This window comes from Schistocerca gregaria, chromosome 10 (assembly GCF_023897955.1).
Source record: "Schistocerca gregaria isolate iqSchGreg1 chromosome 10, iqSchGreg1.2, whole genome shotgun sequence".
Classification (NCBI taxonomy): domain Eukaryota; kingdom Metazoa; phylum Arthropoda; class Insecta; order Orthoptera; family Acrididae; genus Schistocerca; species Schistocerca gregaria.
In genome coordinates this window covers 216,088,689-216,191,250 of record NC_064929.1, presented here as the reverse complement: position 1 = coordinate 216,191,250, position 102,562 = coordinate 216,088,689, and the positions used below count along the sequence as shown (strand labels likewise).

At 42.8% G+C, this 102,562-nt stretch overlaps 1 long non-coding RNA gene and 1 other non-coding gene across 2 annotated transcripts; one reads left to right on the top strand and one right to left on the bottom strand.

Moving 5' to 3' along the window:
• The first annotated feature begins 1,016 nt into the window (after window positions 1-1,016).
• LOC126293337 (uncharacterized) lies at window positions 1,017-79,498 on the top strand. Its single transcript, XR_007552272.1, has 2 exons — window positions 1,017-2,171; window positions 74,464-79,498. It is a non-coding gene; the product is annotated as an uncharacterized LOC126293337 (long non-coding RNA).
• Trnas-cga (transfer RNA serine (anticodon CGA)) lies at window positions 11,638-11,712 on the bottom strand. The gene has a single exon. It is a non-coding gene; the product is annotated as a tRNA-Ser (tRNA).
• Window positions 79,499-102,562: the final 23,064 nt, after the last annotated feature.

Sequence of the window (102,562 nt, the reverse complement as noted above, 5' to 3'; positions counted from 1 at the left end):
ACCACAACATGATCTTGCTTTGTAAAACCTTTGAACAGTGATTCTACATCCTCTATCACTTGGCTAAGACATGCACTGGGCTTAAAAATACTTGTGGCCTTTTACCTGTCACCTAATTTTTCCTGCAAAATCTGGTCCACACCTCTTCTATGGCTACTACCTAACAACAGAACTTTCCTCCTACTTTCTACTTTTCTTGCAACAGTAGGTTTACTAGTGAAAGTTTGTTGAGTGCTGGCTGCACTTACATCTTCTTGAGCCTCTTCCTTAGCTGATTGAGGTAGCAAGGCAAATCTATTGTTTATTCCAATGGTGAAACTGTACGATACTGTTCTCTTTCTGTCGCCCCTGTTCCTTGCTACCACTTCCCACCTGTCTTCATCCTCCTCTCCACTTAACCTCATCAGTTCCTCCCTAGCACTATCCAGTTCAACCTGATGGGCTCTAATCTTCCCTTCCTGTTCCGATATTTTCCTATCCCTTGTACATAAGCTGTAATACCATGGAAGAGACCCATTTACTTCCCCGATGCCAATATATTCACCCCCCTGTAACCATCTGAACAGCACCCCAGAACTGACTTTCCTACGGCAGCTCAAACACTTCTCGCTCGTGGTTGTTTACAATATTTTTTACAAAATTTATCTAGGCAACCTTGTACTATGTGGATGTCTTGTACATCAGAAATGATCAATAAAGCAGTATTATCGTGTCAACATCTCATCCCTGCTATTGGTATCATTCCTGTCGCCAAATAGGCAAAGCTACAACAAATTCATAGGTTCACACCAAGTCTGATCAGTGCAAGCATTGATCATCCAGGACCCTTGGCTTTTAATGTCCTGATTTTAGTAGAACTAGTTACAAAGTTTGCGGTCTGATGTGTGACATGATCATTTCTTTGAACTGTGTTGGTTAACTTTGCTGCAATGTACTTCACATAGAAAGATATTAAGTTACCGAGTTACAATGTCCATAGGCCATTTGTACGATTCTTTTATTGAAATGATGTGGGACGAGTCAGTTTACAGGATATGTGTACATGATTACTGTTAACATTAATGAACACATTATTATTCCTACTAATGCAACTACACTTGAAGACAAGGTTTTTTTTATTTATTTTAGTGGCTCCCAGTTTTCAAGTAAAAAGTCATCGATGGAATAGAAGGAGTTGTCCAGAAGAACTGATTTGAAATTAGATGCATAGAGAGTAGAACTACTCGCTGTGTTAGATGTAACATTTGCTTCGCTACATGTCAGTCATTTCTGTGTGATTGGGCAAATGATAAAAAAGTTTTATTGCAGCAAATTGAACAACGGGCAATATATGTCACTTTCCCTTCTAGTGTTGTGGGTACGTACATCACTTTTCTTCTTCTTGTTCTGCAGCACTCCATAACTCAAACTTTACAATAAACAAATTTCAGACTGAGTAAACTTTTAAAATAGCACACAACTCTCACTCAGTTAGCAGCTACAATGGCTGAAGTTACGTATTGGGCCCTTCCCCCTGCCGAATATAACACTTCGTTAAGTAATTAACGTGAAATTGGTTGTTGTATATACCTTGACGTTTTCTTGAGTCATATGTACGGCGTTTATTAAAAAAATATATACTTATTTATTATGATTCAATAGTAGTTATTGACGATATTCTCTAATACTGCAATCTGTAATAAAACGTGAGCACACATTTGATAATAAACGTTTAAAACTGTTGGTCAAAAATTTTACTCCGAGTAATACTGTCAAATCTAAGATACATCTCGGTCAAAACGTGCAAACTTGCGTCAAATACTTTTCCTTCAAAAATGTTTTATCCCATTACAAGCAGGTCGTACTTCTGAAATTTGCCGGTGTCTTGAAATAACGCTAACAACTTTGTAATGATGTCACATCAAATAGTGCGTGACGAAAGTCAATCGCTAACAAAAGTTGAAACGCGTGACGTAATAGCCCCCCTCTACTGAGGCGGCAGTGAACGAAAAACACAGACCTACGACTGACAGTTGGCACTGTAAACAAACCAAACCAAAACACAGTGATAAGTGGAAGTCGAGTGTTAGCCGAAATGTATGCTTCAAACTCCGGAAATATGAATCCTGTGCATGCGGATCATCTAAGTACAACTCCAGCACGGCATATATGCACTAATAAAATTACAAATCGTAAGTAGAAACAAATTTTAATTTAACATTACGACTTTTATGCTACAAAAAGTTGTTACTCGCATAACAACAAAAGAGTAAGGAAAAAAACTGTAATGTAATAACAAACCTGTAATTATTATACAACTCAAATGTTGTATACAAACTGTATTACTGGCAATGAAAATGCTCCACAGACAAGAAGGAGGGAAACTCGTATGTCACAATGAAATCAGCTCTTCAGGTAGCTAGGTCTCAGGAATATTTCCGTGTAATTGCACTAATGCGTATTTATTAGCCATTAGAATATTCTGTCATGGACAATTAACAATGTTGACATTAGGCCCGAATACGAAATTACCAATTTTAGGCAATTGCATAATATATATTTTGTTAACAAAACACGATGAAACAAAGAAAAAAATGCCTTACTGTCTGCAGTGGTATAAGAAAAAGTAGACGGTTCGTTACATCCAAAGTAAATAACTTTTTATTCGCAGGAGCGAGCAGGGAGAGTGTTGGGTAAATTGGATTAAGAAAAATAATGTTGTTGTTGTTGTTGTTGTTGTTGTGGTCTTCAGTCCTGAGACTGGTTTGATGCAGCTCTACATGCTACTCTATACTGTGCAAGTTCCGAGTACATACTGCAGCCTACATCCTTCTGAATCTGCTTAGTGTATTCATCTCTTGGTCTCCCTCTACGATTTTTACCCTCCACGAGGCCTCCAATACTAAATTGGTGATCCCTCAATGTCTCAGAACATGTCCTACCAAACCGATCCCTTCTTTTAGTCAAGTTGTGCCACAAGCTCCTCTTCTCCCCAATTCTATTCAATACCTCCTCATTAGTTATGTGATCTACCCATCTAATCTTCAGCATTCTTCTGTAGCACCACATTTCGAAAGCTTCTATTCTCTTCTTGTCCAAACTATTTATCGTCTATGTTTCACTTCCGTACATGGCTACACTCCATACAAATACATTCAGAAAAGACTTCCTGACACTTAAATTTATACTCCATGTTAACAAATACCTCTTCTTCAGAAACACATTTCTTGCAATTGCCAGTGTACATTTTATATCCTCTCTACTTCGACCATCATCAGTGATTTTTCCCCCCAAATAGCAAAACTCCTTTACTACTTTAAGTGTCTCATTTCCTATTCTAATTCCCTCAGCAATACCCGACTTAATTTGACTACATTCCATTATCCTCGTTTATCTTTTGTTGATGTTCATCTTATATCCTCCTTTCAAGACACTGTCCATTCCGTTCAACTGCTCTTCCAAGTCCTTTGCTGTCTCTGACAGAATTACGATGTCACCGGTGAACCTTAAAGTTTTTGTTTCTTCTCCATGGATTTTAATACCTACTCCAAATTTTTCTTTTGTTTCCTTCACTGCTTGCTCAATATACAGATTGAATAACATCTGAGAGAGGCTACAACCCTGTCTCACTCCCTTCCCAACCACTGCTTCCCTTTCATACCCCTTGATTCTTATAACTGCCATCTGGTTTCTGTAGAAATTGTAAATAGCCTTTCGCTCCCTGTATTTTACCTCTGCCACCTTCATAATTTGAAAGAGACTATTCCAATCACCATTGTCAGAAGCTTTCTCTAAGTCTACAAATGCTAGAAACATACATTTTCAGTTCCTTAATCTTTCTTCTAAGATAAGTCGTAGGGTCGATATTGCCTCATGTGTTCCAACATTTCTATGGAATCCAAATTGATCTTCCCTAAGGTTGGCTTGTATCAGTTTTTCCATTCATCTGTAAAGAACTTGCGTTAGTATTTTACAGCTGTGACTTGTTAAACTGATATTTTGGTAATTTTCACATCTGTCAACACCTGCTGTCTTTGGGATTTAAATTATTATATTCTTTTTGAAGTCTGAGGGTATTTTGCCTGTCTCATACATCTTGCTCACCAGATGGTAGAGTTTTGTCAGGACTGGCTCTCCCAAGGCTGCCAGTAGTTCTAATGGAATGTTGTCTACTCCGGGGGCCTTGTTTCGACTCAGGCCTTTCAGTGCTCTGTCAAACTCTTCACGCAGTATCATATCTCCCATTTCATTCTCATCTACATCTTCTTCCATTTCCATAATATTGTCTTCAAGTACCTTGCCCTTGTATAGACCCTCTATATACTCCTTCCACCTTTCTGCTTTCCCTTCTTTACTTAGAACTGGGTTTCCATCAAAGCTCTTTATATTCATGCAAGTGGTTCTCCTTTCTCCAAAGGTCTCTTTAATTTTCCCGTAGGCAATATCTATATTACACCTAGTGATATAAGCCTCTACATCCTTCCATTTGTCTACCAGTCATCCCTGCTTAGCCATTTAGCACTTCTTATTGATATCGTTTTTGAGATGTTTGTATTCCTTTTTGCCTGCTTAACTTACTGCATTTTTATATTTTCTACCTTCATCGGTTAAATTCAATATGTCTTCTGTTACCCAAGGATTTCTACTGGCCCTCGTCTTTTTGCCTACTTGATCCTCTGCTACCTTCACTACTTCATCCCTCAAAGCTACCCATTCTTCTTGTACTGTATTTCTTTCCCGCATTCCTGTCAATTGTTCCCTTATGCTCTCCCTGTACAACTTCTGGTTCTTTCAGTTTATCCATGTCCCATCTCCTTAAATTCCCACCTTTTTGCAGTTTCTTCACTTTTAATCTACAGCTCGTTGCCAATAAATTGTGGTCAGAGTCCACATCTGCCCCTGGAAATGTCTTACAACTTAAAACCTGGTTCCTAAATCTATATTTTACCATTATATAATCTATCTGATACCTTTTAGTATTTCCAGGGCTCTTCCATGTATACAACCTTCTTTTATGATTCTTAAGCCAAGTGTTAACTATGTTTAAGTTATGCTCTGCGCAAAATTCTACCAGGCGGCTTCCTCTTTAATTTCTTATCCCCAATCCATATTCATCAACTATGTTTCCTTCTCTCCTTTTCCTACTCTTGAATTCCAGTCACCCATGACTATTAAATTTTCGTCTCCCTTCAGTACCTGAATAATTTCATTTATCTCATCATACATTTCTTCGATTTCTTCATCATCTGCAGAGCTCCAGAATGAAATTTTCACTCTGCAGCGGAGTGTGCGCTGATATGAAACTTCCTGAAGATTAAAACTGTGTGCCCGACCGAGACTCGAACTCGGGACCTTTGCCTTTCGCGGGCAAGTGCTCTACCACCTGAGCAAATGCTAGTTCTGCAAGGAGAGCATCTGTAAAGTTTGGAAGGTAGGAGACGGATACTGGCAGAAGTAAAGCTGTGAGTACCGGGCGTGAGTCGTGCTTCGGTAGCTCAGGAGGTAGAGCACTTGCCCGCGAAAGGCAAAGGTCCTGAGTTCGAGTCTCGGTCGGGCACACAGTTTTAATCTGCCAGGAAGTTTCATATCTGCAGAGCTAGTTGGCATATAAACTTATGCTACTGTAGTAGGTGTGGGCTTCGTGTCTATCTTGGCCACAATAATGCGTTCACTATGCTGTTTGTAGTAGCTTACCCGCACTCCTATTTTTTTTATTCATTATTTAACCTACTCCTGCATTGCCACTATTTGATTTTGTATTTATAACCCTGTATTCACCTGACCAAAAGTCTTGTTCCTCCTGCCACCCAACTTCACTAATTCCCACTATATCTAACTTTCACCTATCCATTTCCCTTTTTAAATTTTCTAACCTACATGCCCAATTAAGGGATCTGACTTATTGAATTCAAATGAAAACTGGAAAATATACCCTATCAGTGAGGCCTCTTAGAAAATTCCTTTTAGGCTTCTGTTGTTACAGATGTAAGTATTTACTTTATGGAACATCAGTTTATTTGTAGAATTATCAAGCTACCTATATGATATAAATAGGAGGTGTACATTATAACTGAGGATCTTCATTGCCCTTTGCGTACAGGGAAATTATCACTGAGAAGGAACAGTTGAGGATAACTAGCGAGTGGTGCATGGTGCTACAAGCTGGTAATGTTCTGCATGCTGGAAACATACCTGAACAGATGAGCACAGCCATTAGAAGTGTGGAATTTTCATGTCACTCTCATTAAATAAATTATCCCAAACAGTTTGTAGCCCATTTGAAATCACAACAGTCAAGAAAACAAAAATTGTGTGGGAAGTAATCATAAATGGTGATGAACATAAATTTAAAACACATTGAAATTCCTAAAAATGAGGGTACGATACTTGAAGAAAGTAAGTGCTAATTTTAGGGGATTTCAGTGAAAATCTCAGTTTTGTTGTTAAAGATGAAGTACAGGGGTACCATTGGAGCAATGGTAGCTGCCCTGTTTTTATATATTACAAAATAGTCAAACATATTCCAAGACTTAGCAAGCGGGAAAGCGCCGGTAGACAGGCACAATAAAATAACACAGACACAAAATTACGCGCTTTCGCAACCGGCGGTTGCTTCGTCAGGAAAGAAGAAAGGGAAAGGAAAGATGAAAGGATGTGGGTTTTAAGGGAGAGGGTAAGGAGTCATTCCAATCCCGGGAGCGGAGAGACTTACCTTAGGGGTAAAAAAGGATAGGTATATACTCGTGCGCGCGCACATACACACACACACACACACACACACACACACACACACACACACACACACACACATAAAGACACAAGCAGACATATATTTTTCCCATGTGGAAGTTTCTTTCTATTTTATTTACAAAGTAGTCAAACAGTTACATGCAAACAGTTGTTGTATTATTCCTCTGCACTGAGTTTCCGAAAGTGTGAATTTCCTGCTAATTCCCCTTGCTTGTGCTGAATATTTCACTGATGGGTGTGCTGCTTCGTACAAAAACTGTAAGAATTTCATAAATCTCTGCTAGGATAGACACAATTTCAATGTATAGGGGTTATTCAAGGCCAAATCAACACCGAACACGGGGTCTAAACCTCACCATTTCAGATTTTTTTGAAATGTGGCAAATGTGCAGGCCTACTTTATAAATAGTACATTGTTCTTATCATGTACATACCACAACAGGAACAAATAAGCTAACATATAAACTTATGTATGAGTTATTATAATTGACTTCTGGATGAATGATGGTTAAGCCATAAAGGCCACAAAAGTAGATTTAAGCATACTGTGGAGGTATTACGCATTTTGGCATAGAAATTTCTCTGTACTATAATGAGGCGCATCTAGAAGGAACTGCCTTAGCTTTTCTTTAAACTTGGGTATGTTTCCAGCCAGTTCTTTAATTACTGGTGGAAGGACATTAAAAATCTGGGTGTTACTGTAATAAAACCCCTTTCTGCATCATGCTCATTATTATTTTCTTCTGGTGTTGTAATCATGGTAAAAACTATTGGTTTTAAATAACTTGCTGTTCCTTGAAAAAAAAAAAAAAAAGACACATCAGGGAAAAATTTGTTGAGCAGTTGTTGTAAAGATTTGAAGATCTCTGAATAGATTTCTGCATGGGTGGCTTGGATGTACTCCACACATAACTCCTATGGTTCACTTCTGTGCATGGAACACTTTTCTTGCTGTCTGTTTTTTTCTCCAGCATATTACACTGTAGCCCATGAAATGAAATGAAATGATCGTATGGCATTGCTGGCCAGGAGGCCCCATCCGGAGAAGTTCGGCTGCCAAGTGAGAGTTGTTTCAGTTTACATCACATTGGGTGACTCGTGTGCCAATGATGAGGATGAAATGTTGGTGAGGACAACACAACACCCCGTCCACGAGTGGAGAAAATCTCCAACCTGGCTGGGAATCGAACCTGGGACTGTAGTATGGGAGGCAAGCACATTACCATTCAGCCAAGTAGGCAGACTACCATAGGCCACAAGTTAATGGAAATAGCCAAAGGATGCTGTTTTTATTGTGGTCATTTCTGTTATAACCTTTAATCACCAATAATTGCGTGGGTATTCAAACACACTCGCTTAGAAACAATAGCTGGTTACATGATAACAACTCAGTATCTCTTATTCGACTGCCGTGCCGTGACATGCGGCCGGCGCCGTTCGTAGCTAGCTGGCACTCCCGCGCTCAGTCGAGTTGCGGAGCGCCTCTATTGCCACTTGCGCGTACTGTCGTGGCGGCATTGTTAAATGTCGTGGCGCTGTCACGACACTTTTCCCCCCTTGAAAAAATAACACTCACTTCCTTGGAGACATGGACAGTGCGGAGACATCCACGGTCTCTTGTGAGGCCCTGAGAAGATCCCGCGGAGAGACACGAGAGTACGGTCGAAAATGTCCAGGATGGAAGCTCGTGCTTGAAACGTGCCTCCTGGACGAGATGACGGGTGAAAACTCCGGAGCAGCATCCACAGGTGTCGTGGACCCGGGGGTGTGCTCCAGCGAGATGGGTCCCGGAGAAGACGGCGTCGCAACTGGGGCCGGTTCCGGCATACTCGGAAGCATTAGCGACGTCGGCTGCATCGACACGTACGGTAGATCGGCAGCAGCGATGGGTCTGGCTACTCCGGCTGGTGGAGGCGAAGGAAGGGGCTGTGGCACCGGCGTGGCCACCACTCGTGGGCGCATCTGGTCGTAATGGCGAACAACTGTGCCGTCGTCCGTATGTATTTCACAAAGCCGGCGGTTGCGAAAAACCTTGACCACCCCTGGAATCCATTTAGGGCGAGATACATACCCTCGTGCCCACACGTCGGTGCCCACCGAGTATTTTCCCGCACTAGGGGACACAGCACAAGGCCTGACAGGGTGAAGCAGGTGCAGTAGAGTGCGCGGTTGGCGGCCGTGCAAGAGTTCAGCAGAGCTGCCATCACCCAGAGGCGTGAAGCGATAAGAACTCAGAAATTGTAGCAGAGCATCATCAGTGGAAAAATCAGTACGGAATTTTTTCATCTGGCTTTTGAATGTGCAGACAAGGTGCTCGACCTCCCCATTCGATTGCGGATGGAAGGGCGGTGCTGTAACATGATGAATCCCTTGTCCAGTATAAAAATCATGGAAGGTCTGCGAAGAGAACTGAGGGCCATTGTCCGTGACGATCGTGGACGGAAGACCTTCTAGCACAAAGATTTTGGACAAAGCCAGCGTCGTCACCGCAGTGGTGGGCGATGGACATCGAACAACAAATGAAAACTTCGAGAAGGCGGCAATCAACAGTAGCCAATAAGTACCGAGGAAGGGGTCGGCAAAGTCAACGTGCACCCGTTCCCGTGGCTGCACCGGATCAGGCCACGAAGAGGGCATTGTACGAGGTGCAGCCAGTTGTTGAGCACACTGACCACACGCAGCAACTGTGTGGGCGATGTCTGAATCAATACCGGGCCAATAAACGTGCCTGCGGGCCAGGGACTTAGTCCGAGAAATACCCCAATGCCCTTCGTGCAACAGTTTGAGATCATCTTTGCGAAGAGAGGCTGGCACCACGACCTGTGGAGATGAGTCATTCGTGGCCAGAAGAACAACACCATCACGAACAGACAGACGAAGGCGCAAGGCACGGTAGTTGCGAAGGGGATCCGATGCCACGTCCTCGTCGACAGGAACTTTAGGGGCTGACACACAGAAGCAATGTGGCCTTTTTTTCCTACATGAATTACACGTGGCCCAATGTTTTGGACACGTGGCCCTGCCATGCTGTACGAAACAACGTGGGCAAGAAGGAAGTGCGGAACGAACCTGCTTCTGTGGTTGCTGATTTCGCTGCGTGCGTTGCGGCCCAACGTGGCATTGTTTACGCGAGTGAACCGCCGCCACATCTTTGTTCTCCTGCGAAACAGGCAAATTGTCCATGTCAAAAGTTGACTGTACAGCGCCTACATCACACCACGCGTCTATTTGCGCGCCAGCAGCGTGAGACACTTCAAAGGATTCAGTGATGCTTAGAACTTCCGACAACAACGGGTTTGGCAGTTGTAGGGCATGTTGCCAAACTTCTTTATCAGGAGCAAGCCATAGAATAGCATCCCTAACCATTGAATCAGCATAAGACTCATGATGAGTGACAAACTGACATTTCCTACTCAGACCGTGTAGTTCCGCCGCCCAAGCCCTGTAAGATTGATGGGGCTGTTTACGACACCGGTAGAACGCCACACGGGCGGCAACAACTTAATAGTTAGACAATAAGTCACACATTTCTTGGAAGGACAGAGATGCAGGTTCCCACAGAGGGGCTAACTGAGATAGCAGCTGATAGATCCGTGGGGAAATCCAAGATAGAAATAACGACTTACACATAGGAGTGTCGACAACGCCGAAAGCCAAGAAGTGTTGCCGCAAATGCTTCTCATAATCCTCCCAGTCTTCAGCGGCCTCGTCGTAAGGAGGGAATGGAGGCGGAGAAGAGGAAGACATAAGATGAGTAAGCGACGTCGACAACGCCTGAATAGCAGCCGTCAGCTGTGTTTGTTGTTCAATGAGAATTACTTTTTCTATTTCTTTCACTGCCATTTTCCGAACACACACCTAATCTATTTTCTTAGTTAAGGTGTTATGGATGAATTCTGTAGACTTCTTTACAGAACCCAGGCACCCCATTTGATTTGTGACTGTTAAGAAATGATTGTTGAAAATATTAGCCACTATTTACAGTTGGTATAGACTTAGAAAAAATATGAAATTTTACTAAAATATGTCAAATCATTTCTGAATTAAAGAGCTGTAAAATCATCATAAATGGCCCCAAAAATATGGAATGGTGCTTCTGTGCATAGAGGCGAAGTGGAAACGAACCGTGGACAGATGAGAACTGCTCATGCGCGGCAGCAGAGATCGGGCAAACAAAGTCCACGTTGCCGAACTGCATTGCTACAGACAACAGTCAGGCTCATCCTGTGGTACATTGTGTTATACGTTCAAATCTATGAGGGGAACAAAAATTATTAAAATTGATTTCAATCAGCCATGATTAATTCATGTCATGATGACGTTGAGCCCATACTCCACAGACTTACTCTGCTTGACATCGGGAGGTGAGAACAGCTGACCCAGCTTTGTAAAGACGTGAAGTACAATTTTTCTCGAAATAATAATTGTCTAATGACAAGGTAATTGGAAGTGCTTGCAATAATTACCCTTTATTATGATTTGAACTGCATTATAAGTAAAAATTTAATACACAACAGAATTAACTTCAGGCATAAACTGAAATCATTTAGTGGTAGAAAAGATTAATTCAAATGACTATTGTAAAAATAGTCAGCAAATAGTCATATTTTTTGTTGTTAACGAGCATTATGAGTGTAAACTAACACATTCAATAATACAATGAGAGACCACTTTTAAAATCCACTGAACAAGCAAACAATTAACCATTATCTACTTTGTTTCAAAGTCTACATTGTAATAACATTGTCAGTTCTATTTGAGTCTGTTTCCAAACAATCTGATTGTAAATTACGATGATAGGTTCAAGACTTATATCCATCATCACTTCCTTGTAAAATTCCAGAATGAGATTTTCACTCTGCAGTGGAGTGTGCGCTGATATGAAACTTCCTGGCAGATTAAAACTGTTTGCCTGACCGAGACTCGAACTCGGGACCTTTGCCTTTCGCGGGCAAGTGCTCTACCAACTGAGCTACCGAAGCACGACTCACGCCCGGTACTCACAGCTTTGCTTCTGCCAGTATCTGTCTCCTACCTTCCAAACTTTACAGAAGCTCTTCTGCGAAACATGCAGAACTAGAACTCCTGAAAGAAAGGATACTGTGGAGACATGGCTTAGCCACAGCCTGGGGGATGTTTCCAGAATGGCAGATTAAAACTGTTTTAATCTGCCAGGAAGTTTCATATCAGCGCACACTCCGCTGCAGAGTGAAAATCTCATTCTGGAAACATCTTTACATCTTCTGTAAAGTTTGGAAGGAGGAGACGGATACTGGCAGAAGTAAAGCTGTGAGTACCGGGCGTGAGTCGTGCTTCGGTAGCTCAGTTGGTAGAGCACTTGCCCGCGAAAGGCAAAGGTCCCGAGTTTGAGTCTTGGTCGGGCACACAGTTTTAATCTGCCAGAAAGTTTCCTTGTAAAATTATTCATTCTGAAGCTTTTCAGCATGCCACACTGACTGTGCCCACTCTACTGGTGGGATATTGTCTGTTACCTCACTGTGTATTGCTCGTGCACAAGCGATTCACTGTATGTTGCCTTGAATGTGTTGTTTTTTTCTCCCACATAGCCTTAAAACACTTTGACCAAATTAATTAATTGGGGTTGCAATGACAGTGACCTGTTGATAAACACAAAACTGTGTGATCCTGATCACATGCAAGGAAGTCAAGTTTGTTCGTTCTGTCATGTGACCTGTATAAATTAACAGGCTGCAGGAGATCGGCACGAGTCTGGTTTATACGGTACATAATATATTTATTTTTAAGCTGGGGAAAAATATCTGCTTTTCTGGTATTTGTACTTGATGTTTTCTCTATAACAGTTGAATTATAACTGGCAATGACCGACTTCGAAGCAAGGTATGGCAAGAATTGTGAATCACATCATGAACCTGACAACGTTAATTGCCGAATGGTAATCACTGGTGTTTTTTTTACACGTAAATACAAGTTTATTCTCAGAAATAAAACCAGAAGACGAGTCAGCATGCAGAATAATTATCCAAGAACCTAACCCTATGAGAACTTTAAAACTGCCAGTACCATCATCCATTTTCCAGCAGGTCTTCTTGTGATAATTCCAATTGATCCATGGTTCATCAAGGTAATACACTGTTTAGCTACCTCCTTCTCTTGTATCATGAATCTTTATGTGGGATATAGTTTGTGCTGCACCTATGTCACTTCTGTGAACTAAAAGTTCTTTTCTTAACATACCTGGAACCAACATCTTTTAAAATTCTTTACCGTGACGAAGCGCTTACTATTGAAGCCTGCATAACTATAACATGTTTCTGCTATGTCAGGTATTCATCATTCACATGGAGAACTTTAAAACATTGTTGTTAAAACTATACATTTGTGTTTCAGGTTCCTTGTTATTTCAATGCTTTCCAGATGACATGAAACTGACTGTTTCAATGGTTTCTACAGCTCTGACACTTCTGTTTCTCTTTACAGTTCTCTTGCTGACACGACATGGTTCTGGAGTCCATTCTGGAGTTTTCCAGTGTCAACAGTATGAGGCTTGCTTTAAAATTCATGTTTGAACAAGTTATAAATGCGGTAAACAATCCACCTCATCTGCTTGTGAAGCACTTCACTTTTATTGCTGTCATCTGGCTATTCTTCTAATCACCCTTAAACATTTACAAGATACACATTCACAGCTATACTGCTGCAAGGGAAAAAAGGGAAAAAAATGATGTTTGAATGAATAATTCAGTTGTCGTGAAGTGCGGCAAGAGTGCAACATGTAGGAGTGAAATTCATGCTGTCTAGTTGTAACACTCTGCTAGCTGCTAGGAAAGAGATTGAACATTATTGGCCGCTAGTGGCTAGTGGAGGGGGATGCGCAGAATGGCTGAAAATTGGGCCGCCTTCTTACGTGACGCGATCTTTAGTATCATTGTAAGTCTCAGGCCAAAATATAAATTTGGGGTAATAATTTCTTCATTAGTGAAAAAAAATTAAGATTGACGCTCTGTTTCCAATAATTCAACTGTGTTCACATGTTAACTGTTACAATAATACCCACTGTCGTAGATTAGAGCCCATCCTGGGTGAATGTTTTTTTGCATTGTTTGTGTGTAATTAGTTAGTTACTTGTGATCTGATATCAAAGACTATGTATTGTTTAGGCCAGATATTTAGTGCTTCAGTAAAACAAGTTGTTATTGGAAGCTATAAAATGACATAAAATCAATCATGAAAATGTAAATGTTACTGGCTAATTTTAACAACTGTGTTTGTACTTTAACACTAAATGTGTTAGAGTGCTTTTTTCCCCTAAAGATGGAAACTGACACATTGTCCCACAATATGCAAACGGGCATTTTTCCAAATTGTTACAGAAAACAAATCACTTTCTGAGAGACAGCAGCATGCCTGAACTGTATCCGCAAATTTTCTGTGGTTCATGAATCTGCAATAAATGTAAGAAGGATATTGTTATCTTAAAAATGCACAATTCCTGAATGACAAAAATGTTGAACTTGATCATTCAGAATTTGTAACTACTTCAGATGTTGTTCAGTCACTTAACATATCTCTTGAACAGTTGGCTGAATCTCCCATTGCTAAGTTGTTGTTGTTGTGGTCTTCAGTCCTGAGATTGGTTTGATGCAGCTCTCCATGCTATCCTATCCTGTGCAAGCTTCTTCATCTCCCAGTACTTACCGCAACCTACATCCATCTGAATCTGCTTAGTGTATTCATCTCTTGGTCTCCCTCTACGATTTTTACCCTCCACACTGCCCTCCAATACTAAACTGGTAATCCCTTGATGCCTTAGAACATGTCCTACCAACTGATACCTTCTTCTGGTTAAGTTGTGCCACAAACTTCTCTTCTCCCCAATCCTATTCAATACTTCCTCATTAGTTATGCGATCTACCCATCTAATCTTCAGCATTCTTCTGTAGCACCACATTTCGGAAGCTTCTATTCTCTTCTTGTCCAAACTATTTATCGTCTATGTTTCACTACCATATATGACTACACTCCACACAAATACTTTCAGAAACGACTTCCTGACACTTAAATCAATACCACTTAAATCAATACTCGGTGTTAACAAATTTCTCTTCTTCAGAAATGCTTTCCTAGCCATTGCCAGTCTACATTTTATATCTTCTCTACTTCAACCATCATCAGTTATTTTGCTCCCCAAATACCAAAATTCTTTTACTACTTTATGTGCCTCATTTCCTAATATAATTCCCTCAGCATCACCCGACTTAATTCGACTACATTCCATTATCCTCATTTTGCTTTTGCTGATGTTCATCTTATATCCTCCTTTCAAGACACTGTCCATTCCGTTCAACTGCTGTTCCAAGTCCTTTGCTGTCAGTGATAGAATTAAAATGTCATCGGCGAACCTCAAAGTTTTTATTTCTCCTCCATGGATTTTAATACCTACTCCGAATTTTTCTTTTGTTTCCTTTACAGCTTGCTCAACATACAGATTGAATAACATCAGGGAGAGGCTGCAACCCTGTCTCACTCCCTTCCCAACCACTGCTTCCCTTTCATGTCCCTCGATTCTTATAACTGCCATCTGGTTTCTGTAGAAATTGTAAATAGCCTTTTGCTCCCTGTATTTTACCCCTGCCACCTTTAGAATTTGAAAGAGAGTATTCCAGTCAACATTGTCAAAAGCTTTCTCTAAGTCTACAAATGCTAGAAATGTAGGTTTGCCTTTCCTTAATCTTTCTTGTAAGATAAGTCCTAAGGTCAGTATTGCCTCACGTGTTCCAACATTTATACGGAATCCAAACTGATCCTCCCCGAGGTCCGCATCTACCAGTTTTTCCATTCGTCTGTAAAGAATTCGCGTTAGTATTTTGCAGCTGTGACTTATTAAACTGATAGTTCGGTAATTTTCACATCTGTCAGCACCTGCTTTCTTTGGAATTGGAATTATTATATTCTTCTTGAAGTCTGAGGGTATTTCACCTGTCTCATACATCTTGCTCACCAGCTGGTAGAGTTTTGTCATGACTGGCTCTCCCAAGGCCATCAGTAGTTCAAATGGAATGTTGTCTACTCTGGAGGCCTTGTTTCGACTCGGGTCTTTCAGTGCTCTGTCAAACTCTTCATGCAGGATCTTATCTCCCATTTCATCTTCATCTACATCCTCTTCCATTTCCATAATATTTTCCATTGCTAAGAGAAAAATGAAATATAAGAAGTATTGCACATCAAAAGTAAGAAAAATTTCCACAACTACAAAATGTAAAATTTTTTTTGAGTTTGCTGAAAGTTTGTCATTAGAAAGTGACAGTGACGTGAAGTTGCAAACAAATCTGATTAATAAGTTGTTTGAGGCTGTGGGAATCAGTAAGGGATGTTCTGGTGAAAGTAAATCCCGTGAATCCTACTGGAAGAACGTATATTTTACTTGAAAGTGATGTGTACCAAAGGAATGAAGCCCTTTCAGACTTAAAATGATAAACAGATCCTGTTACTTAATAGTTAGTTTTACTGTGAATTGTATGCTTGAATCTTTATCACAAAAGTGTTCATGTATATTTTCAGCAAAATGTCAGTATTAGTAATGTTGTAATAATTTAACATGAGAGCACAGTCAAATTATAGGAAACATAGCTTCAGTCTGCATCATTTTTACTAATGAAGAAATTATCATCCCAAATTTATATTTAACAATGACACTAGCTACTCATGCCATAAATTTGGAAATTTTAAAATTTGAGATTTTGTTTTGAAAAAGTTTTCTTATATTAATGTATATATTACTGTGTACCATAGGAACAGACATGAAAAATGCTGTTAAATGGTATCCACGCTATGTCTGCAGCTCAATTAGGAAAGCTTCTACAGCAACTCTAAAACTGACATTACCTGTAAATGGGACCATTTATGGCAATTTTACAGCTCTGTAATTCAGAAACAAGTTGACATATCTCAGTAAAATTCATATTTTTCTAAGTCTACACCAACAGCACAGCTGTGCCAAATTTCAAGAAAATATGAGACAGTGAGATAGAAAATGCTTTTTTTTGTGTTGATTTGACATGGAATAGCCCAAAGTATGGCTGGTATTTTTTGCTAGCACTCAAAGTGTATCTCCCTGTGGTGGTACTGTTGGCACTGTTAAGGCTTGCCACAGAAACAGGTGTGCTAAGACTATTAAGAGTCAAGGATCAACGGAAGCATCCGTTTCCACCCTTATGCTTTGACCCTTGATGTAATGGTGTTGTGGTGTGTGACATCACTACAACATAGCTTTTTAGTTGGTTGTGTTTGTAGATGTTGTGTCACTGTATTTGATGCTGCCCATTGGTAGTGGCTGAGTTTAATGTGTGGTATTTAGTTCATTTGAGTTTTGGTTGTCATCATGATAACGTGGTTTTGATTTGGTGTTTGTTGTGTGGAAAAGTCTAAACTTTATTTTTTTACCTTCATAGTCTCAGATGTTATTGAATTTAGTATATGTCAAAATGAAGGACTAAGTAAGGAGCATGTATTTTTTTGTTTTCTCAAAAACAAAATTTCTGCTCCAAGATACAGCCCTGACACTGTGCATACCATTTTGAAGATGCGAATTTTGGAAAAAAATTTTAAAATGCATTATCTCTGGAACAGTCCTAGATTTTTTTTATTTGAAAGATAATTGCTTTATGATTACAAAGAAATCCCCCATTTGGCATTTAGACTTACCTGTCGAAGTTCTTTTACTATTTCATTCTGAACTTTTTTATAATTCATGGATTTTCTTTTTATTGGTGCCATACACTTGTAGTGCGTCGGCTGCTCACAGGCAGCATTCCCTTTCTTCTGGAACCAGCTCTTCAAAGTTGTTGAAGCCTCTCCATGTCCTGATATCCTGTGACCATGATTGGTTCCTTCTACCTGGTGGGCACTTTCCTTCTACTCTGCCTTCTAGAATTAATTGCAGAAGTTCGTATTTTTTTCCTCTCATAATGTGCCCTAGGTACAATGTCTTTCTTCTTTTATTTGTCCTCAGTAATTCTCTATCCATCCATCCATTGCTCACTTTCTCAGTCCATGATATTTTTAGTAATCAGTGCAAGAACCACATTTCTGTTGCTTCTAATCTCTTTATGGAAGCTGCTTTAATTAACCAAGTTTCCACTCCATAGAGTAGGACGGGGATAACATAGCATTGTACCACCCTTATTCTCAAAAATGCCAGCCCATAAAATTTTGATTTTTTTTTTCCATTAATTAGCACCGTATATTTCTACATTTCCTGAAAAGGAGGGCTTCCACTTTTAGGTTGAACAGGTTTTGTAAACAATTGAAATTTTTGCCATAAATAAAACCTGTTTTATTACCACATTATCACAAAACAGGCTCATAAAAGTCAAAACCTAGCCTTATTTAACACAATTTTAGTTCTGAGAGATAAGTAAGACACTCAGTTTTCAAGCATTTTAAATGGTTCCAAAATGTATGTGAAAGGTCCAAAGACTTAAAGGTTTCAATTTATTCTACTTCTGTGCACTCTGTTTTGTACTGAAATTAGCCAGTCAGTGAACTAAAAATGTGCTCCACTGCTTCAGTATCTTTCTTTGGCAGAGAGTGATGCCTTCCTGTTGAACCATAGGAACTGGAGCACATACAATCTTGAAAACATTTTGTACAGGAAGTGAGCACTGATGGTGGTGTTGTTGTCCTTCATCTGGAAACCTACATCCAGTAGCTGGTCCATGTGGTAGCGTAAAGTTGAGTACAATTTCATTTAACTCGTAACTGGTGTCTATAATCTCTGCAATCGACCAGTCACAGTCGTTCACACACGCCAGTGAATATTATCCTGCTGTTTCTGAGGGATTGGCCAAACAAAGGAAATTTCTTCTTTTGGACTATACAGTGCATGCAGTATGAGATCAGCCATCACTTTAAGTCCAAAAATGTGTCTTCTGAATTCCTTTCACAATAGTGGTTTGTTTGGACCATTCTTCTTTTTTCTGCTCACATAATTTCCTCTTTGGACACCCCCCAGGGGGCCCTCAGCCCTTTTATGGGTACGTGTGTGGCTCGCACAGGGCCCCAAGCTATTGCAGTCTCCTTTCCTTTTCTTTCCTTTGAAGGCTGCGTTACCATCCCTGTTCCTCTCCTTCACTATCCTTGCTCCTTTGTCCCTGCCTCCTCTTTTCCCTCTTAGTGGACTTCTTTATGTCGACCTGGCTGTCCTCCTGGCTGTTTCCATTTCCTTTTCAGCATTTTTGGCCCCTCGCGGTTTGACCTCCATTTCCAAAATTTTCCGTTCAGTGTGAGGCATTTGGGGATGAACTCCCTACCTAGCTTCCATGGCGCAGGTTCCCCTCCCCTCCCGTCGCACCTCCCCTCCCCTCCCCTTCCCTTCCCTTCCCTTCCCTTCCCTCTTCCCCCTTCCCCCTCTCCCTTTCCCCTTCCCCTTCCCCTTCCCTGGCCCCCTCCTGCTAGGTCATCAGCACGGTAGCCAGTCTGTGTGGTGGGGCTGTTAAGTACCCACTTGGCTGAGCCACCTGAAACCACAGGGATCACACTACTAGTCCTTGAGCTGTTAGCGCCTTGTGTATGCCCAGGAGTTGATGCTCATCATTTTGGGACACCAGATCTCCCGGCCCTTGCCGTGGTTGGGTGGCGCCCACAGGGCGAGCCCCTGATCGGAGTTGGTGGTACTAGGGCGGACGCCTTGTGCGTGAAGCGACAAAAGCTTCACCATCCTGGCCTTTCTGTGGCCGTCTCTAAGAGTGGCAACAGGCGTGCCACTACTTCTTCTGATCCTTTGGCTTTCCCCTCCCTGGTCATCCCCTGGGAGGAGGGGCAAGCCCACCGGCTTGGGTTGAAACCTTTCCCTCGGTGGTAGTTTTCCCACGACCAAGCCTTTGTTTTTCGTGGAGACGATTGAAGATAAGTATTGCGAAGTTGAATCGATGAGTAAAATGCGATCCCCTGCTTTGCTCATTGAGACATCTTCTGTTGCCCAATCTGATGCCCTGCGTGCTTGTGAGCATCTCGGTGACGTCCCACCGAGATCTCCTTCTGCAAACTGACGAGGAGCTCTGTGCTAACCTCAAACAGCGAGGGGTTCGTTTTATCCGCCGTGTGCAGCGAGGCCCTCCAAACAGTTGCATCGCTACAGGTGCCTTTATGCTGGCCTTCCAGGGGTATGTCCTCCCAGAGAAGGTCAAGGTAATGGTGTATCGGTGTGATGTAAAACCTTATATCCCACCACCAATGAGATGTTTTAAATGCTTAAGGTTTGGACACACGTCGTCACTGCACCAGTGATCCCCTCTGTGGTGACTGTGGGTGCCCCCTCCAATGTGTGTAAATTGTAATGGACAGCATTCTCCACGCTCACCTACATGCCTGGTGTTTGTGAAAGAAAGGAGGATTCTAGAGTACAAAACCTTAGATTGGCTCACCTAATCTGAGGCTCGTCAAAAATATGACCGGCTCCATCCCTCCTGAAAGGCGATGTGCTGCTCCACGTCGGCAGCACGATCCGTGGTCAGTGGGCGCCGAGAATGCCCGGTGTAATTCCGTGCCTGCCCTCACTGAAGTCTGCCCTTCTCTTCCTTCCTGAGACAAGGAGCAGAAACGCAGGAACGAGGGCGAGGCCCCTCCGGTACCCCTGAGGTGCGACCTTCCCCTCCTACAGTTAATGAACCGACAGAGTGTGACCCCACCTATACGGATATTGCCCCACCCTTATCGGTGATGGGTAGCGTCTCGGTGGCATGACCGACTCCGGCCCATTCACTTCCACTTTGGACTCCAGCTCGAGAATCCTCCGGTGGAATTGTAATGGATATCTGCATCACCTTCCAGAGTTACAGCCCCCTTCTTTCCTTCTACTCTCCCACTTGTATTGCGTTCCTGGAGACCCATTTTGTCAATTCTTACTCACATACCCTTCGCGGGTTCCACGCTTTCTGTCGGAACCGAATTGGCCCCTCGTGGGCTTCTGGTGGTATTTGCACATCGGTCAGCAAGGACATTGTTAGTAAATGGGTTCCCCTCCGTACCATTCTGGAAGCGATTGCTGTGAGGGTCCATCTGGCCATTCCGATCACAATCTGTAATCTCTACCTCCCACCTGGCAGGCCGCCCACATCCCGTGCCCTCACCACTCTTCTTCAACAAATCCCTTCTCCCCTCCTGTAATTAGGGGACTTTAATGCGAACAACCGTCTTTCGGGTAGTCATACGACTACAGCCCTGGGCTGGACAGTTCTGGCAGTGCTTGACCTCTGTTTCCTAAACACAGGTGCTCCCACACACTTTAGTGTGGCACACGGCACTTTCTCAACCGTTGACCTCTCCTTCTGTTCAGTGGAGTGTCCACGATGACTTATGTGACGGCGACCGTTACCCGATTGTTTTGACCTTCCTTCAGTGTCTCTCGAACCCGTCACCCTCCCAGGTGGGAGTGATGGGTTGCCTCCTCCTCTGCTCCCATCCCCCCTGTATTGCCACGTGACAGTGTTGATGAATCTACTCTGACCTCGACTGCCTCCATCTTTTCAGGAGCTGTTTCAGCAATCCAGTCTTCTTCAGCTTCCCCCGTCCAGAATGTGGTCCCTTGGTGGACTCCGGAAATTGCTGCAGCCGTAAAAGACCGCCGCCGTACTCTTCGACACTTCGAGTGGTACCCTTCTACTGCACTTCTTCTGGTTTTTAAATGACTCCACTCTCTGGCACGTTACCTAATCAAATTTCAGAAACAGATTTGCTGCGAACAATATGTAGCTGCTGTAGGACCCCACACCCCCTCTTCACAAGTCTGGGTGAAACTCTTACGAATTTTTGGCCACCGTCCTCCCACCGGGGTTCCGGGAATCTCTGTGCTTGGCGTTGCTCTTATCGATATGGACTTTGTGGCAGAAAATTTCGCTCGACACTTTGCTCGAGCTTCGGCATCGGCTCAGTATCCGCCCATGTTCCTTCTCCTGAAAGAGCGTTCAGAATGACTGCCTTTGTCTTTTGTTTCTTGCTGCTCAGAACCATATAATGCCCCATTTAGGGAGTTTGAATTTGCCAGCACTCTCGCCCTTTGTTCTGACACAGCTCCTGGACCGAATCGGATACATAACCAAATGCTGCGACACTTATCGGTGGCTGGCCACCGTCGTATATTGACCCTCTTCAACCGGCCTGTGGGGTGAGGGAGTATTTCCTACCAGTGGCAGGAAAGCATTGTTGTTCCAGTGTTGAAGCCGTCTAATTAGCCTTACTAACACCCTCCCAGTCGATGGCTGTTTTGGGTCCTTGAATCCAGCGACCTTTTGTCATCGACTCAAAGTGGTTTTTTTCCTTGCAGTCTTCTTTGATCTGCATAAAGCCCATGACACCACCTAACGCCACCACATCCTCACCACTCTTCACGAATTGGGGCCCTCGTGGCGCTCTGCCCGCTTTTATCCATAGCTTTCTTTCTTGTCACTCTTTTCAGGTCCGAGTTGGCTCCTCCTACAGCTCTCCCCATTGGCAAGAAAATGGGGTTCCACAGGGTTCCATGCTGAGTGTCCCTCTCTTTCTCGTAGCCATTAATGGTCTGGTGACAGCTGTTGGGCTGACAGTGTCCCCCTCTTCGTATGCCGACAATTTTTGTATCTACCTCACCTCCTCTGTAATGGGCGCTGCAGAATGTCGTCTACAGGAGCCAATCTGTCGAGCCCACTCGTGGGCTCTCTTCCACAGCTTTCAGTTTTCGGCGGCCGAGACCCGTGTCATACATTTCTGCCGTCACCATACAGTCCGTTCCTCGATGGCCGGCCCCTCTAGGTGGTGGACACCCATCGCTTCTTGGGTCTGGTCTTTGATGCCTGGTTGACATGGCTTCCTCACCTTCACCAGCTGAAGAGGACGTGCTGGTCCCATCTCAATGTCCTTAGGTGTCTGTGCTCTGTTCTCCTGCGATTGTATCAAGCATTGGTCCAGTCTCGTTTAGACTATGGAAGTCCTGTCTGTGGTTCTGCGCCGCCTTCGATACTGCAGATACTAGACCCCATTCGCCACGGTGGGGTCCGACTTGCGACTGGTGCCTTCCGGACTAGCCCTATACTTACTCTTCTCACAGAGGTGGGGATTCCACCACTGTGGGTTTTGTGCCAGCAACAGCTGACATCTTATGCGCTCTGCATTCGCTGCACCCCAAAACACCCTAATTATGGTCTCCTTTATCCGGTCATGGAGATAACAGATAACCCTGCCGCAGCGGTGGCTACGGTGTGGGCTTACCGTTCCTGTCCGCATTCAGTTGCTCTTTTCTGAGCTCCAGAAATTGCCTTTACCACCTCTCGTTTCTGCTCACACTCGTACCCCTCCACGGTGTGTCTCTCGGCCAAACCTGTCTTTATCTCTCAATCGAGTCAAAGGATTCTGTCCATCCGATGGCTCTTCACCACCAGTTCTCCTGTCTCCTCAGTTCCTTTAAGGGTTCAGAAGTGATCTATACTGATGGCTCCACGATTGCTGGCCACACTGATTTTGCTTACACCAATGCGCGACGCACGGAACTTCATTCCTTGCCAGATGTCTGTAGTGTTTTTACTGCAGAATTGGTAGCCGTCTTAGGCACACTGGACCATATCCGCTCCTGCTCAGGACTATTCTTCACTATCTGTAGTGACTCATTTAGCGTTTTGCACACTATCGGCCAGTGCTTCCCTCACCACCCGTTCGTCGGTCATCATTATCTGGGACTCCCTTTCTCTCCTCACTCGACGTGGATGTTCAGTGGTTTTCATTTGGACCCCAGGCCATGTCGGGATTCCTGGCAACGAACTTGCCGATCGACTGGCCAAATTAGCTACTACCAGGCCATCTCTCAATATTGGTATTCCGGAAATAGACCTTCGCTCGGCATCACATCGTCATGTTTTGGGCCTCTGGAATTCGTAATGGAGCACTCCTTCTTCGCCTAACTAGCTCAGGGCAATTAAGGATTCTACAGCTTCCCTGGCGGTCCTCCTTACAGGCCTCTCGTAAGGCCTGTGTTGTCCTCTGCTGGCTCAGCATCGGCCATACTTTTTTGGCTTGCGGCTATCTCCTGTGTCGTGAGGACCCCCCTCTCTGTCGTCGTGGATCAAAGTTGACTGTGGCTCACCTCTTATTGGAGTGCCCCAACTTAGCCCGCCTACGACAGACTTTTAGCTTTCCAGAATCCCTACCCCTGGTGTTGGCTGATGGTGCATCAGTGGCGGATCTCATTTTACGTTTTATTCGTGATAGTGGTTTTTATCGCTTTGTTTAAGGGAGGGGCCTTCCACCTTATCGGTGTGGAGGGGATGGCAGGCTTTCATGCTCCACCTTCGCCCCGACTGGATTGGCTTCAACTGGCCCTCTACCTTCCCACTCCTTTCTTCATGGGGTCTGTTATGTCCTTAGCATCTTTCTTGTCTCCTGCTCTTCTTCCTTCATGCCCCTGTCAATAGTCACTTTCTTTCCCTTACCTCATCTTCTGTCCTTTTCTTTCCTTCCCCGTCAATAGTTTATCATGTTATGGATGTTGTAGTTCCCCCTTTTAATGTGGGATTTAATCGGTTTTAGTTAATCTCAGGTCAGAGGGACTGATGACTGCGTAGTTTGGTCCCTTCTCGACCAACCAACCTCTTTGGACAAAAGAATGAGGGCTGTGGATGTGTAAGATTTCACAACTCTCGTAAAATCCTCAGCATTCTGAATTGCAGCTGTATTTGGTCCGGAAAGATTATGCTTTGTAGCATGGTGCTTCAGCAGGCCGTCTACACTATCACAAGGCCCCTTCCTGTGACTGTATACCCATCAGTTGGCACAAGTGACTTACTCAATTCAAACAGCTGGTAACGATTTTTAAAATGACTAGTAGCACCGTCAGAAATAATGATGGTCTTCTCTGCCCCTGTTTGCGATTGAAGAATTTTGCACATTGCTAGCAAAGCATGTGCTGAGTCATGTCCTGTGTCATCACTTATAACTGCAACACTTGTGGTCTTGTTTCAAAAATATGTTATTCCTGTAAAAATTGAAACCTGTCATTACTCCCATGATACCCTTGTACTTCTTGTGGGAGAATTACAGACCAGTTCTCAGAAAAATCACAGTGAAGCACTAAACATAGCTCTTCAGCCTGTACATGTCCTTTCACTTCTGCAATGTGTTGTTGTTGCAATTTCTTCAGATGCTGGCGTGTTACTGCTTTCACTGACCATTCGCCAAGTTCATCAATGAAACTGTCAAAGGCAACAGTTTTTTTAATTTGTTTATTTTCCTCCCATGTCACATATGTAATTTCTGCAGAGTTATCTGCTATGTCTTCCAGGCCAAATGTCTGTAAAGACAGTCCTCTCTTTCCAGGGCAGTGACCACATTCTTGAAACAAAGAAGTGTCTCACTTTATGAAACAGGCTAATAATGACTTTACACACCCAACCAAGGTGTCATATGTCATGTGCTCCAGAAAGTTCTTCAAAGTTACCACACAAAGTTCAAAATTAACACAGTATACACATAACCAGACATCTCTAGGTGTGTGTGGAACTACCCTCTTAAGACGTACAGCAGAAAATTTTGAACTTCCAATATGTGAAATTGTATAGCTGCTCTTATAAATTGCAAAAGTTTCTATAAGACTGCGACTCGCGTACCTCTTCACTTTCACAACTTTTTGACTTTCAGCTGTTAAAGATATAGTGTCTTTTTTGTTGGCATTCTGGTGAGAACAATCCCATTTATCATGGAGACAAAATGACTGCACTATTTGAACTTGAGCTGCTTCTGCAGGATGACCATAATAGTGATCTGGTCTTCCAAAGACTCCTTTTACAATTCTCACATTTTTTGGTTTGTCTAGCCTGTACTTTGATACTGATGGAACATTGTTCAAAATTGTTTTCTGTGAAAATGTCTCTGGAGTAATAGTTAAACCTTGCACCTTTCACTGTAGGATGCACAATATTCAACAGCTGAATTGATATTGGTGAAAAAGTGTCTGGCAAAAGGTGTAGGAGTGCTTTGGTTCATTTTCTTCTGAAGATGGAATTTCTACTTTGAAGAGTGTGGTCAGTTTTGCTGTAGTGAATTCATCCATAGCCTTAGTAATTCCCTTGCACTTTCTTGGTGCATAGAGTGTATGACTCAACTTCACTGACCACGGTTTCTTTACAGGACTGACACCTACCCCTGTAGTTGGCTGATTCAGGGTATTTAATTCTTCCCCTATTGATGCAAAATCTGCATCATGTGCACCATGGGAGGCTTCACCTCATTCAGATACTATCATTGTTGTTATTCTGTCAAAACATTTAGAACACAAAAAGTCATAAATGGGAACATCTTCACTTTGAAATGGAGTCTTCAAATGAAAACACTTATTCCCAACCTGAACAAAGTCTGTTTTTTTTTTGTTTGTTTCTTTTTTTTGTTTCTTATGTACCACTCTTTTCTGTATATGCAAATAGTCATCACACTTCACTCTCCTGTGGCCCCAGTCAGAAGACATTTCGAACAGTCCTTTTCACAAAGCACACTGCAACTGTGTCAGCTGGCAAATTTCTCACGAAAACACAGAACTCACTGGATGGTATCAAATTTATTAGAAGCTCTTCAGTAAACAAATTAGCACTGAACAACGACAATACAGAAACCTGCAGTGAACAACCACGACAAAGAAACTGGCAGGGAACTACAGCAAAGTGTAATAAATATGTGCAACAATCAAAGTGAAGAGAAATAACTGGAACAAAGAAAGTGTTAAGAAATAACTGCAACAAAGACAATAGAAATAAACATTGTAACAAAAAACTTCAGTAAAGACATACATGACCCTTGAAAGATAAAAAAAAATGATTTTTGGAAAAATAAAACCTGTCCAACTTAAAAGTGGAAGCTCTCCTTTACAGTGATTATAGTACTACATGGTACTAATCAACAGAAAAAAAGTTCAACTTTTCTAGATTGGCATTTCCGGAAAAAAAAGAAAAAATTCTAGAAATTATAAAAAAATAATTCAAAAGGCAACAATAAAAGAACTTGGACACATATGTCCAAACAGAGGATACTATTGTAATCATAAAGCAGTTATCTTTCAAACAAACCAAAAAAGACCCTTAACAATATATCTAGAACGGTTACATTTTTTAAAAAAATCCGAAATTACCATCCTCAAAATTGTGTTTGCAGTGTCATATCTGGAGGCCTCTATCTCGGGGCAGGAATTATTTGGAGAAAACAAAAAATTTGTTTTTCTTACTTATGCCTAAATTTTAACATATACTAAATTCAATAACATTCAAGATTATGAAGGTACCCCCTGTGCCTGAAGTGATACGGATTATGCCTTATTTTTCTAGGCATGCTTACGACATTGAAGATCATGAGTGTATCATTACATTCTGAGATGGGTGATGATATGATATCTGTCATACAATTTCTGCAGATATGTTCTGTCTTATTGCTGAATAGGTCACACGTTTGTGGCAACATGAGGTTGACAGAGAGTTCTGGTGGCTCGAACCAGAGACGTGTGTGTGTGTGTGTGTGTGTGTGTTTTGAGCTCGAGGATGTTGGTTTTTTAGTACTGATAGCTGCGTTGAGCTATGTAGGCTAACGGAAATGTCTGATTCCTCTTTTTTAGATTTTGGTGATGGTCTTTTGGTATTGGTAGCTGTGGTTGCACTATATACGTCAAGGGAAACGTCTGATTCCCATGGTTTTGTCGGTGTAGTGGAATGCTGTAATTTAAATTGTTTTTTTATCATAACTGTTTTATACATTTATTTATCTCCGTCCTTAACACTCAGTTTTCCACAATTGTCCTGTTAGTTTCATTTTATTTGTGGAGTGAGACATTATTGTATCATTTTTATTTTTGTTCATGTGTTGGCCTGTATATGTAGCAACATCATTATTGTTTTGTATATGCTGGAAGTAGCCATTTCTGCTATATTGATGATGTCGTGACTCAAAGCATATGGGTGGAATTGGACGCTTCTGTAATGCCATATCAAAAATTATAATATCACAGCTATTTCAATTCTGCTGTGAGAACCTACAAGGCATTTCAGTTTTTTGTTTCAAGAGATGAAATGGCCCAAGTTTCGTCACTGTAAAAGTGCAAAAATCATTTCTGGAACATTGTCTGTGGATCACATTGTACCACTATTCCAACCAAGATTGGAGCAGAAAGCCGAAGCTGTGGTACTGGCTTTACTATCATGTAAGATTTCTCTGCACTTCCGCCACTAATACCAGAATGCTCTGTGGAGCCAAAATGCTGTTTTACGTGTGCATATGACTCTTCTAAGTATTTGGGGATTGTTGACAAAGTGAATGATAAATAATGGGATCTTACAGTAGGTTTCATGTATCCTCATGGACAGTCACAGCACTTCTATTAGCATGATTTGCCCATTCTCCTATATTCCGTATGAATTTGATATAACCACAAGAAGAAGTCTTACTAACCCCCCCTGCAGGTCTGGAGGTAAGAATAGGCCCGAGGTATTCCTGCCTGTCGTAAGAGGTGAGTAAAAGGAGTTTCACATGTTTTGGCCCTTATGTGATGGCCCCCTGTAGGGTTTGACCTCCATTCTTCAAAATTTCCCCGAAGACCAAACCAACTGTGGAAGGGCATCTTACATGTGCATCGTGTCTATTGTGCACTGCAATCTTTAGCCCACTTTCTCGTTGTCGCATTTCGGTCCCACTCATTCTCCATCTCTCGGGCGAGGACACCTTCCTGGGTGCATTTTCCACCATGCACTGTGCAGTTTCACTTTCTGTGTGGACAATGACCGTGGACTTCTTTGCACCTCATATCCGGCACGGTAGCCAGTCCGTCGTGGTGGGGCTGCCATGTACCCTGTTGGTTGTAGCCCCCTGACCAGACGGGGATCGCTCTGCTGATGCTTGCACCATAACTCCCCACATATGCCAAGGGGTAAATGCCCATCCCCTGGGACATCGGGACTCCCGGCATTGGCCATCCTGCCAGGTGGCCTTTCCTGCAGCTGGGTGGCGCCCATGGTGAGGGCCCCTGGTTGGAGTGGATGGCATCAGTGCGGATGACAAGTGATGAAGCGTAGTCCATCACCTCTTGCTGGTGGTGAAACACCAGCAGTCTCTAAGCGTTCACGAGCTCAATTCAACGCACAGAAGTAAGACTCGAAATCATTCCCCTCCCTGGCCACACCATGGGAGGAATGTCAGGCTAAGTGTGGCAGCAGATCTCATTCAGCCCAGTACCTTGTATGTTTGAGAGCTGATGGGAAATTTTTTCATGATGATGAAGCCTCAGTTTTTCGTTGAGCACTAGGACAAGTTTGGAGAGGTAGAAAGATTGTCCAAAATGAGATTTGCCATCAGTCTTGATCAAAACAGCATCTTCTGCCCAGTCGCAGACATTACTCACTTGTGACAAGCTGGGGGATGTTTATGTAATCATCACACCCCATAAGAGCTTAAATATGGTCCAGTGTATCATATTTCACAGGGATTTTAGTTTGCAGTCTGACGATGAGCTGCACGCCAATTTAGAGCAGCGAGGTGTCCCTTTTGTCCGGCGTCTCCACGGGGGTCCGAGGGATAATCAGGTTGCCACTGGTGCCTTCATCATGGCCTTCAAGGGTAACACATTACCCGAGAAGGTCAAGGTGATGGTCTAATCCGATGTGGTGCTTTAACTGCTGGAAGTTCGGCCTTATGTCCTCCCTCTGTACTCCCAGTCTCACCTTTCGGGATTGTGGACGTCCTTCTCAGCTCCTCTTGCCAGGAAGGGATTCCTTGGGCCACTCCCTTCCCAGGTTCCTACCAATGGCAAAGCTGACACCTGCCAGTAGTTGAAGCAACCACAGGTGGCTGGTCTTACGGCTCATGGTCCTCCTCAGTCCCTGAGACTCAATTAGTGAAGCCCTTCCAGCTGGATAAACTTAAAGAGAGTGAGAAAAACAAACAAAGAAAAGACCCCCAAGAACCAAGGCCGTGCAGTGGCACCCACACCACCACTATCTACCAGCTCTGTGTCTGAGGATGAGGTGGAGATTCTGGCATGCGCTGAGGACCTAGATCTCGCCAGACCCTCAGACACAATGGATATATACTGTTCGGGCAGTAAGTCGGTGACAGCAGGTGACTCTGAGGTGTAAACTGCCTCATTGAATGTTCTGTGCCTCCCCAGTCTCACAATCACGCCATCCTCCAGCGGAATCACGGTTGTTTTTTCCACCACCTGGCTGAGCTCTGGCAACTGTTAAACTTTACACCTGCTATGTGCATTGGCCTCCAAAAAACCTGGTTCCCGGCAATGTGGATCCCTGCCCTGCATGGCTATAAGGGATATTACAGGAACTGTAGTGACTATAATTGAGTGTCAGGCGGAGTTTGTGTTTGTGTCCTAAACTCAGTCTGTAGTGGCACTGTGCCCCTCTTGAAGCTGTGGCTGTCAGAATAAGAACGATGCAGGAAATAACTGTCTGCAATGTATATCTCCCTCCAGATGGTGCGGTACCCATGAACGCATTGGCTGCACTGATTGATCATCTCCTTAAACCTTACCTACTTTTGGGAGGTTTTAATGCTCATAACCCCTTGTGGGATGGCACTGTGCTTACTGGGCAAGGCAGAGATGTCGAAAATTTACTGTCACACCTTGACCTCTGCCTCTTAAATACAAGTGCCCCCACGCATTACAATGTGGCACGTGGCACATATTCGGCCATTGATCTCTCGGTTTGCAGTCGTGGCCTTCTCCTATCTATCCACTGGAGAGCATATGATCACATGTATGGTAGTGACCATTTCCCCATCTTCCCGCCACTGTCCTGGGGCTAGGCCCACAAATGCCTGCCCAGATGGGCTTTAAACAAGGCAGACTGGGAAACTTTCACCTCTACTGTCTCTATTGGATCTCCCCCAAACAGTAACAACGATGTGATGGTAGTGCAGGTTACTACAACAATTCTTTCTGGTGCAGAAAAAGCGATCCCTTGCTCTTTATGGTGGCACCGGCATAGGGCAGTTCCTTGGTGGTCGCTGGAAGTTACCGAAGCAATTACAGAGCGTCGGCGAGCTCTGCAGTGGCACCTTTGCCTGGAGCACCTCATAGCCTTTTAACAGCTCTGTGCCTGCGTTCGCCATCTTATCAAACAACGGAAGCATTGGGTGCCGTACGTCACCTTCCCAAGTCTGGGCAATGATCAAACGTCTTTTCGGGTACCAAACCCCAACAGGTGTTCCCTGTGTTACTATAAATTGTGTATTATCTACCAATGCAAATGTGATTGTTGAGCACTTTGCTGCAGCCTCTGTGTCGGAGAATTACCCCGCTGCCTTTCGTACTCTCAAATGGCGGCTGGAGGGGAAAGTCCTCTCATTCACTACATGCCACAGTGAATCCTATAACGCCTTATTTACAGAGTGGGAACTCCTCAGTGCCCTTTCACATTGCTCTGACACAGCTACTGGGCCTGATCGGATCCACAGCCAGATGATTAAACATCTCTCACGTTACAAGCGATATGTCCTCATTTTCTTCAACCGGATCTGGTACGATTGCATTTATCTCAGGAAAAACCTGCTTGATGTGCATGGCTATTGGCCCATCTGCCTCACCAAGCTTCTTTGTAAGCTGTTGGAATGTATGCTGTGTGGGTGGTTGTAATGGGTACTGGAGTCACGTGGCCTACTGGCTCCATGTCAGGGCGGCTTCTGCCAGGGTTCTCTACCACTGATAATCTTGTGTCCCTCAAATCTGCCATTTGAACAGCCGTTTCCAGACACCAACACCTGGTCGCTATCTTTTTTGACTATGTAAAGCATATAATACGACCTGGCGACATCATATCCTTGTCACATTGTACGAGTGGGGTCTCCAGGGCCCACTGCCGATTTTTATGCAAAACTTCCTGTCGCTCCATACTTTCTGTGTCCAAGTTGGTGCCTCCTATAGTTCCATCCATATCCAGGAGAATGGAGTCCCACAGGGCTCTGTATTTTTAGTGGCCATTAACGGTCTAGGAGCAGCTGTCGGGCCCTCCGTCACACCTTCTCTGTATGCAGACGACTTCTGCATTTCGTACGGCTGCTCCAGCACTGGTGTTGCCGAGCGTCGCCTACGCGAAGCCATCTACAAGGCTCAGTCATCGGCTCTAGCCCGTGGCTTCCAGTTTCCGTCACAAAGAGGTATGTCATGCATCTCTGTCAGCGACGTATAGTTCGTCGGGAACCAGCACTTTACCTTACTGACGATCCAGTCACTGTAGTGGAGACATATCGATTCTTAGGTCTGGTTTTCGACGCTCGATTGACTCGGCTTCCTCATCTTTGTCACTTTAAACAGAAGTGTTGGCAGCGCCCCAATGCCCTCCACTGCCTGAACAAAACCAACTGGCTTGCAGATGGCTCTACGCTGCTGCAGCTCTACAGAACCCTTGTTCAATCCCACTTCAAGTATGGGAGTGTGATTTATGGTTCGGCAGTGCCCTCAGCACTGCGTTTGCTTCAAACCATTGCCCCCATTGCGGAGTTCGACTAGTGACAGGAGCTTGTAGGACGAGACTGGTGCCGAGCATACTGGTGGAGGCTGGAGTCCCTTAATTGAAGATCAGACATGGACAACTCCTCGCCAGTTATGTTGCACCCATTCGTAGCTGTCCTGAACATCCTAATTATTGTCTTCTTTTCCAAACCACGGTGATTCACATATCGCATAGGCGGCCCAGGTCAGGGCTAATGATTACGGTTTGCGTGCAATCACTTCTGTCTGAACTGGAGTCCTTCCCTTTACCACCTCTCCTCGAGGTCCATTCACGTACACTTCCGTGGTGTAGCTGTAGCCCGAAGCTTCACCTGGACTGTTCGTGTGGCCCTGAGGACTCCGTTACCCTACGGCTCTCCGCTGTTCACTTCCTCTTGATTCTCGAATTGTTCCAGGACTCTGAAGTGATTAACAGCAAAGGCTCGATGGCTGATGGTAATGTTGGCTTCACCTTTGTCCAAATAGCCCGTTGGCTGCAGTGTATTCACTGCAGAGCTGGTGGCCATATCTTGTGCAATTCAGTACATCCGTTCATGCCCTGAGGAATCGTTTCTTCTGTGTACTGACTCCTTGAGAAGCCTACAAGCTATCGACCAGTGCTACCCTCGCCATCCTTTGGTGGTTTCCATCCATCTGGCTATGCAGAAACTGCTTCTGGAGATGGGCATCTCTGAACCTAACTTGCGCTCTGACTTCTGCCTCAGGGTTTTTTGGCTTTTGGAGACTGAATGGTATAACAGTATGCACAACAAACTGCATGTCATTAAGGAGACTACGAATGTGTGGAAGTCTCCCGTACGGGCCTCTTGCAGAAATCAGTTGTCCTCTGCCGGCTCCGCATTGGCCACTCCTGGGCGACCCACGGCTACCTCTTGGGCCATGAAGACCCGCCTCAATGTCACTGTGGCACCCAGTTTGTAGTGGCCCATAATCTGGTGCTCTGTCACACATTCACTGCCCAGTGTTGAAGTCATGGTTTACCAGACTCGTTGCCGCTCATTTTATCTGACAATACCTCATTGGTTGATTTAGTTTCATGTTTTATTCGTGAGTGTGGGTTTTATCATTTGATCTAAGCTTTAGCGCATGTCCTTTGTCCCTCTGTGTCCTCTACCATAGTGCTTTCAGGGTGGAGGTTTTAATGTGTTGCAGAATGACTGACTTTTCTTTTTTACTCTCATGGTCAGCCAGCCACTGTAGTCAGCTTTCTTGCTTTGCTCTCTCTTTTTTTCTAGCATCTCTGTTGTTTTCTTGTCCTCCTTTGTTCATTTTAGTGCTCGTTGCCTTTCATTCGTTCTTGTGGTTTTTCCTTGTTTCCCGTTTTGTGTTATATGTCTCGCCTGTTTTATTCTCACACTTGTGGCATTGTTTTATTAGGAACAAGGGGCCGATGACCTTGTAGTTTGGGTCCTTCCCCCCTTTTTTAAACCAACCAACTATTACCTAAGCAAAGATTGAGCAGTTTTGGTGATAGGTAAGTGGTCCCCATACAAAATAATGTTAATTGTGTATCATTAAAGCATGTAGTCAACATGTGTGGTTTCAAATGAACTTAAATGCAGATTGGAGCATCATCATTTTGTGTAGTAATGACAAACTGTTGACGTACAAAAAATGGTAAATACTATACACAAAATTCTAGGTACCATTGCATTGAATTAATTCAGCTGTGACACTAAAGTTACCATCATAACAAAGATAGTGTTCATATGTTTTGTAATGTTTGAGTATGTTTTGTAGCTTGTAGTTTTGTTTTATACTACAATTTTTTTGGATTTGTAGATTTTATCCTCACTTACGCTGTTAATATTTATTGGGTAGTTAACAATATTTCTCTCAATGATATTGTGGGTATGCCAGTGGCTAACATAAATGCTCTGAAATTTACTGCTCCTCACCCCTCCCCCCTTTTTTGTGCCATTTATTCTCAAAGCTGACTTCTTTCGTGGCGAAACATTACAGTTTATAGATCACTTTATAACAGTGGTTCATATATGTGAAAGATGTATAATCATATATATACAACATAACAAAAGTAATAACGTATCTTATACTTTGGTATCTGTGCCATCTACTCTAAGGTGAGAAAGTCTGGAGTTGTTACATTACAGCATCTAGCAATAACACACATTTTTTGGTTCATGTGTAATGATTTGTGATGATCGTATTAATGGAAAGGATGCTGCCCACCATACAGAGAAGATGTTTAACGGAGATGCATGTGTGCAGGCATGTGCGCGTGCACACACACACACACACACACACACACACACACACACACACACACGCACACACACACACACACACACACACACAACGCTGCCATTCATATTGAGATTTCAGCCAAAGTGCCTTATTCTGTAGTTGACATCATACACACATTCACGCAAGCGCAACTCGCATGTGGGCACTGTGTCTGGCCAGTGGGCTGGACCATGATATTGTCATAATATTCCCTGGAATTTTCATTGTTTGATTTATGATGATAAGAAACATGAGCTATGACTTTGCCAATTTTGTAGATGAACCTCATAATTTCTCTAAAATAAGAGCACAGAGGCTCAGTCTAACTGTGGAAAGTTCGTGTTGAGATAGCAACAATATGAAAAGGATAAATTGCTACTCATTACATAGATGAGGTGCTGACTCACAAACGGACAAAAAGAAAAGATTGTGAAACTTTTAGCTTTTAGTCCTCATTCAGAAGAAACACACACACACACACACACACACACACACACACACACACACACTGTCTCAGGGCAGTAAGGCCTGAGCAGCCCTAAGCAGGAAATTTCTGGCTGGGGTAGTAAGTAAAATAAGGTAAAGAACTCACCTGTAGTGGATTGATACGTGGAGCACAAACGACATAACAGAAAAGAGCATTCACATTAACTTTTGAGCACTAGATTTGTTTATAGCAAAAGTACACACATACACAACCACACAGACATTCAAACATACAATCCTGTGGCCACATGAGAGAGAGAGAGAGTGAGTGAGTGAGTGAGTGAGTGAGTGAGTGAGTGAGTGAGTGAGTGAGTGAGTGTGTGTGTGTGTGTGTGTGTGTGTGTGTGTGTGTGTGTGTGTGTGAGGAAGCAGTAGCAGACATCAAAGAATTCACAAAGGAGGAAGTAGAGGTACAACTGAAGCAGCTAAACCAGAGGAAAGCCAGTGGGTGCGACCAGCTGGAAAACGCTATACTACTTCAGCTTCCTGAAACAGTCATTCGCCCATCACCGCAATCTTCAATCGAATTATTCAGACCGACAACTTCCCCTCTGCATGGAAACATGCAGAGGTGCTTGCTATCCCAAAACAAGGCAAAGACATCAGGCTCCCACAGAATTACAGGCTGATCTGCCTTCTACCGGCAAACTGTAAGATATTCGAGTGCCTGTACTCTAAAAGGCTAATGCTGCTGATCCTGCCGGAACAATTCGGCTTCCGACGCAGACACAGCACCGAGCAACAGCTGCTACGTCTGGCCCTGGAAAATCGACAGTAGGCAGGGGCCGTGCTGGTCGATGTCTCTAGGGCTTTCGTTGTGTATGGCACACGGGCCTCCATAACAAATTGTTCACACTGGGAGTACCGACTCCACACGTCCGTCTTATCGAGTCCTACCTCAGTGGATGAACGTTCAATGTCCGTGCGGGAGCGGGCATATCTACAGCAAGGCCCACACAGGTGGGAGTACCGCAGGGTTCTGTTCTCGGACCCCTGCTGTACTCCCTGTACACCTCTGACACGCCAATGGCCAACAGAGTCTCGCTCGCATTATACGCAGACGACACCGCGCTGTATACCATAACCTCGTGCGCCGCCTGCTGACGGTCCAAGTACGTGGGCCACAAAGTGGCGCCTTAAATACAATGCCGGCAAAAGCCAGGCAGTCATCTTCATGATGAAAAAGATCCCCATTGACCTATAGCCAGTGCGGATCATGGGAGGCTCAACCCCGTGGACCCGGAAGACAACCCTACCTACACGTTGTGGTATTACGCAGTTTCTCGCCCTTATATGGCCGATAATGGAGTATGCGCCAGTCGTGTGGGGCAATGTGGCAGACTGCCACATCCGAAGATTGCAGGGCTTCCAGAGTAGAATCCTTAGGATCAAGAAACTCCCGTGTGACTTCCCAACTAGGGAGCTACATATCATCACAGGAGTACAGACAATTAAGGATAGAATTAGACAGATGGCCCGATTTTTCTACGGAAAGTCACAGCAGTCCGAAAATAGGCTTCTCTCGAATCTCAGGAACAAATCACAGAGAAAGGGCACAATGAGATGGCCGGACCTGCTAAGGTAGTGAAAAACTGCCACAGTGATGTATATTAACCACCATAAAATACTTAACAAACAGTAGGACCAAAACAATCAATAGGACCACCTAAAATACACATTGGGAAGTGCAGGGATAGTGCGATGCACTTAACTTGCGTAACCTAGAGATAGTCAGGCACTATTCAATTACAATGAAATGAACACCCTTAGCTGTTACAGGCGTCAACGGGGACAGATGAAAATGTGTGCCCCGACCGGGACTCGAACCCGGGATCTCCTGCTTACACAGGCAGACGCTCTATCCATCTGAGCCACCAAGGACACAGAGGATAGCGCAACTGCAGGGATTTATCTCTGGCACGCCTCCCGCGAAACACACATTCTCAACGTATTGTCCCGCACTACATTTGTAGTGCCCCACCCGTTATACTCATTACCCGCGGCGCGTTGCCGATTTGTTTGCACCAAAGTAGGGCCGTGGTTCCCTAGAATACTTTTTAAATCAACTGCGGATTGTCAATTAACAATTCTATGCCCATTCGTGAAAGTTACAGCAGATCCGCACTCGACGACTACTTGATCGCGTACCCGAGCAAGACGGAAGTTTTTGTTCTTACAAAGGGGAAGCATATCATTCATAATGCAACAAAGTTATTTGCTATGTCAAAACATACACTCCTGGAAATGGAAAAAAGAACACATTGACACCGGTGTGTCAGACCCACCATACTTGCTCCGGACACTGCGAGAGGGCTGTACAAGCAATGATCACACGCACGGCACAGCAGACACACCAGGAACCGCGGTGTTGGCCGTCGAATGGCGCTAGCTGCGCAGCATTTGTGCACCGCCGCCGTCAGTGTCAGCCAGTTTGCCGTGGCATACGGAGCTCCATCGCAGTCTTTAACACTGGTAGCATGCCGCGACAGCGTGGACGTGAACCGTATGTGCAGTTGACGGACTTTGAGCGAGGGCGTATAGTGGGCATGCGGGAGGCCGGGTGGACGTACCACCGAATTGCTCAACACGTGGGGCGTGAGGACTCCACAGTACATCGATGTTGTCTCCAGTGGTCGGCAGAAGGTGCACGTGCCCGTCGACCTGGGACCGGACCGCAGCGACGCACGGATGCACGCCAAGACCGTAGGATCCTACGCACTGCCGTAGGGGACCGCACCGCCATTTCCCAGCAAATTAGGGACACTGTTGCTCCTGGGGTATCGGCGAGGACCATTCGCAACCGTCTCCACGGAGCTGGGCTACGGTCCCGCACACCGTTAGGCCGTCTTCCGCTCACGCCCCAACATCGTGCAGCCCGCCTCCAGTGGTGTCGCGACAGGCGTGAATGGAGGGACGAATGGAGACGTGTCGTCTTCAGCGATGAGAATCGCTTCTGCCTTGGTGCCAATGATGGTCGTATGCGTGTTTGGCGCCGTGCAGGTGAGCGCCACAATCAGGACTCCATACGACCGAGGCACACAGGGCCAACACCCGGCATCATGGTGTGGGGAGCGATCTCATACACTGGCCGTACACCTCTAGTGATCGTCGAGGGGACACTAAATAGTGCACGGTACATCCAAACCGTCATCGAACCCATCGTTCTACCATTCCTAGAACGGCAAGGGAACTTGCTGTTCCAACTGGACAATGCACGTCCTCATGTATCCCGTGCCACCCAACGTGCTCTAGAAGGTGTAAGTCAACTACCCTGGCCAGCAAGATCTCTGGATCTGTCCCCCATTGAGCATGTTTGGGACTGGATGAAGCGTCGTCTCAGAGGTCTGCACATCCAGCACGAACGGTGGTCCAACTGAGGCGCCAGGTGGAAATGGCATGGCAAGCCGTTCCACAGGACTACATCCAGCATCTCTACGATCGTCTCCATGGGAGAATAGCAGCCTGCATTGCTGCGAAAGGTGGATATACACTGTACTAGTGCCGACATTGTGCATGCTCTGTTGCATGTGTCTATGTGCCTGTGGTTCTGTCAGTGTGATCATGTGATGTATCTGACCCCAGGAATGTGTCAATAAAGTTTCCCCTTCCTGGGACAATGAATTCATGGTGTTCTTATTTCAATTTCCAGGAGTGTATTTATATCTATCTCATTGAAACTCATTACCTATTAAATGTTGTACATAATAAAATTCTTTACTCTGTAAATAATCAATAAAATTTAGAAATGAATGATTTATATATATATATAAAATTCTCAAGTTGATATGACGCCATGGGTCACTATTGGTTTCGACTGCCCTACACTCACGTGACGCAAAGTAGATCAGACTATATAGGACATACTCATGCAATGTTACATTGCCCCCACACCTTAATAACTTTGAAAGGTCACGGATATTGGAGGTTTCTCTAAACGATGGCAATATAGTGTTGTGTACTGTTGTTTTTGAACCAGTCATTCACTCGCTCATGCGGCAAGCTATGAACATGGTACATTGATCTTTACAACATTGATTAAATGTGGGGCCTAACAGGATTTGCCCATTAAATAAACCACAAACTTTTTAAGCACCTTTTCACACAAATTTCACACTTTCGCTTCACTGCACTAACTTCACAACACAACACTATTAGTTGAGAAGCCCTTCTTTAACTGACTGCACAAATCAGGGACTGCAACCAGTTCCGACGGAAAAATGACCAGGCAGCGGCTGCCACCGAGCTGTTCAGGTTGCTAAAGACAACTCGGTTGTGTTCTTCGGCTCTTCGTCTTTCGATGATCCCGGTACTGCTGCTCTTTGATCGGCGACCCCAGATTTTAAACAGGCCGCTCATATTGCCGGTTTATTTAACAGTTCAGTTGATAGGGTCATCTCTGTTTCTCAACAGTGTGTCTTTCGATTTTCTTTGGTGTCAGCATTGCATCCTTGACATTTCATGTTTATCAACACGTTGCATGTATTAGCATAACCTGTTCCAGCTTTCATCTACAATTATACGGTGAATGATTTCCAACTTTAATTTAATAAGAGATATTATCATTATTAAAACATCTTACACTGGTGAGTGTTTACTATACTCCATTTCTTCATTGTTGAATACAGACTTCACTATCGTGTGATACACTTCTGGCCATTAAAACTGCTACACCACTAAGATGTGCTACAGACGCGAAATTTAACCGACAGGAAGAAGATGCTGTGATATGCAAATGATCAACTTTTCATAGCATTCGCACAACGTGCTGACATGAGGAAAGTTTCCAACCGATTTCTCATACACAAACAGCAGTTGACCGGCGTTGCCTGGTGAAACATTGTTGCGATGCCTCGTGTGAGGAAGAGAAATGCGTACCATCACGTTTCCGACTTTAATAAAGGTCGGATTGTTGCCTATCGCGATTACGGTTTATCGTATCGCGGCATTGCTGCTCGCGTTGGTCGAGATCCAATGACTGTTAGCAGAATATGGAATCGGTGGGTTCAGGAGGATAATACGGAACGCCGTGCTGGATCCCAATGGCCTCGAATCACTAGAGGCGAGATGACAGGCATCTTATCCTCATTGTTGTAACGGATCGTGCAGCCACGTCTCGATCCCTGAATCAACAGATGGGGATGTTTGCAAGACAACAACTATCTGCTCTAACAGTTCGACGACATTTGCAGCAGCATGTACTATTAGCTCGGAGACCATGGTTGCGGTTACCCTTGACGCTGCATCACAGAGAGGAGCACCTGTATGTTGAGAATCAAAGTCAACAGTAGTGGACGAAACCTCCATTTCTAAAGTTTTTATGCTTGTCATAAAATTGGTAGTGCACGGAATTGAAAGTGGTTCGATACTCCTAAGAGTGTGCTAAAAGGTATTTTCATGTAATGAACGCTGCTTACACGTCAGTACCGCTTTCAAAATTAATCTGTTAATATAAGCTAGCACCAAATAACGAATTTCGCTTTTTAGGGTGGTATAAAGTGCCCTCCTACCCACGCCGTTGGTAATGCACGTCATGGACTAACTCTAGCAATACCAAGGCATTCTCCATGTCCATCTTATAACCTTTACCTACATTGTTTCAAGACTAATCGAGTCCCTTCAGCAAATCTTCCATGTCCGTTGCTATGTCTGCCAGCATAACAATGCCAAGACTTTTCAAAGTTCCTGGCAGATTTAAATTGTGTACAGCACCTTTCTTTCTGGCTGGCAAACACTCTACCACTTGCCTGCCATTGACACAATTTTTATCAGTCAAGGTCGCTCTGCTGGAGTGTGAGAAGTTGCTTCGGAAACAGTTTTTATTCCTTCTCACTAATCTCTATTTCGTCTTGCGAAGTTCTCGTCGATTGCTTTTTCTATGGTGAATAGCCTTGCGGATAGGCTACGCAACTGCTGTCGCCTTTCTCTTCATACTCTAGATGACCTTTGTCATCTATTTCATCTGTGATAACATATTGAAATCAAACTATCCTGATCACATTTGTCAAAGGCGTTTTCTTCGTCCATAAACGTGGATTTGTCTTTCTTTAATTTCACTTGTTATTCGTACGGTGTTGCGCATCCGTTCCAAACTGACTTACCTCAGATCGCCGTCTGCTAGTCGTGTAGAAGATACGTCGCGTCCTATTTTACAACGACGACAAGTTAAACTGATAACACTCACACCAGTCGGCAGCACCTGTCCTCTGTATCGCGATTATTACGCTTCTCGTGTAGCCTGGTGCTTTTCGGTCACGCTGACTGGCTCACAATCAGACGTTGAGGACTACAGCAGCAGACTCTACAGGCAGGATGGTGGGAGGGGGGGTGGGGGGGTGGGGGGGGGGGGGCAGTCCCCAACTGCAGCCAGAACCCTCTTGCAGCGAAAGCCTGCACTACGGGCGGCTGACTGGTTGAGACATCTACTAGCGGAGTGGGGAAAAGTGAGCGACTTTACGAATGTAACAAAATACAGTGTGTCACCACTGCTTTGTTCGTCAGTTACCATATTTTTGCGTACTTTACATGCTACAATGTACACAGTGTTTTGCATAACTTACCTTACTTGTAAATTAATATTAATAAACCAGTTTTATCCACGCATTTGAGACGGATACGTGGGACTGAATTTAGTGGTAGCAGTTATTTATGTTTTCATACCGAGAGTAGGAAGCGTTTATTAATTTTCGTTTGTGCTATTTTTACATTGTACAGTATCAAAACAGTCGTAGTGTATTGTGGGTTCTAGAATTTTGAACAGTAAAGACAACTATATATATTTGCAATGTAACTTCAGTGGTATAACAATAATAGACTTCCATCATACCTGTTTCTTAGACTGTTAGATTGAGCCTAACTTAGGTAATATGTAGAGGTGGTAATATAATTTTCTCAGATCCACAAGATTCCCTGGTGTAAAGAGGAGCCAAAGTGCTTGTCATATTAGCCCTCTTGATATTCATCAATTAAATCGTCTATTTGTGCTTTACGTCTTTTTAAGTAATTTGCCAGAAATTTTGTAAATAATTGGCAGCACTGAAATCCCCCTAATAGTTACAGAGTTATCCCCCTTTTCGTGTAGTTGGTGGATTATGGTACATGAGCATTCGTTACGCATTACATCCTCCAGGCATATATCTATAAGAAGTAGTAGTAATCTATATGTATAGACGTGTTAGTAAAATCGCTGATAAAATCATTTTTTAAAGCTGAGTGTTAACTGTAAACAAAAGGTGCATGAAACCATATTTTTATAAAATTATCATTCAGAATACTAAAAACCTGAAGAATATCACTTAGGCACAAAAAAGAAAAAAAGCATTTCACACTGTCTTTGTGGATATCGTCCATTTCTTTTAACAGTGAGATCATTTAAGAAAAAAAAGTTGTATTCGTTATGGAAGTGTTCATACCACGGCATCACAGCATATGAAATTTGTATTTGTCAGATCGTAGAAAAAGTAAAATTTGTTAAAATAAAGTATTGAGAATGAATCGGTTTTTTGTGGTAATGCCATTCCGCACACTAAAAACCACAAGAACACCCAATTTAATTTTCTAACTGTGAATTACTTTTAGGAAAAAAATATCGTGAAAATATGCGAAGTGTTCGAGAAAAGAAAAATAAATATAATCTTTTTTTCTGTAAAGTATGTCACTGCACTATGTTACAAATGAAGGAGTGCAACAATGAAATATATATGCCTACGCAGAAAGGAATAAGAAAAATCTGGAGATGATGATAACGGTTAGTGTCAGCGACTGCATAATCGGGTGTTGTTCTTAGCCTGTGAGTGGGCTCCACGTGGGATCCGAAGCACGGACCCCACGGGGGTTCCCGGCATGCTCCACACGCCCGGGCGGAGGTGGAGGCCAGGGTAGAGAAATCTGAAAATTCCAGCGCCGGCCGGGGATAGAACCCCAGCCGAGGCGCCGGAACGTTCAGACCCTCTGACCACTAGACCACCGAGGACCCCGGCCGTGTGTGGCTTGGAGCCGGAGGTCGTAGAACTTCCCCCTGCATATGTCTCCGTGTTTACAGCGGCAGTCTGAGGGGGAATGTTGTGTTGTGCTCACCTCCGTCTCTCTGTGTTTACGTCGGACAGCGGAGTCCACGTGTACGCTATTAAGTTTTGTTTTAGTGGATTCCTCATTTACAGCGTTTATCGCTAAAACAACCGGTTTGCGGGTATCCCGCTTGAAATATCCAGTTTCTGAAATAAGTGTGCTTTTTGTGGCTGTTAATGTATAGACAGAACAAACATTGAAAGGTTTTGTCTCTGACGTTTGCATTATACATTTCAAGATACGTAAAACAGTAATATCATATGACACAGGCAAATAAATGAAAATGTAGTCTATATACTGTTCACTACTTTTCTCGAAAAGTAATGAGGCGTTGAATACTACATCAAATTACCAGTGTTGTCCAACTGATTCTAATTTATTTTTTTTTAAATCTGCAGAAAAATCCTGTTGTAATTAAGGCATTACGGATAGACAGTATGAACATTGAGATCGGAGCTATAGTTCATGTTGTCCATTTCTTGGGGCTACAAATAGATTGAGGCAAGATATCAGCTGCTTTCTACTTTTATAATAAACACGGAATGAATTGTTGAGTTTTTAACCCGTTATTGTTGTCTTTCTGTTTCCTGGAAATGGCAGACAAGTGATTAGCTTTCGTGTAAAATTAGTAGCATTCGTTTCCTTCAACTATTGTGAATAAAAAAAACCCGTCGTGTAGGCAAATATATTGATTTACTATATTCATTTACTTTATAATATGAATTGGTATACAACTGATGTTTTTTTGTAACAGAAATAGAAATACTCTTTCAAGACATTGGCAATAGCTAACATTTCACGAATGAATTAATCCGTCTTCATCCAGTACTTGTGTTGTTCTCGAGGTCCGACTAGTCCGTATCGCGGCCGTGCGCCATATATTATTCTACTGACTGTCTTTCCAGGCAGGTTGTTGATGCTGTAACAGCGAGCGTCCCATTTTTGCAGCTACTGAATGACGACCGCGTCTTCAACTGTTCACGTCAGTTGTGAATACAAATTGAATTATCAGTACTTCATAACTTTAAATACATCATTCACTATGTCTGACCACACTCAACTCAACTTAGTAAAATGTTAGGAAAAGACCTGTGCCCGCATCTCGTGGTCGTGCGGCAGCGTTCTCGCTTCCCACGCCCGGGTTCCCGGGTTCGATTCCCGGCGGGGTGAGGGATTTTCTCTGCCTCGTGATGGCTGGATGTTGTGTGATGTCCTTAGGTTTAAGTAGTTCTAAGTTCTAGGGGACTGATGACCATAGATGTTAAGTCCCATAGTGCTCAGAGCCATTTGAACCATTTTTTGAAAAGACCTGTTACAAACGAGACAGCACAAACACCGAAAAATAACTGTTGTACAGAACAGTTTTTCCGATCACTACTCCACGGACACCCGCCTCCTCCAGTATGGCTGTGTTCGTCTTCAGAGGGCTGCTCGGACGCCACCCAGCCAGCCTACCGTGCATCGACACGCCGCTAAATCACCAAATCCGAGTATCACGGGGAAATTTCCTTCCCGCCCCTACCAGAACATCTGAGCAGTTTCACCAACCATTGCCTTCCCTGCCTCTGACCAGAACAACGGCCACGCCCTCCAGTCCAGTGTAGGCCAGCTCACGTCGTCCTGCGTCCAGTTTGCGGGTCTCCGGCCGGCAGGGCAGACTCGCAACTAGAGCGCCGTTGTCGGTGAACTGCCTCGACACAGGACCAGAGCTGAAAAAAATTGTTTTAACTACCGTTGCAAAAGTTAGATAAATACGGGATAGATTCGAAATAGCACGGCACACGCAGTTCGACGGAAAAAACCGCCAAAATTCCGGATTTCCAGGGAAATTCGGGAACCGTCGCCGGGGAGTGCTTTCGGTGAGCAGCGTTTAACTTTTATGGGTACATATGCGACGGTCGCAATAGACCCTTCCCTCGATTTCTAGGAAAATACATGTCTGCGGACTCTTTTATGTTATGGTGGAAACTGGTCAGCTTTCAGTTACCTACCGATCTTCTCAGTTTTGCATCGACTGCGTGTCACGAGCTTTGGATGCGGTATTCTTAAAAAGGCTGGAGAATTGATCCAAAATATCTTAGAGACTTGTCGTTTCATGGTGTACTCTTTTGGGGAGAGAAGAGTCAAAGATCTTGTTATGATAGATAATCATACGAACCAGTGCAACTACTGCCATACGAAATACATAAGCCTTTTAGTAAAATCGCTAAGAAATGGATTTCTTTTTATATTTAGTGTTAACTGGGACAACAAATGATGTGTTAAACGATATATTTCACCGTATTAGAAGTGAACACACAAAAAATGACAAGAATGGGCCATTTACGTATCAAGACTTTTTCTATTGTTGTTCTGCGTGACATCAGGCATTTGGTTTTAACACAGAAATAATGTGTCTTTAAATCTAGAAGGAACGGTATACGAAATACGTATTAACGATGTTCGACATGTCATTCAGCACACTAAAATACACAGTAATAAAATGTTTTCATAGTTATAATTCTAGAGATACCATAACGTCTATTTCGTTCTTACATTGAGACATTTTAAGAAAAAAAATTATGTGCCATTGCCTTTCGTGGAAGATGTATCATAATATTTTCAGGGTACTTGTATCAGAAAGGTAGGATTACAAATTTACGTATAGTGAGGTACTTCTGGAAAGAAAGCAAAACTACCTATATGATTAGCGCAATACAGAGCATTTCTTTCTACAATGAGTTACTTTAAGGGAAAAGTGTCCTGAAAATATACGAAGATGTGCTCTAGAAAAGAAAGTTTATATAGTCTTTTTTTTCGTAAAATATCTCGCAATACTATATTATAAATCTAGGAGTACAAAAATGAAATATACATTTATACCTGGAAAGGAAAAAGAAAAACCCGAATACATAATAGTGATCAGTATAATAGAGTGGTGGTTTGCAACTGGAGTGTGAGCTCCCTGTGGGAACCGTAGCACGGACACCGCGGGGGCTCCAGGCATACTCTACGTGCGCGGACGGAGGTGGGGGCCAGCGCAGAGAAACCTGCAAATTCCAGCAGAGGTGGCTGTGGAGGGGGTGGTGGAGGCACTTCCCACTGTATTCCTGTCGGACAGCGGCAGAGCGGCGGGGTCTGGGGGGAAATGTCTGGCGAATACTGCGGTTGAGGCAACACACCCACTCAATAGAATGCAACGTTTTCTCACACGTCACCATAGAGGAATGAGGTCTGACCCTGTCGTAGTGAAAGACGACATCGTGTCCCAGATCCGGTCGATTATCATCAAAGGCTGCCTCGAGAGGATCTAACTGCGAACACTGTGACTCGGGGGTGATAGCCTCGGTTGCAAGAAGTTCGTAATACGGGACGCCTTTCCTATCCCATCAGGTGCATAGCATAATCTTTCTCGGATGCTGGCCTCTTCTAGGAACTGATAGTTGCGGCTGCCCTGTTGCGCCATTATTTACTCTTCCAAGTATTGTTGTACGCGATCCATTTCTCGTCGCCAGTTACCAGCTGTTCCAGAAAAGAATCATTCTGATTGTGTCTCAACAAGAAATCGCAGATGGACACGCGCTGAATCAAATTCGCTTCTCTCGGTTCGTGATGGACGCACACATTGCAAATGTTTCCGTAACCCAGCTTCTTCAGTTTCCTCACTACGGTAGCTCGACCGCCGATGCCAACACCCACGTTGTCCCTTGCAGATTGTTGACTGTCGTATCATTCAGCCGTTCCACGCCGCGGTTTGTCTGTTGGAGTGAAATTCCCAGCCCGAAATAGACTAAACCACTTTTGACCTTCTCGAGCGTTTACCGCATCGTCCCCGTATTCAACACAGATCTTCTGCCGGCATTGCGAGGTGGTTCTCCCCTTACGATAGTGAAACAGCATAAGTCGTCGTAAATGTTGTTTCTCGTTTGCTGTAGCTTGTAAACACACGTTCGCGCCGTTACCTCCAACGCCAGGCTCAAAGCACACGCTGACAAGTCCAGTGGCGCGTCCGGTGTTCGCCCTGCACGGGGTATGGGCGGTTAGGCAGACGTGTTAGCCTGCAGGGCTCGGCGGGTAGACGGCTTACAGGCGCTGTAGGCGGAACACGCGAGCAAAACGAACCAACTTACTGAGGCAGTACAGTACTTCGTCGTCGACTGATAATCGTATACGAGTTTTTGTTTTTCTGCTGTATTTCCTTTAATCTATCGCAATTCAGGTGTGGAGGTGCCTTTGGCGGCAAAGCAAATCAATCCTGGCGTGAAACCTGCGGCCCCACAGCAGACGGTGTCGGATCCTGGCCAAATTTGCACCTTTGACGTTTCTCCTTTTCCACCGTTCCCACTCACAACGTAAAACAGCATCGGTGCTCCGGTTACCAATTACTCGGCCAACGTTTAGCCTCTTCAGATTGCCCTCGAGCTGGTACTCACGGCGAGCCAGGGCCCCTCTGCCTGTGCACTCCTCACTCTAAAAATTCTCCGAAGAACTCTGTTGATCCGCCACATCCGCTGGACGTGCCCGAACCATCTGATAACCAGTACCGGAGCCTTCTATACTGCATATGTTCGCCTTCTCAGAAACGGCTGTAGTTGATGCCAAGTTCTCTCATTTCGAGTTCGAAATGTATCTGAACTTCTGATCACTGAGGAGTTTGTTTTTTCAAGATCGCGGCGACACGGCGTTCTGGTTGCAAACAGCAGCTGCACAGGGTCACATGAAGACCCGACGTGTGATGCGCGGATACCACGAATCCTGGTCTATGCTGCTTTAGTTTTCATGTGTTTTTAAATGCACTGAAGTGCGCGTAGAAGTTTAAATTTCATTTTTAGTTGAATGTTACGTTTTTGCGTGACATAAGAGTGTCACCAGCCGTGGACACTGCCGAGGTGAAGCCTTCCGAAAATCCAGCAATACGGAATCGATCTGAAATCCCTTGTCAATAGCACTCAACACTTCATGTGAATAAAGTGCTTGTTGTGTTTCACAAGAACGATGCTTTCTAAACCCGGGTTGACTGTGTGCCAATAGACCATTTTCTTCGAGGTAATTCGTAATGTTCGAACATAGTATATTTTCCAGAATCCAGCTGCATATCGACGTTAATGTTTAGGGCTTGTAATTAAGTGGATTACTCCTTCTGCCATTCTTGAATATTGGTGCGACTTGTGCAACTTTCCAATCTTTGGGTACGGATCTTTCGTCGAGCGAACTGCAAATATTCAGATTTAGGTTATGACGTGTTCTGTGTGCCTGCCATCATTGGCGATGATGTGGCGCCGACGAATAGCGAAATTCTGCATTACCTGCTGGAGTGTCGGAACATCGATGGTCTCCTAAATGGCTGTTTTCAGCTCAGCTACAGTTTTGGCGTTATTTCTGTACACCTCGTCTTTAGTATAGCGCCACAAAGAGAAACCACACGTGTTTAGATCCGGAAAGTATGGCGGCCAATCGATGCCCAATCCAGTGGCTTCTGGGTATCCCAGAGCCAGAATGCGGTCCCCAAAGTGCTCCTCCAGGACATCAGACACTCTCCTGCTTCGATGGGTTCGAGCTCAATCTTTTAAGAACCACATCTTGTCGAAATTAGGGTCACTTTGGATAATGGGGATGAAATCATCTTCCAAAACCTTCACAAATATGGTCGAAAATGTTTGACTGCCCAACATACGGCTAACATTACCCTTTTGATTGTTCTATAATTTTTCTGAGCTTTATTCAAAGTTCTCTATGCATATGCAATAGGTAAATCATTTCCTAACTTTCCTTGTGATAAGTCTGCTCCAAGCGAGGTCTGACTCACGCCTTATTGAAATCAGGGTATTGTAAAATAGGGGGATCCAACAGTCTTTCTTTTAGCTGTTGAAACGCCTCTTCTTCCCCATTTCCCCCACTTATAGTTAGTTCCCTTTTTCAACAAATCGTACAACAGCTTTGCTATCTTACTATAATAAATAAATGAAGTCCCATATTCCTTTACTGAGCGTAGGGGAATGATGCGAGAGACCCGCACCGCCGCACTAGGCAAGATCTTATTGGAGGTGGTGTGCCATTGCCTTTCTCCGACCGTAATGGGGATGAGCGATGATGACTCAACACCCTGTCATTTCGAGGCAAGTGAAAATCCCTGACCCCGCCTGGAATCTAACCTGGGACCCCGTGCTCGGAAGCGAGAACACCAATTACTGTAATTGTCCAAAAATCGCTGATAATAGCCACCTAACCCAAGGGACGCTTTCAACCGAGTTGTGTTCGTTGGCTGTGGATACTGTTGCACAGGTTCCAAGAAATCTAACTCCTTTTCGCAGGAATTCGCATTTGTCTATCTGCAATTTTAAATTATACCACCTGAGTGCTAAAAGCCGTCTTTTCTTGATCTCTTTCATCTAATAACATTTGATAATAGCCCTTGGCTGGATCCAGAGTTTATCCGTCTATCCTTCGTAAAGGATATACATTATTAACTGTCACTTCATTTCATTATCTGTAGTCCGACACTACACGCTATTTTTGCTTTCCACTGGCGTCCATTTGTTTGGGCACTAATATTAGAGGTGAACACCAGGCACTATTACTGGGTATTGCAATGTCGTCTTGTAACATCTTATCAATGTCGGCCTGTAGTATTCGATAAGGCCTCATGTTAACTACCTTTCTCTTGGCTTCAGAAATTAGCGGAATTTCATGTTTAATAGCCTCTTAATAGGTTAACTTATCTCCCACAATTGGAACACGTCATTGTAAGCTAGACATATTTCTGTTGTAGCTTTCTTCTCTTCACTATTTAAGTGATTTACACGCAACTAATGCATTGGGTGCAATTATACCTGACTGTAATTCTTGTCTTGGAATGATCACTTCCGATACATCCAATAAAGTTACTCGTACTTTTACAATCTTTTCTTCTCTAGGGCCTACAATTAACGTACACTTTTGTTTCACTGTACTTCCTTCACGTCTCACGATAGGTTTACTATCATAACAGTTTTCTAATTTTGCAGCTCCAACTGCAGCCAAATCGACTCTCGAATCCGTGTTCTGCAACACTTTTGCTGAACTGCGTTTAGATGTTTTGTCAGGTTCTACCTTCACTAACTCGGCTTTTACCGAAACTGAATCATTACAATTTTCATTTCTTGCCTTTGCAATATCATCTACGCAGCAACGATTAAACCATTCCTTTCAGGGACTCATCAGCCTCCTACTAACATTTTTCTTACGTGCGGCTCTTACCGCCATAGACCACTTTCTAACGTTTTTCTCATACGCGGCTCCTACCGCCGTCGAAGTACTTGCTCCTTCCTTTGACACATTTTGTCCTCGTTCCACGGTTCCGACCATAAACGGTTAAACATTTCGTGGTGTCTCCATCTCGCTAGCACCCTCAGTACTGTTCACGTTCCTAGTAGCGCTTCCTCATGCACTCTGAACGACAAGTACTCGATACGACTCTACTGCCGTTCACAACTTAAATCGTTTTCCACGAATCATAATGTCTCTTGTACCATAATCTATAACTACCGCGTGCTCTGCAAGGAAATCTGCCTAAAAGTCCGTCTAATGGCCGATCCATTTCTGCCTCTTTTACATGGAATACAATACCGTCTTTTTCAACCTGTAACTCAATTTCTAAGGCACTTTCTCTTTTAACAGTAACATTACTAGTACCTTTAATTCTAATACTCTGAGTAGGATCACACTGTTCTTTTTCAATAAACTTATTTGTGCCCCACTATCTATCAAAAGCCTTATTGGATTCCATATGCTCATTTCACATCTTAACGTGATATACTCATTTCTGTTAGTGCAGTCTACCTTAAATATCTTGTCAGATAGGTCGCAATGTCACTGCCTCATTACGCCTCCTCTCAGTTTCCCTTTACCCCATATTTCTTTCGCATTAAGAGTAAATTCTTACAGTATTGAGCGAAATGACCTTTTTGGTTACACTTAAAGCAAACAATATTTGCCATTGGGTCGTAATGTTCCCCATAAACCTTACCTTCTTTCTGCTTTTCTGCAAAACGTTCTTTATCGCCCTTTACTTCTTTTCGCGGTATCATCTGCACTGGTTCTGTGCCTACACTGCGTACCCTCTTATCATCAGAACACTTCTTTGCTATGTGCCCCAGTTTTGCACAGTTAAAACACTTTTGAATTTTATGAGATTCTTTTTTCTGAGCTCTCCTTTTCATTGGTTTCTCTCATTCAGACGCGATCGCGCTTTCTTCTGTTACTATTGTCTTAATATTGGTGTCATATAAGCCTTGTATGACCTAATTTGAAGACTAACGCAGGGCTGCCCGCTAACTCTCATTCCATCATCACCCCTTTTATTGTCTCACGGAACTGGTGCTGAAGTGCATCTATTCGCGAACACCATTTTGCTATGTTTTCCCACAGTTCCTGTCTGCTCGTGAGCATTTTGCAAGCGTAATAATCTAGTGTTCTCTTGCACGCGTAACTTTCTATCAAGATGGCTTTGTCTGAAGGCCAAGAGGCAGTTAGATCTCTCACTAGCAGCCCCAACTATACGTGCTTTTACAAATTCCAACAAAACATCGTGCTGCGCTGGTGCTACCAAGTCGAAAGCACTGCCACAGTTGTCCAAAAATTCATTTAATTCTGCATTATTTCCATCAAAAGGATGCGGTAGCAGTTTAGTACACTCAGTGATGTTAATTTATTGCTTTGGAGGTGCCTGATTATCAGAAACATTTTGTTGATTAGACATGATGTTATTGTTAAACCTTTGTCTTCCCTTCTAGTTTAAATTTTCTTCTGTTTCCGTGCGTCAGACTCACAAGTCTGTCATCTTGGTGCACTAGCACGGCCTATGTCTTCTTCCGTGGGTGGAGTGGTGTGCCCTCACGCCCGTAGCCGACCTGCGATGCAGGGGCCTGGTCGAATTCGTTCGATTGGCGGGCCTCCTTAGCCCGTCCCGTCGTCGTCTCCTGTGTGCCTTGCCTAATTTCTCTTTCTAAGCCGTCAGTCAGTCTGAGCTTTATCCGAAATAACAAACTTCACATCTGTTCCTCAAGTTTATGGGCCGTAACTTAATGGTTGGCAAACCTACGCCAAATGATGCCCAAACCCCACACCTGGCACCAAATTTTTATGTCATGTCTAATTCGTTTCCTTCGAGCGGATCAGGAAGAGGGAGCTGGACACTAACCTGGCCGAGTGGGAGTGGGCTCGTCCAACTCGTAGTTCCGGAGCAGAATAACTTCAAATCAGGAAACTCGGTGTGATTGTAAATAAGATTCTGAAGAAGAGAGAGTGTTGGAGTAAACATTACTCGAGCTTACGAGGCACTGACATCTGAACTAAGCTGTGGGAGGTGTTACTACTACTCTGAATGCCGCGAGAGTCTAAGTTGTGCCCCCTGAGGCAGAGTAGCGCAGCCCTGACAGGCTGTTAGCTGTCCTGTGACGTTGGGAAACTACCATCGCTCTGCCTGCCTTCCGAGCCTCGAGTCTTTCACGTAGCGGCTCTGAGTGGAAGTTTTCTATTCTCACGTGCTGCGCTGCGCCAGCTCTTTCCGTTGTGTACCGGCTTTCCATCTGTCGATGCACCTTAATCCGTATAACAGTGGCTCTTACTGCTATGTTACAGGACCATAACGTCACAGACAGCTTAACATATGCCTATTTGTAATTTATTCACGACATTTTGTTTCGTAAGTCTCATTGTGTTATTCTCACCTTTGTGGCATTGTTTCCTTCAGTACAAGGGACTGATGAACTCGTACTTTGGTCTCCCCCCCCCCCCCCCCCCTTTCTTTTAAACCAACCAACCATCTTTCAGAATTCTGAAGGGGGGTGTCGCATACAGGGAGGGAAAGGCTATTTACAATTTATACAGAAACCAGATGACAGTTATAGGAGTTAAGGGACATTAAAGGAAACAGTGGTTGGGAAGGGAGTGAGACAGGGCTGTAGCCTATTCCCGCTGTTATTTAATCTATATGTTAAGCAAGCAGTAAAGGAAACATAAGAAATATTTTGGGTAGGAATTAAAATCCGTGGAGAAGAAATAAAAACTTTGAGGGTTTTCCGATGACAATGTAATTCTGTCAGAGACAGAAAAAAAATCGGATATGTATATGATGGCAACGAAAAGATAAAGTGGCTTCTTTTGCATGTAAAAAAGTATATTCCTACACTGGACGCAAAAGTGGAACTTCAAATTTGCTAAAACATTCGTGTGAGGCATAATTACTTATTTAAGTACCAATACCTGAAGTTCCGCCAAATTTGAAGATAGCCGCGACAGAAAAACTTATCAATCTTGTCACCTAAGACATTTTACCATTCGAAGTTGCGTGTGGATCTGGGTTTCTCGAGACGGCAGAGTTTCTTATTGATGTGGGGGCCAAATACGGTACAGTGAGTGCTAAGGAACTGCTACCTCATCCAACCACTCCTAATTTCTATAACCACTGATTTTGTTGTCACGCTTCGGGAGACGAGTCATTTCTTCTAGACAACGTCAATTATTGCTGGCAGTTTAACTTTTTCACAGGCGCGCCGGCGTTTTGCAGTGTAGGCCTAATACTGTAAATATTTTCACCTGGAAATGACGAGGACTGAACGCGTAAGCTATAATATAAACATCAGCTGACATGAATGGCTTCAAAATTTGACACATCCAAGCAGTGAGTACAAAAAAACTGTCGGTAAATGATGCAGTGTGCTAGTAACAGTTTAACACCCTCGTCATTTTCAGCTCACTTGACACAAGAACAGCCAAATATAATTGTTTCTATACACGTATTTTCATCATTTAATACTATTACATTGAATTTAATTTTTTTAAATAGCGTTTCCAATCTCACGACATCCGAGCCGCTACTGTGTATGCTCCGGAGCGCCAATGCTTTCCTGTTGGGAATGGTCTACTTTAGAGTAGGTGTAGAGCATTCCCTGTGATTTAAGAATTCAAAAGTAGTTAAGTTGTACAGAAATGGCACCCTAACAATAACTATGTCATTACATACGATAATTCTGAGTACTACTGTCTATTACTATTAATTACTCATTCAAAACTTAAATATATGCGGAAGCGGATCGCACTTTCCTTATCCGCGCAGACCTCTAGTAATGGCCATTTAGCAGATACGAGGACTATCACGAATCTACAAAATTGTACACATTATTGCATATTTTATAAAAATATTTCACGATTGTAAACACTGAAGTCACACTGACACATTCTGTATTCTAGCAAATCTAATGCCGTTAGGACCAATAGAACACAAAACAATAGGCTGCAAGACAAGTGGTAGCATAGTATTAACACTCATTGTATACGGAAGGAAGAAAGCTACTAACTGAATCTATTATTGACGAATGATGATTGTTATTTTCATATAGAAATTGCTCTAAATGCAAATGTGCATATTGTCCACAGATTCGTTCATATGTGCACGAAACTGGACACTGCTGCATTTCTGTAAGACGGGTTGTGTCTGACAGATGTTTACCACCGGGTCAGCGGCTGCCCCACAGAGTTGAGCCCCTTCTCGGAGCCACGCAGTGCCCTAGCTCATGGAAAGTGAAAGGATGACATCACGAGGGCAGTAGTAGAATTCATTACGTCACTAGCCCGTGAAGTGGAAAGACCGTTACTGTTTATCGGAGAAATATATTACGAGAAGTATTTGCTGCCATCTTATGCAGTTAAAATATAATGTTTTGTGACGAAGCTATATTTCTTGTTTCATCAGTTCAAAAGATAGTTTGTACTTAAGTTTTTCAGCATTAAGATTTCAGTCCACCAACACAATAAGCAGGGTTTGCAAGCAAGGAAAAGGAAATCAGGTGATCGTACTATGGTTCCTGTACTCTTTCATTTGTCATCTAATTACAATTAGCTGAGGCAGAACACAGGTAAGGGTTTAATGTTATGTTTACATTGAGGTCATTAGAGTTGGAGCACAAACTCGACAGGTTTCAAGGAAATCGGCTTCACCCTGCCTGAGAACTCTGAACTGTGCAGGTGGGAAGTAGCACTACAACGTTTCCTCAGTTCTCACCACCCATCTGCCCTTAATTCCTTCCATCTGAGCATTTATTCACAGTAACTACTCCATTTTTCACCGTCGCCCGTCCAACCTCTGTTACGTACAATGCACTTAGCTTTTAACTCTTATTAACTCATGCACGATGTTTTAGTGGTTATCTATCTCTCTCTCTCTCATTGCCCTACCCTCCATGTTTACGCTCTCAGGATTTCAAATCTCGTCTCGTGCAGTCGCCACCCTGGCCAGTAAGTCGCCCCTGACCCGGGGCTCTGGACGACTTTTCTAACCTGTACCCCTTTTTACTTAACCTCTACAGTCCTTTTCCCTGCATCATCAGCTCCAAAAGCTTGTGTGAGTTGAATCCTGTGTGTGTGTGTATTATGAGTAAGTATTAACTCCTTAATATAGCTATTGAGGAGGCAGCAGGTCTTTCCAGAGTACCAGCTCTCTTTCTAATTTACTTCGTTAAACTCAGATGGCATAATCATGTACAGTATTAAGCACTTTACTCTTGTTCGCCTGCCTCTCCACAGTTAGGCCTGGAGCCTGTTCTAGTTTCGCCTTATCTTCGTCAGTCTTCCCCAAACTTCACTTTTTGATGTGTTTACTTGTTTTTGGAAGTCTTGTGGTGGTGTACAAAGTAAATGTAGTTAAGCACTAGACTGTTATTATAGGAAACAGATTATGCTTGTACGATTTCCTTGTCTCGTTCCACATGCCTGAAGGTTGTCCTTCTCAATGGGGTGTACGGAACATAGTGCAGGTGATGTTCTGTTTGGAGAGAGTGAGGACGATTAATTAGAAATGTCTTATGCTATTCATAGCTGTTACTTTTCAGCAACTATAGTACATATTTCAGAATATAATTACGTCATTACGTGCAAATATATTTTTACATTACTTCACCAGTTTCAACAAATTAATTTTTCATCTTTCAAAGATTAAAAATTTGAGGTATTATAAATCTTCAGACCTTACATTTACGTGAAGTATAATAAGTGTCTCATAGAAGCTTATTTTGCATTGGTTTAGCAGGTGTCAGTACCTTCTCTGCAGAAGCATAATAGCGTGCTATGCCCAAAAGTGTACATATTGTATGTGATTATTATAGACACAGACTGACATGTGGATAATGTTCAGTAATTGAATCTCATCTCATCTGTATACATGTCAAGCTGTTGTACCAGCTGCAAGAAACATACGACTAAGATCTAAGGTGTATAAGGAAGTTATATATAATACATTTGGGAGGGGGGAGTGGAGGTGGGCATGGGACATGGTTCTCATATAGACAAGGAGTAAGTTGCTCGCTTTTCACATTTTATAGAGGTGCTATGCAATCAAAATAGTTTTTACATCTACATCTACTTCTAATCCATACTCCGCAAGCCACCTGACGGTGTGTGGCGGAGGGTACCCTGAGTACCTCTATCGGTTCTCCCTTCTATTCCAGTCTCGTATTGTACGTGGAAAGGAGGATTGTCGGTATGCTTCTGTGTGGGCTCTAATCTCTCTGATTTTATCCTCATGGTCTCTTCTCGAGATATACGTAGGAGGGAGCAATATACTGCTTGACTTTTCGGTGAAGGTATGTTCTCAAAACTTTAACAAAAGCCCGTACCGAGCTACTGAGCGTCTCTCCTGCAGAGTCTTCCACTGGAGTTTATCTATCATCTCCGTAACGCTTTCGCGATTACTAAATGATCCTGTAACAAAGCATGCTGCTCTCTGTTGGATCTTCTCTTTCTCTTCTATCAACCCTATCTGGTAGGGATCCCACACTGCTGAGCAGTATTCGAGCAGTAGGCGAACAAGCGTACTGTAACCTACTTCCTTTGTTGTCGGATTGTACTTCCTTAGGATTCTTCCAATGAATCTCAGTCTGGCATCTGGTTTACCGACAATCAACTTTATATGATCATTCCATTTTAAATCACTCCTAATGCGTACTCCCAGATAATTTATGGAATTAACTGCTTCCAGTTGCTGACCTGCTATTTTGTGGCTAAATGATAAGGGATCTATCTTTCTATGTATTCACATCACATTACACTTGTCTACATTGAGATTCAATTGCCATTCCATGCACCATGCGTCAATTCGCTGCAGATCCTCCTGCATTTCAGTATAATTTTCCATTGTTGCAACCTCTCGATACACCACAGCATCATCTGCAAAAAGCGTCAGTGTACTTCCGATGTCATCCACCAGGTCATTTATGTATATTGTGAATAGCAACGGTCCTATGACACTCCCCTGTGGCACACCTGAAATCACTCTTACTTCGGAAGACTTCTCTCCATTGAGAATGATATGCTGTGTTGTTATCTAGGAACTCTTCAATTCAATCACACAATTGGTCTGATAGTCCATATGCTCTTACTTTGTTCATTAAACGACTGTGGGGAACTGTATCGAACGCCTTGCGGAAGTCAAGAAACACGGCATCTACCTGTGAACCCGTGTCTATGGCCCTCCGAGTCTCGTGGACGAATAGCGCGAGCTGGGTTTCACACGACCGTCTTTTTCGAAACCCATGCTGATTCCTACAGAGTAGATTTCTAGTCTCCAGAAAAGACATCATACTCGAACATAATACGTGTTCCAAAATTCTACAACTGATCGACGTTAGAGATATAGGTCTATAGTTCTGCACATCTGTTCAACGTCCCTTCTTGACAACGGGGATGACCTGTGCCCTTTTCCAATCCTTTGGAACGCTTCGCTCTTTTAGAGACCTACGGTACACCGCTGCAAGAAGGGGGGCAAGTTCCTTCGCGTACTCTGTGTAAAATCGAACTGGTATCCCATCAGGACCAGCGGCCTTTCCTCTTTTGAGCGATTTTAATTGTTTCTCTATCCCTCTGTCCTCTATTTCGATATCTACCATTTTGTCAACTGTGCGACAATCTAGAGAAGGAAGCACAGTGCAGTCTTCCACTGTGAAACAGCTTTGGAAGAAGACATTTAGTATTTTGGCCTTTAGTCTGTCATCCTCTGTTTCAGTACCATTTTGGTCACAGAGTGTCTGGACATTTTGTTTTGATCAACCTACCACTTTGACATAAGACCAAAATTTCTTAGGATTTTCTGCCAAGTCAGTACATAGAACTTTACTTTTGTATTCATTGAACGCCTCTCGCATAGCCCTCCTCACACTACATTTCGCTTTGCGTAATTTTTGTTTGTCTGCAACGCTTTGGCTATGTTTATGTTTGCTGTGAAGTTCCCTTTGCTTCCGCAGCAGTTTTCTAACTCGGTTGTTGTACCACGGTGGCTCTTTCCCATCTCTTACGATCTTGCTTGGCACATACTCATCTAACGCATATTGTACGATGGTTTGAACTTTGTCCACTGATCCTCAACACTATCTGTACTTGAGACAAAACTTGTGTGTTGAGCCGTCAGGTACTCTGTAATCTGCTTTTTGTCACTTTTGCTAAACAGAAAAATCTTCCTACCTTTTTCAATATTTCTATTTACGGCTGAAATCATCGATGCAGTAACCGCTTTACGATCGCTGATTCCCTGTTCTGCATTAACTGATTCAAATAGTTCGGGTCTGTTTGTTACCAGAAGGTCTAATATGTTATCGCCACGAGTCGGTTCTCTGTTTAACTGCTCAAGCTAGTTTTCAGATAAAGCACGTAAAAATATTTCACTGGATTCTTTGTCTCTGCCACCCATTATGAACGTTTGAGTCTCCCAGTCTATATCCGGCAAATTAAGATCTCCACCCAGAACTATAACATGGTGGGGAAATCTACTCGAAATATTTTCCAAATTATTCTTCAGGTGCTGAGCCCGGGTGCCTACAGAGAGATCCAGTTACCATGTCTGAGCCTGCTTTAACCGTGACCTTCACCCAAATCATTTCACAATTCGAATCTCCGTCAATTTCCTTCGATACTATTGCACTTCTTATCGCTATAAACACGCCTCCCCCTTCACTGTCCAGCCTGTCTCTGCGGTATTCATTCCAATCTGAGTTTAGGATTTCATTACTGTTTACATGTGGTTTCAGCCAACTTTCTGTCCCTAGTACTATATTGGCGTTGTGACCGTTTATTAATGAGAGCAGTTCTGGGACCTTTCTATAGACGCTCCTGCAGTTTACTATTAGCACATTAATATTGTTATTCCCTGTTGCGTTTTGCCTACTCCTGTCTTGCCGCATCTCAGGAGGCGTCTTGTCGGGCCTAGGGAGGGAATTCTCTAACCTAAAAAAACCCCATGTGCACTCCACATGTACTCCGCTATCCTCGTAGCTGCTTCCGGCGTGTAGTGCATGCCTGACCTATTCAGGGGGACCCTACATTTCTCCACCCGATAGCGGAGAAATTTGCACCCCAGCTCTCCGCAGAATCGTCTGAGCCTCTGGTTTAAGCCTTCCACTCGGCTCTCAACCAGAGGACCGCGATCGGTTCTGGGAGCGATACTACAAATAGTTAGCTCTGATTCCACCCCGCATTACTTTTTTAATGCAAGTTGCTGATTCAACAAATCTTTTGAATTTAGGGTGGGTGTAATTATGCATTTCAAATTCTTCTCTAAGGTTCATTTTGTAGTCTTTGTAAACTGTATGCACTGCAGTACAGCACTTCTGGCTGCCGCAAAGTGGGGTCGAGGCAGTTTCATTTAAGTTTTTACAGTCTGACGATAATTTGTGGATTTGTAGATTTAGCTTGACAATGTCCACTATGGACAAACAATAATTACTGTTATTCTGAAGGAGGTCGGCTTATCCTGACTGAAACCTAGGTAAATGGTGCAACTGAGGCTGTTCATTATTGAAGGTCCAAGCTCACAGCAAGTGAAACACTGTTTCATTTCAGGTAAATTGTGCTAAACAGTGTTAGTCTACTTTGTGTATCTCCATCTTATCTACTTTACATCCTGTGTGATGCAAGAAATTGTCCAGCCTTTCTGAATAGCAGAATATCACTGTAATATACATGTGTATTGTGATCCAACTTATATAACTTCTTCAACTTATTTGTGGTTTCTATTTATTTAACAATGCATTGCTTTCAAGCCAGTATACTCTATAGAGTTTCTTGTATATGTATATAGTTAACTTATACTGTTTCTCACATTATTACTACCTGAGGAGTTGTTTGTTTGTCAGGTATATGCCTACTTTTCTGTCTCTAGTGTCAAATCCTAATACAGACTCTATTCCACAAGTATGGAACATTCTTGCTCCAGCCATTTTCATCTCTACTGTATGTCTATTTGATTGTTGAACTAGACTGGAGGAAAACTTTCATACCATTATACAGCTTCATAATTCTGTATTTACTGCACTTACACTCCTTCTAAGAGCAGTCACCATGTCAAACTTCTGTACCATTATAGATGTGAGTGTACCCTTATTTCTCGTAAAAAAAAAAAAAAAAAAAAAAAAAAAATATCTTTCCCTCAATGGATTGACCTGACCAAGGTATAGACCATCCCTTTTAAGGGTCCATCTAACCTTACCTCTCTCCTTCCTGTATTAAATGGCACAGGTCTTTCCCGAAACAGATTCACATGACCGAGGTAAAGACCATTCCTTCTACGGATCTGCCTACCCTTTTCCTCTTCTACAACTCACCCACTATTTGGGTATGCCCCATCTGAACAGTCACTAGTCTCCTTTTTGTATTTTTTCTCACTAAACTATATGTTTCTCCTACAATTGCTTACTGCAGACACTACCCGATATATCTTAACTCCTCTCTTCTAACTTCTTTTTCTTCTTCTCTTGTTCATGATACATGTAACATCACTACATACACATACTTCTTACACTTATGTATCTTGCTTCTACTTACAGATAAATGTAGCTGATCCTTTACTTTCTTATAAGTACTAGATTTAGCCAATACAAAAGATTTTATTCCAGATATTTCTTGCGAGTACACTAGGATAATGTTAGTACTTCATCTCTTTTTAATTCTTTCAGATCTTGCTTCTTATTTGGCCACACATCTTAGTACGCCATCAGTTGGAAGGCAAAACAATCTCCTACCTAGACTCTTCTCCCCTACAATGTGTGGCAAGACTGACATGTTACTTACTTAACACTGGGGGGGGGGAATCCTATTTGTCTATTGTCGTCGTCCTATGTGAAATAGGTGATAGTGCAATCCTACTGTTGTAGTTTGTAAATTCTGCTAATATTGACTGTAAAAAGAAGAGTTCCTGCAATAACAACTTTGCATATGGTCAGAGAGAAGACAGTGGTAGTGCTAATCGAGAAGTAAGAAAAGGAAATAGACAAGTATGTTAGGATCAAAGAAGGAAGTACCCTATAGATGGATTCCCTTACCACCCCTACCCCAGGGACCTCATCTGCTAAGGTACTTCACCAAGACACGGGAGAAAGAAGTTGTTTGGCATTTCTTACAGCATGGACTTGCCACAGTTTCTCCATCTCAGACAACCAGTCCTAACAAACATCTATGAAATGCAATAGAATAGGCAAGTATTTTCACCTAAGTCATCATCAACAATCAGTATAATTTCTGTGGTTGGTGTATTACTCGATCCATGATTGATAGTGATGATATGATTAACCTTCCATAAAAATAATTCAATATGAATCCAGCTGTTCTATGATTGGTCCTTTATGCTTAAAAACATACAAAACAAGGAGCTTCTTATTCCAAATTCTAGAATATTTAGCTTACTATCTTCATATAGCTCATCCAAAGATCTTGTGATTTAAAGCATTTTTATGCAAGTGTCATAGTGCTAGAGTTAAAAACATTCTTATTCCTGGCTTTTGTGTACTACATATACACTGTACCTCTACAAAATTTTCCTTGAAATGTTGATTTATAGTTAAGTTTAATAACTACACTCATGGCCATCTTCATAAATGTGCCGAAGCAGTTACTATTGAATAAACACGAAATGGTATGCATACAAGTGTTTGGGTATTTGTGTTAATAGTTTTAATATTAATACTTTCTTCCAGAAATAAAACATAATAGAATAGCCGGTGGTCATCAATCCAGCAAATTTGCAAAGGGCGTGAACTCTCCTGGTGCTTTAAATCTTTTAATCATATCTATATTGTATAATCCTTCATCTTGCTCTGTATCAGAGTCTATTGGATATACTGCTTTTGGATGTTATACATTCTGAACTTTAACTGGTCCCCTGCCTGCAAACAAAAAAAAAAAAAATTCTCCTCTTCTTCCTTAAATTCGAGCTATGATGAAAACAAACCACATAATCCCCCCATTCTGCTGCATCACCTGTCAAAACTCGAGGCAAAACCTATGTTTTTGCTATCTTCCCAGGTTTTTGGTAAAGATGTAGAAAATAGGTGGGGTGGACTTCTCCATCAGGTTTGAATTTTGGAAATAATATGAATTTATCAAACTGTAACTACTCCATAACCCACTGTTATTTATACCTGCCTTCTTAAGGATTTCCTGCTTAGTATTCTCAGTATCCTCCCATACACTCATTCATTCTTTTTTGTGTTCTTGAGCACCTTTCTTGGAAATAGCTTTAGTAGTATGATTTATTTTCTCTTGTATGGTAGAATTTACAAATTCATTTAATCACTCCTCCAAATTAGTTTTATCGTGTTCAATATTTCTCTAAATTCTTTGCATTGTTCTGGAACAAATACAATTCACTGACCTATTTTGTTAATTTTGCTATCTAATTCTTTGAATTGCTCTTTTACTTCCTTATGAACTAAATCACATTGGTTATTGGCCTTATCCTTCAACTCCTGGGCCAAAATGTTTGCAGTGTTAGTTAATGTAGCTTCTATTTCCTGTTTGACATGTTCTTTTAACTCCTCTCTCATAATTTCTACCGCGATAGACAGTTCATTAATTTTTGGACCACTTTGTCAGATAGTTGCTTAATATTACAATTCATTTTGTCAGACTTTATTACAAAAAAACCTTTAAACCATTCCGGAGTCTCTGCAACCATTTTTCTAGTTATGACAGGCATATAATGGAAAAATTCTGTATTATGTTGTTACTGCACAGTTTTCTTAAATGTGGTAAAACTGAAACACTGTGTCATTGTCAAAAAGGTTTCCAAACTGGATTTCTGTATAGCTCACCCTTTCCAATGAATTGCACTCTACATCGTATAGCCGCTGCAACCACCTGTACTAAAATGATTTGTACTGCCTGGCACAGCCGATATCTTGAACACAGCGATAGATGGACTGCACTGTGTCGTACAGCAGCACCCCTGCATCCCTAGCGATGTTAAGATTTGAAACCTTCTTCTGCGAACCTACCAAGCAAGTCTTCTCCTTCAAACCACCTGAGAAATTACTCCGTCATTGTTAAAACATTCTTTTCTCATGTGTCGATATTGTTTACTTGACACACAAATAACTGAAATTGCTGTAATACTTGTATAATTGTGGTACAAGTATGGTTTAAACTTTGTTGCTCTTAGCAACACCATAATTTATCACTCATTGGATTTTAAGATTTTGTAAATTTATAGTTGTTTTATTCTCTTCCTCTTGTTTCATTGCTCCGTGTGCCAAATGAAGTGTATTCTGGTCAGTTTAGGGTTTTATGCAGCTACTGGCACACCTAGCAAGCAATTTTCTTGTATTCCACACCACCCATTTAATGTCTGCACATACCAAAACGAACACCTGTGCACAGCAGCATATGTTATACTTAATATTATTCTGTCACTACTATTTTCTCTTGTCCTACACAAATAAGTGTGAAATGTCATCTGTATACACCGCATGTAACACTTCAAAGTACAATGAGGCAGTTCCCTTTAGCAAGTCCTCCATAATAGTGACCAATGAAAGTAAAGTAGTTGAACTTTTGAGAATCATTCTAAAGTATTATAAATTCTTTTATTTAATTTGAATTGAAATTGTCTTCAATATTTCTTATACTTTACATAAATGTAAAGACAAATATATAAATAATAATTTTGTAGGTTTCTAAAAGTGACTAATTTGTCAAAACTGGTAAAGTGGGATAATATTCTGAATTCATTTATATGATTGAAGCCTGCTGCTTGTTGAGAGCTCATCTCACAACCTGTTCATCATCCTGGTGCACGATGAAGCGGTAAGGATTGCTGACAGAGGGACAGTCTGACAAGTGTAAGTGTCGAACCTCAATCGATAGCAATGTACGAAAGGCTTATGCAGGCAACCGAGGATTGGTGCAGAGAGACTTTACCCTATCAACTGATGACATGTCCTCCTCGTTTCCTACAATTCATTCGGAACTTTTGCCTATCGGCAGCCTTGAACTTCTCATTGTAATACCAGGCTCCAGACATATGGAATATTTCCCAGGGGTGCCATATGCATCCCTAATGACACAATAGATGCTGCAAGGATGTCCACATAGGTGTACATGTCCCATCCTATTGAGGGTATGGTTTTCAGTGTAAGGTGCATAAAACCCACTGAATTTTTGATAATGTACCTTTTTTCTTTTGTATTATGGAGCCCTTTGTTGGAAAATTAGAAAGTTTAAATAATGTTTTACTTACACTCGCAAAAAAAATGTAAATAGATAGAATCCAGAATGTAAAGAGAAATTGGGTGGAATGAAAAGACACTAAAGACATAGAGAGACCAAAGCAATGAGTGAGGGTACTGGCAGGATCTGCTGCGTAGAAGAGTTTAGAAGCAGCCAGGTAAAGGAGTTCTGCCTGGAAGTCAACACCCTGCTCGTGCTTCTTCCAATCCACTCCTATTGATGGTATGTGGTACTGGCAGAAGGCTTACTTGTAACTGTGTTTACACGAGTAAGACATGTAGCTTGCTGAAAACATTTTAATTCTGTACAAGATGACATAGGAGTGCCAAAGTTAGTTGAGTGGAATTGACAGTGTCTTCAAAAGAGATCGTAATGTGGACATCAGTTAAAGTAAAACAAGGTAGAGGAGTGTAATCAAATTTAATTAGGTGCCAGAACTGGAGTTGATGCCTCAGAACGTGTCCTCCCAACTGATCCCTTCTCTTAGTCAGATACCGCAACTTTCTCTCCCCCCCCCCCCCCCCCCCCAAATCTATTCAGTACCTCCTCATTAGTTACATGATCTACCTATCTGTATTGTTGTTGTTGTGGCCTACAGTCCTGAGACTGGTTTGATGCAGCTCTCCAGGCTACTCTATACTGTGCAAGCTTCTTCATCTCCGAGTACCTACTGCAGCCTACATCATTCTGAATCTGCTTAGTGTATTCATCTCTTGGTCTCCCTCTACGATTTTTACCCTCCACGCTGCCCTCCAATGCTAAATTTGTGATCCCTTGATGCCTCAGAACATGTCCTACCAACCCATCCCTTCTTCTAGCCAAGTTGTGCCACAAACTCCTCTTCTCCCCAATACCTCCTCATTAGTTATGCGATCTACCCATCTAATCTTCATCATTCTTCTGTAGCACCACATTTCAAAAGGTTCCATTATCTTCTTGTCCAAACTGGTTATTGTCCACGTTTCGCATCCATACATGGCTACACTCCATACAAACACTTTTAGAAGAGACTTCATCCTTTCAAGATACTGTCCAACTGCTCCTCCAAGTCCTTTGCCATCAATTACGGAATTACAATGTCATTGGCAAATCTCAACGTTGTTATTTCTTCTCCCTGGATTTCTTTTGTTTCCTTTACTGCTAGCTCAATATACAGATTGAATAACATTGAGGATAGGCAACAACCCTGTCTCACTCCCTTCCCTTTCATGCCCCTCACCTATCATAACTGCCGTCTAGTTTCTGTACAAACTGTAAATAGTCTTTCGCTCCCTGCCACCTTCAGGATTGGAAAGAGAGTATTCTAGTCAAAAGCTTTCCTTTCCCTAAATCTACAAATCCTAGAAACGTAGGTTTGCCTCTCCTTAACCTATCTTCTAAGATAGGTCTTAGGGTCAGTATTGCCTCACGTGTTCCAACATTTCTATGGAATCCAAAATGATCTTCCTCACATCTGCCAACACCTGCTTTCTTTAGAATTGGGATTATTATATTCTTCTTGAAGTCTGAGGGTATTTTGCCGGTCTCATACATCTTGCTCGCCAGATGGTAGAGTTTTGTTAGGGCTGGCTCTCCCAAGGTTGTCAGTAGTTCTAATGGAATGTTGTCTACTCCCGGGGGCTTGTTTCGATTTAGGTCTTTCAGTGCTCTGTCAAACTCTGCACGCAGTATCGTATCTTCCATTTCATCTTCATCTACATCCTCTTCCATTTCCACAATATTGTCCTCAAGTACATCGCCCTTGTATAGACCCTCTATATACTCCTTCCACCTTTCTGCTTTCTCTTCTTTGCTTAGAACTGGGTTTCCATCTGAGCCCTTGATATTCATACAAGTGGTTCTCTTTTCTCCAATCCCCCTGCGGGTTCGGGGGTAAGAATAGGCCCGCGGTATTCCTGCCTGTCGTAAGAGGCGACTAAAAGGAGTCTCAAACGTTTCGACCTTTTGTGATGGTCCCCTCTTGGGTTTGACCTCCATTTTTCCAAATTTTCGTTGTTTGGTGCGTGCCATTTGGGGAAGGACTCCTTAAGTGGTGTTTTTATATTGGTCCATCATGCACCAGCATCTTGCATGCTACCTCTTGTCGTGTGGCGGGATTTACACCCAACGTCTTCTGGGTTGCCTCCTCCTCGTCTTGTGCGCAATCCCCTTCTTAGCGCCCGCGACAACTGTGGACCCTTTTCAACACCTAAAATCCAATACGGTAGCCAGTCTGTTGTGGTGGGGTCGTCATGTACCCTCTTGGTGGTAGCCCCCTGACCACGCAGGGATCGCACTACAGATGCCAGAGCTGTTTCCTCCCCATGCCTGCCATGGAGTATGTGCCCATCTTGTCTGGGGCACAGGGACTCCGGGCAACGGGATATCGTCCAGGTACCTGTTGCTTTGGCTGGGTGGCGCCCTCGTTTGGAGTAGGTGGCATCTGGGCGGATGTAGCGCAATAAATCACACCAAGCTGGTGGTCGCACGGCCACCAGCATCTCTAAGCGAGGCAGAGTTGACTTTGATGCTGCGCAATATGACCCTCAGTTCCCCTCGTTGGCTGCGCCGTGGGAAGGACGCAGATCTAGTACCAAGCAGGAGCCTTATGTACAACAATACCTTGTCTGCAGCAGGACTGATGGTGACTCCTTTCTTACTACGAAGCCTCTGTTTTTGGTGGAACACGTGGAGAATAAGTTTGGGGAAGTGGCTGGGTTGTCTGAAATGAGGAATCGGTCCATCCTCCTCAAGATGTCCTCCCCAGCCCAGTCACGAGCCGTTGCTCTTGTGTGATAAACTGCGTGACATCCCTGTTACCGTCACTCCCCACAGTAGCTTAAATATGGCCCAGGGGATTATTTACCATCATAACCTATTGTTACAATCCGACGATGAGCTGAGAGCTGACTTGAAACGACGTGGTGTACATTTGGTCCGTCGTGTACATAGAAGACCCAAGACTAACAGGGTGACCACTGGTGCCTTTATCTTGGCCTTCGAGGGTGCTGTATTGCCTGAGAAGGTCAAGATAATAGTTTACCGTTGTGACGTCAAGCCATACGTCCCTCCCCCGATGCGGTGCTTCCAGTGCTGGAAGTTTGGGCCTCATCTGTGCCCCCTTCAGTGGGCCCTAGGGGCCGTGCATCTCTGTCTGCCCACCTAATGTCTGGGGGCAAGCCTTCCTCTGTTGCCCCTTAGCGGTTGGGAGCAAACTCTCTTCTGTCGCTCCCTCCATGCTTACTTCGGGAGTGACATCTGCTCAAAAACCGGGAGGCTCGATCCCTCCCTCTCCTTCTCCACCGGCGTTGCTTCTGCTGGTTCCTATCTCGCGGAAGGGGTCCCTCGGGGCTCTCCCTTCCTCTGTTTCTTCTCCTACCCAGCCGGATGTCAGCCAGTGGCTGAAGGTTCCGCCGCCTGCTGGTCGTAGGGCTTCTGCGTCATCGTCAGCCTCCGACGCTCCTTCAGAGAAGCTCTCCCAGCCCTCTAACCCTAAGGACAGACGCGAGAAGAAGGAACGGAACGTGTCCAAGAAGAAGGACATTCCGGCGGTTTCAGTACCACCTGCTGTAAATAGTTCTGGCTCCAGGGATGAGGTGGATATCCTCGGCTCTGCCGCGGATCTCGCCCTCACGGAACCCTCGGGGGGCCTTTCCTATGGACACTGCTGACTCTCCCCTGGTGGCAGCAGTTGGCTCTGAGGCGCCGTCTGCCTCTTAATTGCCTTCACACCCTCCCAGTCCCTTACTGCTTCCATTCTCCAGTGGAATTGCGGCGGTTATTTCCGCCACCTGCCTGAGCTCCAGATGCTTCTGAGTGTTCTCTGGATTGCTCTTCAGGAAACTTGGTTTCCAGCAATGCGGACCCACGCCATTCACGGTTATCAGGGATACTATAAGAACCGTGCTGCCTGTCAACGAGCTTGTGGTGGAGTTTGCCTCTTTGTTCACCACTCTGTCTGTAGCTCGCCAGTACACCTTCTGACGCATTTAGAGGCAGTCGCTGTCAGGGTTGAGCTCCTGCCGGCTATTACTGTTTGCTCTGTTTACATTCCTCCAGATGGGGAGCTCCCCCGGCATGTCTTGGCTGCGCTGCTGGCTCAACTCCCGCCACCATTGCTGCTTCTGGGCGATTTCAATGCCCATAACCATCTATGGGATGGGACTGTCTCCGATGACCGCAGTCGTGCCGTGGAGCATGTGTTGGCTCAGCTCGACCTTAGCCTCTTGAACACCGGTGCTCTCACGCATTTCAGTGTGGCCCATGGCTCGTTCTCGGCCATCGATGTCTCTCTTTGCAGCCCCGGACTTGTCCCATCCCTCCACTGGAGACTGCATCCTGACCTGTGTGGTTGTGACCATTTTCCCATCTATTTGTCACTGCCCCAGTGTCATTGTTCTGGGCGTCTGCCCTGCTGGGCTCTCAACAGGGCTGACTGGCTGGGTTTTTACTTCTGCTGCCACCATTGAGTCTCCCCCACAGGGTGACATTGACGAGGTGGTCCGTGTCTTGACCACTTCAATCATTTCTGCAGCTGAGGCTGCCATCCCCCGCTCTTCTGGACTCCCTCGGAGGAAGGATGTACCCTGGTGGTTGCTGGAGATTGCTGAGGCTATTCGTGACTGTAGGCGGGCTCTCCAGCATCATGGGCAGCACTCGTCTCTGGAGACCCTCATCGCCTTTAAGAGGCTCCGTGCCTTGGCCCGTCGTCTTATTGCACAGCATAAGCAGGAGCGCTGGGAGAGGTATGTCTCATCCTTGGGCTCCTGTGTCTCCCCCGATCCGGCGGATTTATGGATACCAGACCCCTATGGGTGTCCCTGGGATCTCCCTGCCGCCATTGCTGACCACCTTGCTCGCACTTTGCTACGACCTCTGCGACTGCAACTTACAACCCCCCCCCCACACACACCACCATCTTTCGCTCTCTAAAGGAGCGAGCCGAGCAGACGCCGTTATCATTCCACACGCGTCGTTCCTTTCAGCGAGAGGGAATTCCTCACTGCCCTCGCCGATTGCCCTGATACAGCACCAGAACCAGACTGTATCCACGCGCAGATGCTGAAGCATCTCTCCAGGGACTGCCAGACACACATCCTCACCATCTTTAACTGCATTTGGAGCGAGGGCCTGTTCCCGTCGCAATGGCAAGAGGGTGTTATTGTCCCCATCTTGAAGCCCGGTGCGGACCCACTGGCGGTGGACAGCTATCGTCCCATTACCCTCACTAACGTTTTGTGCAAGTTGCTCAAATATATGGTGGGGCGGCGTTTGGGTTGGGTCTCCTCGCTCCATCCCAGGGTGGCTTCCGTCGAGGCCGGTCTGTGCGGACAATTTGGTGCGGCTGGAATCTGCTATCCATACGGCCTTTGCCCGACGTCAGCATCTCTTTGCTGTATGTTTTGATCTGCGGAAGGCGTATGACACCATATGGTGGCATCACATCCTTGCTACATTGCTTGGGTGGGGTCTTTGTGGTCAGCTCTCGGCTATTCTTCGAACCTTTTTATTGAGCCTCTCTTTCCGGGTGCAAGTCGGTGCCGCCTCTAGTTCACCTTATATACAGGAAAGTGGGGTCAGGGCTCGGTGTTGAGCGTCTTTTTATTTCTAGTGGCCATTAATGGTCTGGCAGCAGCCGTGGGATCGTCGGTGTCTCCTTCTTTGTATGCCAACGATTTCTGCATCTCATTTAGCTCAACGACTACGGGAGTCGCCGAACGCAGGCTGCAAGTAGCCGTTCGCAAGGCAGCATCATGGACTCTGACTCGTGGTTTTCAATTCTCTGCAGGCGTCAGATGGTCCACCCCCATCCTGAACTTTACCTCGACGGCCACTTACTTGAAGTGGTGGACACTAGCCACTTCTTAGGACTCGTCTTTGATGCCCGGCTCACATGGGTTCCTCATATTACTCAGCTGAAGCAAAAGTGCTGGCGGCACCTCAATGCCATCTGCTGCCACACGTCTTGGGATGCAGATCGCTGCACGCTGTTCAGATTATACAGAGCCCTTGTGCAGGCTTGATTATGGCAGCCTGGCCTATGGGTCTGCATCACCCTCAGTGTTGACGTTGTTGGACCCCATACACCACTGTGGGGTTCGGCTTGCAACTGGCGCTTTCCGTATGAGCTCCGTGGATAGTCTACTGGCGGAGGCCGGGGTTCCCCCGCTGCGGATTCGCCGCCATCGACTGCTCGCCGACTATGCTGTACATGTGCATTGACCGCCGGGCCATCCCAATCATCGCCTGCTTTTCTGCCATGGTCCTCCACCTGCCCGAACGGCATAAAGTCCGCGTCAAGTCCCTGCTGTCGGAACTGGGGTCATTCCCTCTTCTGCCTCCCTTCTGGGTCCGTGCACCCACGCCTCCCTGGTGTAAGCCCCGGCCGGCCGTCCGTCCGTCTGTACTTGGCACAGGGACCCAAGGACTCAGTTCCGCCCGTTGCCCTCTGTCACTGCTTTCTTGCGCTCCTCGCCTCATTTTTGGGCTGTGAGACTGTCTATACTGATGGTTCCCTGGTTGATGGTCGTACTGGCTACGCTTTTGCTCACGCTGCCCTTGTTGAACAGCGCTCCTTGCCGGCTGGCTGCAGTATTTTTACTGCAGAGCTGGTGGCCATATTGCACGCTCTTGAGCATATGCGTTCCTGCTCAGGTACATCCATCGTCATCTGGAGTGACTCCCTGAGCAGCCTCCAGGCGATCGACCACTGCTATACCTCTTCTCCTCTGGTATCCTTTATTCAGGAGTCTGTTTCTGCCATTACCCATTCTGGTCGTTCAGTGGTCTTTGTTTGGACGCCAGGTCAAGTTGGCATCCTGGGGAACGAACGTGTCGAAAGGCTGGCCAAAGGGGCAATCGACACCCCAGCTTTGGAGATCGGCCTCCCGGCTCGTGATCTGCAGTTAGTGTTGCGCCGTAAGGTGCTTGGGATGTGGAATGATGAGTGGCGTGGCCTGATATCCCCGAATAAACTACAGGCTGTTAAGGAGACGACCGATGTGTGGCAGTCCTCCCTGCGGGCTTCTCGCAGGGACTCTGTCGTCCTGTGTCGTTTCAGCATTGGCCATACCTACCTGACGCAAGGCCATATTTTGCGTCTGGAGGCTCCCCCCTGTGTCGGTGTGGGTCCCGGCTGATGGTCACCCACATTTTGTCAGAATGTCCCCGACTGCACACCCTCCGGCAGTCTTTTAATCTCCCGGGCACTTTGCCTTTGGTTTTATGCGACGATGCCTCCTTGGCTGACGATGTTTTAAATTTTATCCGTGGTAGTCCTTTTTATGGTTCCATTTAGGGAGGTCCTGCACTTGTCATTTTCTGTGACTCTTGCCCTCGAGTCTCTCATAGTTGATTGCAGATTTTAGTGTGCAGTCAGATGGTTGACTCTTTCCCTTTTCTTTGTTCTCGTGGTCAGTCAACCAGTCTCCGGCCATCTTCTGTTTCTTTCTGTCTGGTGTTCATCTGTACTCTTCTTGTCTGTAGTGTCCGTTGCCGCATTTGTGTTCTTTCAGTGTCTGGGGGGGGAGTCTCCTTCCCCTTGGGGTTTTACTTGCTTTGCAACTTTTCCTCTCACCAGTTTTTTGGAATGGGGGACTGATGACCTTAGCTGTTTAGTCCCCCTTAAACATCCCAGCAACCACCACCATCTTTTCTCCAAAGGTCTCTTTAATTTTCCTGTAGGCAGGATCTATCTTACCCCTAGTGAGATAAGCCTCTACATCTTTACATTTGTTCTCTAGCTGTCCCTGCTTAGCCATTTTGCATTTCCTGTCGATCTCATTTTTGAGACATTTGTATTCCTTTTTGCCTGCTTCATTTAGTGCATTTTTATATTTTCTCCTTTCATCAATTAAGTTCAATATTTCTTCTGTTACCCAAGGATTTCTACTAGCCCTCGTCTTTTTACCTACTTGGTCCTCTGCTGCCTTCACTATTTCATCTCTCAAGGCTACCCATTCTTGTCAATTGTTCCCTTATACTCTCTACAACCTCTGGTTCTTTCAGTTTATCCAGGTCCCATCTCCTTAAATTCCCACCTCTTTGCAGTTTCTTCAGTTTTAATCTACAGCTCATAACCAATAGATATTCAGGAACCAGATTTTAAATTGTAAGACATTTTTCGGGGGCAGATGTGGACTCTGACCACAATCTGTCTAATCATCAATATGAAACCTCCCAGTGTCACAGCAATCTTTAACCAAATGTTAACTATGATCAAGATGTGCTCTGTGCAAAATTCTATCAGCCTCATTCCTCACTCTCATTCCATACTCACCTACTTCTCTTCCTTTTAATACTATCAAATTCCAGTCCCCCGTGACTTAAATTTTCAGCTCCCTTAAGTATCTGATTAATTTCTGTTATCTCATCATACATTTCCTCAATATGCATTGTTTTAAAATGAGGCCGCGTTCATTGTCAATATGTCCCAGAGATGGCAGCACCGTACGGCAGATGGAATTTTACCGCCAGCGGCGAGAATGAGAACTGTTTTAAATACTTAAAATTGTGACGTTTTCGTTTCTCGAACAGCGTGCAATCATTCGTTTTCTGAATTTGCGTGGTGTGAAACCAATTGAAATTCATCGACAGTTGAAGGAGACATGTGGTGATGGAGTTATGGATGTGTCGAAAGGGCGTTCGTGGGTGCGACAGTTTAATGAAGGCAGAACATGGTGTGACAACAAACCGAAACAACCTCGGGCTCGCACAAGCCGGTCTGACGACATGATCGAGAAAGTGGAGAGAATTTTTTGGGATCGCCGAATGACTGTTGAACAGATCACCTCCAGAGTTGGCATTTCTGTGGGTTTTGTGCACACAATCCTGCATGATGACCTGAAAATGCGAAAAGTGTCATCCAGGTGGGTGCCACGAATACTGACCACATGGCTGCCCGTGTGGCATGTTGCCAAGCAATGTTGACACGCAATGACAGCATGAATGGGACTTTCTTTTCGTCGGTTGTGAGACGTGGATGCCATTTTTCAATCCAGAAACAAAGCGCCAGTCAGCTCAATGGAAGCACACAGATTCATCGCCAGCAAAAAATTTTGGGTAACCGCCAGTGCTGAAAAAATGATGGTGTCCATGTTCTGGGATAGCGAGGGCGTAATCCTTACCCATTGTGTTCCAAAGGGCACTACGGTAACAGGCGCATCGTACAAAAATGTTTTGCTGAACAAATTCCTTCCTGCACTGCAATAAAAACGTCCGGGAAGGGCTGCGCGTGTGCTGTTTCACCAAGACAACGCACCCACACATCGAGCTAACGTTATGTAACAGTTTCTTTGTGATAACAACTTTGAAGTGATTCCTCATGCTCCCTACTCACCTGACCTGGCTCCTAGTGACTTTTGGCTTTTTCTAACAATAAAAGACACTCTCTGTGGCCGCACATTCACCAGCCGTGCTGCTATTGCCTCAGTGATTTTCCAGTGGTCAAAACAGACTCCTAAAGAAACCTTTGCCGCTGCCATGGAATCGTGGCGTCAGCGTTGTGAAAAATGTGTACGTCTGCAGGGTGATTACGTCGAGAAGTAACACCAGTTTCATCGATTTCGGGTGAGTACTTAATTAGAAAAAAAATTGGAGGCCTTAGAACTTGGAATGCACCTCCTACACGGCTTAGAATGTATGAGTAAACATGTTTATGTTTGTATATACATTCTGCATACTCCAGCACATTTTATGATCGCGTAAAGAATTTCGCATGTAAAGATGCTGCATTTCTACAAATACACAGATGCTATTATTTCAAAGAAGAGAGAAAGCTATTACACTATCAGTTAGACAGGATATGATTTAGAAAACAAATATTTGTGAATGTCAAATATGGATTTGTTATCACAATAAAATTTTTAAATTACTGGAGAAACTATGATTAGACATAGCTTTTTAGTAATTTTGAAGCTTTCTTTACTGTTGTCACACTGACCATTTTTTACCATTTTCTTGTTTAGGACATCCAGTGCCCTACTGAAGCAGAGAACAGTAAAGATATGGAGGCACTGGCCGAATTCTGAAGTCAAGACCTGTAGAATACAAATGCAGCTTCCTGCTCTGTGCTGGTCCCACAGCTGCTCAGCTCCAGGTACTGAGTATGTGTAGACACTGATAACGGTGTGACTAGTCGTCATCCTCCTGATCTGTGAAAAGTGCGCCAAGGCTGCCGTCCACCCTCAGGTGTGGCATCTGGCCAGTAATTCTGTCCAGGACATCTTGGTCTCCGTCACAGTATCCAATTTCCAGCTCTCTGTACAACAACACAAGTGGATGACAGGTATCACAACTTCCATGATGACATAAATAAAATAATGGAATAGTTACAGCACATTTGGAAGAATCATCCGAAAACTTGTAAAGGGGTTTGCAGTCACTTACCTAACAATGAACACACTTTTGCCTCACACAGGTGGATGGTAGGCAAAATCAATTGAGAAGTGCTGCTGGCGCTAATGAATGAAGAGACAGTAGGCCAAGTCTGGGAAGAGTTCAAATTTTATGCCAGTAGAGTGCAGGTGGAGACGTGAGCTATGGGTTGTGTTGTGTCGGCTGAGTGAATCCCCACCACTGTTACATTACTGATCTGTGACATGTCATATTCCCCACAAGTGTTTTTATTAAGGTCTTCTCAGTGTGCAACATATTTCCGTTCACGTTAACCGTGCCAGTCACAGTTTGGGTTGCAGTGAGGATTGTGTGTGGTAACTTGTTACAGCATGTGACGCAATTCCAAGAATTCTGATCTGTGACGAGGTTAAGCGTAACTAACAGTGTGAGACAAAAGTATTGTCTGCCTCATATTGTGTCTAAACAGAATTTGTAAGTCAAACAATGTGAAATATTTTGGTACTGGTTATTGCAAAACCCTTAATCACTGTGTGAACATCGCCGAGTAGCCACACCCTGATTAGAAACGGCTCCTGAAGCAGCTAAATCTGATTAGCATTTACCTGTCATGTCAAAATTAAAGCTAGGCTATTGTTTTGATTAATAACAATCAACACTATCTTAATTGGGAATGTTTCATCCAAGCTTGTCATGAAAAAATGATCTCAACCTTTGGTGAAGAATAGACTGCAGAAGACAATACTTCATTTAGGTGCCTTATTTCCTCTTGGCTTGTTAAATGGAAAGTATACACAGCTGGCACCTTACTACATAAAGGAGGCTATAGCTGACAATCAAAGGCATGACTGACATGTAACTGTTCGTTAGTGAGGTTGCAGTACTGCTTTTAATATTGTTAGAACACAAGGAAGCGACGAGACTAAATTTCCATTGTAGCGAAATGAAATACATTTGTAATGTTGCTACATAACTGTAAATCAGGCATTCGCAGTAAATATTAACTTAGTGTGGAAATAATGTGATAAATTCCCAGTGTTGCACATATGTAACAAGGGGCATTACAGGTTTAATTCAATTTTGTAATAATAATAATCGTTATGCCAGAGCCACAGAAATTAAGGAAATAGTTACGGGATCAAACTTGAAACCTGCCATTTTGAAAAGAAATTGGCAAACCTCTTGAAGTATTCTGTGAACACCCTGGCATTCACGAACCACAGGTTGAGACAAATAGGAAACATGTGTTAAATAGCATGTACATGGGGAAATACACTCATATATAAAAAATATGAAGTGTAGGGATGTTTCATATGATGAGAATAATGATGTGAAGAGAAGTTATGGAGAATAGAGGCATGTTTGTGTATTTCTTAAGGTAATTAAGGAGGATTAATAGATGTGGAAGGACCATAGTTGAACAGTGATTGGTACCTAGTTTTAGAGAGGTATATGTAGTGGAGTTTAATGAGAGTGAAGAGGTATAAGATATATTTTAAGAGCTAATGGTTGAACACTATCATTTTTTTTTTTTCACGCACATTTTCCTGTTTGTATCTGTATGTACATATTTATATTGTAATGATGGTAATACACTCCATGGAAATTGAAATAAGAACACCGTGAATTCATTGTCCCAGGAAGGGGAAACTTTATTGACACATTCCTGGGGTCAGATACATCACATGATCACACTGACAGAACCACAGGCACACAGAGACAGGCAACAGAGCATGCACAATGTCGGCACTAGTACAGTGTATATCCACCTTTCGCAGCAATGCAGGCTGCTATTCTCCCATGGAGACGATCGTAGAGATGCTGGATGTAGTCCTGTGGAACGGCTTGCCATGCCATTTCCACCTGGCGCCTCAGTTGGACCAGCGTTCGTGCTGGACGTGCAGACCGCTTGAGACGAGGCTTCATCCAGTCCCAAACATGCTCAATGGGGAACAGATCCGGAGATCTTGCTGGCCAGGGTACTTAACTTACACCTTCTAGAGCACGTTGGGTGGCACGGGATACATGAGGACGTGCATTGTCCAGTTGGAACAGCAAGTTCCCTTGCCGTTCTAGGAATGGTAGAACGATGGGTTCGATGACGGTTTGGATGTACCGTGCACTATTCAGTGTCCCCTCGACGATCACTAGAGGTGTACGGCCAGTGTAGGAGATCGCTCCCGACACCATGATGCCGGGTGTTGGCCCAGTGTGCCTCGGTCGTATGCAGTCCTGATTGTGGCGCTCACCTGCACGGCACCAAACACGCATACGACCATCATTGGCACCAAGGCAGAAGCGACTCTCATTGCTGAAGACGACACGTCTCCATTCGTCCCTCCATTCACACCTGTCGCGACACCACTGGAGGCGGGCTGCACGATGTTGGGGCGTGAGCGGAAGACAGCCTAACGGTGTGCGGGACCATAGCCCAGCTTCATGGAGACAGTTGCGAATGGTCCTCGCCGATACCCCAGGAGCAACAGTGTCCCTAATTTTCTGGGAAGTGGCTGTGCAGTCCCCTAGGGCACTGCGTAGGATCCTACAGTCTTGGCGTGCATCCGTGCGTCGCTGCGGTCCGGTCCCAGGTCGACGGGCACGTGCACCTTCTGCCGACCACTGGCGACAACATCGATGTACTGTGGAGACCTCACGCCCCACGTGTTGAGCAATTCGGCGGTACGTCCACCCGGCCTCGCGCATGCCCACTATACGCACTCACTCCAAGTCCGTCAACTGCACATACGGTTCACGTCCATGCTGTCGCGGCACGCTACCAGTGTTAAAGACTTGTGATGGAGCTCCGTATGCCACGGCAAACTGGCTGACACTGACGGCGGCGGTGCACAAATGCTGCGCAGCTAGCGCCATTCGACGGCCAACACCGTGGTTCCTGGTGTGTCTGCTGTGCCGTGCGTGTGGTCATTGCTTGTACGGCCCTCTCGCAGTGTCCGGAGCAAGTATGGTGGGTCTGACACACCGGTGTCAATGTGTTCTTTTTCCCATTTCCAGGAGTGTAAATAGGATGACAATTCTGAGATATAACTAGCTATTGAGGTTAGTGCAAGCATTTTTTTAACTCAATACAAAAATGTTAATCACCATGTAAGAAAAAGCACAAGCGATTGTCAAATTTTGTTTTATTCAATGTGTAATTTTGATTTATAGAGGCTTGTAATACTTTTTAATCAACTCCTTGTGGACTTTTCTTGATTAATTATAAATTAAAACAGGCATTTGAAAAAAAAGAAAAGTAAACAAAAATAGCATAGACGGGTCTTAAAACCGGGTTGTCTGGACCGGAGACTCACTCACTCGCTTGCTTGCTTACCACACAGCTCACTTGACACACTAATGAAACTTTATATACAGGAACTGTAACAGGCAATATTTCAAAAACGACACCACATTGGCACCTACAGTTTCAAGGTGTGATAGGTGCCTACACACTCTATTAGCAGGCGAAGTGGGAGCTCATAACGCGCTGCATCTCCCAGAAGGTCCCCTCGTGAGTGAATCCCCACCACTATGGATCAACCCTCGGCATAACAGTACCAATTCGTGACATCTGATATTACAAATGTTTTTTCAGTGCCGTAGATTCATGTTCACATCAACCAGGCCAGGCACTCTGACTTGTGGTGAGATTAACCGTAAGCAGAAGCACGAGACAACAGTGCTGTGCCTCGTATTGTGTCTAAAAAGAATTTGTATGTCAAACAATGCGAAATATTTTATCATTGGTTATTGCAAACCCTTTATCATATCATTGTGTGAACATTGTTGTAGCAGCCACATTCTGATTAGAAATGACTGCTAAAGCAGCTAAATCCAATTAGCATTTATCTATTAGGCCATGGTCACATCAAAATTTGAGCTAGGCTCTTATTAACCAAAATAACAATTGACATCATATTAATTGAGAATGTTTCAAACTGCACGTTACTTCTCTACACAATCACCATCCCGATTTATGTATTTATCACACCTCTTTAACAAGTTGACAAATTCCATCAGTATTAAATTCTGCTATCTAAGATTGCAACTAGGTGAAGTTCTTCATAGTAGCTGAGTCTCTTTCTCATCTGTACAAAAAGATGGAAACTGGTACAAGCCCAGTCTAGGCTGTAGGGCACGCATTCAAAAAATGTCCCATTCAAACTGACACGACAAATCTCGTGTTTGGTAGACCGAATGGTCTTGAGGACTGTCATTCATAAATGGAATCCCAGTAGTCGAGACACCACATTGCTCATTTTGAATGATAATGTAGAGTAATCTTAAAACCTTACAGTACACTCAAGAATTAACTGTCCACGTAGCATACAACCAACAAACAGAAGTACATTAAGGTCCAAAAAGATGGTATCCTAAACCTCTCTAGTCAACAGTTCGGAGTGATTTTTTATGACCTGTTAGGGTAGGCAGTATGACCACACACTAGTGTCTGCTATTTAGTTTGCACATTAACATCAGAAAGATCTTGTGACTGGTCACAATTCCACTCAGAAGGGCTTGTCCTTGAGAAACATTCAATGTTGACTTTTGTCATTCTCAGAAAGAATCTTTGGAACCAATGAGCATACTACTTGGATCTCCTGCAGAAATGTAAAATGTCGTCCAGCCTGAAGTTTTTTTTTTTTTTTTGTCCAGGTGGAGATCCACTTCTGTGACCACTGAGAACATTTGTCCTTACACTCTTAAACTAATGACTCCACTGACAAGCAATACCTGTACGCTTCACATTTGGTCAGTATAAGGAGTAAACTTTGTGATGAATGTCAACAGATTTTTGCCACTAATAATGTATTACAGTGTGGGTTTCACACTTGGCGAAATTATCAGTTATGTCACTCACATTGAATGACACGCAATGGCATAATGTCCAAGTCTGCAGAGCAACTGTTGCACTTCACCCACTGCTTCACAGAATGCTTGAAAGCAGAGGTTACTTTCTGGATAGCCTCCGCTCAATACACATGATTAACATTACATTTGCATCTCTCTCATACAGACATACTCCTGCCACGTAGATTACTACACTACTATGAATCTAGTGTTACCTGAGGTTCACCAGACTGCCAGGAAACTTGTCAGATGGTATGGCCCAGCAGATACACTCGTGGAGGTATAGCCGGCGCAGCCCTGACATTTCGAGGATACAGTCCACACTGGGTTTTAACTTTCCAAATTTAGTGTAGGTGAACTCCAAGGTGTGCAATGTAGTCAGCTTAGCAATGTATGACATGCTTTTTCCACCAAGACATGAACAAGAATTAATTTTTAATCTGAAAACAGTAAAAGTGTCTTCTTTTAAGACTGGTAATATTAAACATTTGAGCAGGAATCTTATATATATCTGCTTGTGTCTATGTATGTGCAGATGGATATGTGTGTGTGCGAGTGTACACCTGTCCTTTTTTTCCCCTAAGGGAAGTCTTTCCGCTCCCGGGATTGGAATGACTCCTTACCCTCTCCCTTAAAACCCACATCCTTTCGTCTTTCCCTCTTTCCTGAAGAAGCAACCATCGGTTGCGAAAGCTAGTAATTCTGTGTGTGTGCTTGTGTGTTTTGTTCATGTGCCTGTCTGCCGGCGCTTTCCCGCTTGGTAAGTCTTGGAATCTTTGTTTTTAATATATTTTTCCCATGTGGAAGTTTCTTTCTATTTTATTTACAAAAACAAAGACGATGTGACTTACCAAACGAAAGTGCTGGCAGGTTAATAGACGCACCAAATTCAAACTTTCACAACCAACGGTTGCTTCATCAGGAAAGAGGGAAAGACGAAAGGATGTGGGTTTTAAGGGAGAGGGTAAGGAGTCATTACAATCCTGGGAGTGGAAAGACTTACCTTAGGAGGAAAAAAGGACAGCTATACATTAGCGCGCGCGTGCGCGCCCACACACACACACACACATTGCTTGTGTGTGTGGGCGCGCGCGGGCGCGAGCGTGTACCTGTCCTTTTTTCCCCCTAAGGTAAGTCTTTCCGCTCCCGGGATTGGAATGACTCCTTACCCTCTCCCTTAAAACCCACATCCTTTCGTCTTTCCCTCTTTCCTGATAAAGCAACCATTGGTTGCGAAAGCTTGAATTTTGTGTGTATGTCTATCAACTTGCGCATGCGAGGTCAAATCTGCATTAAAAGGAACAATATTTCAGTCTTTTGAAGCAGTGAAATAAAAAAGCGGCACAAGTATGTAGCTTTGTGTACATACATTTGCAACTAGGCCTAATTTTTGTAAACATGTTTTTCTTCTTCTTTTCAGTGATATAACTTTTTGTCACTAAAGTAAGTTTGTTTACGTACGATTGAGACTAGACGTAATCTTTTGTAAACGTGTTTCCTTGTTTTTATGTAATTTAATTTTACTACTTCTTGTTAAAGTAAGATGAAAAGTGCCTGGTGTGCCATAGAATTGTTAGCTCTGGTGTTTGGTGTGATGGGTGCAGTAGTTTTTTTCCATTGGGGTGACTGTAGCAGCGTGGGAAATGGGGAAGTGGATCAGACTCATCAGTGGTTCTGTAGGATATGCAGTAGAGATAGGAAAATAGTGGAACAGGAGGGGAAAATTGCTGCCCTTCAGGCACAGTTAGAGCAGGCTAGGGAAGATCTGAACAGGTTAAGGAGGGAGAAGGGTAAAGAAACCTGTTAAGTGGCAACAGGTAACAGGAGTAAGAGACCTAGAACTTTGTCAGACAGCTTTGCGGTGAATGTGAAGAATAAGTTTGACCTGTTGCTTCAGTTAGAAGCTGATGAGCCTCAGACAGGGGTAGGTGTAGAGAGGGCACAACAAACTTTCAGTAGAAAATTGAATAAGAATGTAGGGAAGTCAGCAAAGAGAAAGAAAGTTTTGTTGTTAGGTAGTTCACATGCCAGTAATGAAGTTTGTTGTAAATAATACATCTCTTTGTCCAACGAACTGCTTAGTACACAGTATCAATACTAGGAATAAGAACAGTGTACATAAAGATTTAAAATCACTTACTCTTGCCCAGAAAGGAGTCCAGTATTCAGCAACGCATATTTTCAATAAGTTACCAGCAACCATTAAGGCACAATTTAAACATAATTTAAAAGAATTTTTGGTGGCCAACTCCTCCTATTCCATCCATGAGTTTCTCAACAAGTGCAGTAGACCTACTGTGTGAATGATGGATGTATGGAAAGCAGATGTAAGTCTTAAGTCTGTAAATAATGGAAGTTTCATTTTAAATCTTGTACATAATCTGTTCTTAACTGAGGATCACTGAAATGAATAATTTACTTTAATTTTTGACAATACTTGGTTGTAATAGCCAAGACACTAGCAAATGTCTGAATGATGGATTTAATGAAAGCAGATGTAAGTATTAAAGCTGTAAATATTAGAGTTTTAAATTTAATTCATGTACATAATTTTACTGTTTATTGACTGAGGGTCATTAAAATTAATGAAACTCATGTTTTTTCTAATTAAATTTTTGTAATGTGTTTATCCGACATGTTCCACGTCCAGGAGGATTCTCTCTTTTACGGGGTCTGTGGAATGAGTAATTAATCTAATCTAAAAAGAGTAATCGAGGAGCACACAGAGGAAGACTTCAAGCACTGTTCACATCAGCAGAAAATTCACATTGAGCATTACAGGGATAAAGGAGGGGATATATTGCGAGCAGCAATCATTATTTATGTATGTTGTTGAAATAAAATGTTTCAAGCAATAGTCCTGTTATTTTATTGCCACATCTCATATATACTGTAAACAACAATGTCCCTATGACATTCCTTTGGGGTACTCCTGCAATTACCTTTGCTATTGCCAATTTTATTCTTTGAAGATCTCTGTAAGAACAGTCATGTTTACAGTACTTTTGCCACTTGTTTTGCAGCTTCAAAATGAACACTTCTACTTATCACATAGATAACAGAACCTTTCAGGGCCTGAATTCAGTTAATATGTAGCAAGAGTACATAATGAGGCGTGTTAATTTTCTTTGAAATTGACAAGGATTTCCAAATTATTGCTTTATGATAGATGAGAGCTTGCTCAATATCATACTGCAAAAGAATGTAACTCCATTCTAAATCCTGAAGGCGGAGGAAAAGTCTACACAAAAATTATTTTTATGTCTCGTAATGTGACTGTGTAAATCACAAGTCAGCTGAAATTAAATTTTATCGCAAGCAAGAAAAACCGTTAAGGAGTAAGTGAATTGAGAAATGAATATAAGTACTTCAAGAACCTGAATAAGGCTTCTTTGGTTACTTTACACAATATAATTATGGATTACTTTTGCTGACCTAAAACTTAATTAGTTTCAGGTTCACTGCCATACAAGGAAAGAGTTGAAACATACACAATAGCCAACACATGAGGGATACTTCTATGGGAGTAACATGATGAACCAAGTTTCTTGATTTGTTTTTGTGCATGTTGACCCCATCTCAACTTTGTATCCGGGTAGCAGAAAGGAATTTTTCCCAGTGTGTTTCATTTTGAGTATGATCATTAGTGACTACTCACAGTTCTAATATGTTTTTTGGCTTGTCTGAAATTGCAATATATCAGTGTTTGTGAGGTAAACACAGAAAGAAGGATGGAGCACTAGTGCGGAATGTCCCTCAATGTCTTAGAACACTAATAGAGAGGACGATGTTAATAGACGGTCGATCCCAGACGCACAGACATCACCACCAGTCTGTATCCTATTATAAAATTACAGGTTGGGATTGATGTATGAGGTCTTGAATATCTTATTTGTACCTGTCTGTTGGTATGGAGAAATTGAGATTTTGGGCATTTCTTTATATAGTTTTGCTGATTAAGTCCTGACGCTATGCAAAGCTGTCATTTAGTTACATGCGATTTGTGATCTGTTATTTTCTAATAATAAATCATATTTTTTCTGATTACCATTAAAATATAATGATGATAAATGTTTGAGGTCATTTGGAATAATATTTTAATAACTATGTACATGACGTGACATCATTCTTTTACTCCTTGGGGGGGGGGGGGGGGGAGGCAAAGGCAAAAAAAATAAAAAAAATGTTAATTTTGCGTTTATGAATCGTCAGTGTCGGGATCAGTGATTACGATTTGAGAAATAATTGATTTGATGAAATTCAATTGCACACAATCGCGTGGGGCCGTTTAATGACCTTGGAATTAATTGAAGATGTATGCGGGCGAATTATGGCCTTGGAATTGATTGAAGATGTATGCAGGTGAATTTCGTGACAGGTTAGTAAGCGTCGATAGTGTGGCGCGCTATGAAGTCCTCGTTTGCACTGCTGACGGCTTGCTTTAAACTCACAAGAATACAATTTACGCGAATTCTTAATTAATCTGAAAGAATACAATATTTTATGGTTATCCCACTGTTGTAGGGCCATTGTGGAGGACGTAAGCTTGGATAGAAAGATCACTTTCAAAATCCAATATAAATCCTGTTGAACGAAGTAGCCTAGCAACCCAAAAGCTCATATGTGGTTATCAGCAGAAACAGTGTACTATTTTTCATGCACACATTTGCACTTTACATCGAGGTGTGAATGATTTGTAGGTGCGAAATAAACATTTGATTGAATAAAAGGAAAAATATAAAGAAGTTTATTCGTATATTTTGTTATTTCATGAACAGTGATATTTTCTTATAGTGGTGTAGAGCCTTACGTATTATTAATATTGTGACAGACTGGTTGTAAGTGCTCTCATTACCAGCTGATTTTTGGGCCTGATTAAGAGTAGCTGGTTCTTAGAATCTGAAAGATTAAGTGAAGAATAAAATCACACTTAAATAACGCTGCATCGACACCCACTATCTTTATACTATTCTGGAATCAGGTCTACCATGGATGTGTAATTGTGTGTTGTTGTCAACAAATAGGTAAAAACAAACATAAACATTTCTCACGCTCTGATATTGACGAGAGAAAGAAGAGACGATGACGAGATACATGTAGTAAAGGTATACGTGGCACCTTACAATACAACACCACGACGTCGCGGTATACTGTGATCACGCTAACCGATTTTCTATAATGATCATTGTGCAAGTGTGGACAAGGAGAGGTGCCACATTGAAAAGAAAGTGTGATACTTAATCTGCTGAAACTCACTCAAACACTGCAGGAACCAAGTGTCGGACATTCCAGTCGGTGACAACGATGAGGAGTTGCCGCAGGTTGTGGAGTTGCCCCAGGGCGGTGAACGCTTCTGCAGCCTCCTCGAGGCTCACGTTCTCGTAGCAGATCAGCTCGAGTTGCTGCAGCGTCTCGGCACAGGTGGGCAGCAGCAGGGCAATACTCCTGCAGAGCAGAGCACAGCACAGCAAAGCATGGCTTTAGTCAGTCAGTCTGTTTCATACATCATCTGAATTATTCTTTTATCATATAAATCAAATAGAAAGAAACATTCCACGTGGGAAAAATATATTAAAAACAAAGATTCCATGACTTACCAAGCGGGAAAGCGCTGGAAAAAAAAAGGGAATTACTCCTTACCCTCTCCCTTAAAACCCACATCCTTTCATCTTTCCCTCTCCTTCCCTCTTTCCTTGCGAAAGCTCGAAATTTTGTGTGTGTGTTTGTGTGCGAGTTTTTTTAAATTTTTTTTTATTGTGCCTATCTACCAGTGCTTTCCCACTTGGTAAGTCATGGAATCTTTGTTGTTAATATATGATTCTTTTATCAAAATGATGTGGATATATATAAAGCATATACACAAGTATTGTTAACATTAATGAAGACATTATTATTTTTAATCATCCCCGTGCAATTACACTTTTTTTTAAACTGGCTACCAGTTTTTAAGTAAGAATTCGTCAATGGAATAGAAGGAGTTGTCAGTAGAAATGATTTTAAATTATATTTAAGCCTCAACTGGGATGCACAAAGTGTGCCAATGACGAAAAACATTGCCTTGTACTATTCCACTGTTGTTTTACAATTGTGAGCCCGTATTGGTGGGATCACCAATGCTTCAGCTTAGACACTGATAAGTAGTGTTGTCATACCTCCAAGTGAGCAGCAGCACTATAAAATAAAGAGAGAGCTTGGTGAGAAAAAATTTATGATCTGTCCCAAGACAATGATTCAGATTCCGAACTAGCAGCACAATCGCACGCTGAGACAGTTGTTGTTGTGGTCTTCAGTCCTGAGACTGGTTTGATGCAGCTCTCCATGGTACTCTGTCCTGTGCAAGCTTCTTCATCTCCCAGTACCTACTGCAACCTACATCCTTCTGAATCTGCTTAGTGTAGTCATCTCTTGGTCTCCCTCTACAATTTTTACCCTCCACACTGCCCTCTAATACTAAACTGGTGATCCCTTGATGCCTCAAAACATGTCCTACCAACCGATCCCTTCGTCTGGTCAAGTTGTGCCACAAACCTCTCGTCTCCCCAATCCAATTCAACACTTCCTCATTAGTTATGTGATCTACCCATCTAATCTTCAGCATTCTTCTGTAGCACCACATTTCGAAAGCTTCTATTCTCTTCTTGTCCAAACTAGTTATAGTCCATGTTTCACTTCCATACATGGCTACATTCTGTACAAATACTTTCAGAAATGACTTCCTGACACTTAAATCTATACTCAATGTTAACAAATTTCTCTTCTTCAGAAGCACTTTCCTTGCCATTGCCAGTCTACATTTTATATCCTCTCTACTTCGACCATCATCAGTTATTTTGCTCCCCAAATAGCAAAACTCCTTTATTACTTTAAGTGTCTCATTTCCTAATCTAATTCCCTCAGCATCACCCGACTTTATCCGACTACATTCCATTATCCTCTTTTGCTTTTGTTGATGTTCATCTTATATCCTCCTTTCAAGGCACTATTGATTCTGTTCAACTGCTCTTCCAAGTCCTTTGCTGTCTCTGACAGAATTACAATGTCATTGGCGAACCTCAAAGTTTTTATCTCTTCTCCATGGATTTTAGTACCTACTCCAAATTTTTCTTTTGTTTCCTTCACTGCTTGCTCAATATACAGATTGAATAACATCGGGGAGAGACTACAACCCTTTTTTACTCCCTTCCCAACCACTGCTTCCCTTTCATGTCCCTCGACTCTTATAACTGCCATCTGGTTTCTATACAAATTGTAAATTGCCTTTCGCTCCCTGTATTTCACCCCTGCCACCTTCAGAATTTGAAAGAGAGTATTCCAGTCAACATTGTCAAGAGCTTTCTCTAAGTCTACAAATGCTACATTACTTTCGTTTTGGATATGATAATCTTCATACCATAATCCTTACATTTCTGATCTAGCTCTGAAATATTACTTTGCAAACTTTCAAGTGAATCTGCCATCACAACTAAGTCATCCGCATATGCAAGACTGCTTATTTTGTGTTCACATATCTTAATCTCACCCACCCTGTCTATTGTTTTCAACATATGATCCATAAATAATATGAACAACAGTGGAGACACGTTGCAGCCTTGTCTTACCTCTGAAACTACTCTGAACCATGAACTCAATTTACCATCAACTCTAACTGCTGCCTGACTATCCATGTAAAGACCTTTAATTGTTTGCAAAAGTTTGCCTCCTATTCCATAATCTCGTAGAACAGACAGTAATTTCCTCCTAGGAACCTGGTCATATGCCTTTTCTAGATCTAGAAAGCATAGATAAAATTCCCTGTTCCACTCATAACACTTCTCCATTATTTGCTGTAAGCTAAAGATCTGGTCCTGACAACCTCTAAGAGGCCTAAACCCACACTGATTTTCATCCAATTGGTCCTCAACTAATACTCGCACTTTTCTTTCAACAATACCTGAGAAGATTTTACCCACAATGCTGATTAAAGAGATACCTCTGTAGTTGTTACAATCCTTTCTGTTTCCATGTTTAAAGATTGGTGTGATTACTGCTTTTGTCCAGTCTGGTGGAACCTGTCCCGACTCCCAGGCAATTCCAATGTATTTGATGAGTTCCGACTTAATTTCATCCACCCCAGCTGCTTTATTGCACTGCAATCTATTGACCATTTTCTCCACTTCCTCAAATGTGATCCCATTTTCATCATCATTCCTATTTCATTCTACCTCGAAATCTGAAACATTACTGATCGTATTTTCACCTACATTGAGCAACTCTTCAAAATATTCCCTCTATCTGCCCAAGGCATCCACATGATTCACCAGCAGTTTTCATGATCTGTCCAAAATACTTGACATTTCCTTCTTACCTCCCTTTCGAAGACTGCTAATTACACTCCCGAATGGTTTTCCAGCAGCTTGACCCATAGTCTCCAACATGTTTCCAAAGTCTTCCCACGATTTCTTCTTGGATGCTGCAATTATCTGTCTGGCTTTGTTTCTTTCTTTGACATAAGTTTCTCTGTCTACCTGAGTTCTAGTATGTAGCCATTTTTGATATGCCTTCTTTTTCCTTTTACAGGCTGCATTGAGTGTGTCATTCCACCAAGCTGTTTGCTTCATCCTACTTTTACACACTACTGTTCCAAGACATTCTTTAGCCACTTCTAGTATTGTGTCCCTGTACCTTGTCCACCTTGTCCATTCCTTTTCCAATGACTGTAACTGACTACATTCAACTAACTGGTACCTTTCTGAAATCATTGTTATGTATTGTGCCTGATTTCCTTATGCTGAAGTTTCTCCACTCTTATCCTCCTACATATGGACCTGACCTCCTGCACTTTTGGCCTCACAATCCCAGTTTCACTGCAGATTAAATAATGATCAGTGTCATCAAACAATCCCCTGAATACACGTGTGTCCCTCACAGCCTTCCTGAATTCCTGATCTGTTATTATATAGTCAATGACAGATCTGGTTCCCCTGTCTTCCCAAGTATACCGGTGAATGTTCTTATGTTTAAAAAAGGAGTTTGTGATTACTAAGCCCATACTGGCACAGAAATCCAGGAGTTGTTTCCCATTCCTGTTGGCCTCCATATCCTCTCCAAATTTACCCATAACCTTTTCATACCCTTCTGTTCGATTTCCAATCCTGGCGTTAAAATCACCCATAAGCAGAACACTGTCCTTGTCCTTTACTCTAACATCTACATCACTGAGTGCCTCATAAAAACTATCCATCTTATCTCGATCTGTCCCTTCACAATATTAATATACTGACACAATCCTAATTTTCTTGCTAGACACTGTCAAATCTATCCCTATCAGTCGTTCATTTAAATACCTTATTGCAACTACGCTGGGTTCCATTTCTTTCCTGATGTAAAGCCCTACACCCCATTGTGCTATTCCTGCTTTGACTCCTGACAGGTAGACCTTGTATTCTCCCACTTCCTCTTCTTTCTCACCCCTTACCCGAATGTCACTAACAGCTAAAATGTCCAGCCCCATCTTACTTGCAGCCTCTGCCAGCTCTACCTTCTTCCCAGAGTAGCCCCCATTGATATTAATAGCCCCCCCCCCATCTCATTACCATTTGTTTGCCAAGTCATATCTTAGGAGTCCCTGCCTTGTCAGTTAGAGGTTGGACTCTGTCACCTCCAAAGGTCCGAGGCATTTTGCTCTGATTGTTGCCAGCATCATATTTAAAGTACCGGGGAATCAGGTTGCTAGCCTTACTTTCCCCGAGTCCCATTGGGTTTTACTCCTAACGGTTGAGGGACTAACCAGTGTATTTGTTAGTCTTTGCCGTATGAGCACAAAGGTGAGCACGGCTCAGAATATGTCCGAGATGCCCACCCTTATTCCAAAGTAACTGGTATCCCGACTGTCGGGACCACTTACTTGGCCACTCATACGTTGCCCATGGTTCATGAACTAGGACATGACTACAGGAACCCTAATGTGATTTATTATAATATTAGTATCATCTGCAAAAAATACCAGTTTTGACTGTCGAATGTTAAGCGGACGGTCATTCATATATATATAAGGAATTAGAGTGGACATAAAATTGAACCCTCTGAAACTCCCTTTGTGATTTTTCCCCAGTCACTAAAATGTTCCACCTTTCCAAATTTGTCCAAATTATTCATCACAACCTTTTGCATTATGTTTGTTAAGTATGATTCAAACCAGCTGTGCCACCAATTCCATAAAACTTTAGTATTTTTAAGAGTGTGTCATAATCCACACAATCGAAAGCCTTGGAAAGATCATAAAAAATACGGACTGACGAGGTGTACGGCTAAACACTATGACCCAACTCTATCGAATTCACCTTTCTGCAACAGTCAAATGTTGCATGTGAGCATTCTATCGACATCAATTGCTTCCTATTAAATGATTAAACTTAGAAAATTAATTGAACACAAACAAATCTGTGCTATAGTGTTTATACATTCAGAGAAGGCTTTAGACATTTTTTCATGGAGTATACTGTTTACTGTTCTGAAGATAGTGGGGATAAAACACAGCCACCATATCATCACCTGCACCATACATCTGCCTCCTCACTCTGACGACACCTCGCATACTCAACTTCCACATGCTTCCCAAAATCCTCCACCTTTAGTTGATATTATAAATCAATCTTTCAAGCAGGGCTACTTTCCAGACTATTTAAAATATGCTAAATTACTACCTCTCTTCAAAAAAGGTGATGCAGGAAAAATTGAAAATTATAGGCCAATTTCTCTACTCTCATGCTTTCCAAAAATATTAGAAACTATTATGAAAGATAGGCTAATGAATTATTTAAATATATACAACTTACTGTCTGTTGACCAGTTTGGATTTCGATCAGGGAAAAGCACAGAATCAGCAACAGCACACCTCACAAAACACATTCTAGAAGCGTTAGATAAAGGGAACTACACAACAGGTATATTTCTTGATCTAACTAAAGCGTTTGATACAGTAGACCACAACATATTGTTAAATAAGTTAGATGAACTGGGAATAAGGGGACTTGTGAAAAAGTGGTTCCAGTCATATCCAAAAAATAGAAGACAGATAACTGAAATCTCACATATTCCAAGTCGCTCAAACTATATTGTAAAGTATACTTCAGACCCAAATTATGTAAATATAGGTATCCCACAGGGTAGTGTCCTTGGCCCAATACTATTCCTCATTTACATAAATGACTTCCCACAGAGCATCAAGCATGGACAAACAATATTGTTTGCAGATGACTTAAACGTACTAATAAATGACAAATCACCAGATGCACTGAAAGAAAAAGCCGAACAAACACTAAACAGTGTACGTGAGTAGGCATCCAATAATAAACTAACACTAAATTTAAAAAAAAAAAAACAAATGCTGTAAACTTCTATGTCTGCAAAAAACCACACTATAACAACTTTAAGTTAAACGATGAAACTATAGAATGTGTAGACTACACAAAATTTCTTGGTATGCATGTTGATAATCAGTTAAAGTGGGAGGAACATATTAAAATACTTAGTAACAGAATCGCTACAGCATGCTATGCTCTTAGAATTCTGACTGCAGTGTGTGATACTACATGTGTCAGATCTGTATATTTTTCTTATATCCACTCTGTTATTACCTATGGAATAATATTTTGGGGAGTCAACAGTAAAAATATTCAAATAGTTTTCAAATTACAGAAAAGAGCAATTCATATAATAACCAAGAATGGCAGTAGGGCTCACTGCCTTGAACATTTCCAAAAGCTGGGAATCCTAACTGTCCCCTGTGAATACATTTTTCAAAGTATTATGTATGCAAAGAAAAATATTGACTGCTATGTTAAAAATTCTTTAGTACACAGCTATGGAACCAGAAACCAATACAATCTGCATCTAGAGAGAAAAAATAAAGTTAAAACGCAGCAGAGCTTGTTGTACAATGCTGTTAAATTGTATAATAAATTACCCCAAAATATAAAAGATATTGACACAATTGGACAGTTCAAAACAAAACTAAAAAATTTTTTATTAAATAAAAGTTATTATGCAGTAACGGACTATCTGAATTAAAACATGTAGTGAAATTAAAGTAGCCTGCATTGTAATACATGAGGAAATAATTAAAATATGAAATCCAAAATTTTACAGTACTATAAGAAAATTACATAAGGATATAAAACTAATGCAACATACTTTAAAAATTTGTGTAAATATTAATTTTATGTGCATAATTTGTAGGTATATTGTACTGTATATGATTTTGCTGACGAAATCCACACAATGTAAATTGTTACATGGATTAATAAAGAAATCAAATCAAATCAAATCAAATCCACAACCCCAACCACTCTGTTGGCCCCATTGTAGTTGACTGTTGTGTTCTGTCTGAAAGAACTTTCATTCTTGTTGACTGTCACCTCCAACTAACTGCCTGAAACCTACACTCCACACAGATACTGACCACTTCCTCCATCAAGTTTCCATCATCCCTACCCCTTTACCTTCTGGAGCCCTACTCATCACTGTTGATGCCACCTCCCTATATACCAACACCCCTCATACCCACAGCCTTGCCACTATCAAACATTACTTCTACCACCATCTTTCAGATTCCAAACTCACCACTTCATTCCTTATAAATCTTACCAACTACATCCCGCCCCACAACTCCTTTTCTTTTGAGGGGAAGGTTTACAAACAAATCTGCAACACAGCTGTGGGCACTCGCATAGTACCCTCATATGCCAACCTGCTTATGAGCCATCTAGAGGAAACTTCCCAAACTCCAGTCTGGCTTAGGTTCGTGGATATCTTCATGATCTGCACTCACAGCCAAGACACTCTATCCTCATTCCTTTACAACCTCAGCTTCATCTCTCTCACCCACTTCACCAGATCCTCCTCAACCCAGTGTGCCACCTTCCTAGACGTTGACCTCTTCCTCTCTGATGGCTCCACCTACATCCCTGTCCACATGAAAACCACCAACATTGCAACTTGCATTTCAGCAGCTGTCATCCCTTCCACACCAAAAAATCCATTCCATGTAGCCTAGCCACCTGTGGAGGAACTATCTCGAGTGACGAGTACTGGCTCAGCAGGTACGAGGAAGGCCTCACAAAGGCCTTCAAACAGAGGCAATACCCCCACCACAACCACCACCACCTCCCCTAAACCTAGTCCACAAACACATTTTCCGTGCCATATTCTCACACAGGCCCAAAGAATCCTAGTCCACACCCCAGCCATTCCCACTGCCAACACCTTGGTCTGTGGCAGACCGAGGTGCAAGACCTGCCCAATCCTCGCACAAAGCACTTCCTATTCTAGTCACGTCATGGGTTTATTCTACCCCATCAGAGGCTTGGGCACATGTGATGTCAACCTTGTATCTAGCAACTCTGCTACAAACACTGTACAGACTTTTATGTCAGTACAACAACTGTCGTCGTGTACAAAGTTGACCACCCGGTGGCACAACATACAGCTGAGAATAACGTGCTCAATTTCAATGACAGCTTCACAACCCGAGCCATCTTTATCCTTCCAACCACCTGCAGCGCCTCTGAACTGTGCAGATGGGGTAAATGCTTACAACACATCCTCTGTTCCTGTGCTTATTCCGGCTTCAGTCTCAAGTAACCTACAGTCCCCACACCTTCCACCCAATAGTTTCCCTTTCCTCCATCTGTCACCCTCTCTCCTTCAGCACGTGCCACTTCCCACCGACTGCTACAATTGTGCCAGGCTGGCCTCGGCAGCCGGACACGGTTGTCACGTGTGTGAGAGTTGTGTCTGCGTAAGTATGTGTGTGCATATTGTTGAATTCAGCAGAAGGCCTTTTGGTCAAAAGCTTACTATTTTAGTACCCTTTTTGCTGTGCCTGTCTGCGACTCACCATCTCTGGTGTATGGTGAATAATAATCTACTCTTTTTGTAATATTGTTATTATTTCTTCCTGGATTTTCCATTGTCTAGTAGTTTAACTAAACATGAACAAATTTGATATATTACATATGACCCTTAAGCTGTATATCAAAGTTCTTTTTTTAATGATGTAAATAAAATAGAAAGAAACTTCCACATGGGAAAAATATATTAAAAACAAAGATTCCAAGACTTACCAAGCGGGAAAGCGCCGGCAGACAGGCACATGAACAAAACACACAAACACACACACAGAATTACTAGCTTTCGCAACCGATGCTTGCTTCTTCAGGAAGGAGAGGGAAAGACGAAAGGATGTGGGTTTTAAGGGAGAGGGTAAGGAGTCATTCCAATCCTGGGAGCGGAAAGACTTCCCTTAGGGGAAAAAAAGGACAGGTGTACACTCGCGCGCACACACACACACACACACACACACACACACACACACACACACACACACACACATATATATATATCCATCCGCACATACACAGACACCAACATGAAAGTGATTCATTTCTATTGGGTCTCCGTCGACACCGTCGGTAGCACTTTTATTCTGAGCCACCCGTGACGGCAAAGACTCGGAAGTGCCAAAGCATACACACAGCCCGGTACAGCAATCGAACGGCGCGCATCACACGATTGCTCACTGCTGCCCTCGTTACGGTGCACGCACCTTTCTGTACAAACACAGGCCGAAGTGCACACAATCTGGTCCTGTATCAAGATCGTCCTTAGCTCCTACGAATATCCACAGAAGACGAGGGGATTTGATATGAGGCCTTTTACATTACATAAGCTATCCTTTTCTAATATTGTTGGTATTTCAATCTGAACTTTCCACTGTTTGAAGGCGGCAAGCACTTGGAAAAACCTGTAATACAAATATTTTTCATAAATCTAAGAGATCGTGACATAATAAATTATTATACAAACGTTTGCTTCCTGTGTCAAAGGGGGGTGCATGTCAGTCGGGCACATAATATGCTACAAGTCATCTACAAAACTGGTACGAGAACAAAAACAAAGTATATCTTGTATACACAGTACAGGTCTATCAAAACTGCGTAGCTTCAGGAATCGAATCATTGCACGGGGAAGGAAAAACAGTTCAGACAGTGCAGAATTACACGAACTGCTTTGTTAAGAACAGCTGAATTACTGCAAATTAGAATTTGGAAATAAATGAAAAAGGGGTTTTTGATTGTTTCAGGTCGTACTAACAGGGGTCACAGCAACATGGCTTTGTATTCTTTGCTGGAGGCAAACCAACACTGTGCCAGACAGTACACTTATTTAGCCAATGGCGTCCGACCACAAGGAGATAATACCATTTTGTTCTCATTCCCTTTGATCACTTATTTTAAACAGTGTGTGTGTGTGTGTGTGTGTGTGTGTGTGAGAGAGAGAGAGAGAGAGAGAGAGAGAGAGAGAGAGAGAGAGAGAGAGAGAGAGAGAGAGAGCAGAAGCGGTGAGGGGAAGACTAAAAAATTGGGAAGGTGAGTGAAAGATACAGTATTTACTAAATAATTATGGTGTACTGGTTAGCTGCAATTTGTTTCTCATACTGAAAGGTTGTTTATAACATACCTAAATGGAAAATCATAATGCACACAATGCTAGATGCAAATTTTTAACTGTGATTTTATACTGTCACAAAAGGTGAATGTAAATATTTATTACTGAAGTGTGAAATAAGCTAAACTTCATTACCTGAAGAATTTACTTTGTCAAGTTCCTCCCCCCCCCCCTTTTTGAGTAGCATTTAATCATAGGGGTCCAACCTTATTTGACTAAAGGGAGGGCCACAACTGTTTACCTGAACTGGCACGTGGGCCAAAGAGCACTCGCACATGCATACATATTGGAAGATATTTAACTTAAATTATTACGGAGAATCTTGCCTCAATAAAAAAGAGAAGTAAGAAATATTGATTGATTAAGTTACATTAAATTTGACATGTCAATGACAGACTTGGGACTGCTCTTCAAGGTTTCCAATACCTGCTTTGATGCATTTTTACGTGAACTTTCCATATGAGTGTTAGTGCTTCTAGATCACACTACATACTAAACATGTTTCAGTCTCAAGAACACTTGCTAGTTTATACACTGCTGGGGTAAAAATTAGTACACCTGGAAAGAGACTGTCAGTTTTAATTCGATTTATTGTTGCAACAATGCTCATGGAGTACATTAAGTGGTTACATTCCATATTAAAGGGTAAACACAGACAGTGTTCTAGTAGCTATGCCACTACGGTATCTGTTAACGAATGATGTTCAAACCATTATCAGTACATCTGCTATTTCCCAAGTGGCATATGCCAATATGCCACCTGGGAAATAACGGATGTACTGATAATGGTTTGAACATCATTCATTACAGTTACCGTAGTGGCATAGCTACAGAGCACTGTAAACAAAAGCCACAAGGAAAGGATCTTCAATGAAAAAAAACTAACTATATTTAGCAATAAGTTAAGAGGGGTTAAATGGCATTGTGACAGCTGTATCTCAAGTAGTACTTACTTTAACAAATTTCTTGGTAGCTTTCTTGAAATATTTAATGAAACTTATCCATTTAATCTTCCTAGTCGTTTTGTTACATTTGGTTTTAAGTGGAAAACTCAGGGTATAAAAATTTCTGATGCCAGAAAGAGGCAACTACATAATGAAATGAAATATAACAAAAAACAGACATTTTGCTGTGTATGTGAAACATTATAAAGCCATATTCAAAAAGTTGTTAAGGCAGCAAAACAAATGGCAAAAAATAAGTTTATTTTACAACATAGTAAGACAAAGGCAGTGTGGTCTGTTGTCAAATCAGAGTTAGGTGTTAAAGTCAGTAGTAATGAAATAACTAAGATTAAAGTAGATGGTAATGTTCTCATAAACCCAGCTCAAATATCAGAGTGTTTAAATGAATTCTTCATAAATGTAGCACAGTCAGAAGTTGATGTAGCAGGATATCAGAGTAAAGTAAATCCCTTTGGACTCGATCAAGAAGCTGAGTATCTCAAAGATTTTAACCCTTTATTTGGCAAATGGTGAAAATAAAAACAAACAAAAAATTTTCAGTGCTTGTATTTATTTATTATGCTTAAAGAAATACAATTCAATGAGTTTTAGAAATTTTTGACAAAAATTATGAAATGTTGCTTATGAGCAACATTGCCAGTAGACCACATTTACACATATTATAGAAAAAAAGTGTTTGCCAATAACCTCAAGCAAAAGGTTTCCTGTACGTGAATAATTTAATGTATGAACACATTTACACATTCCTGCTGTGTAATAGAACTGTTTCATTTTCCCTTCTAGTTCTTCTTGCAATGGAATTTTTGGAAACAGTTCCTCTTTGGAATGGAGCACAATACTAGATTGCATTTTGAACACATGACTGTAGAAACTCCAGATGGGCAATAATGACAACGACCTTTGGGACCGTATACAGGCCAATGCTCCATATTATCAAATCGGACATCTTGTGTAACAGTCGGAGCTGTTGGCTTCCTCCTCGTCTTTTGTGGTGTTATGTCTATTGACGGCCTTCCTACTTTCCTTTTCCCTGAAAACATCAAACCCTTGCAATATCTGCCCTGAATGACTTCAGTGAGGTCTTCTTCTCCAGAGATTCTTTTCGAAATATCAGCCAGGCATTTACAATACTCAGATCTAGCATAAATCCAAATAATCTCATGTACCAACACCTAGTTTTCATTGGCACTCTGTAGAGCTCTATCAACATACCAGCAAGATCAACTCCTCCCATATGCTTGTTGTACTGACATATAATACTGTGACAGGGCACTTCAATTCTTCTTTTTTCATTGCTGTCCCATCATTTTACTGTTGAGAGTGATTACATGGGTAAAGTTGCTCACAGGCAACATAAAAGTTTTATGCTATTTACGGAATTCATTACAATATTAGATTGAAATATTTCTGCTGTAGACTCACCTCTGGGTATTTCTTGAAGATAATCTGCTAAGATTACTGCCAATTTATTGAAATCCACTCTTTCATAACCAAAATAAGACATCCCTGATGCTCACATGAGGAGATCTCTGTAACACCACTGCACAAACTGCCATCTTATTTGGAAAACCTTGAACTATTACAACAACTGGCATTTGCAATGCGTAAAGGATCGTTGCCTGGAGGCAACAATGCCAGTAAAAGGCACTGGGAAGTATTTGTTGTCCCATAAGGCCAACGTAAATTTGACGTTGCTTGAGAGCAATAATGCCAAATAATGGGTTAAAAAAGTCTCAATAAAGGATGTGAAAAAATGTTATATTGTCATTAAAAAAAATTCTGCTGGGTGGGATGGGACACCAAGTAAAGTGATTAAAGCAGTATATGACATAATAGCACCCCCGCTAGCTAAAATAATCAACCAATCTTTTGATCAGGGGTGCTTTCCTGATGTGTTAAAATAAGCCAAAGTGAGACCTCTGTTCAAGAAAGGGTCGAGGGAAGATATGGGAAACTATCATCCTATTTCTATTCTCTGAATCCTGTCAAAAGTGTTAAAGAAAGTAGCTGCAAATCAGATCAAAAATTGTATCGTAAAAAATGATATTATTGTAAGTAACTAATTTGGATTCAAACAAGGAAAAAACACACTGGATGCAGTAAATAACTTTATTGAGAAAATATGCAAATCATTGGATCAGAGGAGTAAAGTCGCAGATATCTTCTGTGATCTTTCAAAAGCATTTGACTTGGTGAACCATGACTTCCTTATCTACAAATTAAACAAATATGGGATTAAGGACAAAGCTCTGAAATGACTCACATCATACTTGCACAACAGAAACCAAAGGGTAAGTGTCACATCAAATGCAGTGAATTATTATTCTAATGGAGTACAGTATCACAAGGTGTACCTCTAGGCTCCATTTTGGGGCCAATCCTGTTCCTATTCTATGGAAATGACTTGCCCATAAATATAAATTCCCCGTCAGTTCTGTTTGCGGGTGATACTTCTGTTTTAATTGAAGATGATGCAGAAAAAATTCAGACCTCCATTGTCAGCACAATGGGTACTCTAGAAAACTGGTTCCAGTTAAATGTATTGAAACTGAACACTGCAAAAACCAACAATATGGTACATTTCATAACCAAACATTTGAAATGTGTGGATCTTAAAATACATCACCACAATCATCCTATGGAAAAAGTTAACACAGTCAAATTCTTAGGACTAAACGTGGACAACAACTTAAACTGGAGTACACATATTGAGTTCCTATCAAATAAACTAAGCAGCTTTGCATTTGCAATGCAAATACCAGAAAACTCTACGGACATGAGTACACGAAAACTAGCATATCATAGTTATTTTGAATCTATCATTAGGTATGGTATCTTTTTCTGGGGATATTCAACTAGTGTATCTCGAATACTGAAACTGCAAGAGAAAATTATAAGATACATGTGTAGTGCACAACAAACAGAATCTTGTCGCCCATTATTTCAGAACCTACAAATGCTAACAGTTCCCTCCATATACATTTATGAAATTATAATCTTTGTACACAGCAGACAAAAATTATTTGAGGAAAATCATTTTAACCACACATACAACACAAGAAATAAAAATAATTTTATGTTACCCACACACCATTTGAAATTATATGCACAAACTCTACAGTATATGGGGATGACAATATATAACAAGGTAATGGGCAAAAATATATTTAATATGAAACCAGAGAGTCTAAAAATAAGGCTACAGCAGATTCTGTGGGAGAAATGCTACTATTCAGTAGAAGAATTCATAGAGGATGACATGATAATTTGAGCAAGGGGGTAATTAATTGTTAGTCTTTTATTGTATGTGTAACAAAATTGTATTATTATTATGATACCATTTGTTAAAATCAGTTGTTGTAATTAATTGTTAGTTTTTTATTGTATGTGTATTTTTATATTGTATTATTGTTATGGTACCATTTGTTAAAATCAGGTGTTGAATGTATATGGTAAAACTTTACCAAAATTTAGACGTGTCTCCTGTACCTGAATCAAATGATTTAGATTATGTACGTTATGAGACTAATAAACCACAATTCACAAATGTCTGTGTTTACCCTTTAATATGGAAAGTAATCACTTAATGTACTCCATGAATACCGTTGCAACAATAAATCGTGAGTGAATTGGAATCCTCTAAAAAAGTGCACTAATTTAATTTTGGGAAGTGTGTACGTGTTGCTGAAAAGTAACAGTACAATGAAAATAATTGTAGCTACTCACCATATAACAGAGGTGCTGAGATACCCAGACACCGAGCAGCAAGGCATTATGGAAGACACAACTGGGTGGAGGAGGGATATCAGGGTAGGAGTTGGGGGACGATAAAGTGCTGCAGGGATTAGTGGGGCAGTTAAGCGTAGTCGGGAGTATAGACAGTGGGCAGAGGAGAGGTGGGGGTAGTGGAAAAGCAGAGAAGAAAAAGACTGGGTGTGTTGGTGGAATGAGCAGTGTACAGTACTGAAACGGGAAAAAGGAAGGAGCTAGGTGGGTAAGGACAATGACTAACAAAGGTAGGGTGACGCGAACGAAGAATATATGGAAGGGAGAGTCCGACCTGCGCAACTCAGAAAAGCTGCTGTTGTTGGGAAGAATGTATCAGGATTTCCAGTCTCTAGTCAAATCCTCAGGCCCATCCCAGAATCTCTTCCCAGAGTACATCTCTCTCCTCACCCCTACCATTCCCTGAACTCACTCTTCTACATACTTCGTAAAGTCCACAAACCCAATCACCCGGGACAAGTTTACTGTGCCCCCACTGAGAGAATCTCTGTTCCTATAGGCCTACACCTTCAGCCTATCACCCGGAACCTACCCTCCTATATAAAAGATACCAACCATTTCCTGCACCAACTCTCCACAGTTCCTGTCCCTTTACCACACGGAGCCCTGCTCGTCACTATTGATGCCACCAGCAAAACATTAACATCCCTAATGCCCATGTACAACTATTGAACACTACCTTTCCCAAGACCCGTCGGATTCCAAACCGACCACCTCCATCCTCCTTGCCATGACCAACCCACAACTACTTCTCCTTTGAAGGCATTACCTACAAACAAATCCAAGGTACGGCTCTGTGCACCTGCATGGCACCAACCTACTCATGGGTCATCTACAGGAATCCTTTGCATACACCCAGAATCCCAAACCCTATACCTGGTTCAGATTCAGTGATGACATCTTCACGATCTGGATCGAGGACGAGTACACCCTATAAACATTCCTCCGGAACCTCGACACCTGCTCCCCCTTTTGCTTTACCTGGTCCTAATTGACCCGTCAGGCCACCTTCCTCTATACAGACCTCTGCCTCAAAGATGGCCACATCAGTACCTCTGCCCATACCAAACCTACCAGCCACCAGCAAAACCTCCATTTCGATAGCTGCCACCTGTTCCGTACCGAGAAGTTCCTTCCGTACAGCCTACCCACCCATGGTTTGTCGCATCTGCAGTGACGAGCAGTTCCTCTCAAAATATACAGAGGCTCTGACTGAAGCCTTCACAGACCATAATTATCCTCCCAACTTCATACAAAAGCAAATCTCTCTTGCCTTATCTTTCCAATCTCCCACCACCTCCCAAAGTTCCACTGTCCGGCCACGGAGGAGCGTTCCCCTCATAACTCAGTACCACCCAGGACTGGAGAAACTGAATTACATTCTCCGCCAGGCTTTCGACTACATCTTGTCGTGCCCTGAAATGAGAAATGTCCTACCTACCCCTCCCACAGTGGTATTCCACCGTCCACCAAACCTACACAATATACTCGTCCATTCCTACACAACCCCTGCACCCGACGCCTTACCTCGTGGCTCATACCTAGAAATACACGTAGATACAAGACCTGTCCCATACATCCTTCCACCCCCCCCCCCCCTCCCCCTGCCGCCGCGGCGCACCTATGACTACATTCAGTATGTTCCTCCACTTCTCTACCTCCTTCTGAATACTTTCTTGAATTTCATCATCTATACTTTTCTTTTCATTTAGTCACTTTTGCAAATCTTTCCACTGCATGCAACACAACCTGTGGCTGGACAAGTTTTCGTGATTGTAAATGAGAGGGTTTAAGTTTTTCCAGTCATTGAAGCCTTTATTAAACTCTGAAAATGAAGATGACTTTCCACGATGATCCTTCCCAAAGAGGAGACAGGGAAAACAAAATAGAGAATCTTCCGACTGGCTATAAAGTAACCATTGTCTTCACACACGTTCGCCATTTGTGAGCTTTTTGTAAAACCACTTGCCATCGAAACGTCTATCTCCATCCGACATGGGAAACTTGAAGGTTGATACGTCAACTATATGAGGGCCATGTTCAACCAGCACAACTCAAATACTGTCAGTGATCAATGGATAGCTAGGCCATTTTTTTGGAACATTAAAAACTATTTCACCTATTTCTGGTGAACAGTCTTCTTTTAGTGGAGGTAAATCATGACAACCAACTGCTGATCCTTCCTCATCTAAAGAACTGTGTGTGGAAGATTCGTATGCTTCATAGTTGTTTTCTGAAACTGACGGGGTTATATGCTGGCAAGTTGATGGTTGTGGTTGGTTGTCATCATTTGTATGTGGATGTGTTTCCGTAACATCAGATGAAAAATCAGCATTACTCTCATCTTGATATGTTGCAGTGTTACGTGTGTCCACCTCCTTGTTGGGTTTTAGCCAATTTTTCAAGTCTCCTGAGAGGAGACTGTAAGAGAGAGAAAAATAAATATCTAGCATTTTTCACATGTCAGGCTTTATTTCCATTTTAAAGAAAGTTATTATTGTCATTCTGTGTTTTGTATTCCATACAAACGCTTTGAGAAATGCAAGAAAGTTCTGCTAGATTTCATTAACCCAGAGTGTCTCAGTGAAATGCTTGAAGGGACACTTCGTGCCTCATGTGGCAAAAC